Source organism: Nothobranchius furzeri, chromosome 5, assembly GCF_043380555.1.
Source record: "Nothobranchius furzeri strain GRZ-AD chromosome 5, NfurGRZ-RIMD1, whole genome shotgun sequence".
NCBI classification, from domain to species: domain Eukaryota; kingdom Metazoa; phylum Chordata; class Actinopteri; order Cyprinodontiformes; family Nothobranchiidae; genus Nothobranchius; species Nothobranchius furzeri.
In genome coordinates this window covers 5246301-5390479 of record NC_091745.1, presented here as the reverse complement: position 1 = coordinate 5390479, position 144179 = coordinate 5246301, and the positions used below count along the sequence as shown (strand labels likewise).

At 41.8% G+C, this 144179-nt stretch overlaps 4 protein-coding genes across 7 annotated transcripts; 3 read left to right on the top strand and 1 right to left on the bottom strand.

The window, feature by feature from the left end:
* Positions 1 to 42367: 42367 nt before the first annotated feature.
* On the top strand, positions 42368 to 44920 carry psmg3 (proteasome (prosome, macropain) assembly chaperone 3). The gene is made up of 3 exons (XM_015948622.3): positions 42368 to 42503; positions 43137 to 43359; positions 44112 to 44920. Exons 2-3 carry the CDS (start codon positions 43147 to 43149, stop codon positions 44262 to 44264), a joined length of 366 nt encoding a protein of 121 aa, XP_015804108.1. The 5' UTR covers positions 42368 to 42503; positions 43137 to 43146; the 3' UTR covers positions 44265 to 44920.
* Positions 44921 to 46228: 1308 nt separating this feature from the next.
* Positions 46229 to 88141, top strand: tmem184a (transmembrane protein 184a). The gene is made up of 9 exons (XM_015948619.3): positions 46229 to 46368; positions 46478 to 46669; positions 69927 to 70092; positions 70877 to 70967; positions 73469 to 73544; positions 78424 to 78515; positions 79545 to 79714; positions 79796 to 79993; positions 87690 to 88141. Exons 2-9 carry the CDS (start codon positions 46478 to 46480, stop codon positions 87917 to 87919), a joined length of 1215 nt encoding a protein of 404 aa, XP_015804105.1. The 5' UTR covers positions 46229 to 46368; the 3' UTR covers positions 87920 to 88141.
* A 4094-nt stretch (positions 88142 to 92235) lies between these two features.
* mafk (v-maf avian musculoaponeurotic fibrosarcoma oncogene homolog K) lies at positions 92236 to 105920 on the bottom strand. 3 transcript variants are annotated; one of them, XM_070551358.1, is made up of 4 exons: positions 105559 to 105669; positions 94536 to 94612; positions 92979 to 93052; positions 92236 to 92904 (listed from the first exon to the last, which is right to left on the bottom strand). In XM_070551358.1, exons 3-4 carry the CDS (start codon positions 93021 to 93023, stop codon positions 92467 to 92469), a joined length of 483 nt encoding a protein of 160 aa, XP_070407459.1. In that variant the 5' UTR covers positions 93024 to 93052; positions 94536 to 94612; positions 105559 to 105669; the 3' UTR covers positions 92236 to 92466. The 3 variants fall into 3 exon arrangements, with proteins under 3 accessions (XP_070407459.1, XP_015804106.3, XP_054596129.1); XM_015948620.3 differs by lacking the exon at positions 94536 to 94612 and having other exon boundaries at positions 92979 to 93057; positions 105559 to 105920; XM_054740154.2 differs by lacking the exon at positions 94536 to 94612 and having other exon boundaries at positions 105559 to 105679.
* Positions 105921 to 112622: 6702 nt separating this feature from the next.
* ints1 (integrator complex subunit 1) lies at positions 112623 to 136588 on the top strand. 2 transcript variants are annotated; one of them, XM_015948618.3, is made up of 48 exons: positions 112623 to 112719; positions 113028 to 113140; positions 113214 to 113504; positions 113599 to 113795; positions 113997 to 114134; positions 114214 to 114373; positions 114458 to 114563; positions 114651 to 114837; positions 117881 to 118026; positions 118100 to 118241; positions 118331 to 118507; positions 118582 to 118690; positions 118766 to 118886; positions 118960 to 119037; positions 119112 to 119269; positions 119426 to 119522; positions 119596 to 119687; positions 119765 to 119825; positions 119894 to 120091; positions 120176 to 120305; positions 120457 to 120636; positions 120717 to 120866; positions 120964 to 121143; positions 121218 to 121322; positions 121407 to 121574; positions 121670 to 121781; positions 121857 to 122015; positions 122099 to 122245; positions 122330 to 122428; positions 122561 to 122685; positions 122785 to 123039; positions 123111 to 123270; positions 123380 to 123511; positions 125145 to 125313; positions 125421 to 125547; positions 125623 to 125738; positions 125822 to 125909; positions 126032 to 126276; positions 128825 to 128954; positions 130947 to 131080; positions 134722 to 134914; positions 135021 to 135145; positions 135277 to 135383; positions 135578 to 135691; positions 135777 to 135847; positions 135927 to 136018; positions 136098 to 136207; positions 136334 to 136588. In XM_015948618.3, exons 2-48 carry the CDS (start codon positions 113086 to 113088, stop codon positions 136447 to 136449), a joined length of 6552 nt encoding a protein of 2183 aa, XP_015804104.3. In that variant the 5' UTR covers positions 112623 to 112719; positions 113028 to 113085; the 3' UTR covers positions 136450 to 136588. The 2 variants fall into 2 exon arrangements, with proteins under 2 accessions (XP_015804104.3, XP_015804103.3); XM_015948617.3 differs by having other exon boundaries at positions 135277 to 135386.
* Positions 136589 to 144179: the final 7591 nt, after the last annotated feature.

Here is a 144179-nt window from a genome sequence, read left to right as displayed (position 1 = left end):
AGAAACACAACTCTATAGTTATCTGTGTTGTTGTTTGTTGTCTTAGATGTTGTCTGCTTTAAGTGTTGTTTGAAAGGATGAGAGAGTGTCTGGACTTGCTTATTCGTGTAGAAAGAATGATATGGCAAATCATTTGCACATGTTTCAAGTTGGTGGTCAGACTTTTAAACTAGTTGGCTGATAAGCGAGCCCCACTGTGTTTAAAGACACAGTTGGAGGGCAGATTCGTGAGCCTAAATCTGATCTCATGCCGAAGAAGAGACGGTGTGGTGTCTATGTATGGGGGAAATAAGAACACACAAAATACCTTTTTTCATTTTTGAGTAAATATGGATGACTTGTAGATCCAGAAAATGTGGAACTGGTCTGAAAATTATCAAAGGGTTGATGGAAAACGTGATTTTGATAACCGCTGATGTGTCACAAGTGTGTTATTCTTACGAGGAAGCACAGAGCGGTGGAGAGGAAAAGGGTTGAAAATGTGAAACAGAGGAGGCAAGGCCTGCCTAAACAAAAAAAAAATCAAAACAGCCGCAGCTGTGCTCTGTTGAGCCACCAAGGTCAATTGAGGCCTGAGGCTATGTAACTAGAACAAAATAATAAAAAGTTAACTCCTTGTTGCAAAATGGTCACTACAGTGGACAGTTTCTCAAAATTGTGATTTACTTATTTGTTTTTGCTATTAAGCACAGCTGTTGAGTACTTTATTGCATTTGAGACCCTCCGTGTGGACTTCAGTAATGCCATGTTGCGGAGTGGATGGCGGCGGACCATGTGTGGTGGATCAGATCAGGAGGCAGGAATGCAGGCATGGATAAAATAAAAGTGGATTTAATGGCAGAGCGGGAATGACAGAACAAAACAACACTGACAACAAACAACAATCCGACAAAGACTCAAACAAGACGGGGGGGGGGGTATAAATACTCAAGGAAACAATCAGGAACACATGGGAAGATTAACACGGGGCAGGTGAGAACAATAAAGACTAATCAAGGGCAGGGGAGAGACACAGTCAGGGAGGCAGGGGCAGATTGTGACAGTAACCCCCCCCCCCTTAAGGGGCGGATACCAGACGCCCACAAAAGCCACATAACACTGGAGACTCGGGACACTTGCACTTGGGAACCGGAACACTTGAACACTCGGACTCGGGAACAGGAACTCGGGAACTCAACAGCAGCAGGCGCGGGACACTGGAACTTGACAGCAGGACACTCGGAAACTGGAACACTGGGAAATTGGAACACTCGGAAACAGGAACAGGAGACTGCAGCAGCAGGCATGGGACCCTGAAGAGGTTGCAGCAGCGGGCGTGGGACCCTGAAGAGGCTGCAGCGGCAGGACACTGAAGAGGCTGCAGCATGGAGGACCTGCAGGCATAGGCCCCACAGGCGTGGACCAGGAAGCAGAAGAACTGCAGGAGCGACACGAGGAACCCCAGCTCAGCGGCAGGTACTCGACAACGGTCAGAGCGGGTGCACATCACGATTCGCTGGGTCACAGGCAGAGGCTTGGGTGCAGGGAAGCAGAAGAAGAGTGGGGAGACCGGCCCTACCACCCCGGAGAATGTTGGAGTGCGTAGTGGGTGTAACTCCATCAAAGCTCCAGGATCTGCGGCTTCCACGGGAGAACAGAACGGGAAGAAAACAGCAGGAGAGGAGAAAGATCTTGACCACCCCTAGAACAGGTGGGATGCGCCAAAACCTCCTAGTGGGCTCGACCACCCCGAGAACAGGTAGGATGTGCCGAAAAAACCCTTTAGGTCGAAATCTCCCTCCGCTGAAAAGGAGATAAAGCAAAAAAATAAATAAATAAATAAAAATCCTCCAGGCAGATGACTAGAGCTCACCACATGTCCAGGTTGGTCGGATCATTCTGTTATGTTGAGGGTGTGAATGAAGGCGGACCATGTGTGGTGGAGCAGATCAGGAGGCAGGAATGCAGGCACGGATAAAATAAAAGTGGATTTAATGGCAGAGCGGGAATGAGAGAACAAAACAACACTGACAACAAACAACAATCCGACAAAGACTCAGGCCTAGTCCACACGTAGCCGGGTTTTTTTAAAAACGAATATCCGCCCCTCCAAAAACTTGCATCCAGATCACCGCGTTTTAAAAAAAAACTCTGTCCACACGTACCCGGATAAATGCGTTGCTAAGGACATGACAGAACTGTAGGCGGCAGTACTTCCCCCGTTCTTAACCTCGTCCTTCGTCTGTGGTCTTCCGCAAGGAGCAGTAATTCCGCTTGCAAAAACAAACAAGCAAAAAGCGCTTGGACAATTGATAAAGCAAGCGCAGTCGGCTAGTTTAAACACAGGTCGCACACGTGATGTCAGCATTTTTTTGTCGTGGAAAGTGACGTTGCGGACCTTAAAACTCCGGTTTTGTCTGTCCACACGCAGACACCCAAAACGGAGACAGCACAGATCTTCACTTTGGCCGGAGTTTTTAAAAAGATCCGTTTTTGTGTGAAAAAACTCCGTTTTCGTGTGAATGACAGGCCAAAACGTAGAAAAATATCTAAGTTTTGTCAGATCCCCGGCTACGTGTGGACAGGGCCTCAAACAAGACGGGGGGTATAAATACTCAAGGAAACAATCAGCAACATATGGGAAGAGTAACACGGGGCAGGTGAGAACAATAAAGACTAATCAAGGGCAGGGGACACAGTCAGGGAGGCAGGGGCAGATTGTGACAAGTAAGTCCAGTCAATATATTAAAATCCATGACAGAAGGTCTCTGCTAAAATAAAGATGTTCTTTAAAGGCTGTCTTTTGAGACTCTGCCTGAGATTAAAAAGGTTCCTTGTCTGCTGACAAAATCATTTCCAGATGCTCTGCCTCTGTGCACAAGGACAGACAACAGAGGACCCTGTGAAAAGATTCCTCCCAGGCAGCAATAATGATTGACTTCTGATAAATTGCAGATGCCATTCTGAGGAGACAATTAAAGGCAGTGATTTTTCATAGAAACTACAAGTGTTATTTTATTTATAAAGCTCGGCTTTAGACAACCAGTGTGTGAGAGATCACACTGTTATCTTTCAGCAAACATGAATTGGTGACAAGTTACAGCCCTTTAAAAATTGCATAATGGATAGATTTAAAGCTGCTTTCCGGAGTTTTCCCCTTTCAGAAATGATGTATGATTTTTCTGAAATCCGTAAAAGTGATTATCTCATCATGTACTGTGATAAAATGTAAGCAATATGTCTTTTTTTTGCTAACCACGCCCCCTGCCCCACAGAGCTCTGTGCAATAGGAAACTGACCAGAACTAACCAATAGCGTTAGACTACCGCTTACTTGCTTCAGATTTAAGGAATACCTCGACTGATGCAGAGTTGATGAACTTTTCACGGACAAGTCTCTAAAATATAAAGATATGAGAACACAGCATGACATGACAATAATACTCGTAAAGCAACATGGTTTAGCTGTTTGTCGGCTACAGAAGCACATTTATAAACAGAAACGTGAAGTCGTCATCTTAAACAGAGGAATAGACTTTTTGTGTTATACGCTTGTCAGCCACTAGATGGTGCCATCGGATAAAATAAATATTCGGGAAAGACGCTTTAAGTTTGTTTTGTTTTTTCAAGAAAAGTACCACCTGTTATCTGATTTAGTTGTAAAAAAAAATAGGAAAACTCCACCTCAAAAATGATCCATCATTCATCTGTCGGGTAACACTTGCTGTTTGTTGAGAGAGTTAATCTGCACAAATGAAACTTTCAGAGAGGGATTTACTGGACTATTATGTTTGCAGATGACATTGTGATGATCTGCAGTGAAAGAAGGATGCAGGTATAGGAAAAGCTAGAGAGGTAGACATGTGTAGCTGAGTGAAAAACAGAGGAATGAAGATTAGTCACAGCAACTTGTCTGTTAGTAAGTGGGACACAAGTGGAACAGTGACTTTACAGGGAGTAGAAATAAAGAAGGTATGATTTTAAGGATTTTCTTGGCTTGCAAAGTGGAAGGCTGTTGTTGACATAGTGCCCAGGACCCTAACTCTTAGCATTAGCAATTTCACCACACAGCGGAACTCTTCCAGGGTTGCATTATTTGTGGAGATAAAACATCAATGTTGTAGAGAAAATGAAGTCGGTGGTAAATTGCTGTTAGCTGATCAGACGTGAAACGTCAGAATATCAGGAAATAACACTCCAAATCCTGTCATCTTCAGCTCAGCTCGGCTGTGGCTCACTTCTAGCTCCTGGAATAGGAGCACAAGAGCTGCTTTCCCCACAGAGATCCACTCACAGGGCATTTGTTTACACTAGAGTCCACTAGCCGGGCAAGCCGTCCTATATATGTGAATGTCTAGTCTGGCCACAGCCTATAGACAGTTGTGGAGTGGAATCTATGGTTGTCTTTCAAAATTTGCTTGTCATGCAGAATTTTCCGGAGCTGATATGTAACTGACAACAACAAGTGAAGAAAAAAACTTTTTGCTTAAAAATGGGCTGCAGCAACCAACCTTAACCATTTGATGTCATTCTTACATATTGCAGCTTTAACTGCTTAACAACAGTGTGGAATAGAGAAAAAGCAGGTTGAAATAGGCGTAGAAAAGTGTCAGGTGTGTTGTGTGAAAAAAGAGTTTTAGCAAGACTGAAAGACAAGTTGACAAGATGGTAGTGAGACCAGCCATGTTGTCTGATTTAGAGACGGTGTCCATGGGGAAAAGACAGGAGGCAGAAGTGCAGGTCGCAGAGCTCAAAGATGTTAAGGTTCTCTTTGGGAGTTCCGAGGATGGAAAAGATCAGGAATGATTGAAGGATGTGGAGGTTGGACAAGGCAGGGGCCTGAGAGGAAGACCGAAAAGGAGGTTAGTGGATGCTGTGAAAAAGGACAAGAAGTTAGTTGGTTTTAGGGTGGAGGATGCAGAAGATGGGACTAAAGGGGCCTGAAGGCGAAACCTGAAAGAGAAAGGAAAAGGGTTTATGGATCTAGATTTCAAATTTTTTTGTTTGTTTGTTTTTTATTTTCAAGTTGAGAATATGAAGGGAGAGCTATTCATTCATTCATTCATTCATTCATTCATTCATTCATTCATTCATTCATTCAGAAGTGGGTCTAAGTACTGATATGCTATGTAGTCACTCATTGCCATGTTCTGCTCTTCAGAGAACAAACTGAACCATTTAAGAACATTTTTACTGTTCAATAAATTCATAAATAAAAAGCCTAAAAAAACTTGCAGAGGACTAAGAAAAAAGCTATCACGCCACATTACTTTACAATGTTTGGTGTCTGCAGACTGGCTATTTTAACATGGTCTGTTACGCACATAAAACATGTTGTAATATACTGAAAATTTCAAATGCTAAATTTTTGAGGTGTAAAAAAAAGTTCATCATAAAATATTCAACAGAATTTTTTTATGTTATAATGTTATGAAAATTTAATGTTGTTAGAAAGGCTAAAATCTTGATTTAAATGAATGTTTTCCAGAGTTTTAAGGGGGACAAAGAATCTGAACCAACATTTTTTTGTTGATTGTGAATAAAGACAGCTTGGGTGGCCAAAAGTCGCATGCCAAAAGGTCAAAGCCATGTGTGACCTTTTTTTATGTAAATAAGAAAGTTTAAAAATGCCTGGGAAAAACTTCTTTTCTGAGAAACCTCTTATTAAAATGTCACAATGTGGAGCCCTCCCTCCTCCAATCTGCAGTCTCCAATGTCTGAGGCCTTCTGGTTTAAATCAACCAATCAGCACTAGCTCATTAGCATATTCATGTCCTGGTCAAGTGGGAGGGGTACACAGCAAGGCTGATTTATGGGGTTCCTGTATCAGGGCTCCTGGGACAGATGCAAGCCAAAAGACAATTTCTTATGCTTCTTAGAGATTTAAACCAGTGTTTTAGATTGCTGATCAACTGCATTTTTTGTCCCCTTTAATTAAATGCCTCCATGGTCTTTGAAACAAAGAGAGTTTGGAGTGCTATAGATGGTCTGCAGTTAGATCTCGAGTCTTCCAAAAGCTTTTTAGGAGCCAACTGAAAACAAACCAAACTAAACATTCTCTGATTCATGGCCATTGCTGACAGAAACCTTTGGGGTTGTGTGCACGCACAGAAGTAGAATTTGTTTCTCCAAATTAAGATGTGACAAAGATGGACTCCACTGTGTAGATGCCTGGTATCTCTCTGGGTTTGAAAGTGATTTCTCTTTGGGAGTGCAGCTCAGCAACAAAGCAGAAGACTAATGGATGAGTTGAGACCAATTCCTGAGGCACAGAGTAAGAATGAAAAACTTTTCTTCAGCATCATCTATGAAAAGCACAGAAAGTACTTTTATATTCATACTTTCTCCTCTTCAATTTATCTGCTGTCCTTTGAAAGAAGTCATGAACGTTTCATCACTTCAGCTGAACTGACTAGAGCTTAAAACATCAGCGCATATCCATCAGATGTATATTTTATTTATTGCTGCACAGCATGTTTCTGAATGTGAAAATTAATTGTTTGGAAATTTAAATTTCTTAGGGAAGTCATTATGAATGCCTTTTGGCCATTCTGACCTAATGAGGTGCTGCATCAATGACCGGGCAGATAATCAGTGACACAAATTAACAGGTATTTGAATTAATCGGCAAATACACTGGAAAATGCATGTAAACAAAACTACAGGGAATGTTATGTTTAATTTTTACATACTAATGAACTCATCAACAAGATAAGACCAATTATTTAAAAAGCCCATCTGTGCCTCCCAGTGTCAAAAACATGAATTCCATCTTCTATTTAACATTATATTTACCTAATTAGCCAAGAATGGTTTTCATTTGGTACAATAAGCATGCATTGACTAAGATGAACTAAGTTACGACGTAATGAAGGTCATTAATAGTGATTAATGATCACAAACACAGGACTGAAAACCAAGTGCTCAGGCTTAATATGAGAACAAAGACAATGTGAAGAGCTTAATATGTTAAGTGCCCCAGAGATGAAAGCAATTAGTTACAAGCAGAGCTTCGTAACAGCGAAATATGCAAATAATCTTGTTCAAAAGCAGCATTGTTGTCTTCCATTTTAGACATTTTTGTGAAATGACGCACAAGTATTTTTTGTGAGTGATCTACAAGAATGAGCTCAGTGCATCAGTGACTGAGCCGCTGGTTGTATAAAACCTCCATGATGATAATTAAATGGAGCTCCACAGAAGGGATAGGGTGGTAGAAAGAGGGTCAACCAAAGGATGGACGTTTAGTCTCACATTTATGGAAATGTTAAAGGAATTCCAGGCAACATTTTCAAGTGTTCAAATCATTTTCTTGAGCCACCATGTGCTAAAACAACCCTTTACAGATTTACTGAATTGTCACTCAGACCCCCACCGTCCTCTGTGGCCAGAATACAGCATTTGCAACTTGAGGCTGGCATGTGTTTCACTTAGAAAAATTGAGCTGACATACCTGGCGCTGCAGTCTGCTTCCAGCACGTTTCCTGCAAGTTGTAGATCATGAACACATCTGATACTCAATTCAATTCAATTCAATTCAATAATTTATTTCACTCAAAGTTTAAATATACAAACTTCAAATCAGAATATAAGCATTCGAGTGAAATAGGGGGAGGAAGAAGAAAAAATCTTATACGACCTACCTCCTTTAACTAAGACAAGATAATAAACAAAAAGTACAAAATAGCCTTATACACAAAAAATAAACCGCTCTCTTACTTCCACAAATAATATCACTACTAAAACATTAATCCTCCATCCTTAACTCACCAAATCATACGATTTTAGCATTTTATCTTTATACATTTTTTTTAATTGATCAGTAGTTGTACATTTTTTAAATTCATCATCCAGGTTATTCCATAATTTCACACCATATACTGAAATACACATTTGCTTTAATGTAGTACGAACAAATGTCCTTTTAAACTCTGGTTTCTTTCTACTCTTATTATTTTTTGGGATCAAAACAAAGAACCTTTGTAGATTAGTTGGCAGTAAATTATTTCTAGCCTTAAACATAATTAGTAAAATTTTCAAGTTAACTAAGTCTTTGAATTTCATAACTTTAGATAGAACAAAATATTTGTTAGTATGTTCTCTCGGATTTGCTTTATATAGAATTCGCAAAGTTTTCTTCTGTAACAGAAACAAAGGATTAGTGTTTGTTTAATACGTATTGCCCCAAACCTCAATACAATAAGTTAAGTATGGTAAGATAAATGAGTAATATAATGTCTGAAGCTTTGAAATGTCTAGAAAACCTTTGACTTTGTTTAAAATTCCAATACTTTGGGATATTTTTTGTTTTATATATTTTATATGGGATTTCCAAGTAAGTTTATGGTCCAAGAGAACCCCTAAGAATCTGACTTCATTTACTCTATCAATTAAAAAACCATCAATAGACAACGTAACTAAATCATTAGTTTTTCTGTTACCAAAAACCATGAATTTTGTTTTATTCCAATTGAGAAATAATTTATTGTCATTAAACCACTTCTTAAGTTTAGACATTTCACAAACCATATTTTGAATAATAATTTCTAAATCATTTCCAGAACAAAATATATTCGTGTCATCAGCAAACAATATGAACTGTAATACTTTGGACAGATCACAAATGTCATTTATATATAGGATAAAAAGCTTAGGGCCCAACACCGTGTGTAATCTCTAGTGAATCTGAAATTTCATCATCTAACTGTACAAATTGATTTCTATTAGTTAAATAACTACTTAACCAGTCATGGGCGATTCCACGTATCCCATAATCCCTCAGCTTGGAGAGTAAAATACTATGATCTATTGTGTCGAATGCCTTTTTTTAATCAATAAACAAACCCACTGTATATTGGTTTTTTTTCTATTGCTGATGAAAGTTCTTCATTTAATTCCAATAAAGCCAGGGATGTAGATTTATGTGATCGAAACCCATACTGACTCTCACTCAGGAGGTTTTCCTTCTCAATAAAGTTATCTAGTTTCTGAACACACCATTTTTCAAGCACTTTAGAAAACTGGGAAAGCACTGAGATTGGTCTATAATTATCAAACTTATGTCCATCACCATTTTTAAATATTGGAATTACTTTTGCAGTTTTCATTTTTTCTGGAAATGTACCACTCTGAACAGACAAATTACAGATATAAGTGAATGGTTTAACAACATAATCAATAGTTTTCTTTACAATCATTATGTGAATCCCATCACAGTCTGTGGATGTTTTATTTTTACTTTTCCTAACTATCGTCAAAACTTCATTTTCACTTACATCCCCTAAAAACATAGACTGTAAAATTTTGCTCCCTCCTTGTATTTTTCCAGCTTCATTAGTTTGTGTTTCCAGAGATTTGGCCAAACTTGGTCCTATGTTTACAAAAAATGAATTAAGCTCATTTACCACCTCAGCTTTATCCCTCAAGATCTTATCTCCATTAGTAAAGAAATCTGGATAATGGGCATGCTGAGACCTGGATCTTAATAACACTATTCAGAATTCTCCATGTTCTTTTCATGTCACCTATGCTTTCCTTCAGCCTTAAATTATAATGATCTTTTTTTGCTTGTCTTATTAATGAAGTCAATTTCTTTTTGTGTATTTTGTGCTTCATTTCTGTGGCTTTGGTTCTCTATATAATTTGTTTTTCCTTTTACAAGATTTTAGTAATCCCTTAGTTAACCACGGTTCTACATTCATAATTATCTTTTTTCTACAGACAACTACAGGGCATTTCTTATCATATAAAGATTTATATGTTTTTAAGAACGTATCATATGCCACGTTCACATCCTTCACATAAACCCCACTCCAGTTCTCCTTCAACAAGTCATTACAAAATGCTGTTATAGCATCCTCTGTCCTTATTCTAACATGTTTTATCTGATCTAACTCCTTAGGTTTTTTGAATACATTTTTATGTACTATAAAAATTGGTAGATAATCACTTATATCACTAATTAGGAGACCACTGTTAGCTGTCTTCTCAATTTTATTTGTATAAATATTGTCTATTAATGTAGCACAGGTACTGGTGATTCTAGTAGGCTGAGTGATCACAGGATATAAACTCCTGCTGGACATCACATCCATAAAGTCTCTAGTCATTTTGTTTCTCTGGTTAAGTAAATCAATATTGAAATCTCCACATATTAACCAGGATTTTTTGTCATTTAATCCATCTATGAGAGTTTCGCATCTTTCTTTAAAACACTGTAAATTGGAGCCAGGTGTTCTATATATACAGGCTACTATAATGTTTCTAGTTTTTTCCATTTCTATTTCAACAGCTACACATTCCATCACATCTTCCACAGCTACTGCCATGGACTCCAGTATTTTACACTTCAAGGCACTTTTGACGTACAGTGCAACCCCTCCACCTTTTTTCTTTCCTCTGTTTGTATAAAACAAATGGTACCCTACCATATCAAAATCTATACCCTTTTCTTCATTTAACCATGTTTCAGATAAAGCAATCACTTCAAATTGGTGCTTAAATGTTTTCATATATGCATTAATTTGGTCAAAACTAATGTAAAGACTTCTACAATTAAAGTGGATAAGTGAGAAATGACCTAACTCTACAGAACTATTAAACTGAACATTTGTGTAATATTTACAGTTATCATTAATTGTATTTAACAGATTACCATCTGGATCAATATTGTTTTCATAGTCAAGTGTGTTATATTCAGTAAATTATATTCAGTAACTTCAAATCTTTTCAGAGTTTTCACAGCAGAATTTGCCATCAACTATTTTTCACAAAAGTACCTCAACTCTTGTGACTTTTAAGGAGTGTTGACTCCTTTAATCAATTCATGACCAGGGCTTGTTCTCCATTGAGCATGAACTGACTCCCATCCTGCGCTCCTCAGCGTTGATTCCAGATCGGGAACCTCTTCTGGAATATTCATGTTTACTCCAAACTCACGAAGTCCAATAGCAGCAGCTATGGAACTAGGATTGGGACAATATTCAGCGTAACTTGTACCAAGTTTTGTAACTTCGAACATGTTTCATCACATGTAACTTTGGGTTCGTAACTTGTAACTTTGGATTTGTAACTTGTAACTTTGGATTCGTAACTTGTAATTCTCAATTCGTACTTGTATTCTTGTTTTGTAACAGGAACATTGTATTTTGTACATGTATTTTTTATTTTGTAAAATCAAACATTCATTCAGAAACATTAAACTTTTGTTTTGTAACTAGCAGACTCCCAAACTGAAAAAAATCAAAGTACAAGTTTCAAATCAAAACTCTCAAAACACACATTTCATTCTACAGGTACAAACCTCAAATCCTACAGTGTTACGTATATTTTTGTCTCGATTCTAGCGTCAGTGGGAGGAACTTCGGTGGAACCAATGAGAGCACGAGTCTTGGCTACCAATCACGTTTCTCGAATTCCTGTCCAATCATTGGGAGAGGAGGGCAGAGCTGTAGAGACGACACTCCGAATGTCCGAATGCACAGGAAGGGTGCTTATGAGTATGGATTCTTGCCGGTCTAGCAAGGTCGGGTTCTTGAAGACCGCTAAAACCGGAACCCAGCGGCTCTGAATTCGGACCTTCACCTCTACGGTGACCCGTAGGTCCCGTCACAGCCGTGGCGGCAGCTACACGCAAAAGAAAAATGCTAAAGCTAGCGAAAATGGAGCAGGAATATTAAGGAGCTACAGCAGCTTCACGTCCATCAGCAGCGTTTGTTCACAACCGTTTTCAGGTAAAGTAACTTTGTTTATTCTAGAAGCTTTCAGGACTTACATGTTAACTTTAGATGGTTTCATGTATGTTTTAAGCTACAGAATGAACTTGTTAAACATACACAACACAGTACTGCAGAGTATTATCACGTAGGTAATTAATATAAACCAAATGCATTATAAATGTTGAATGCAGTAGGATGTTTTCTAATGTAAATTGGACCTTAGAACTTCTTTTGCATCAAATGAGGGTAAAACGTTTTAAAAAACAGGCTTTTTAATAAAATAGCATTGAAGTGTTTTCAATGTGCATTTGTTTATTCAACTTAAGCCTAGTAATGATTAGATCTGTCTTAAAAATGTAAATTCTCTGTAGTTTTTATTTAACTATTCCCTGCTGCTTTTCTTTAAACTGAACAGAACCAGTGTACTGCAGGTTATGTTTGTTTTACATTTTTCTATAAAAAAACAAACTAACTCTTATTTAATCTATTACAGGTCAGCATGCACTGTGCTGCACATCTGCATCTGTGCTGGTGAAGTTGTGGGTCTGGAGGATGAGCGTGAGGAAGATGTGTGTGGAGGAGGTCAGTGATGCTCTGTCCTGGAGGAGGTACCAGCAGACCACCACTATTGTTAATGGGTTAGGGTTAGGGTTGAATGGTGAATGTTAATGTAAAACTACTTTTCACAGAAGAACTTCTGTGGTTGTGTGTGTAAACAGCTTCACTCTTCAACTCTAAGCTTAATAAAAACGCTTCTTTGCTCTGTTGTCCTTAAAACAAATGACAAGTTTAATTCGCTACACACACACACACACACACACACACACGGGAATAACTGGGACCCGCGATACAAACTCGTTCTGGCTGATTTCTGCCTAAAATGTAATTTAAAGAACAAATATACAAATGAAAAATGTCTATAAACTGAACCGCTTTAAGCTTTTTAGATTTCTACGGCTAGTTTTTAACAAACTTACGTTTAAAACTTCGTAGCTCTCCCCATTTTCTCTGCCTGTTGAAAATCCACAGCCGGCGCGCAAAGCATGCTGGGATAGCCTTGTTCTGTGAGGAGATGAAGCGGTTAGCTAACGCTTCACAATGCAACAAAATGATGACATTTCATCAACTTACCGGAGAAAATCCTTCCGAAACACCGAAAATGAACTGCAGTCAATGCAGCAGCGGGGCTGTTTGGAACTATTCGAAACTACATGAACCACGTGACTTCCCCATTCCATAGGAGTCTATTGGAGTGTCGTAACTCTCTACAGCTCTGACAAAACCCTGCCCTCCTCTCCCAATGATTGGAAAGGAATTCGAGAAACGTGATTGGTAGCCAAGACTCGTGCTCTCATTGGTTCCACCCAAGTTCCTCCCACTGACGCTAGAATTGAGACAAAATGACTTGTAACACTGTAGGATTTTGGTTTGTACCTGTAGAATGAAATGTGTGTTTTGAGAGTTTTGATTTGAAACTTGTACCTTGATTTTTTTTTTCAATTTGGAAGTCTGCTAGTTACAAAACAAAAGTTTCATGTTTCTGAATGAATGTTTGATTTTACAAAATAAAAAATACATGTACAAAATACAGTGTTCCTGTTACAAAACAAGAATACAAGTACGAATTGAGAATTACAAGTTACGAATCCAAAGTTACAAGTTACGAATGCAAAGTTACAAGTTACATGTGATGAAACATGTTCGAAGTTACAAAACTTGGTACAAGTTACGCTGAATATTGTACAAGTTACACTGAATATTGTCCCAATCCTAGTTCCATAAGCAGCCTGGGGGTCACTATACACCTTCACTTTCCCATCTTCACAAAAGAGTTTCAGTCTAGCTGGAAACAAGATCCGTGACTTCACCTTTCTTTCGTTGAGTATTTTCCGCACCTCCTTGTATTTAGCCCGCTCCATGAACACAGCGTTTGTAAAGTCCTCATCGAAAAAAATCTTTTGCTCTTTCACTTGAACATTCCTTTTTCTCCAAGCAGCCTCTAATACTTTCTGTTTCATGGCATATGACTGGAATCGAACCATGATTGCTCTGGGGTGCTCCCTTTGTCCTGTCTTTGGCCCAATACGATGTGCTCTCTCAATATTCAAATCATCAATCACGTCCAGTATTTCACGGGCCAGTTTGTTCACAAACTCAATGATGTTATTTTCTTCACAACCCTCAGGTACAGAGTAGATTCTTATTTTCTTTTTTGCGAGCTTGGGTCTCAAGTGCCTCACATTTCATTTCTAGTTGTTTTTGCATCTGAACCACTTGTATTAACACATTGGAGGTTTTCATTGCATATTTCTTCACTCTCAACAATTCTCTGTTCAGCTTCCTCCATTCTTTTTTTGATGCTTGTGAACTCTGCTCGTAGCTCATTCAATTCTGTTTTTAATGCTCCAAAGCTGGCTGATGTTTCAGTTCGAAATTCTCTCAGTTCTTTGAGTATTTCAGCAATACCTGAAGATTTTGTTGGTGTCATGTCCTCAGCTGATTCCAGTTGATTGTTCTCCATTTGTTTGTGAGCACCTTCTTCCATTTGTTTGGAGGATTGCTTTTGCCTTGGTTTTGGCATATTCCACAGCTCCCGTCATAAATTTCTCAACTTGCAGTTAAAGGTCTTGGTTTCAGAGGATTTCCACACAAATTTTCACCATTCCAAGCACTTTTTAATAGAATCTTCTTTAATTGTTTGGAGAGCCTCTCACAAGCACACCTGTCCAGCGGCCATATGTTTAATTTAGTGGTGAACCACACCTGTAGACATTTATTGAAGGTTGGGAGATCTTTCAGCTGTGAGATTAAGGTGTTAAAAAGACGACCACACAGTAAGGAGATTCGTTTCACTTTTGCTTTGACCACAGATAATTAATAACAGACACTAGGGGGTGCTTTAAAGAGGCTCAAATTCTAACCCTTTCTAACAATGTTTTCATTTTGTTTTAATTTGGTTGTTTTATGAACACTGGATTAGCTCTTTAACCTTGAGATGCTTGAGGGGGGGAAACATATCTAAGCAGTTTTTAAGGCGTTGCTCAGTAATACAGGTTTACCTCATGAGGTATCTCTGAAATTGTAGAAACCATCTGTAAACCATATAACTGGTCCTGGATGTCCACTATCCAGCATGTTTTAGTTGTTTCACTGCTCTTACACACCAGATTTTAATCAGTGGGTGATTAACAGGCTGTTGCAGAGCTTCAGGTGTGAGTTTCAGCTGTGTGGCTGAGGTAGGAGAGTGGTAAAGGAGGATTGTACATCAAACCAAGGCCTAAAGGAAACAACTAAAACATGCTGGATAGTAAACCTCCAGGATTGGTTACCCCTGAACAAGAACCTAGGAACTTAAAGCAGACTATTTTTTACTTCCAGGTTCTGTCAGATGTCTTGTAATTTTATGTATGGTTGATAGGTTTATTCCAGGACTCCTAACAGAACTGGACTGGGATTCTGACTGGATCTATTCAAGAAATTCAGAGATTGTTTTGAAGTGTTTCCTGGCTGAATATTGATCTGAGCACAACAGACCTCTCAGAGAGAGGAAGACTAAACATCAGATATGATTTTCATGAGTTTTTTTTTTTTGGCTCAGTTTACGTTAAATAACCAAGAGAAATCTGTACCTTTTCTTAAATGTATGTTTCACATGATAGAGCGCAGACTTTAATTTAAGTGAGTGATAAACTGTGACCACTTGAAATGGTTTGAGATCTTTTTCTGAGTCTATGTAGGGATTTCCCCACAGGACTGTGACTGTTGTTGGCTCAAAGATCACGGCCCTTCGCCATTGATTTGGCCGTTCAATATCCTTTGCCTCATCCCCTGTGTGCAGAGATTTTTCCTGAACTTTGTGCCTCTGCAGCCTTTCATGCATTGGCAAACTCATTCTAGCATTAGACTCTGGGATGTTTTTTATTCCACTCATGGAGATCTTTATCCACTCTTCCATTTATTTGCAACTGTTCCAAATTATTATATAAATGTTAAAGTTCGGAGCAAGTTCAAGGTCTCCCTCATGTATCTTGTTTATGTGCTGATGAAGACCAACACTGCAATAATACTTAGATCTGCTGTGAAATTGGTTGTTTAGTTGTTGTTGGAAATGTAAGTTCCTTATGTCACCTTTACTTTTCTGAAAAACTGTTTGATGAGCATCTAGTTGTCAGAAAGCCTTTAAACATTGAGCCTAAATTGTTTACTGACTGAAGAATGTTTGGGGATTTGATGTGTGCATTTCTGGAGCTCAGGATTGCTGTTCTCTTCTTGAAAGTGTTTAAATCTCACTCCTGTTAGTCACAAACAGGAAACATGATGCATTTGACAAAAATGTGAGAACGGTTTAATAAAACAAGCCTACCTTTTTAAATGGTATAGGATTCGGTATAATGACATGGTCATGTTTTTTTTCTGTCGCAGAAATATCTTGAATTGCTGAACATTTGGTTGTTGCATTGCATTCCCCAGCCTCCCTTCCCTTTTCTATTTATAGAAAGGGGATGGGAGGCTGGTCAAGCATGGGATTACAGCCTCAAATTCACTTTTTTTAATTAGTATTATTATTATTTTGAAAATTGAGCTACTGGAAAATAATAAAAATATGTCTTTTGAATTGTCAAACTAGGGTTAGGGTTAGCTGGTGAAGCAATATTTAATTATTCATGAGTAATTTTTAACTACAGCTATCCTCTGCTGCTCATTCAGAATTTCCAAACAGCTATTTTCTCACTGGTTGCACACGATAAACCCAAAAATAAATCTTGCAAGGAAAAAAAAACTAAAGCAATGTTCTGGTCAGCAAATGTTTTATTTCCTCTTGCTTGGCTTTAACATATCTATTTATTTATTTTATTCCCCTTGTCGGGTTTTGCTTACAATATCAACACAACCGTCTGAGCTCTACCATAACAAGTCATGGTAAAGTTGCTTTCAGCTTGATCTGTAAAGCAGCACAGCTCTCTAGTGGTCACCAGGGTAATCTGTGCGCTCTTTATCTATTTTAAGAGGACCGGTTAGAGCTACAGGACTTTGAAGTGGGGACATTTTACAACTTTTATTCTGATAATTGTATTCAGAGTTCAAACTTGGCTTTAGAATTAAGGGTTAGAGTAAGATGTTTGATGACTTACCCTAATGCTCTGTGTTAATTTGGCCCCACAGAGATAGATAAAGAAACATTATGAGATTTTCTAGATTTGATGAATGGTGACTTGTATCTTCTTTGACTCACATCACTGCTGGCTTCAGAACAGAGAAAATTCTCATTGCCTCCCTTAAAGTCAGCTTCACAGCAAGAATAAGCATGTTTAAAGTGGGAGTCAATGCATGGGTTGAGACTTATTTCAACCAGACTTCCTGTTAGAAAAATACCTGGGAAAAAGGTGTCGTCTGGAGGACTGAAAGAGAAGCACTCAGGCAATGATTGGCAGCACCCCCTCAACCCCCCGCATATGCTCTTGAAGTTTCTCATTTGGGAAAACGAGTCGTTAACAAGCACATGCACGAGCACACACATAGAGCAGACTCACCGCTCAGGAGAAGAGCAGACACAGAAACTGACTGCAGAAAGGGGGTTTTCCTAATCACCTCCTTCATTAGACAAAAGGGGAGGAGGACGTTTTTCTTAACAATCTCAGGCTCAAAATATGTTTTGATAAAAGGACGAGCAACTAAGTCCTTCAGGGGTACTTCTGAGTTAAAAAAATGCTCATGAAATACGTGTGAGGAGTAACCAGGTAGGTAGGTTTTAACGTTGCTAACCTGCCTCCAGAGGGTTAAGGAGGTGAGCGGCTCCGAGCACCAACGTGTCATATCAGCAGATGAGTGGTTGAGCCAGGTGGACGTGCAGTGACATTCAGCAGGAGTCCAGTGCAGTGCAGCCTTGTAGTACTGCACAGACAACGTCACCCTGCAAGCGCTACAGCAATTAGCTGTATCAGTTTCTAAATTCATGTAGAGCTGAGGTTTAACCTGAAGTTGGAGATATAATTACAATTTTGGGCTGAAATATTAAATTTAAAGTTGCATTTAACTGCCAAATACTGATTCCACATGTGTACAGCACTATTAGACCCATCTATACAAGTTATTGGCAAAAAAATGTTAATTTAGGTGTTACTCACTCTTTAAATGTTTAATAGGTCTAGTTTACAGTCATGAAGACGAGAGATGTGTTCTAACATTTCCACATTCCTGTGGCAGCCTGCCCCCCAATTTTATCTGCACCTTAAACACTTCCGCCAATGACATAATGACATTCCAAGCAAACACACACTTAGGGCCTTGGGAGTAAGCACATACAACAGCATTTGGCAAGGGGATTTTTCAGCCTCATCCCAGGTGCCGGTGCCCACTTCCAATTTCAAACTGCACTTAGACACAGAGGGCTGTGGGGGGAAGAGGGGTGGTGTGGTGGCATCAGCTGGCATAGGCCAGACGATGCCTGCATGGCCCGCTCACCACAGCCACGAATACACCTCATCAACACTCACTAACACTGTATTGGAGTAGGCGAAGGGAGACTAGGGGTCTTAGCACACCTCTGTTGTCGCTTGGCTTTCCGGGGCTGGAGGCTAGGAGGGGGATCTGGCCATCTGGCTGGGGTCTGGGTGGTGGGTAGCTTTGCTCGGCGTTGGGCGGGGGGGCCTGCTCATCAGCACCCCAGCAGAAAGGGTCAAACTCTTGGAACCGGTAATGGTTGTACCCTTGTGCGGCAGTACCGGGACCAGAGTGAATAGGGTGTGTACGGGGAGCACGAGTGGGTGTCTGGCGTGCATTTTTATGAGTCTTAGGTTGTATGTGTATGTGTAAGCATGAGGGAGGGAGTGTGTGACTGTGTCTGTGTATGACTGTATATGTCAGGTGGGGGCCTTTGACTCCTCCCCTCTCTTGGGACTTCTTTTGATGCTATACATCTCTGCCTCCCCTCCCCCTGCCACACTTGGTGGGGAGTGTGGTGCCTTGGTCTGCCTGAGTGTTCGCGGCTCCCGGGTCAGGGGGTTTAAGATTTTTAGCGTCTGCCTGATTAAGCCCGGTGGTTGCCTGGTGGGGTCTGGGTCCCTGGGCTCTGTTGGGTCCCTAGCGGTGCTGGTCACCCCTGGATCCTGGGTCGCTGGGTTCTGGGCTTGGCCGGCTTGGGGGTGGGAGGCTGCGAGCGGGCCTGTGGGCTTGCCGCTGATACCCTCCGGGACTCTGCCCGCTGCTGGTTGTGGCCCCCCCAGGGCAACCCTCTGCGCCTCTCGAGGGGGGGAGTGGCTTTTCTGGTCGCAGTCTCCATGGGGTCCCTGCGCTCTGGGGCAGCTCCTGAATCTCTGGGACTTGGAGCTCCCTCCATCTCCTACGCATCTTTGGGGGGCGGATCTGTGGCCCCTCACACTCTCTATTGGACGCTCCTATAAAGAAACCATACATATACAAGCGTGTGTACACACACAGGTGCTCACATAAGTATGGACTTGGGCACGTTCATCACATGTCGGCTGTGGTTGGCACTTAATGCACTGTGATTTATTATCGTGATTGTTCATTAAAACAATGTTGATTTTATATTTCCTCACCAGGTTGACGCAGTGATAGCTTGATCCTGTTGTATTGCTGTGTGTCCCTTTTCTTTTTTTTCTCTCCTTCTGCAGGTCTAGAAGCAGACTCTTGTTCATCACTGATTGTTTGTTTTTGTGGGACCCCCCCCCCCTGCCCCCCTTCCTTTTGTCTCTCCCTTTCTCTTTCACCTCGGTCTCTGTGTCTGGTCGAAATTGCAAGCATTCAAAAAACAATAACAATAAAGTTTTAAGTATCAGGTGTGACATTAAAAGCAGAAGTTTTGATGCTCCACCTGAGAGTAAATCAGTAAGACTTGTCACCAGCATTCAGACATTAATTCTGTTTGCTTCACAGCCAGACAGGACACGGTAAAAAAATAAAAAATAAAAAAATAAGTTTAATAGGTCTGGTTTACAGTCATGACAACTCTGAGCTGTATGTAGCAGACCTGTTTCTCTTCCAGAATAATGAAAACTGAAGAAAAAAGCTCTAAATCATAATCAGCTTTGAATGAAACTTAGATTAAACGATACACAATTAAACAGACGACAAGAGATCCGGAAGCAGATATAAAAGCCTGCAGTGAGGGAGACGGTTTGTTGTTAAATGAAATAGCCAATTGTAGGATAGTCCTTCTAACCAATCAGAGGTGAAAAAGGCGAGACCTTCCTTGGACACTTTACACTCCAAATGACACCTCCAGCGAAGGCCTCAGTCCCATGTTAAGTGTTCAGCCATTTTGATTCTCTGAACTTGACTGTTAGCTGTGTCCTCTGTGTTCGTGTTCAGATATTAACCATGCAGTTATTGGACAACGGTGGCTAGCTGCTGTATTGATTGCACTAACAGACCGTCCAAGAAGTCTCTGCAGTAAGTAAATCAGTAAATAAATTGATATTTTGTAGTTTAATTCACTGGTGGAATATGGCAAAATGCTCTGCATTCAACACAATGCTGCGTGTGACGCAGACAAGATGGACGTGGTGGGAACCGCCCATAAGGCTTCAACCCAGCTCTTCAGAAACTCACAGGCTATGTCACAGATAGTTTGTCCAGTGCTTTTTAAAGTCATTGGTCTCACACAAAACTTTAAAGGCCCAGTGTGTAAAAAAAATTGACTCTTTAGCGCAACTCAGTTCGGAGCAGGTATTGCATCAATGGTACCCCACATGCATCAAAAAGGCAAAATGTCATCCAACTTTGTGGTAGTAGGCTAAAATAGCATGAGCTTGATACTATTATAGTTTGCGAAACTCTTTAGCCTAACCCACACAAAGCATATAACTACCATGATCAAGGAATTAAATAACCATTTTAAATACCTGTCCAAAGGGAAGAAAGCAAGCATGGAGTGTCTCTCGATTCTCTTTTCTTCCATGAGGTTCCTCCATCTTAGGAAGGCAACTGTAATATTAATTCTGGTTTACAGATGTCACAGGTCTCTTCCCCTTTTCAAAATCCTATTTCTTTTCCTGGGACAGGAAACTCTTTCCTGTTTGTAACTCGTGGAATATGCGTGATTCTCCACTGTTTGTTATTCAAACTAACAGCGTGCAGCAACAGTGTAGCTATTCACGTCTTCCTCTTAGTTGGTTTGGCAGACTGCATGCTTCCAGGGTGTACTGCTGCCTCCTGCTGTTTGTTTCAGCTTACATCATGTCAAATTGCCAACACAAAACACAGAGCATTATATGTTTCATTTTCAAGAGGGCGCATGACTTTGGAGTGTTGACCAATATCTATATGTATAAAAATGTAAAAATTTCAAGCTAATAGGAACACTTAGAATAGATGTTGGTAAGAAATATTTATGAAAAAGAACATTATGAATCGCATGCACTGAATTTGACAGTATAAAAGTTAAATTATTTTACACTGGGCCTTTAAGGAGCTTATTGCCTAAAGAGCAAGTTCACTGAGAAACCCAGCTTGTTTTTAAATTAATTAATTTATTTTTTTGAGTTTCACATGTAGGCTGGAGGCTTTAGGAGATGAAACATAAATGTTGTAATTGGAGCTTCTCAGCTAATAGCAGCCTGAGCAGGGGATGGGTGGATGTGGCCAACTCTACCTTGTTTTCTCAAAGTGACAGATCCCTCAAATGGCAATTATAAAGTACAGAAATTGTCAAGAACAAAACTGCAGCAATTACTTTATGTGAGAAGAATTTTGTGCTAAGAACTTGCACATGTTTAGTATTGACTTTTGAGCTACTATAACTTGAAGGGTAACTAGGCAGTTTTGGCTTGCTTCTAGTGTCTGTAGAACCAAAAGCTAATCCTATCTTCTATCCTATCCACATCACCCCGCTTCTCCTCCAGCTTCACTGGCTGCCAGTCAACTTAAGGGTTCATTTCAAGATCCTGGTTCTGGTCCATAGGGCCTTACATGGACAAGCACCATCTTATATTGGTGATCTTCTTAGTCCCTACACCCCCAGCAGGTCCCTGAGGTCCAGTGATCAAAGCCTACTGGTTGTGCAGCACCAGACTAAAGACCAAAGGTGACAGATCATTTGCTGCTGTGGCCCCCAGACTCTGGAACTCTCTCTCCCTGAGCCTGAGATCAGTGGACTCAGTGAACTCCTTTAAAAAGCAGCTGAAGTCTCACTTGTTCAAGCTGGCTTTTGTATGACCTTCTTCACCTCTCTCTCTTTATTCTGCTCTCCCCACCTATTCCACCTTCCTCAGGATCCACTGATTTCCCTCTTTCCTATTCACTCTCTCTCTTTCTTAACATTTTTTAATCACAATTGCCTATTTTTGCTCATTTTAATATATTTTTAAACATTTTCTAAATGTTTTTTTATATTTCACAATTTTTTGTTTTTGTGAAGCACCTCGTGATTTTTATCTTGAGAGGCGCTATAAAAATGATATTTTCTTCTTCTTCTTCTTCTTGCTGTGCATTCATATTTTTAACACCTTAATCCAGGTGTAATCATTTCTGGGCCTCGAGGGCCAGTATCCAGCACATTTTTGTGGTTTCTCTGCTCCAACACACTAGATTCAGTGGTTGAATCACATGTGCAGCAGCTCATCAGGCTCTGCAAAAGCCAGTTAATCACCTGCTGATTGAAATCAGATGTTAAAGCAGGTTAAAAACCAAAACGTGCTGGAAACTGGAATTGAATAGCCCTACCTTAATCTCAGCTGAAATGTGTCCTCAGCCTTCATTAGTGTCTGCAGGAGTGATTCATCACTAAATTAAACAAGTCAGCTGTGATTATGATTTAAAACATGCAGAAAACATGCTGAAAGCACGCTGCAGCACTGGTTATGTCAGCTCAACTTTTTTTAAATCCCAACAGAGCGGCCCGCCAGTCTGAAGTTGCAAGTGCACACTATTGGGTGGCCTTTCATTAACCCTGTAAAGGGTCGTTTTAGCACACACTGGCATAAGAAAATGACATAAAACTATGAAAAATTTGCTAAGTATCCCTGTAAGAAAAAAATGTTGTAACATGTCCCCTTTAAAGAAAACAAAAAATATCAAATTAAAAACGCCAAAATCTTATTGTTGTTTTCACCTTTTATGTGTCACCATGAAAAACAGACGTCAAACTTCAGTTTGTAAATATTAGAGTAAATACTGTAACTGGTGCTATCTTCACATAAATAACATCATGATGAATTAAAGATGTTCTTATTTTGTCAGCAAACGGTCTTCTCCCCGATGTCCAGCAGCCGCTCCAAGCAACCTTTACAGAAAGTCTTGAGTAATTCATTATGCAAAACAAAGCTCAAGTAATTCAGGGTGTAGCATTACACGGACTTAGTGATCTGAGACCAGAACTCTTTTCAAAGTCTCAGTGGTGTTTTTTACCATAAAATTTCCATATCAACAGTTAGATGCCTTGTGTCAGCTGCTGTTCTCTGCTCCCTGGGCAGCAGCTAACATTTTAAAATGTTAAGCCAAAAATCAATGAGTTAGAAATAACAGATCTCAGAAAGATTTGACAACGGGTGTCCATGCTTTCATGCATGTGCTGCAGTTTTAGTCAGGATTATGAAATCTTCATTGCCTTTGCTGAATTGAACGCTGAAATGAAAGATGAAGCAGATCACAACACACAGTGAAACCCTTTCTGTTTTTTCGTAAAGAGCTCTTGCTGATTGGCCAATTAATCCCAATGCTCTATGCCTGATGAGAGAAACCGTGTACAACAATGTTTTTGTGTGTGTCCCATCAGAAGTCTGAACAATCCTGTTGCGGACCACAAGCTGTGGATCTACCTGGCATTCATTAAAAGTAAATGGTAAATGGCCTGTGTTTATATAGTGCCTTCCAGGGTTCTGCAACTCCCCAAGGTGCTTTACAACTCAAACAGTTATTCACCCATGCATCCACGCATTCACACGCTGGTAATGATGACCTACCACAGCTGCCCTGGGGCGCACTGACAGAGACGAGGTCTGCTGAACACTGGCACCAATGATCCCTCCGACCACCACCAGAAGGCAAGGTGAGTTAAGTGTTTTGCCCAAAGACACAATGTCACGATCTGCCCCTGCCCGCCTGACTGTGTTCCTCTCCTGCCATGATTACCCTTATTGTTCTCACCTGTCCCTCGTTTACCTGCCCATGTTTCCCTAATTAGCCCTCTGTATTTATACCACCTGTTTTGTCCCTGTCCTTGGTCAGATCATTGTTGTTTGTTGGTGTTCCTGTTCATCCCATCCCGCCATTAAACCATTTTTACTTTTACTGAAGCCTGCATTTTTACCTCCTGCTCAGCTCATCCACACATGGTCCGCCGTCTCCACCTCCTACACCGTGACACACAACAGCAGAATTATCTGGCTGCCTATGGGTACGTTGACAAAAGCAAGGCCGCCATGAACTGACGTCGTCGGCAGTGGTGGCTAGTAATTTTTTTTTTCTGGTGGGGTGCATTTATGCCATCTGTTTTCAGATGTACTAACCATATATCACCACTAGAGCATGCCAAGTTATCATTCTCAACCCTCCCACTGTCTTCATGGGCAACCCCGCCCTGAAAGTTGACCATTGAGCGGGATTGATGGTTTATCCCTTGAGGTCCACATGGCAGGGGTGAGGAGTGAGCACCACCTCACCCCTGCCATGTGGACCTCAAGGGATAAACCATCAAGCCTACTCAATAATAAACTTTCCTGGCGGGGTCACCCATGAAGACTGTGGGAGGGTTAAGATAGAATCCACGTTTTCTACCTCAACAACACACAATGACACTAACTAAAAGGCTGGAAAAAGGCTAAATAGACATATCAAGAAAAATAAATGGTAGCAACAACACAATATGATCCTATTCACAGAAGCAGCCATTTATATTAAAGCCCAGAGATGCCACAATCTCTTTTGGTATGGTCCATCAGATGCCCCAAGCAACGTATTGAACCATTTCACCTACGTCAGCTGATCAATTGGGTTTGCCATAAACAATGAGATATGAGATTAATCAACAGAGGGCAAAAGTGGCAACTGAGATTGTTGTTTTGCCAGTTTTAGTTTGCTTCTTCTTGTTCTAGCTCATTTCACTTGTCGAAAGAATTAGAACACTTAAACACAAAAATTAGTGAGTCAACTCTTGCTTTCTCCCTGCTGCTGTGTTCACCAATTTGATCAAGTCGACTGCTTTTTCAGAATTCACCCTGCACTGTTTACACCATTCTGTAATAAACAGGGTTTCATGTTAAACTGTTGCTGATTTAAAAGCTTATGGACGTCTGGATCCCTGCCAGTTTGTTCTCGCTGGCTGGGTCACCATGAACAGGTTCTATTCTCACACTGCAAGGAAAATGAAATCTTACAAGGCAACGCTCAGCATGCTAAATAAATAATGCAATTTTAACTCGCATAAACCTTGGAACTGTGTTGTTAGTATCTAGAAATTCACCGTAGTAGACAGAATGCACGTACACCATAGTGAAATATAGATAAAGATTATCAGTACCAAAGGAATAAAATAAACCACATTTGTCATTTCAGGTCCATCATGCTTAATCCCTGTTTTTTCTCATGAAATATATGAATGTTAATCATACCCAGTAAAAGGTGTTCACTGCAAATCCAAAAATACTTTGAGGGCTTCCAGTCCTTTTGATTGATAGCTGCTGTCCATCCTCGTCTTCGGTCTCCAGCAAAGACAAGTTGGATACACAGTGTTGTCTGTTAGTGTGGCCCACGGTGCAGCAAGCAGTTTAGCTGTGAAATGAACAAAAGCAAAGGAACAAAAGGCTTTAAAACAGCTTGTTTTGGACTACCTTAACAGAGCTCTAACCCTCCCAGGCTCAAAATAAGTTTTGATAAAAGGATGAACAACTAAGTCCTTCAGGGGTACTTCTGAGTTAAAAAATGCTCATGAAATATGTATGGGGAGTAACCAGGTAGGTAGGTTTTAACGTAGCAAATCTGCAATACCTGCCTCCAGAGGGTTAATATTCTCTGTTGGAACCAAATATAAAGGGAGACTAGGCAGTTTTGGCTGCCTTTTAGCACCCCCTAGTGTTCATTTAGTAGAACCAAGAGCAAACCTTATCTCCTCGTTGTGCGTTCTTTTTCACACCTTAATTTAACAGCTCAAATGTCTCCCCAGCCTTCATTAGTGTCTGGGGGAGTGGTTCATCACTTCATTAAACAAATCAACTGTCTTCACGATCTGAAACGGGCTGGAACCAGACTGCAGCGCCAGGTATGTCAGCTCATTGTTTTCTACTCTGAAGTTGCAAATGCCCTATTCTGGCCACATAGGGCGTTGGGGGTCTGAGTGACATTTCATTAACCCTGTAAAGGGTCATGTTAGCAATGAGTTTAACATATGAAAAGGTTGCAACGTATCCCTTTAAAAGTATGGGGCCAAGTACACCATCCTGAAGAAACTCATGATTTAATTAAAGCTTTAGAGACACTCTCAATTTACTAAAATGGACGGTAGTCTTCTGAAATGGCATGTTGACCTGTCTAGGGTGTCCCCTGCGTCTTAGGCACCAGCTCCCAATGATCCTGCAGAGTTAAGTGATTTTCAGCAACTGAAACAATGACAGAAACTAGAATCAGTCAAAAAAGTTAAACCACCTTATTCTCAATAACACATTGTGTGTGTTTTTGTTACTGGGAAGTTCTCCTGCTGTCTTACTGAATAAGTAAGATTTGAGGTATTTCTATCTTAAGATTCATTAGTCATTGTGTTGTCTGTAAAACTATTAAAAATCAGCTTGGGAGTTCATCCATGTATAAACATCACTGAACTTTCACTGCAGCAGATTGTTTTTAAATCACATTTAGTCTCCCCTAGGCTAATTTCCTTAAATCAACGGAAAAATCCTCCTTCTTCACATTCACATCATAATTTTGTTTAGCTTGTGATAATCATTCAAGGACAGACATGTGGACAGCAAAACGCCAAAGGGAGTGGTTTAACCAATTTCATACCTGCTGCTGCCTGTTCAGAATGACTAATGATTCAGCTGAGCCTGTTCCCTTTGACATTGTGAAAGTGTCGCGTTCACAGGGATGGATCTCTTTGAGCGAGCCTGATGCAGCGCTCAGAGACTTCAGTGGAGCCTCACATCCACCTGAAAAAAGTCAGGCAAGCACTTTTGCTCACACAGAAAATCCTCAACTGCCCGTCTTCCTGGTAGCTGCAAAAGCACATACATCTGCTGTAGTGTGTCAATCAAAGGGGCCAACTAAATCCTCGCATGCACTACACATAAACTCTGAACACAATTCAAATGTCAACATCCTCAGCTCATTTTAATTCCAGATGTGTTTAAGTTTTGAATAAACAAACTGCTTACATCTTCACTTTACATCCAGGGAAAACTTTTCCCATCCCACAGTCACAAGAAATACTTCAGATTATTTTGTTTTCCTCAGTTTATGTGATTTTCATGACATTGTGAGATATGTGATTAATTGTCCTTCTCGCTTTGGCAGTTTATTTACACGCCACCTGAAAGCCAAGGATTTGTTCTGCCTACTTAAAAAAAGCAAAATGAGAAGGTAAAATGTAAATTAATAGCTATACTTTATCTACTTCTTTTACAGCTTCATTGATAACTAATTAAAAACATTCTGCCTGTGTGGTTACTTCCTTTGGAACAGCTGTTTCTTTTAGCCAGTATTGATTGAAATGTACTGGGCCATGGGAACAGCCTAATTTAAAGCTTAATAAATTCACTTTTAAATATGCTTTAATGCAAGATATATTTAATCATCCCCACTTTGACAGCCTTTTCTGGGGAATTTACTAACTAAATTATGCATAATACCAACTAACAGTGATGGATCCTTGAATTCCCTTTGTCAGAAAACTCAAGGGAAATTTAAAGTGCTTTTTATGCACAGCACTGGAAAAAAAATACTTTCCCACCTCACATTTGTGCATCATTTGTTAAAATAAAAAGTTAAGTTTAATGCCAAAAATAACAGGCTTCAAAAAAGGTAATTGATTAAAAAAAAGGCATGTGTTTAGTTTAAAATGCTCAGAATTAAAGAGCCACAAAAATAAATGTAACCTGAGGTCTAAACAAAATGTAGCAATATTTAACATTTTATACGGAATAATGTGTGATGTACATACTATGCATCTCCAATTTGCAGGTTTTTATGTCTCCTATTCTTATTAGGGATACATTTATGGAATTTTAAAAAGCTGATTGTTGATGTTGCGTTACGGAACAATGAAAACCAGAACAAACAACCTTTGAAACTGTTTTAATCCAACAGCAATCATGGCCCTAAATTCTCAATAAAACTTCCTCGTAACTTTTTTTCCAGCACTCTATTTTTGTTAGGTGAGCAGCTTGAGCTGCGATATAGAAAAACTACAAAATGTCAAGCTGTGAGTTGGGGGTAGGTTAGGACCCAAGATGCAGACTCATGATGACACAAGGCAGGAGTAGTGAAAACGTAAAAATCCTTTATGTAGGGGTAAATCCAAAAGGCTGGAAGCCAAAAACCAAAAATCCAAAATTCCAAGAATCAAAACCTGGGAATATCCAAAAATACAAGAGACCTAGAGAAATTCCACATACCTAGAGAGGGGGCGAGACAACGCTGACACAAACAATGGACCAACAACTACACTGTGACGCAGACAGGGTTATATACACAAGGGCTGGGTGATTAGGGAATTGTGCACAGGTGAGACCATTAAACAGAGGAGGAGCACAATGGAGCAGGGGAGGAAACCAGACCTAAAAATGGGGAAGAGATCAAAATGAACTAGAGGGAGCAAACAGACAAGATAAAACACTTAACAGAAGACTAATGATAAAAGGTGTCTAAGGAAAAACGTAAGGGAAACCTAGAGAGCCTGGAGGGGGTTGGGACGCGCAGGGACGCTGAAACCTGGGGGGAAAACCTAAGGGGGAAAACCCAAGGGGAAAAACCTGGAGTGGCCTGGCGAACACAGGGAGGCACATGAGGTAGGATGCAGACAAGGAGACACATGAGGAACACAAGGAGACACATAAGGGAAACCTAGAGAGGGATGGAGAACACAAGGAGACACATAAGGGAAACCTAGAGAGGGATGGAGAACACAAGGAGACACCTGAGGGAGACGCAGGACACAGACCAGATCAGAAAATGGCGTCGGCTCAGGAACTGCGTTATTTTGAAAAGGCATTTGGACTATTTAGTCTTGAGCCTTTCTTTGAGACATGAGCAGATAGAGGAACTCAATTAATTTATTTCGATAACGAGTTTGTTTCTTCTTCAACGGTGTATGGGCGACTGGCCCATTTACTGATTTCTGTAGCGGTGTGTATGTCACATTTTTTGTTGCTCTGATTGGTCTTAGCACTGTTCAATTGCATGTAGAGACAGTTTGAAAGACAACCATAGATTCCGCTCCATGAATGGTTTCAATGGCTCGTGGCCAGACTATATATTTACATATACTCCCTGGCCAAAACAAGTCACCACCTGGATTTAACAAATAGTTATGAGCCTCCTATTGGATAATTTCTTCATGGGTGATTATCTTTCAGATGGCAACAATTATTTACCCCAACTGGTGCAATGAGTTGCTTGTCATTTCTTAAGCAACCATGTGGAAAGACATGTCTGGTGGTCCTGGAAAAGATGTTAGTCTGTTTGAGAAGGGTCAGATCATTGGTATGCATCAAGTAGAGATAGCATTGCAGAAATTACAAACACTGGGTTAAGAACTGTCCAACGCATTATTAAAAACTGGTCTGATGAGTCCAAATAAACCCTGATCCAGAGTGATGGTGCATCAGGGTAAGAAGAGAGGCAGATGAAGTGATGGACCCATCATGCCTAGTGGCTTCTGTACAAACCTGTGGGGGCAGTGTTATGATCTGGGGTTGCTGCAGTTGGTCAGGTCTAGGTTCAGCTACTGTATGTGCTCCAAGAATGAGGTCAGCCGACTACCTGAATATACTGAATGACCAGGTCGTTCCATCTTTCCTGGCACGGGCGTATTCTAAAATGACAATGCCAGGATTCATCGGGCTCAAATAGTGAAAGAGTGGTTCAGGGAGCATGAGATATCATTTTCACACATAGATTGGCCACCACAGAGTCTAGACCTTAACCCCAATGAGAATAATTGGGATGTGCAGGAGCAGGATTTGTGCAGTGGTCAGACTCTACCATCATCAATGCAAGATCTTGGTGAAACTTTAATGCAGCACTGGGTGGAAGTAAATCTGGTGACATTGCAAAGGGTTATTGAAACAATTGGCAACCTCCTCCCTTTCCGGTCGGCTCATGGGTCTCCGGAAGAATGAAAAAAATCAATGCAAGTCAATGGACCTAAGAGCTATCTTCTAATCCACTTTGCCTTACGCCCTGAATCACACACATTGTACTTCAATTTAAATGAAAAGTAATGATGTGTGTTACGACTGTGGTGCCTGTCAGACTTTGTGAATCATCATTTGTAAAAATTTGTAATTCCTATGACTACAAATCAGATAACGGTACGTCACATATATGACATCACCATAAAAACTCCTCTGCCTTAGCGTAGCTGCTACTTACCACATGACAAGGTTTATGGTGGAGCTATCCTTGATGAAGGAATCAAAGTTTGCTAAATTTACAGCCATTTACCTTCTGCTTTTCTCCATGTCCAGTTCAGTGACGTCACTTTGGAGATCTGCATTTGTAGTCCTGGACATATTTTCACACAAAACCTAAAATATCTTTTGCTCCCATTTGAAAATATGCACAGTCTTGGCATCAGAATGTGTCTTTAAAATCCACTGACATCGTATGTGAATTCCATGGCACATAACAAATGAGATTATAAAACAGCTTTTATAGCCCCAATGACTTGCATTGATTTTTTTTTTCCTTCCTGGAACCCATGGTCCAAAAGTAGAAGGGCGTGACTGGTCCCTATGCCATGGTAAATGCATGCCGTAATCAAAGCTAAAGGCAGCCGAACAAAATATTAGAGTCTGTGACTTCTTTTTGGCCAGGCAGTGTATATAGGACGGCTTGCCAGGATAATAAAAAGAAAAATGGGGCCAATGAGATAAAAGTTTTTCTTTCAGTTGAATGATCATTTTGATTTATTTTAAAAGCTGCAATTAAAGATTGAAGCTGCACTAGCAAATTTGGAAAGAAAATTAGCTTAAAACATTTTCTATATTTCTCTAAACAATGTTCTAATCATCGACATATATACTGGACAATTTGTGTCCATAGGCTCGGATTATACGTTTTTGTGCCTAAATGGGAGGTTCCCACCGCCGCCATTTTGACTGTGTCACAGGTCCTGTCACGCCCAGACAATCAAAAAATGGGGAAAGAGGTGGAGCTAAGGTTGGGTCTGTTATGTTTGGAACAGGGTTGGAACAAATGAACCAGTGTAGCTAACTTGGGTAACCCAAGAAGCTATGAAGGTGTCATGTTTGAAGGTAATTTCTTAACACACGACATGAAAAATCACCACCAGGAGTCAGAAGGTAAGTAAAAATTGTTTCTTTTGTATGGTGCAGTAGAGGTAGCTACCGATGGACAGGAAATGGATCTGTGGGGTTCTGAGAGAGGAAGAGAGGTCAGAGTCTGGAACAACGTGAGAGGATGATGAGGAAGGCAAAGGGCTTACGGTTTCCTGGATGATCCATGTTCTTCGGGGAGGGTATGCCAGGCCTGGCTGAGCAGGGAGACCGAGGAGCTGCAGGTGGGCCGGTGAGTGGCAGAGAGCAGGCGATCAGGGGCAAACGGCGGTTCCGGTGATATTGTAGAAAGCAAATATGAATAGATGACTGGAACCTGGAGGGATCAGGAGGGCAGAGTTAACTGCCCGAAAGGCAGGAATGGTTAGACAAACAAATTCTGATATCTTTCAGAAAGATCAAGAGGAGGGCTAGAAACTACCCAAGACTATCATCTGGCACTGGTGAGTTGTCCTGCTGCTCCTTAAATCCCCCGACCGCTGATGAGCTGATTTGATACAGCTGAGCTCTCCAGACACAGAAAAAACAATCTGGACTGGGCCTTTTTAACAACAGCATCACTATTCCTTTTCCAGTTTAACTTATCGTTGAGGTACACCCCAAGATATTTATATGTCTCCACAGTTTCAACAGGTTGGCCTTTGATGACCACTGGAGAGAATGTTTGTTTTTTCTTTCTAAAATCAATAACCAGCTCTTGTGTTTTGCCAACATTGAGTTGAAGAAAATTTGCATCACGCCATCTAAAAAAGGAGTTAACTTCCTCCCTGTAAGCCAGGTCGTCACCCCAGGAGATCAGGCCCAGTAGGGCAGTGTCATCAGAGAACTTCTGTAAGTGACAAGATGGTAAACTGTGCCTATAGTCATCTGTATACAGTGTAAATAAAAAAGGAGATAAAACTGTCCCCTGTGGTGCACCAGAGTTTGTAAAAATCATGTCCGAGCACTTACCCCCAACCCTCACAAACTGAGGCCTGTTTAAGAGATAGTCTAAAATCCAGGCAAGGGTGGAATTGTGCAGCTTAAAATCCAATAACTTCTTTCCTAAAATATGGGGCTGAATGGTATTAAAAGCACTAGAAAAATCAAAGAACATAAGTCGCACTGAACTGCTGGCTTTTTCACGGTGTTTGTAAATAATGTCCAGCAGATACAGAAGGGCATCATCCACACTCACACTCTTCCTATATGCAAATTGCAAGGCGTCTTGGAAGGAAACAACCTGTTCTCTTAGGCATTTAAGGACAACTCTCTCAAAACATTTCATTAAGTGTGATGTCTACGCAATAGGCCTAAGATTGGACAATGTACAGCTGACACCTGTTTTCTTAGGGATCGGCACAAGACAAGAAGTTTTCCACATTACAGGTATTTTAGCAGCAGACAAGGACAACATGAAAATGTAGTGGAAGACAGCTGCAAGCTGCTCTGCACAAACTTTAAGGGTGCGTGGATGGACACCATCAGGGCCTGCTGCCTTGTTAGGCTTTAGCTGACTAAACTGCTGCTGGACATCTTCAACCCTGAAGCTAATCTCTGGGCATGCATTCTCAACCTGATCAGTGGCAAGTGCCAATTTAAGTTTGTTGTGTTCATGTGTAAAATCACGATCATCAAATCTGGCAAAAAACTGGTTCATCTCATTCACATCCATCCCGGTGCTGTGTAAACCTGTCTTACCCCCATAGCCAGTCATGGTTTTCATCCTGTCCCAAAGACACTTAGAATTTGAACCATTAATAGAGGTTTCCATCTTATCTTTATATTGCTACTTACTTCGTCGGATTGGTGTCTTAAGCTCCCTTTGTGCCACCTTAATTTGAATTGGGTCCCCATAATAAAAAGCAAGCTTCTTCCTGTTAATTGCTGCCTTAATCTCTCTGGTCACCCATGGTTTATTATTGCGTGATAAGTCATTCGTGGCCCAAGACGACTGGGAACTGGGGAGAGGGAGAAACAAAAAAATGAAATGACCTCTTGATGGTTACCGGACACTTGCAATTTCACAGGCACGGTTCGGTGGGTGATGGTGGTTAGAGCGTTTCCATCCAATGACGAAACCTGAACTGGAGTGAGGAGAGGTGTAGTGGGAATCCTCAGTCGAGTGACCATGGACTGATCTAGAAAGTTCTTCTCACAACCAGAGTCAAGCAGGGCCGTAGTAGAAAAAGGCAGCTGGTTAAAAAAAAACAGAGCAGGTTAAAATGCACCGGGAGGTCTCTTTGTCTGCGTTGCTACCCACCAGGACTCCAAGACTTACTGGTGGTGTCATGTCTCGTGGAATGTGTTTAACCCAAGACATGCAGTAATCTGTCTCGACGAGCAGGTAGGATGAAATTAAAGTCTTTATTTACTAACTGGAACAAAAGGTGCACAGGGAAGTCCTGTGGAGAGGGTGAGCAGCAGCTCGAGTCCATAAACGTTCGGGGAGAACGAGGTGAGGAAGCCGAGGTGAGCTCAAGTCAGTCCAGGGGTGATGAGGAAACAGGTTAGACAGCGGAAGGGATCCAACCAAGAACAGCGGAGGAGGATGGGACGTGGTGTGAATGTCCAGTCAGCAAAACAGCAAGATGAGGCAGGTTGAATAGGATTCTGGGGAGAACAAACAACATCCAGATTTCAGGGTAATCCAAAGAGTAATCAGAGCGGTCCAAGTTCAATAATCCAAAATATCCTTAATTCGAGTGACGAGTTCACAAAACAATTTATACCTGCGTCCCTGATTGGAGATGTTCTGCAGCTGCGGCCCCCTCCGCTGTCACCTGTGGAAGATCAGTCAGAATAGAGTGAGAAGGGGGCGATGTCACTCACCTTGGCTCAGGAACATCACAGGTGGGCTCTTCCTTTTGGGCGCATTGGGCAGTTAGACAGAAAATGGCCAGACTGACCCCAGTACAAACACAGTTGGGAGGAGATACGGCATTGTCTTTCCTCTGGGGTCAGACTGGCCCGGCCTATCTGCATAGGAACCTCCGGAGGAACTGGAGCAGTAGCTAAAGCAGATGGCAGAGCTGGAGGCGGAGTGGAACGGGCGGTTTGGTAGGACTGATAACAGGGCGGTACGGGTCTGGGACGGGTCTTGAGTCTCTTCTCTATGCGAATGGCTAGTGTTATAAGTTCCTCCAGAGTCCCAGGTTCAGGACACAGAGCTAGTTAGTCCTGGATCTTATCGTTGAGGGCCTGAGCAAAAGCTCCCTTTAATGACTCCTCGTCCATACTAGATGTTCTTGCCAACGTTCTGAAATCAACTGAAAAGTCTTTAACTGTTTTTTTTCTCCTGCTTCAGGTTCCAAATGATCCTGGCTATTTCTGAGGGAGTTTCTGATCGGCCAAAAGTCCAATTAAAATCTACTAGGAAATTGTCTAGGGTACCTCTGAGGAAACCAGCTTCCTGACTCTTAGCCTCTGCCCATTGTAAGGCACGACCTCGGAGCAGACCGACAATGTAAGAGATTTTGGCAGGATCACTGATAAATGTTTCTGGGGTTCTTTCAAAAGTTAGCATGCACTGAAGGAGAAAACATCGGATTTTACTGGACTCACTGCAGAAGGTATCTGGAGGAGGCGAGTCTGCGACCCAGAAGTGCCACTGTGTTGACGGACCAGGCTAAACCGGAGGTAACTGAGATGGTGGTGGAGAAACCGGGGCAGCCGGAGCAGACAGTTTATCATTCAGCTCCCTTAACATGGTGTCTAACTGTAAAAAATGTTGGTTGGTGCTGGCTTGATGTTCGAGGAGAGTTTGTATGGAGTGTTCGTGTTGGGCAAAAGCTGTGGATATGGCGGACGGAAGGGATTCGACAATGGGGTCAGGAGTTTGGCCAGAAGATTCGGTGAGGTTTGAAGGCAATTTCTTAACCCACTACATGAAGAATCATCACCAGGAGTTGGAAGGTAAGTAAAAATGGTTTATTTTGTATGGTGCAGTAGAGGTAGCTTGCGATGGACAGGAAATGGATCCGTGGGGTTCTGAGAGAGGAAGAGAGGTCAGAGTCTGGAACAACGTGAGAGGATGATGAGGAAGGCAAAGGGCTTACGGTTTCCTGGATGATCCGTGTTCTTCGGGGAGGGTATGCCAGGCCTGGCTGAGCAGGGAGACCGAGGAGCTGCAGGTGGGCCGGTGAGTGGCGGAGAGCAGGCGATCAGGGGCAAACGGCGGGACTGGAATATTGATGATGGTTCTGGTGATATTGTAGAAAGTGAATATGAATAGATGACTAGAACCTGGAGGGATCAGGAGGGCAGAGTTAACTGCCCAAAGGGCAGGAATGGGCAGACAAACAAAGTCTGATATCTTTCAGAAAGATCAGGAGGGAGACTAGAAACTACCCAAGACTGAGTATCATCTGGCACTGGTGAGTTGTCCTGCTGCTCCTTAAATCCCCTGACCGCTGATGAGCTGATTTGATACAGCTGAGCTCTCCAGACACATCCACCTGCAAACAAAGCTCAGACAAAGATGGTTAGTTCACCACAGAGCATGACAGAAGGGCTTCTTGGATCAGGGTATTCCACCCGCACGGCAGACTGGCTCCCGTGCGAGGCTGTACTCATGCTGGTCACCTGTGGAGATCTAATATGGACTGGGACTGTTAAATTACAAGCAGAGCCTCATACCGCTGCAATTGTAACCGGGCGCCGTGGCCTTTTACATCAGCTCTTGCCCCACGGTCGAAGATAAAGAGAACACTAGCTATGCTAACCCAAATCTAACAGAGATTTTCCAGCCATTTTCAGCAAGAAAAATGCAGTAGAGCTACTCCAAAGGAAAGGCACCTCCGGCCTGCTTAGTAACTAGGTAAGCTGAACGAGGATATCGGGCTTGGTTTTTCCACCACGGTGAAAGATCTGCGTGTCCGCCGTTGTTGATGGTCCCTTCTCCAGGAGCCGGAGATCAGCGGGCATTAGCTACATACTAACCCAAAGCTAACAGATTTTTTCTGCGTGTTTTTGGCGAGAAAAATGTGGTTGAGCGTCTCAAAATTGAAGCAGCGTCAACAAAAAGAGATGCAGTGTTTCTGTGGTCTCCCTCAGAGATCATGCATGACGCCTCGCTTCGGAGTTGGCCCAGCTGCCCCGGGAGACGGGAACAGGCAGTCGCCTGCTCTAACTGTTCCTGGGCAGGAGATAGGAGAAGCTGGGCAGCTGCTCAAGTTTCTTATGCAGCCCCACTAACATGTTTCCAGTGTTGGGAGTAACGCCGTTTAAGTATAACGGCGTTTCTAACGGCGTTCTTTTATAGGTAACGGAATAATCTAATTAATTACTTTTCCCGCCGTTGCAACGCCGTTACCGTTACTGGGGACGGAAGGTTGTGCGTTACTATGTGCTTGTCGAACGTTGAGCAACAGTGTGAGGCTTTCTGACCGCCACACTTCAGCTGCAGCCAGGGAGAGATAGGTGTCGGTAACGCACTTACAAACCCGATGATGATTGGCCGAGTGGGCGGAGACCCTCACCGTCTCAGTCGCTGCATGCACATCAAAGCAGTGATGAGAATAATGCCGTTTAAAATAACCGCGTTAATAAAAAATATTTCTTTCTGTAACGAGCAAACTAATTAATTACCGTCTTCTTTTAACAAAACGTCGTTTCTGTTACTGATAAGAAAATGCGTGCGTGAAGCAGCGCGGTGTGTTGAAGCTGTCATCATCAGCTGATCAGGAGCTAAAGAGGCAGATGTTTTCATCCAAGTGCGTCACGGCCCGTGAAGAACGAGGAAGACGTGATGAATAGTCTACGGCTGCAGACCCCCCGCAGACTTGTTGCTGCAGCAGCAAATCTGCGGGTCTGCAGCCGTGCCCTTAGCGTGACAGCGGGACGTCCCGAAGGTCCGCTCACCTGTTCACCTCTCAGACGTCCTGATCTTCTACCTTCCTAGATCATCCAGCTGTAACCTGTTTCTGATCATGTCTTTAGTCCCGCTGTAACACTGATGCATCAGTCTCAGACGGCATGGAGCTCAGGTGTTACTAGAACTACCTGTGTGTGTTTACCACCCAGCTTCAGCTCTCCTGTGTTTGGGTCTGACCCACGTTAGTGCATTTAAGTCCTCCATCAGGCTTGTGCCTCTTCTAGTGTCATTAGGATTTTATTTATTTATTTAACCGTTACTAAATTAGCAGCAACAGAAATGCTGCTAAAAACACACAATTATGTGAAGCTGGAAAAATTAGAATACTGTGCAAAATTACATTTATTTCTGTAATTTAACTAGACTGAGAGACCATTTAAAGGCTCGGGAACCTTTACAGGTGTTTCTATTTGCAATTTTAAATTTTAGCTGATTGGGGTCTTGTTAAATATCACACAGTGACCTTTTAATAGTCTAGATTAGTGTAATGTTCCTATTAGTAGTTCCTCCTGTTAAGTGCGTATTTGTTTAAATTATTCAGGTTTACATAAAACATTTGGACATACATTTTATTATGTTCAGTCATTAGTCATTTATATTTTACTACTGTAGTAATTCTTGCATTCTTTAATGAAAAAAGTAACTAAGTAGTTACTTTTGTTGGTAATTAGTTACTTTTATGATCTTGTAACTCAATTAGTAACTGAGTTACTTTTTTGACAAAGTAATCAGTAACTATAACTTATTACTTTTTTAAAGTAACGTTCCCAACACTGCATGTTTCTCCAAGCAGTTAAAGAGCAAATTGCAGGTTACATTTTTTTTCTAATTCATATAAAATGCTGTCCAAAAATACTATTTGAAATGCTTATTTTGGATATTTGATTTTAAAACAGCAGTTTTCTAGTAAAAAGTGTCCTTTCTCAGCAATGCTTCTAAAAACGCTCTTTTTTTTTAAATATGAACCTCTGACGTAACCAAAGGGAGTTATAAGCTAGGCTGCCTCAGCTCAGTGTGGAAAGTGGGTAAATTTAGGGTAGAGAGATCATGTGATCCAGTCAGTGTGTGTGTTTACTAGTGTTGGTTGTGTTCATGTTGATAAACTATAGTGTGTGAAGGCTGTACCAACTCCAGCCTGTCTGGACATCGAGTCCACGGGTTTCCAGATAAGAGAAACAACGCCTCTATTTCCATGCCTGAGGGCGTTTTGTGCAGCTGAAAGACGGACTTCTGTAGCCCGCATCGGTTGGTACCGGGACAAAGAGGTCCGCGCTGGGCTCCACAGACCTGTGGCGGGGTATAAAAAATGAAATGCAGATTTCTGGAGCTCAGATCACCGTCAGAACCGACCACCAGAAAAGATGCGCGGCTCGGCGTGCCAGTTAGTTTCTGGGTCAAAACCGGATCAGAACCGCCGCCCGGACAACCAGGAGAGGATCATGCGCAGCTTTTAAAAATACCAACTGGACTGGCTTGCTGGTGTTTGGGTCGGATCCAGCTCACAGAAGCCCACATGAACTCCAGAACCGGAAGTTCTCCCTCTCTCTAAAGCACTAAACTACGTCAGACGAACGGATATTGAGTATGAGACCGCTGACAGACGCTCATTAGTATTGATATTATATTAACTGACCAATACTATTTTAATTGTCTGGTACACGATAGTAATCTGTACAATGATGTGATGTTAGCACACAAGTTTAAGCTAACATGGTTAACTCACAAGACACCTGCTGCCCATCATTACATTTCATTAAAATTGCAGTACAACATATTTGCGATCCAGGGCGTAAGGCAAAGCGGATTAGAAAATAACGTTTTTAGCCCCATTGACTTGCATTCATTTTATCGTTCTTCCGGGGACCCATGATGCGGGAGTGACTTAGGCTCCCTATGGATTTGGTCACTTCTGACACCAGCCCCTAGCAGATGAATGTGGAACTGCAATTTTGCCACTTGTTTGCTTCATATCCTGAACAGAATTATGGGGGCTTGGCTCTAACATAAAATAGCTACAAATATATTTTGGAGATTTAAAAAACATTAATAACAAATGCATGAAGTCACAATTGTGTCAAAATCTCCACCAATAACACATTTTGCACCGAAAGCAACTATTTCATCATCCAATTGTCGGTCTTGCTGTACCACCACACTTCCGCATTTCCCTGGGTCTCTATTCATTACACACTCACATATTTTTGGCAACAGAGCAGAAACATTCCAGCTGCTACCACTTCAACTTTGGAACAAACTACCAGTCCCAAAAAGAAAAGCACCATGAAGAGTCATGAAAAACAAAAAAACGTTTAGATGTAGAAAATGGCGACTGGTGTTTAGCGCTTTCTTATTTCTTCTGCCAACATGGGTTTCCAGTTCTGGCAGAAACGTCTCAGTGAAATACCTGAGGGGAGGGGTGTGTGTTCCATGACTAGAACCTACTTGTTCTATAGATTTTCTGTAACAGTTTTAACTTTTTCAAAGTAATTTCAAAGGCCGTTCTGTTCTATTTTGATTATTACTCCTCATCAGAGCAAATCATCACCCTTAAAACTGCAATAGCAAATCTACTAAACAAGCTTGCATTTAAACACAAACAAGGTCACAGAACTTTTACCCCTCCCTCTGCTCTCCCCACCTATTCCACCTTCCTCAGGATCCACTGATTTCCCTCTTTCCTATTCACTCTCTCTCTCTTTCTTCACATTTTTTTAATCACAATCGTTTATTTTTGCTCATTTTAAATATATTTTTAAACATTTTCTAAATGCTTTTTTATATTTTTACTATTTTTGTTTTTGTGAAGCGCCTCGTGATTTTTATCTTGAGAGGCGCTATAGAAATGATATTTTCTTCTTCTTTTTCTTCTTCTCTTCTTCTTCTTCTTCTTCTTCTTCTTCTATCATTCACGGGCCACGTCCGCCTGATACCAGAACATGCATTGCCAGAGTAAACAAAAGAGCACTAATCACCATTTTCACCATTTTCTATGTCCAAACATTATTAATTGTATGCAACTTCAAATGTCTTTTTTTTTCTTTTTTGGACTCTTGGTAGTCTGTCCTAAATTGTCCAGACTGAACTATTGTAACATCCATCAGAATCTCAACAAGAACAACAAACAAGAGTTTGGTAAAGCTCCAATATATCCAAGAAAGCTTCAGCCAGGATCCTACTGAAGGTGTGCAAACATGAGCACATTACACCCATTTTGCATTCACTTTCATGGCTTCTTGTCTGCCAGGACACAGTATGTCTTCCCACAAACCAATGCATCCATGGACATGCATCCCTCTACCTCTAGAACTTCTCAAGCCAATACTCATTCCCTCCACTCAGCGCATTCTAAACTTCTCCACATTATCTAGTCTCAAGACCATGCTGGAGCTTTCTGTGCTGCTGCCTCATGCCTGTGGAATTCCCTCGGAAAACTTGAGGGCTCCACAACTCAATTAATGTTTTTAAAAATATACATTGAGACATTTCTATTAGCAAAATGTTTGGTTCCTCCTTTTATAATTTTTCAGCTTTTTTATTTGCTTACATTTTAAATTCGAAATTGTTTATCTTCTTTCTTTTATCACTTGTAGCCCTTTCAGATAATTTGATGTAAAGGGCACTATAGACTAAATGTATTATTTATTTATTTCATTTATTTATTTTTAGTTATATATTTATTTATTTATTTATTTCGCACAGGAAGACTAAGCGCTTTCAAGTTTACAGAAAATTTAACAGAAGTTCTAGGAATGTAAAAAACATTTATGGATTTATGCTTTCATCTATACTTTTACAGTTGCTCAATTTAAGCAATATTACAATATTTACATATTGATCATCTTAAAACAAATGACTAAAATGAATTAATCAATTAATGAATCCCTCTTTAGAAATAAACTTTTGTTGTGAAATCGCTTTTTGTTTAAGTTTCCAGTGCAAAATTTTTCTCAGTTTAAGCATTGCTTGCATGGAGTCATCCAAAAGTTTTGATGTTTAAATGAGGGGGTCATAAAACCAAAGGAAAAGTTACTTAGGAGAAAAAGGAAATAACTCCTCATGTAACTTTGTATGGGGTGCCATTTGTAAAGTCAAATAGTCATAATCTAACAGCAATATTTTTGGTTATTTAGCATATCATAAGAGAAAAAAATTGGGAGTTCACTTTTTCAAAGTCATATTTTCACCATGTTATTCATACATTTATAAATGTTAAAGTTTCCAAATATATATTTAGTTAGCAAGCTACATATTTACTTTATAGTTAAATATTTATTTTGCAAACTAAATATTTAGGTCTGATCTAAATATTTAGTTTGTAAAATAAAAATGTAATTCACTAACTGAATATTTAATTTACTAATTAAATATTTAGTTTGGAACTAAATATTTGATTTGTTAATTAAATATTTATTTTACAAAAAATTATTTAGATCCCAGCTAAATATTTATTTTGGAGCTAAACATTTAGTTTGCAAAATCTGTATTTGGGAAATAAATATTTAAGTCTGACCCAAAAATCTAAAATATAGTGTGGAGCTAAATAACATCGTGGGAAATAAATATTTAGCTGGTACTTAAACATTTAGCTAATATGCAAATTCGCTTGCCAATAAGGGGAAGTTGATTACCAAAATAAAAGCTGGATCTCGATAACTTCTTTATAAACTCTTGCTCCGAACCAGGACTGGTTTTATCCCCGGTTCTATTCTGCTGAACATGTCCAATGTGTTGGCTGAAGAAGAATAGAACCGGAGATAAAACAAGTTCTGGTTCAGAGCAAGAGTTTATAAAGAGGTTAGCAAGATCCAGCTTTTATTTTGGTAACAACTTCCGCTTATTGGCAAGCGAATTTGCATATTAGCTAAATGTTTAAGTACCAGCTAAATATTTATTTCCCATGATGTTATTTAGCTCCACACTATATTTTATATTTTTGGGTCAGACTTAAGTATTTATATTCCAAATACTGATTTTGCAACCTAAATGTTTAGCTCCAAAATAAAAATTTAGCTGGGATCTAAAAAATTTTTTTGGAATATAAATATTTAATTTACAAATTAAATATTTAATGTACAAATTAAATATGTAGTTAGTGAATTAAATATTTATTTTACAAACTAAATATTTAGATCAGACCTAAATATTTAGTTTGCAATATAAATATTTAACTATAAATTAAATATTTAGCTTGCTAACTAAATATATATTTGGAAACTTTAACATTTATAAATGTGTGAATAACATGGTGAAAATATGACTTCGAAAAAGTGAACTCCCAATTTTTTCTCTTATGATATGCTAAATAACCAAAAATACTGTTTTACTTTACAAATGGCACCTCATAGATTTGTTGACATTACATCATCACGTAAAGTACGTCCTCTCGTCAAGGCACGTTGGTTTCGTTTTGTTTTGGAGGAAGATTAGCAAAGCCGCACTAAAGTTATCGGAAAGCAACGTCTTAACTCAGGAAGCACAAGAATATATGGTGAGGAGTGTTTAGTACAATAACCTACAAACCGGTTTAATCAGGATCATGACAGTGACGTTTGTCGCCTGCCGGGGCTCCTAGTAGCCGTGAGGCTAACGTTAGCTTCCACGCTGTAGCATCACTACGCTCCTCTTCCCTCCGTTCACCGAAACGATGCTTTATTATCTGCTGGTTTACTGTAGATATCGACAGGTTCCTCTTTGTTTTTGATTTGCTGTTTAAATAATGGCTAATACACTCCGTCACAGTTTCCATTAGGAAGCTGATTTATGACAGATGCTCGTTAATTGTCTTTACTGTCAGATGTGATCCAACACAGCGAACTTTAGTCAGAAAGCATAGCTGGAGTAATTCTTACCGGGTCATATGAAATCACAACCAAACAAACTAGGATTTTAACTCCTGCACCTTTAAAACACCGTAACATGCCATTGTTGTTATGATAATCACGCTAGAACATGTCATTAAAACAGCTGTTTAGTTTATACCATGCCTTATTTCTATCCCTGTAGTGAAGAACAGCTGGATAATTGGATATCTTACCTGCAAACAAAAATATAATGTAGAAATACTTCCTTTTGGAATAAATTCATCATCTCATGTGTTTCTTTCTTTATTGCTTTTTTGCAGAACCAACACAATGTCTGAAACAGCCATTAAATCGAAACAAGCACACAAAGACGTCAATGGAATTTCAACAGAAGTCGTCTGCACAGAGTTCAGTAATTACATATTTATAGTTCTCACTCAGTATGGCAAAATTGGGACATTGATTTCAGTCACACCTGACTCCAGATCTAATGATATCAGCACCCTGACGTTCTCCACTAGAGTACTGCTGGGCAAAGACGAGGTACGCTGGATGAAATTGTTCCGATTAATATTGTATCAGTGTGATTATAGGCTCCTTGTCACACGGGCTAGCTCATTTCATGTGGTGAAAGGGCAGATGAGATTGGCTCTGAACTGCTCTGGCAGACTGGAAAAATTAGATGTGTGCTGGTGTGGAGTTCAGTGGACTTTTAAAATTTACACAAGAAAACTAATTTCATCACTGCATGGGGTTGTCACTTCAGCAGGCACACGGTGCAGGGGATGTCATCAATAGTAAAATGAATTAATACAAAGTTTGCCTTGCACTGATGAGACTCTTCATGGAATAAAATGATACTCTTTGTGCAGGATGGTATTGTGTCCTTTGTCATTTTCCTGCTTTACACAGCATGCAGATGAATACCACATGGATGTTTTCATTTAAATTCAGTCACAATGTGAGGCATAACAACACTGCATACTTTAGAATATGTTGTAAAATGTAATTACTTTAGGCACAATGTGTCTGGAATAAAGATGCTTGATCAATAATACTGTTGGCTAAAGGAGGCAGAATTAATTATTTAACATTTTATATTGGCTTATAATTACATTTTTCAAGCTGTAGTCATAACAACAAAAACATGTCGTCTTTAAAAATATTGGTTAAATATTTGAAGTGTCTTGGTTGAAAACGGCAGTTTTTCATGCCCATATTTTTGTAATGAACTTGTTTTTACCTGCAGCATGCTGTTTCCTGATTTAATACCTGATTTGTGTTTCTAATTACAGCCAATGACTCACGTTTGTGCCAGAAACCTGGCTCTGTTTGTCTCACAAGAAGCTGGAAACAGACCTGTGTTACTTGGACTTGCTCTGAAGGATTCTTCCCTCGATGCAGTAAAACAAATGAAAGAGATGATCAGAAGTTGTCAAGTGTGGTAGTGGGTCAGAAAAAAGCACGGCAGGAGGCTTAAAGGCTTGATGAGGAAAACAGAGTCACATTGTCCTCTTCCAGTTTGTTAAAGAAATATATTTCCTCAATTGAGTTTGTGGTATTTGTTAAAATGTGTCCATGTTCTAAAAACAGAACTACAAAACTGTTGTATTTTTCCTGTTTTTCTTCATTAAAATCTGTTCTAATAAGAAAGAATATGCCATTTATTTTCAAAAATGATTTTCTATCTGATCGTGTGCTCTCAAAGAGTAGAATCAGTCTTACAAATAAATGGAAACCTTAATTTAATCACATCATGAGATAAGAATAATGTTCTTTTTTTATATTACACAGTGCATATACTTAAATTAGTCAGAAATAAAATGATCGAAAGACTGCAGAGGCCATTCTGAACAGTGGATTTTTCAAACCTCTACAACCACAATGCATGAGCTTTTCCTTTTGCACGCTTACAGCTGTATTGATTAGTAATGCTTTCATAGCAGTTCTTTTATCATTTTGACCTTTAATATATGTTTGTGAGAAAATAAAAGGTTAACAACTCAATAAATCTACATTTCAAGAATTACACTGAATCAGTTTCATAATGTTTTAGATGCAGTACATAATTTGTGATTTTTAAAATAAAAACAGCAGCTTGTAAGTGTGTAAACGTTTTTATTAGTTCAATGAATGATCCCAGTTGTATGAAGATTTGTATTTGTCGCTGCTTTGTTTATCATAAAATGTAAAACAGTGTTTGTTTATTTCAGATGTTACCATGAGAAAACAGCCAAAACTCTTATGCCAAAATAAACTATAATTAAGATTTGTCAAACAGGCAGCTGAAATGACTTAAATGATTGACAATTGGATTTGAAGTTGATCATTTTGTGACATTGAACTTAATTAAAATAAATACATCAAATGCTGGCTAGTAGACCAACACTGAGCACAGTTAGCTCATGTGCAGTAAAATGCCTAAAATCTTTGGTGACTTTTCTGGGGTTAGGGGTTGCTTTGGATGCAGCATCAGTGCAGAAATGGTTAAATAGAACCTGGAGATGTCTGAGTCACAGAAACAAAAGGTCACTGACTAAGCTCCATCACAGACAGTCCACCCCACCTCCATCAGGACACCTTGCAGAGATAGATGTGTTCTCTGTCCAATAGGCTCACCATCACGGAGAGCACTTCAGGAAGCATTCACAGCAACAGGCACATCTGTAAGCCTCCATGCCTACAAATATGTCAGGATAACCTGCTTCTGGTCATTGCATAGCTTTTTTCCACAAATGTATTGTACCTTTAAATTGATACGCTGTTTAGATTTGGTGTTGCTTTATAGCATTCTGTGTTCTGGATTTTTATGTTCAGCCATTAATGTGATTCCTGGTTTTTAGAGTTGGTACATGGTATTTTCCAGGGTTCTTACAGGTGCTTGAAATCTTTGAAACGCCTGGATGTTATTATGGTACTGTCAAATCTTTAAGTTCTTAAATTTTAATAGTTTTATTACATCTTGAAATTAGTTATTACACCATTATTATAGCCTAGAGGTGGTGGTTAATCTCTCTCCTGCTTGTTTTCATTTCAGAGGTATGTTTGTAATGAGGCCAGCCCTACAGCCTGTACATTTGAATGTCTGTCACTCCCAGAGGAGGAAGTGCGATGACGTCACCGTCGGAGCAGAGGGCCACGTGATCTATCCACCTGTGCTCAGCCTTGTTTCGTAGACTGGTTCGAGTCGCCGTTGAGGGATCAATTCAAACCTGCTTTCTTTTTTTAAACAAATGGACGATGAACATTTTTTAAACACAAGTTTTACTAATGACACTCCTGTGTATGGCGTGTGTTTGAATTGAAAGTTCTGCCGTAGTTTTGTTTTCTGCGTGGACTTCGCCCTCGCGAGGCACCTGTTCTAACAAGGAAGTGGAGCGCTCAGGCCGGGAAGTGAAAACATCCTCTGTGAGCGTCGGTGGCTGCATGTCCTCGGTTAAAGCTGTGAAACGGGACTTTAGTTGTGGTCGCTGACTCTTTACTGCTGACCTGAAAGTCCCGGCTGTTGACAGAGCCGTCTAAACTGGGTCGAGCTGCACACACCGGAACAAGGTTCGTTGACAGGTCAAGGAGATGACTTGTTTACCTGAGAGAAACCCATTATGAGTCTGCTTTTGTAATTTCCCATCCTGCATCTGACTTTGAGTCTGTCTGTTTTCAGATGAATTCAACTGAAAACAATTCAATTGTTCATCTGGATGCTGCATTTTTCTCAGACAAGTCTGACAACATGACCATATTACGAACAAGTAATGGGTCAATCATAGAGGGTCAGATGTTCTTAAACACCACTGCTGCTCAGGCCCTCTCAGGGATCTTCGTCTGGTCTGCCCTGCTCCTAACATGCCACCAGGTAAGCTCCACACGCGCTTAGATTCAGTAGATTTGAATTCCAGAGGAATCACAGCATCAAATAACATCTGTTAGTAGCACAGCAGCCACAGAGTATGTGTAATCAGAGATTATTTGGGGCATCAGGCTGCTCCTCCCTTGCCTGAGGTCAGAAACACATTCTTACACATTGTGAAGGCTTAAACCCTTTCAGCTCAGTGAATATAAGCTCACACTGCCTACTTTAGTACCCTGAAACTTTCTTATCTGCTTTCAGAGTATTAATTTAGTTTCAGGCAGGTATTCACGCGCTTGCCTCCCTTGTGAACCCTCACTGCATTGTGGGAAAGTTTTGCTTACTTTATTGGCAAGGGGGACCTGAGATTAAAGTGGGTGAAAACCTTTAGCTGATTACAGTAGAATGAAAACACACCGAGTGTAACTGCTCATGAAGGATATTTTGTTTTTTGTGGAATAAAACGCCATGCTCCAACTGATGTTCAACTGGTTCTTTATCTTCTTGTTACCAGCAAACACCGTGAAAAACTACGGTGAAATGAACAACAATAAACACAAATATTAATTTTAGAAACATAAACTTATAACTCAGATATTAATGCAATACAGATAAATATACAAACACACCGTGTGCGCCTCTCCACTTAATATTCACAAGCAATTTCAGTCCATGTCCACTTTTCTTTATCCGATGTGAGCTTCTTCTGGTCGCTTCTCCGTGCTTGTGTCAGTTAATCATTCGCTCCGCTCGCGCGCACCTTCCAGTGTCAAATTTCAATCCAGCCAGCAGGTGGCGTCAAATCAACAAAGAAATTAAATTAAATATTTCCACAGTTAAATCAAACAAATGACAATGAATAACCACATTTAACTGCGACAGCTACACTGCCACCAAAATTACAATGATTGAAATTCACTACACATTAAAGAACTTTAAATCTTGTAATTTTCAATAAAATAACTATCAACCATAAACCTTTGTTATGAAACACACAGAAATCAGTAACTTGATAAACTCAAATATCACATTTTAATGTTGTATCAAATTTTGTACTTTACTGTAGTTTAGGACTCACTTTTAACCAAAACCACTAGTTTTTGAACAGGTCTCTCCAGAAAAGATAGTTGTTTCAGACGTTCACCTTTGTTCCCTAAATCTCTTTGACCTACTTGGATCTTAACCTTTCTCACTAAACCATCTGAGTTCCTCTTCAAAAGCTTCCTTCTGTGCTAGCTGGAAGAGTACAGAAGCAGCCATTTGTCTTTCTTTCACACTGATGGCTCCTGATTTGTCTCTTTTTGCAAGACTTTTAATCCTTGCTACCACATTAAGTGCTGTGATCCAATCAGAGCATTTCATGAACCTCTCAAGAAACCTGTCTTGCTCAATAGCATCTGTTTTAAGAACTTTTACCTCTGGGTCACCAACAAGAAGTTCTGGAGATTGTTGGTTCGTGATAATTTCTCTTTCCCAAAGGAATTTAGGTCCAGTGAGCCAGTTTGAGTTTATTAGCTCTGCCACCTTGAGGCCTCTAGATGCGTGGTCAGCTGGATTTTGATCAGCTTTAATGTAAAACCATTGGTTTGGGTCTGTAGTGTCTCTTATTTTTTGAACTCGATTTGCAACAAACACATGAAAGCGACGAGCATCGTTTTTTATGTACCCAAGAGTCACTTGAGAATCTGTCCAGAAAAACTCCTCGTCGATTTTCCGCTCAAGCTCTGCTCTAAGAAAGTTACTAACAAAAGCAGAAACTGCAGCTGCAGTGAGCTCGAGGCGCGGGATTGTGACTATTTTTATAGGTACCACTCTGGCTTTACCCATAACTAGAGCACAATGCACTTGTTCATCTGTAACAAACCTAATGTATGAGCATTGTCCATAGCCACTGCTGCTAGCATCAGAAAAATGATGCAGCTCAACCCTTTTGATTTTGCCTAGGTTCTCAGGAAAGAGGCATCTAGGTATTTCGACCTTTCGAAGATTTTCCAAGTCACAGAGCCAAGCTTTCCACTTGGTTTCCAGTGCGGAAGGAACAGGTTCATCCCATCCAACTCCACTTTTGCACATTTCCTGGAGTACTTGTTTTCCTATCAAAGTGTAGGGTGAAAGAAATCCTAACGGGTCATACACACTTGCTACTGTTGCTAGAATTCCTCGGCGTGTGGCTGGCCTTTCTTTGAGGGCTCCACTGAATGTGAACACATCGGCTTCCACATTCCATTTTACTCCCAGCACACTTTTCATTGGAACTTCAGAGTAGTTCATGTTTACATCCGTAGTGTTGCCAGCTCGTTCACTTTCAGGAATAACACTCATGACCTCTTTGTTGTTGCACACAAATTTGTGCAAACGCAACTTCCCTTTAACACAGAGTTTGAGTGCTTCACAGACTAGCTGCTTGGCTTTCTTATCTGTTTCAACACTGAGAAGCCCATCATCCACATAAAAGTTTTTGTGAATGAAACTGGCTGCCAGTGGGTAGTCCTTTTCGTTTCTTCTGGCGAGATGTTTCATGCCAAAGTTAGCACATCCAGGCGATGACGCTGCACCAAACACATGCACTCGCATGCGATATTCCTTTGGCTCAGTATTTGTATTTCCATCCTTCCACCACAAAAACCTTAAGAAATCTCGATCCTCTGGATTAACATGGAAGCGGTGAAACATTTTCTCCACATCGCACATTATTGCGATTCTGTTCTCTCGGAATCGGCACAATACTCCTGCCAGAGTATTGATCAAGTCTGGGCCTGTAAGTAAGTGGTCATTTAAAGAGGTGTCTTCATGTTTAGCAGAGCAGTCAAAAACAACTCTAATTTTTTCTGGCTTTCTGGGGTGATACACACCGTGGTGTGGAATGTACCATGTGTTACCATCCTGTGGTGTTTCTTCTGCTTCCTCTGCATCACCATCTTTAAACACATTATTCATGAACTTTATGTAATCTTCTTTGTACTTGGGGTTCTTGTCCATTTTCATTTTCAAATATTTCAGACGAACTGTTGCAAGCTGCTTGTTATTTGGAAGCTGTGGACGTTCTTTAAAAGGTAAAGGCATTTCTAAATGACCTTGCTCATTGTAGTGAATGTTTTCATTTAGCATCTCTAAAAACTGAATGTCCTCTTGAGATATGTTCCCTTCTTTGGGGTTAGTGTCCAGAAAATCAGCTTCAAGTGCTTTAATCACAGATGCAGGTGTAATAGATGGCAATTCCTTTACTATTACACGATGGCAGGTCCCAGTTGCGCCCACTGAACCTGTCCATGGCTTAATGGGTCCCACAATGCTCCATCCCAAGTCTGTTTTAACTGCATAGGGATCATAATCCTCTCCTGGTATGACCTTCCTTGGTTTTAGAGCTCTTGTACAGTCATAACCAATGAGGAGAGCTACAGGACAGTCCAAGAGATCTGGCATTTCATTTGCAATGCTGAGTAGGTGGGGCCATTTTTTTGCAGTCTCTCGAGTTGGAATACTGTTTTTCTCAAGTGGAATGTATTCTCGAGTATATGTAGGTGGCAACTCAATATACTCTTGTGAGTGGTACCCTCTAACTCTCAGTCCTTCCACTCTTTGACTAGGCACAATAGAACACCTGTCAGTTATGGTTGTCAGCTTTAATTTAACGGGTCCTGTTCTTGCTTGTAATTTTTCACAAACATTTTGATCAATAAATGTATTGCTGCTTTGGGTGTCTAGCAAAGCATAAACCAATGTCTCTGGTCTATTTGTTGAAGAAGAAAGCCAAACTGGGACAATCATTGAAGTGCAATCACTGTTGTCCAATTTCACACTGCATGATACAGTGGCTGCATTTTCCTCTTTCGGTAACATCTCAGGCTTATCTGGTTGTGGATGATCTTCATGAAGAGGAGAAGGGTGCTTCCGCTTGCAAACATTACATGTTACTCTTTGTTGACAGTTCTTGGATATGTGACCAACACGAAGACAACCAAAGCACATATTGTTGTCGATAATGAACTGCTTCTTTTCTTCAAGAGACATTGCTGTAAACTTGTCACATTTGTAAATAAAGTGATTTTGCCTGCAGCAGATGCATTCAATTTGCCTTTTATTCTGAGTTGAGGAAAGGTTGGGTTTGGATTTTTTGTTGATCTGTGTTGCAGCTGTGGCCTTTTCATTTGTAGACACATTCATTGTTGTCATCAGGACACTGGCTTTCTGACGTTTTTGTTCCTTTTCAGGTTTTTCAAATGTGTTCTTTAAGGCAAACAAAGAAGAAACTGGATTGCATGCTATTCGTGCTTCTTCTGCCACAAAGTCAGCAAACTCTGTGAAACCTGGATATTCCTTTCCTTCATCTAACAGTTTTGACACATGACGGTTCCAGCGGGTTGTTGCCCAATCAGGAAGTTTCAGTAATAATTTTTGATTCTCCTCACAATCATCCAACACTTTGAGGCCCTGAACATGGGGCATAGCATTCTTACAGGAAACAAGGAAATCACTAAACTCTCTCAGCTTTAGTGACTCTTTTGGTCCGATCTTTGGCCAACTGCTTAGCTTTCCCCGAAAAGCTCTTTGAACTACAAATGGGTGGCCATAACGGTTGTTCAGAGCATCCCAAGCTTGGTTGTAAGCTTCCTCATCACTGCGATAGAATGTCCCTTCTAAAACACCAAGAGCTTCTCCATTAATGTATTTCTTCAAGTAGAAAAGTTTATGGGCTGAATTTGTGCAACTAGTCTCAATAAGAGCCTTGAAGCAAGTGCTCCACTCAGTAAACTTCAGTGGGTCTCCTGTAAAGGTAAATGGCTCTGGTATTGGAAGTCTAGTCATTGCTAAAGACTCCTTTAAAGCTTGAACTAGAGATAACTCACTTTCTTTTGACGCTACTCTAGTATCACACTTGGGCACTGGAAGATATTTTGGGATCTTGTTGGTTATACCTTCAAAGTTAGGAGGTGCCGTACTCTGGATAGCTTGGGTGTATGGAGGACTGTTAAGAGGTTTGGGAAGCTGACTAAAAGACAAAGTACCTTTTACTTCACTGTTTCTTATTTCAGCATTCAATTTTGATTCCTCTTCAGCATACACATTGTATTCAGCCTCAATAACCTCAAGATCTCTTTGCTTTTCCAACAATTTTAATCTCTCTTGTTGAGCTAATATCTCCTTTCTTTGGGCAGAAATTTCCTTTTCCCTGCTTATTTCAGCTCGTTTAGATGCCAACCGTGCAGCTGCCTCTGCTTTCTTTGCAGATACCTGACTTCCTTGCTTACTATAACTGTTCTGGCTACTTTTTTCAGCCCTAGACACAGTTGAGCCATACATTGACTTAGCATCTTCTCTCTGAAGCAACTGAAGGAGTGAGTCTTTTACAGCAATTGCATCAAACTCCTTATCAACATCTGCATAGCGCCTTTTCAGAAGCAACATCATTTCAGTGGAAACTGAAGAACAGCTATCCATCTTTCTTCTGAAATCTTGAGATGGAGTAGTCAGTGTACGTAAAGCTACATAATCTTGCTGTAGGTCAGATTCACATTTTCCTACTGATTTGATCATTTCAGTTAACTCTGCTTTTGAACATTCCTTTTTAAGTTTGGACCTAGAGAGTTGAATCTCTGCTTTAAAGTTTACATATGTTGACATAAACTTTCTTTCTTTACTTGTTATCTCAGACTGTTTAAAGTCACGCATTTTTTCTGTTAGTTTTCTTTGACGCTCTGAGCGTCTCACTTCTGTCTCAGGTTGGGATGATGGCTGAGTCAAACCTATTTTATGTATTTCAAGGTCTGCATAAATTTCACCTAAGCGTATTTCAACTTCCTCTCTTTCTGCATCTTCAACTTCAGTTTCTAATTTCTTTTCTAAATGTAACTTTTCAAATTCTAAAGCTACAAGTACTTCCTCTAAAACACGAGTTTCTTGTACACCCTGCTCCATTGTGAACAATATTTTAAACCAACAGCTAAGAACAATGAAAGAAAACTTAACATGAGAACACTACTTCAAATTTCAAACTGTAAAATAGTAACAAACCTTTTTTCTTTTTAACAAACTTTCAATAATATCTGTAGCATACACCGTTAATGTCCGTTTTTAAACAACTTTCAATATCTGTAGCATACACCGTTAATGTCCGTTTTTTTTAACTCATAGATACAGTCTGACCTGGTTTCGTATGATGTTGAAAGGCTCTGCAAAACTGCTCAATTCCCAAAACGTCGTATCGGCCCTCTTTATTTCATGCGGATTGGGCCGCAGACTGTGGACTGCCGTCTTCAAAGCATGGCATGCAGGGCTCTGGCTGCGTACTTCTTAACAGGACACGTTTTTCACTGTAACTGCTCATGAAGGATATTTTGTTTTTTGTGGAATAAAACGCCATGCTCCAACTGATGTTCAACTGGTTCTTTATCTTCTTGTTACCAGCAAACACCGTGAAAAACTACGGTGAAATGAACAACAATAAACACAAATATTAATTTTAGAAACATAAACTTATAACTCAGATATTAATGCAATACAGATAAATATACAAACACACCGTGTGCGCCTCTCCACTTAATATTCACAAGCAATTTCAGTCCATGTCCACTTTTCTTTATCCGATGTGAGCTTCTTCTGGTCGCTTCTCCGTGCTTGTGTCAGTTAATCATTCGCTCCGCTCGCGCGCACCTTCCAGTGTCAAATTTCAATCCAGCCAGCAGGTGGCGTCAAATCAACAAAGAAATTAAATTAAATATTTCCACAGTTAAATCAAACAAATGACAATGAATAACCACATTTAACTGCGACAGCTACACCGAGCCCTATCTGTACGGGTGAAGGAAATGGCCAGGAGGAGAAAACGGCTCAACGCAGACCACCTTTATCCACAACTGTTTCATCACTGTTGTTAAAATGAGCCTTTTCTCCCATGTGCACGTGCTTCCCTCTGTGCAGGGACCGATAGCTTATCATTACGGTTTTATCATTTGCAGAAAACGCAGACGAGTGTTGTGTTTTATCAGCGGGGGAATCGATAGATAACGAGATATTCCGGGCAGTGTAATGGATAAGGTTGTTGTTTTCTTGTTTAGGAATAAAATGATGCCTTTGTTTAAAAATGATGCTACCATTATATTGACAATGCATCCTTTAAACTTCTATAATAACTGTGTTAACATGTTTGCTGTGCGGTGGAAATAATTATTGAGTAATCTGTGCATCAGGGAGACACAGCAACAACAGCAAGCCCGCTCCCATTTAGGGATTTGTAACTCAATATCCAGTAAATTGGTTTCTATCTCTTTAATATAAGACGTGTTTGCCAAACACTTGCTAGCAAGACATTTTAATTGAACAAATAAATAGCGAGTTTTCCGCTGGGAGACTGGAGTAAGTTTGCAACAGGCATCTTTTGTGTCACACTGGGGGAATAAAAGTGTCAGCGGCACTAGTGTTATGATGCTGCAAGTGTTTCGCCTGTCTCTTTCTCTGGGGAATTGCTATAGACTTTTAAACTCACTTTCTGAATACTAAACACAGCTAGAAAATGACCTTAGATGCTGTTTGCTGTGATGTCACCAATTCAAACTTGTACTCCATGGAGGGCGTACACTCCCTGGCTACTCTTTTAGGAATGTCTTACTAGCACCAGATTGCTCCAGAACTGCTTTAATTTTTCACGTCAAAGATTCATGAAGAGATCTTCACCCATTCGGCCAATCGGGTGGGTTCTTATAGGTTAGATGCCCGCCCCCTGGCACTTAATTTGGATTGTTAGCAAACACCTGAGTTAGCTTTGTTCTGCTCTTTTGCCGATTCAGCTTTTCCCAGGATCCACCGATTGTCTTTTCTTGTTCATTTTCCCTTTCCCATTTTAGTGATTTAAATGTTTTTTTTTATTTATTTGTTTTTGATTTTTTTTTTTTTTGTTCTTGAGTTAAGTATTTGTTATTGCAAGTCATATCGTCATCACAATACTAATCACTGTTATCGCGTATCTCAAGTTTTCCTAATACCGTGCAGCCCTAATGTACACTCAGACCAGCCTATCTGGCACTGAGAATCATGCCACATTCACTTAAATGTCAACTTTACTTATATTTTAATACATTTGCAGTGGTCTCTGAATGAATACATAGTACGTTGTTCTCTGGGGAAACAGAGCTCTGGTGCACCTGTTTGAGGACAAAGAAGACAGCTGGAAAAGAAGGTTAGCTTGTTCAGCCATGCCAATGCTTCCTTACCCCGGGTTTCCACGGGAGCCGTCAGCAGCACGTTACTGCAGCAGCACGTCTTGCTCGCGTAAGCTGCTGCTTGGCCCTTCCCACGAGACGCGAAGCAGCAGGGGAGCAGCTGTCACCGACCGAGCACGAAGTCACACGAGTGACTTCGTCAGTAAACACAACAACAAGCAGGGGAAAACTACAACATGGTTTGTGTTTTATGTTCTGTCCGTTTTATAATCGCCAATACGGACCTGAAAAACAAAGGAGACCGCTAGCTAGGTGATAACTTCTCACGGGGACGCACAGTTAGTAACCTTTTTTAAAAGTAAAGCAACCGGAAAGCAATACGTTCTTTATTCTGAAAATCTCGGGAGCTTCTCTCCATTTCCGCGTCCAATTTCCTGTCTTTCCTTCCCCAAAAATGTCGAACTTGACCCGTTTCAGAGGCGTCGCGTGTAGAAAATAGAACCGGCACGTAAAGGCCGCGACATGCTGCTCCTGAGACGCGGCCGACTCGCGCTGCTGACGGCTCCAGTGGAAAAGGTTCTGTTGACCACAGCGGTTCCTATCAGCAGCTATGACGTGCTGCTGCAGTAACGTGCTGCTGACAGCTCCTGTGGAAAGCCAGGGTTATGGAAAGCAAAGGGCCTGGTAATGCTCCCGTTCAAATAACTCCACCCCCTGAGAATTTTCACTGAGCCAGTGCGCGCTGAGCAGCATATGTCACACCCCTACTTATTTATGCTTTTGTTTTAATTCCCCACAGGCAGAATTAGTTTTATTATTCCCAACCTGTGGATGGAAATATTTATGTTTTTTTGTAGTTGTAAATAGGGCTGCAGCTATCGAATATTTTTGTAATCGAGTACACTATCGAATCTTTTATCGATTAATCGAGTACTCTAATAAATTGCTCTTTTGCGTTTTTAAACCATTATATCAAATAGCATGTTATAAAATATGAAAGACCTCTTGAAATGAGAAAGCAATTGCCAGTTATTCTTCAAGTTTTATTCAAAATTAGTTTTCAAACCTTCAGCACTTCAACTTTACTTCACAGTAAACAAATGCGAGCGGCTGCGGCCCAAGCAGCACCAGAACCGCTCACGGCGCATGCACAAACATGGCTCGCCAGCTGTTTCCCTATTAACACACGTTCCTTTTAATTTCTACACTTTTTTTGTCTCGCACTAACAAGGATTGTCGAAAGCATGTTTGCCGTGGTTTTGTCAAATTATACTGATCACAAAACATTTATTTACTTTCTTTCGTTTTCCTCCGCCACTCTCATAAATACCTGTGTCCTCCTGCAGCAATCCCAAGGGACAACGGACATCAACAACACAGTAAAAAGTCCGACGTGTTGTAAAAACTATTTTTAGCACATTTTAAGACCAACGTGTTGCTACCAGACGTACGGTGTGAGCTGAAACTGAGTGCTACAAATGAAAAAGTTGCACAGTGTCTGCAGAACATATAGAAATACAGGCTAAAATGCATTATCTTGTAGAGGCTCCGAGTCCGCTTGCAGAAGAGACATTTACATGTGGATGTTTACTGGTCAGGTTGCAGCATTGAGCAATGTGGTGTTGTGGTAGGCTAAATCCATTTTACAGTATTTACACTGGAGTACGTTTTCCGCCTTACGACGTGAAAAATGGTCCCACACCTTTGACATTTTGTGTCTTTTTCGCACTCCACCGGGGTCCACGTTGTCCGCCATGGCTTAAAAGAAAGTTAACCCTCTGATGCATGAATTATGAGATCTTGAACCATGATTTTTTAAACAATTTTTTTCATCCATCTTTAGGTGTGAATGAAACAAATTTCAACAAATATTTTTTGTAACATTTTGTTAATTTACAAATAATTTATTACATGTCCATCTCAGTGGACAATATGCATTCTGAACATGAAATATGGTGGCTTGACTTACTGAAGTCCAAGTGGAGGGGCTCACATGCAATAAAGTCTTCAACAGCTGTGCTTAATAGCAAAAATAACGTAATAACAATTTTGAGTACCTGTCCACTGCAGTGACCATTATGCATCAAAGGGTTAAGTTGCGTTCGCTACTCGCGTGTGCATTCAGTGCAGTGTGTATGTGCGTCACTTATTTCGGTCCGGGTGAAACATGGCCACGGGCGATTTCAAAGCCATTAATTAAACATGAATTAAACGAAGCTTCGAGGCAGAGAATTTGACTCGAGCATTTTTTGTACTCGAATTATTCGAGGTACTCGAGGAATCGTTTCAGCCCTAGTTGTAAATAAACCTGATCATCATTTTAACTTTTAAATCCCACGTTATTGTGCCTTCCTTTTTGCACGCGAGCCAAACTCCCCAGGAAGGGTCGTAACACCACTCGCCTCACGCACATAAGTGACCAAAACAAAGCAGCATGGAGACACTCCATCTTCAACCACCTCTCAGACAGCAGCCTGCACTCCCAAGTTCTACACGTCACCAGAACATAACCAACACAATAAAAGCAGTGTTATACAAAATGGAAAGCCTGTAGTGTTTGTTCTCTTACAGTAACAATTCATCAATTTTTTGAGGAATTTATTAGAGATTTTTTGGTTTTTATTAACTGTGCAATAGAAAAATAATCATTAGATTAATTGTCTAAATAGTCATTAGAATAGTCGACTATTCGATAAAATAATGGTCAGAATAATCGTTTTTAAAATAATCATTTACCCCCAGCCCTATGCAACACATTGGCCAATAGCACACCTACATGGAATGAATGTGTGAATAAATTCCTCTCTTGAGTTAGCTGCTGCAGCATGTTTACACATTTCTGTTTTTCTCTGTCACTGCAAAAATTGCAGAAACAATTCTTAGCTGGAAGCAAATGTTCCGTTGTCATCAGAGGTCAGTGTCATGGAGTCAGGAGGAGCATTGTTTATTTGTTTTTTTGCATTTTCTACCAAATCGAGGACATCAGTTTCTACCACCACACTCAGAAATAAACGTGCTGTCAGTTATCAGCGTTTAATCAAGCTGCTCTAGATGCTGTTTAGAACTCACTCCTTTAGAATGTTTTTGTGTCTGTTTGAACAAAATAATAATTAATGGCAGGCTTTACAATAAATCTGATCTGATCATTAAAATATACTAATAAAGTGGAGACTTTTTAAAGGTGTGGCTGAGAAAACATTTTTTAATTATTTCTGATTATAATGAATTACTACATTTTTAATGCCGACTGAACATGAAAATAGTCTCCTACACCTATCTCTTGCATTAGTCTTTGATAGAAAATAGGAAACTCTAGGATTTGATGAACCTGACCGCTCTGCGTCACACTGTGAACTGGACTCACCCATATTGACTCACGACGGGGAAGTTCTGTTGTTGTTTTAGCATCCAGAATCAGCAGAGAACGTCTCGGTCAACAGAAGCTAACCGCTAGCATTAGCAACTCACTCACATAACAGAAGCTCCTCCAGACTTGTTATATGTGGAAGTAAGCATTCATGCCCCCGAGCAGACATTAGTGGTGGAGTCGTGTTGCTTTTATCCAGTCCGAGGCAAGATGTCTAAATATCAGGAGATAAGACTCCAAATCCTCCCGTTTGAAGCACGGCTCTGATGTCGCAGACTGGTCCTGCTGGGCCAGGGGTTGTGGACTTTTATTGTGCCCTGAGTTCTGCCTGCATTCCTAGAGACCACTGCAAATATATATTGATTAAACGAGTAATCCACACCTTTAAAACAAGTACTTTTATTACATATTCTTCACTGCAGCGTGCTCTCTCAACCACCTGTTGATTCAGTTTAGTGATCAGGCTTAGTTCTTTTTAAAGCAAGTATCTCACTGGGTTGAGAGTGTTGCCATCAAATTGCAAATGACATTCATAAGGGAGTTTAAATGGTCTGAAAATGTTGCGACAGGTCTCGATTTCCTCAGTTGACCTTCAGAGCCTCAACTTTGTGCCACTGGTGAACAAACCGGATAAAATTTAAGTCGATCCAAAACAGAGATCTAATTAAGACACTTTATAATAAAAGAAAATTTGCATGACTGCTGCTTTTTTGCTACTACATCAATGCCCAACATGACCTGATAATGTATTATCAGGTAGAAGGCAGCTGTAGCTCACAGGTTCTGTGAGTTGTCCAGTGAGTAATCAGAAGGTTGTGGGTTTAATCTCAGCTCAGAATTCTGCTGTTGTGTCCTTGGGCAAGACACTTCACCCTCCCTACCTGCTGGTGGTGGTCAGAGGAACCGGTGGTGCCTGTGCTCAGCAGTCTTGCTTCTGCCCCAAGTCAGCTGTGGCTACATTGTAGCTCATCACCATCTGTGTGTATGTGTGTGTGTGTGCACATGTGCGTGCTCTCTGTCTTCTCGATCCCCAGTGAGTCGTGGTGGATGGCTGCTTATACTCAGCCAGGATCCTCTGGAGGTTTCTTTCTGTTAAAAGGGAGGTTTTTTTCCCACTGTCGCTACATGCTTGCTTAGTATGAGGATTGCTGTAAAGACACTCATTACATTTACATGCACATCAGAAAATCCAAATATTGCTCTAAAAAGACTAGTAATGTTTTTAAATGCATGTAAATGTGTTAGTCTGGCTGAAGGTGAACTGGTTCTAATTGAGCTGAAGCACCCAGATAATGTGGTAGCAATCCGAATACATTGTGCATGTTAATGGGTCAACTGAACTAAACTGGTTGGACGCTTACGTTCTGGAAGTGACGAGACCGCGGAAACGGTCTTCTGATTATATCATCACCGCAAAGTAACACTTGTAAGTCACTTTGGACAAAAGCGTCTGCTCAATACATAAACATAAACATTACTTCAGCCATTGTGCGTTTCCTGTTTCAATTCCATCTGCTTCACTCCCACCAGCTTTTATTTACTATTTGTGTTGCTATGAGCTAACCGGAAGAATGCCAACATGAAAGGGCGCATGTTACAACCTACTGTACTGAGTGGAATAAGGTTAGTTTTCTATTGCACATGTAAACTAGGATAAAGACTCCCAGCTTATTACCATAAGATATACCTGGATAGACTTAGATGTTGTATGTAACCACACTATCTGACACAACAAGTTGGTGACTCGATGCAAACTGCTGGGTTCCTTATATAGGAAACAACTAATTTTTATAATGAACTGAACTCAATTGGAATGTTTAGTTTGTGAAGTGCATTGAGACTACTCTTGTCATGATTTGTCGCTACAGTGATCCCTCGCTACTTCGCGGTTCGTTTATCGCGGATTCATGACTTCGCGGATTTTTTCTTTGGAGCCTTATTCAAGGGAAATTCGCCGATTTGCGGTATTTTTCACCGATTCGCGGTATTTTTCTATGCGAAATATCAAGAAATTCCTGTTTTTTTTTCATCAATTTCATCAAAATCTAGTTTTTGTAATAAAACTATAAAAAAAACCAAGTAAATTTTTTTCTTGAGTTTTACCCACAAAAAGAGAATGTGATCATACGATAATTCAATATAGTACTGTACTGTAAATATGGTGTCCCTACTTCGCGGATTTTCACTTATCGCGGCCAGGTCTGGAACGCATCTACCGCGATAAACGAGGGATCGCTGTATATAAAAAACTGAACTGAATTTAATTGAACTGAACTCTAATTCATTTTCCACTTCTTTAGTTAGGGCCAGCCGTTTTACTTTTTTCCATGAGGAATGAGTCATCAGTCTTCATAAGATGATTGCAATCATCTCTGGCACAACAATGATCTTCCCTAATACACTGTTGTCTGTAATAAGCTCCACGTTTTAAGAGCTTTTTATGCAAAATCCCCATTCATCTTCAGAGTGACAAGAGTGTTGGAACAAAATGTAACTGCTTTGCTGAAGAGATCCTATTATTTGTCCAATAAGATTATTTACTTGATCTTATATTTAATTTGCCGTTACAAAGACAGTTGAGACACTTCTCTCCAGTATCTCTCAACACCGCTGTCGCTGTTTTGTTAACTTTTATTGTATTAGCCAAAAAAGCCGCACAGTGACATTTTATCACTTGAGATTCCTGAAAGGAACAATTTATCTGAACCGAGCTCCCTCTCTTCAATACTCATCTCCTTCCTCTATCAATCACATCATACCTTGTTCAATTTTCTAAGCATTGAATAGAAAAGCTGTGTTACCAATAGTAACACTTTCTTATTTAATCAGCCTTTTTAATGTAGCTGATGGATGATTCAGTTCTCCCAAGTGTTAGTTAATCACGTGAAGCCTAAAGGTCACTGCAGAGACTTAAGAGTGGATTTCTTGCCATATGCTATGTGTATTTCCCCAACATGTCAGAGCTGTAAGTGTGTTTGAGTTAAAACTAAAGGGTAAGACCTTTATCAATTCGGGGAAACAACACTGATAAACTGTTTATTGTGTGCTTCTGTGTGGGAATCTAGCTGTAAGGTGTGGTCTCCAAGTTTAAAAACAGGGATGATTATTAAACAGGAATAGGGCAACAACTTTTTATTTGCAACAGTCTTGTGGATTAATTTCATGACTGCTGACAAAACATTCAGTGCAAGATAAAGTGGTGCAATGAAATGGTTAAAACGCAAAAATCGATCTATTTAAGGTGATTATTTCACTGAGATGAAACTTTTTAGATCTACTGAAAATCAGCTGAATTACATCCAGTATTTCTTTCTTGACCAAGGTGTGTTTGGGATAAAGTAGTAACTGCCTAAATAACTAAAAGTTCTGTAATGTTTGTGATTGACAGTTGTAATATGTTCAATATCCCAATGCATTTGCAAGGATATTATTGTAAAGCCCTCCAACAAAAGATGGAAATCAGTAATATTTGGTCGTAAAAGGTTAAATTCAATTCAATTCAAGTTTATTTATATAGTGCCAAATCACGACAAGAGTCGTCTCAAGGCACTTCACATAATAAAAATTCCAATTCAGGTGATCTGTTGTTTTTATAGAATTCACAAATAGTGATAACACACTTAAGATAATTACTTTTTATTATAAATGGCTTTGAATAGCATCTGTTTTTTTAGTTGAATGGAAACAGGCATGGAGACCCATGTCTAACCCTTACTTCACACTGCAAGATCATATCAGCAGAGTGGAGTGGTTTAACTTTTGCTGCTTGCCAGTACACACCAGGAGAATCTCAGCCATGGAGCTGCTTCTGTGCTGTGCTCCTACCTGGACGTGCAAGATCACAAAATCCCTTGAGACTTCAAAGGTCACGGTTTGTTTATGCCATCCACTATTAAACCAAACACAAGGAGATCATGTTTGATATCGCTGTTTGATGTCAAATATGACACATGTCCTCAGGACTAGTGTTATGATGCTGCAGGTGTTTTGCTTGTCTCTTTCTCTGCGCAATTGCAATAGGGAGCCTCAGTACGGCTGCACAATTCTGGTTAAAATGAGAGTCACGATTTTTTTGATTAGAATTGAGATCACAATTCTCTTTTTTTTCCCAAAATAAGTATTTATTGCACTTATTCCTTCACAATAACTTTGTAACAGCTGTCACTGGACATGAAAACAATGTCTCTCGTTGTGTCTTACGTACACAACTTTTGAATTATTTAAACAATTTTAAACAATTTTCTCTCTGCTTGTAAGATGATGAGAGAGGTAGGTAATAGGTATGTTTCTTAAAATGTTAACCACAGTTATCAATAAATGTTGTCGTCGTCTTCCTCCGCTTATCCGGGTCTGGGTCGCGGGGGCAGCATCCCAACTAGGGAGCTCCAGACCGTCCTCTCCCCGGCCTTCTCCACCAGCTCCTTCGGCAGGATCCCAAGGCGTTCCCGGACCAGATTGGAGATGTAACCTCTCCAACGTGTCCTGGGTCGACCCGGGGGCCTTCTGCCGGCAGGACATGCCCAAAACACCTCCCCGGGGAGGCGTCCAGGAGGCATCCTGACCAGATGCCCAAACCACCTCAACTGGCTCCTTTCGATCCGGAGGAGCAGCGGTTCTACTCGGAGTCCCTCCCGAATGTCCGAGCTCCTCACCCTATCTCTAAGGCTGAGCCCGGCCACCCTACGAAGGAAACTCATGTCGGCCACTTGTATCCGCGATCACGTTCTTTTGGTCATTACCCAAAGCTCATGACCATAGGTGAGGATTGGGACGTAGATCGACCGGTAAATCGAGAGCCTGGCTTTCTGGCTCAGCTCCCTCTTCACCACGACAGATCGGCTCAGCGTCCGCATCACTGCAGATGCTGAACCAATCCGCCTGTCGATCTCCCGATCCCTCCTACCCTCACTCGTGAACAAGACCCCAAGATACTTAAACGCCTCCACTTGAGGTAGGACCTCACCACCAACCCGGAGTTGGCAAGCCACCCTTTTCCATTCGAGAACCATGGTCTCAGATTTGGAGGTGCTGATCCTCATCCCAGCCGCTTCACACTCGGCCGCGATCCTACCCAGCAAGAGCTGAAGGTCAGAGCTGGATGAAGCTAGGAGGACCACATCATCCGCAAAAAGCAGAGACAAGATGTTCCTGCCTCCAAACTCGACACACTCCACACCACGGCTGTGCCTAAAAATTCTGTCCATAAAGTTAATGAACAGAACCAGTGACAAAGGGCAGCCCTGGCGGAGTCCAACCCTCACTGGGAACAGGTCCGACTTACTACCGGCTATGCGGACCAAACTCACGCTCCTGTGGTAAAGGGACTGAATGGCCCTTAACAGAAAGCCACCCACACCATACTCCTGGAGCGTCCCCCACAGGGTGCCCCTGGGGACATGGTCATAAGCCTTCTCCAAATCCACAAAACACGTGGATTGGTTGGGCAAACTCCCTTGTCCCCTCCATCACCCTTGCAAGGGTATAGAGCTGGTCCAAAGTTCCACGGCCAGGACAAAAACCACATTGCTCCTCCTCAATCTGAGATTCATCCATCGATCGGACGCTCCTCTCCAGTACCTTGGAGTTGACCTTTCCAGGGAGGCTGAGAAGTGTGATCCCCCTATAGTTGGAACACACCCTCAGGTCACCCTTCTTAAAGATGGGGACCACCACCCCGGTCTGCCACTCCCTAGGAACTGCCCCCGATGACCATGCAATGTTGCAGAGACGTGTCAACCATGACAGCCCTACAATATCCATAGCCTTGAGATACCTAGGACGAACCTCATCCGCCCCCGGGACTCCGCTGCTGTATAGTTGTTTGACTACCTCAGCAACTTCTGCCCCCGAGATTGGACAGTCCATCCCCAGGTCTCCCGGCTCTGGTTCTTCCTCGGAATGTGCATAGGTGGGATTGAGTAGCTCCTCAAAGTCTTCCTTCCACCGTCCGACTATAGCCTCAGTTGACGTCAGCAGCTCCCCATCCCCACTGTAAACAGTGTGAGCGAGTTGCTGCCTTCCTTTCCTGAGGCGCCGGACAGTTTGCCAGAACCTCTTTGGAGCCGATCGACAGTCTTTCTCCATGGCCTCACCAAACTCCTCCCACGCCTGAGATTTTGCCTTGGCAACTGCCACTGCTGCACCCCGCTTGGCTATCCGGCACCTGTCTGCTGCCTCCGGAGACCCACAGACCAGCCACGCCCTGTAGGCCTCTTTCTTCAGCCTGACGGCTCCCCGAACGTCTGGTGTCCACCAGCGGGTACCGGGGTTGCCACCACGACTGGCACCGGCCACCTTGCGACCACAGCTAGCAACAGCCGCCTCAACAATCGCAGAGTGGAACAAGGCCCACTCGGTGTCAATGTCCCCCACTGCTCTCGGGACGCGGTCAAAGCTCTGCCGGAGGTGGGAGTTGAAGACCGTCTTAACAGGTTCTTCTTCCAGGCGTTCCCAGCAGACCCTCACTATACGTTTGTGTCTGCCAGGTCTACACGGCATCTTCCCCTGCAATCTGATCCAACTCACCACCAGGTGGTGATCAGTTGACAGCTCTGCTCCTCTCTTCACTCGGGTGTCCAAAACATACGGCCGCAGGTCAGATGATACGACTACAAAGTCTATCATCGACCTAGGCTGCCCTGGTACCAAGTGTACCGATGGGCATCCTTATGTTCGAACATGGTGTTCGTTATGGCCAAACTGCGGCTTGCACAGAAGTCCAATAACGAAACACCACTCGAGTTCAGATCAGGCGGGCCGTTTTTCCCAATCACACCCCTCCAGGTCAAGCTGTCATTGCCCACGTGAGCATTGAAGTCCCCCAGCAGGACAATGGAGTCCCCTGATGGAGTACTATCTAGAACTTGTCCCAGGTACTCCAAAAAGGGTGGGTACTCTGAACTGATATTTGGCCCATAAGCACAAACAACAGTCAGGACCCGTTCCCCGACCCAAAGGCGCAGGGAAGCTACCCTCTCATCCCCCGGGGTAAACCCCAACACACAGGCAGAGAGTCTTGGGGCTAACAAAAAGCCAACCCCAGCCCTCCGCCTCTCACCCGGAGCAACTCCAGCAAAGGAAAGTGTCCAACCCCTCTCAAGGACTTGGGTTCCAGAGCCAATGCTATGTGTCGAGGTGAGTCCGACTATATCTAGCCGGTACCGCTCAACCTCTGCCACAAGCTCCTGCTCCTTCCTCGCCAGTGAGGTGACGTTCCATGTCCCGAAAACTAGTTTTCTTGTCCGGGGATCGGACCGCCAAGGCTCCCGCCTTGGTCTGCCACCCGTTCCACATTGCACCGTACCCTTCATGTTCCTCCTGCGGGTGGTGGGTCCACAGTCGGATGAGCCCATGTATCCGGTTCGGGCTGGGCCCGGCCGGGCCTCATGGGCGACAGCCCGGCCACCAAGCGCTCGCTCACGGGCCCCAACCCCAGGCCTGGCTCCAGGGTGGGACCCCGGTAACCCTCCGGGCCGGGTACTCAGACTCTTTGACTTTGCCTCCATGAAAAATCCTGTGAACCGTTCTTTGTCTCACCCCTCACCTAAGACCAATTTGTCATGGGAGACCCTACCAGGGGCACAAAGTGCCCCAGACAACATAGCTCCTAGGATCGTTAGGGCACTCAAACTCCTCCACCACGATAAGGTGACGGTTCAATAAAATATAACATTTAAAATGACAACATGATTGTTGTTGACCATGGCAGGACCAGAACAGAGAACAAAGTCCTTTTTTATCTAGCTAGCTGCTTAAAATCGCTGTCATTTGGAAATGAGATTGCATACACATATGAATTGAGATCATGATTTATTTACGATTAATTGTGCAGCCCTAAGCCTAAGTCACATCCATCTACTTCTGGACCATGAGACTCCGGAAGAACGAAAAAATGAATTCAAGTCAAGGGGGCTAAAAACGCTATTTTCTAATTCCGCTTGTTATGTTCCATGGATGTCACTTGTGATGTCCGTGAATTTTAAAAACATATTTTGATACTAAGAAAGTAGGGCTGGGCAATATGGCCTAAAATAAATATCACAATATATTGAGTATTTCACCTCGATAACGATGGATGATCACTACATGTATGCGCAGAAACAAAAGTTGGCCACTAGTTGGAGCTGTCACGTGTGTCACATCTATTACGTTTAGTCACATTTCTATGGGACTCAAGGTGGTACAGCTTCTTAAAGAGACATGAACGCTGCCAACCTACACACATCTTCTCATTTTTTTATTATCAAATTTATTGACATGGGAAAAATGATCTTTATAAGAGTCCGAATTTTGTATTTAGCAGACGCTTTTGTCCAAAGCGACTTACTAGTGATAATCATTATGTTGCCCTTGAGGCTAACAACAACTTAACATCAATCATGGAGAGGAGGGAACAAGGAGTGGACAGTAGAGAGGGGGGACGGGTGCAGGGAGGGTGCTAGTTCAGAAGATGCTCTCTGAAGAGCAGGGTCTTCAGGAGTTTCATGAAAATTGAAAAGGAAGCCCCTGTTCACGTAGTGCTTGGAAGGTCATTCCACATTTGTGGAACGATGCATGAGAAGAGTCTGGGTTGTCCTGAGCGTGGTGTAGGCACTGCTAACCGACGATCCAGTGATGACCGGAGCGGCCGGGCCGAGACGTAAGCCTTTGCAAGAGGATTCAGGTAGATGGGAGCCATACCATCTCGGTCTTTTTATGCTAGTGCTAGCAATTTGAAATTGATGCGTGCTGCTAGTGGTAGCCAGTGGAGCTCAATGAATAGAGGGGTGATGTGTGCTCTTTTTGGCTGATTGAAGACCAGATGCGCCACTGCGTTCTGGACCATTTGAAGAGGTCTCACAGTACAGGCTGGAAGACCAGTTAGAAGGGCATTGCAGTAATCGAGGCGGGAGATGACAGAAGATTGCTCCAGGAGCTGGGTGGCATGTTGTGTTAGGTATGGTCTGATCTTTTGTATGTTATACAGCACAAAGCGGCATGAACGAGCAACAGAGGCAACATGATCTTTAAAGGTCAGGTGTTCATCAATCACAACACCCAGATTTCGAACTGCCTTTGAAGGAGCCAGGGATAGGAAGTCATTTTGGATTGAGATATTATGCTGTATGGATGGTTTTGCTGGGATGACAAGTAGTTCAGTTTTAGAGAGGTTGAGTTGGAGATGGTGGGATTTCATCCATTTTGATATGTCAGAGAGACAGTTTGATATTCATGCAGAGACAATGTGGTCGTCCGGTGGAAATGACAGATAGAGCTGGGTGTCGTCTGCATAGCAGTGTTAGGAGAAGCCATGTGATCGAATGATCTCACCCAGTGAGGTGGTGTATATGGCAACGAGAAGAGGTCCTAGTACAGAGCCCTTGAGGACTCCTGTGGCAAGATGGTGCACGGTAGAGGATTGTCCAAGCCAAGATACACTGAATGATCGTCCTGTGAGGTATGATTCAAACCAGGCGTGTGCTTTCTCTGTGATGCCCATGCTAGAGAGTGTGGACAAAAGGAAGCCATGTTTTACAGTGTCAAATGCAGCCAATAAGTGGAGCAGGATAAGCACTGACGATTTGGCAGTCGCTCTAGCTTCTTTTAAGGATTCCATCACTGCTAACAGAGCAGTTTCAGTGGAGTGGCCCTTTTTGAACCCAGATTGGTAAGGGTCAAGCAGACAGTTTTGTGAGAGGTATTGGGTATAGGTTTTGTGTGAAAATAAGTCCAGGACTACAAATGCGCTTCACTAAAGTGACGTCATCGACCCAGATATGGAGAAAAACAGAGGAAAAATGGCTGTAAGTTCAGGGAACCTCAAATCCTTTCTTCAGGAGGAAAAAAACCACTATAAATCTGGCCATGTGGTAAGTAGCAGCTACGCTAGAGGAGATTATGGGGTGACATCACATATGCAATGTGCTGATATCTGGTTTGTTATCATTCTAATTACAAACTTTTAGAAGCTGATGAATCTCAAAGTATGGTTGAAACACCCATCATTAGTTTTCATTTAAATTGCAGTACAACATATGTGTGATCCAGGACGTAAGAAAATAGCGTTTTTAGCCCCGTTGACTTGCATTCATTTTTTCGTTCTTCCGGGGACCCATGAGCCGACCGTAAAGGGAGGAGACTTAGGCTCCCTATATACTTTTATGCTCACTTTCAGATTACTAAACGCCATTGGTCATATATGTTTGATAACATGTAATGTTCATCTCCTCTGCCAGGATTAAAGCCATAAAAACACACCACTGCACTTCTCAAATGATGCTGGGAGTAAATAAGCCGTTAGGCCACTCGTATTGAAGTAAGCTACATAGATATGAAATCACATCGCTGCAATAGTCTTTTATTTAGAAAATGATGGTGGGTTTTACACTGAAACTTTGTGTGATTTCCTGTCTAGCCCTATGTTACCTGCGCAAATTGTCGTGTCCCAGAAGTGGTTTTCAGACAATAAAACCCGACCCCATCTTTAGTCTGGGATGCGCCTGAAAATGTCCATGCCGTGGCTGGTGTGTATCACCTCTATAGACTATAATGGATTCTAATTTGAAGCAGTGACTTTCCGCTGCTGATCTGCTCTGCTAATGCTTCTGTGACCGTGTGAGCGTCCTGTCACAGTGTCCGATTGATCATGCGCTCTGGCTACTTGGCCAAGGGGATGTGCCTTTGGCTGACTGGTTAGCGTTCGTGACTCCTGGGGATCGAATCCCGCCCGGGCCCTCGATACTCCACCTTGCCACACTTCCAGTGTAAAGTAGGGGTAAGGGATCAGTTGTGCTTTTGAGTATTTATTTGCTTAAATTTGGTCGGACTGTTGTTAGTTTTTTGTTTGTTTAGTTTTCCCCATTCGTGCCACCATAATTTGTTAGTGGTTGCCAGTTGGAGTACATTTTAGTTAACATGTTAGTGGTTCAAAGATGTCATACACATTTTAATCTCTCTTACCCCGGCTTTCCACGGGAGCCATCAGCAGCACGTTACTGCAGCAGCACGTCATAGCTGCTGATAGGAACCGCTGTGGTCAACAGAACCCTTTCCACTGGAGCCGTCAGCAGTCAGAGTCGGCCGCGTCTCAGGAGCAGCATGTCGCGGCCTTTACGCTCCGGTTCTATTTTCTACGCGCGACGCCTCTGAAACGGGTCAAGTTCGACATTTTTGGGGAAGGAAAGACAGGAAATCGGACGCGGAAATGGAGAGAAGCTCCCGAGATTTTCAGAATAAAGAACGTACTGCCTTCCGGTCGCTTTACTTTTAAAAAAGGTTACTAACTGTGCGGCTCCGTGAGAAGTTATCACCTAGCTAGCGGTCTCCTTTGTTTTTCAGGTCCGTATTGGCGATTATAAAACGGACAGAACATAAAACACAAACCATGTTGTAGTTTTCTCCTGCTTGTTGTTGTGTTTACTGACGACGTCACTTGTGTGACTTCGTGCTCTGTCGGTGACAGCTGCTCCCCTGCTGCTTTGCGTCTCGTGGGAAGGGCCAATCAGCAGCTTACGCGAGCAAGACGTGCTGTTGCAGTAACGTGCTGCTGACGGCTCCTGTGGAAAGCCGGGGTTAGGTTCGACAGGATGTTTCTCATTCTCAGAAACATTGTTTGGTTTCATCATCCTAATTTCTGTGTTTTTTTTTATGATCAAAATCAAAGTTCACATCTTGTTTGATTCACCATCATGTTCTATTGTCTGGCACTTATGCGTCAAGCTTCTTTTTAACTTTTTTCTCCATGGTTTGTTTTATATTTTAGATCTATACACACCTTCGATTCTACACTGTCCCTAAGGAGCAGCGTTACATCATCCGCATACTCTTCATCGTTCCAGTTTATGCCTTTGATTCTTGGCTCAGCCTCCTTTTCATCAGCAACGACCAGTACTACGTATACTTTGATTCTGTTCGAGATTGCTACGAAGGTATGCATCACCTGCTGTTATCTGTCTGTTATTGTTCTGTTCTGGGTAGCCACAGTTGTGTTCTTACTAGTTTTTCAGTTGGCAGTTACAAACAGAAAGACAAGCAAGTGACCAAACAAGTTTGTCTTCACAGTCTTTGTTCTCATGGAGATAGAGCTCACCTTCCGAGGTGTTGGGTTTCTAGCTGCATCCATTTTTACTGTGGTGTGTTTGGATGTTTAGCAGAATTCATGATAGTTTTTCTGTGATCTTCAACATTCAGATACGACAAACACTGTTCTCCAGATTGACATTGTGCAGCTAAGATATAATTAAGTTTCAAGACTAAAAGACTTCACTTCAATCGCAAAGGTGAATCGTATGCAAATTGGATTACAAGCAATTTGAGAGATTAGATTATAGTGTGTTTGCAGGCCAGTCTTGTGACTGATTGAGTGCGATACATCAGGAAAAACATTTGCAGCTGCAGCTAACTTGACCAGACACCTCCTGTATTTGCTTCCTTTAATCCTTTCTTAAATAGCAACAAAGGATTAGGGACGGATTTCCAAGACACAGAACCCTCGGAAGCCTCTTAATGCAAAGACGGAAACGTTCTTTGTTCCAAAATGTTGAACTAATTATTTTTTTATCATGCGGGAGTTGATTTCCTTCTGAAATTGTTCGACCTTCACAGTGAAGTAATGCTTGAATGTGATGAGAAATGATTCCACTATTGAAATCATTCTGTGTGAGATGTTCGATGTGGAGGGGGAAAAAAAGGCGACTTCTCTTTGTGTTGCAGCATTTGTCATCTATAACTTCCTGAGCCTGTCCTTTGAGTATCTGGGAGGAGAGAGTGGAATCATGTCCGAGATCCGAGGGAAACCCATACAGTGAGTCCAGATCAGCAAAATCACAAGAATTTCTTATAAATCCTGCAGCATTCATTTCCTGACCTTAAATAAACATTTAGTTGAACCCCACATTAGAAGTCCTGGGAATAAATGACACTCGCTGGGTATAACTGGTATATAACTGGGTATAACTGTTTGTTATAGCCACAGAGCAGCAGCTCTTTGTTGGGCACTTTAGGCGGTGCAGACGATAAAGTTGAGTCTCTTTTTAATTGTCATGACTCAAAGTGCATTTGTTTCAGAGAAAGTTTGCTGTTTTGCTCTGGTCGACTGGGTTCATAAGGATTTCTAAAGATTTCCAATTTTTTTGTTGCAAAGTCTACAAAAGGTCAAAAGTTCCTAGCAATTTAAATTGCATTGAACGATCCCAAGGATTTGAAAGATTGCTTAGTGTCTTCAAGTAAAAGCATCACTCATGACGATAAAGTTTAGGTTGAATTTCATTTATCCAAAGTCTGGTGCAAGAATTGGGGACCATGAATTCCCCCAAGAGAAGAAGCTCCTCTAATTGATGTTACGTTTCAGGCGGGTGCGTGTGCTTATGTGGCAAGTGGGAGTCGTACCAAATAAATTAAAGGTTAAAAAGGTTGCAACAATGCCACCCTGGGTTAACCCACCCAGAGAAGGGTAGCATAAAGGCCCGTAGGTTCAGAAAATCACGAGGGTAACAGATGGTGGCTTTCCAATAAAACAAATCTTTATTAAAATGTCTAAGCTAAAATCATACAGAGGGAGTTACGTGCTCGGAGTCCAGTATCACCAGTCAGTCCACCCAAAGTAACCACTTTGGCCTAGGGCCAACAAATACTAAATGAAGTTCAACCTACACAAATTAAACACACAAAACACACCAAATAATAATAATGAAATATGAAAAACATGGCAAACAAAATGGAATACTTCATTTTAAGCCTGTGGTCTTTCTGGTGGTTGCCCCAGCAACCAGGCGTCCGACGCCCAACAATTCATTAACATAAATCAGTGTAGATGAAACAGACAAGTACAGACAAAACAGATCAATACAGACGAAACAGCAGTGATGCAGCCCTCTGGGCACACCATTGGCTCCTGAGATGGACTTGGTCGTGGCAGGACGGCGAGATGGAGCAGCACAGGGACCGGTGTACCGCCGACGACATCAAACGCTCCGCTGATCTCAGTGGAGCACTGCAGGCAAAGCCGGAGGACGAAGCAGCTTTTAAGCCAAACAGCGCGGGCAGCCACACTGCAAACAAACAAAACTGACATGGTGCCCCTGGATCAGCACAACCCTCCCCAAGCAGAGGCGAGGACCTACGGTCGTTGCGCCGCTGGATCGGATCAGCCTTCATACAGCTGACACACCCGCATGGGCAGAGAGTTGACAAGGAGTACCAGGATGCAGTGTTAACCCTCTAATCTCATGCACAGCTCCATTCTGAGATCACCCGCTACCAACAAATCAAGACGGAGAAATGAGCACGAATTAACGCCGTACCGGCAACACGGAGGGAGTGCACCCACGATCACAGCCTGCAGTTGGAGCCTCTCACCACCCCAGCACCTGAAGTGCCACACCAAAGCTGTCACGTTGAAAGAGCAGGCAGCTGCCCCTCACTGGGTGGTTCACCCTGCCCTGCAATCAATCCAATGTGAGCCTCCTGGCTCTGTACTGGTATGGGACCAGACAAGATCCATCTGTCCCATCACACTTACAAACCTTTAAGAATGATTGCCTTGTATGTTGTACTCTGGAGGGAAAAAGCTCTGGTGCGCCAGTTTCAGGAAGTAGAACATTGCCACGTCAGAGAGCTTCAGACGACAGGATTTGGAGTCTTACGTCGTGATATTTGGAGATCTTTCCTCTGATTGGCTAACAGCAACATCACTCTACCACTGACTCACTTTGCTTTGCAACATGGATATTTTATCTCCACGAGTAACACAAGCTTGAAGGAGCTTCTGCTATGGTGGAGTTACTAATGCTAACGGTTAGCTTCTACTAGTCGTGACATTTTCTGTTTCCTGAACACCAAAACAGTAAAAACCTTCCCCGTCGTGAGTCAAGATGGGTGAATTTATGAATGTTAGATGACAGTGTGACGTAGATCTGTCAGGATTTTCTAATCCTAGAGTTTCACGGTCTATTTTCTATCAGAAGCTAATGCAGCAGATAGGTGTAGGAGACTATTTTCATGTTCAGCCGGCATGAAAACTCCGTGACCGAGTATCATCAGAAATAATCATTAAAAATGGTTTTTCAATGCTCCACACCTTTAACTAGTCCACCAATCACAGCCTGCTAACTTTGACAGCTGCAAGAGCACTTATCAGTGAAATAAATAATACCAATAATCATTATGGATTATATTTTCTAATTATATAAGTCATAAATAATTCTGTCTCATAATGTGGCTTTCTTTTTTATCAAGAAAAATTGTCTCCATGTTTCTGCTCTTTGATAAATCTGTTTCAGGTTTTACTTCCTGTTGTGTCCACAGGTCAAGCTGTCTGTACGGGACATGTTGTCTCGTTGGAATGAGTTACTCCATCGGCTTTTTAAGATTCTGCAAGCAGGTGAGCATTTAAAATCGTTAAAATTCTTTCCACATTTTGCAGAAGCTTTAGTGTCATTACAGGAAGGTTTAACAAATCCCTGATATGGAAAGGCAGCTTGGAGTTATGGTGGTTTTTGGAGATAAGGTTATAATCTGCTCTTACATCCTAAACAGTTTTTGGCGTTTCACTGTAAACTCATTTATCACGTTGTAGGTTGCCCGTGAGACTTTCTTGTGTACAAAAGTGAGAACTGTGGTGTTCTATTGGATCCAAATGAATTATTCATAGTGCCAGTGGGCGTGACCAACAGAAATGTTCTGCTCTGTTCTCCTAAACCACAGTTAATACAGTTTTTATTTATACCTGTCGGTACAGGATCACAAGGTCTACTTAGTTTTAGGGCTGCAACTAACGATTATTTTCATAATCGATTAATCTGTCAATTATTTTTTCGATTAATCGATTAATCGGTTTGTTATTGTTTAGCTATTTAACCTATACAAGTGATGAATACATTTCAGTTAAGAAAAAGAAAAACATAAGAGAATTGTGCAGTTGACTGCAATCTATTTTATTGCACATGAACACAGTCAGTGGTGTAAAATGAGCTAAACAGTGCAAAATATCAGTCCAGAATAATTTTTTGGCATCAAAATATAAGAGGTAAATTCCATAAAAAATAATGTAGAATCTAGAATAGAGTTTGTAAGTGGTATGCATTGCTGGGGGGTGAGTGTCTTGTTCCCCATGTAGTTGTCCCAGGGTATCTGCGGGTCCTTAAAAAGTCTTAAATTTGCTTTTCCAAATTTAAGGCCTTAAAAATCCTTAAAAATTACAAACAATCCTTAGAGTTTCCAAAGGTCTTAAATTACCAAAGACCCAATAAACAAGACTCTTATTTCTATAAAACATTTTGTGAATTTCTAGTTTGTGTTCAGCATGTTTGTGTATGACATTTGTATTAGCGGAACCATACACATTCAGTTGGTTGTGAAAGGGGGCTATTTTTAGATGAGCACATTAGCTGGTTAAGCTAGTGGGAGCTTGCGCCATGGGGAAGTGCAAGTTTAGTGGTAACTGGATGGTTAATCCCACATTCGCCACGTGGTTAGCACCGATTCCAGGCAATAGCTGGAAATTATAGCTTAAATTTAATTTAAACAAATAGCTTAAATTTGGTCAAAGTGGCCTTAAAAAAGGTCTTAAAAAGTCTTAAATTTGGCTCCCTTAAACCTGCAGATACCCTGTGTCCATCGTTTCTTGTTTTTTTCTGCATAAGAAACACAAATAGACTGAAATAAGTACATATATAAAATAAAGCAGCACACACACTACAACACTAAATCAATATTATATTATTTGAATTAACAATATACAGTGATCATTTATTTTGACAAAAATGTGTTGTGAGGCATTTTACAGCGTTAGACAGTAAAACAGCCTTTTAATAGTAAAAAAAAAATGACTTTCTGAATTTCTCCTGTATTTAAAAATTGAAAGCGTACAACTATGCCGCGTTATATTCACCTGGACACAGCTCGTCTGTATATTTTTCACCGCGGAGTTGTCCTTTTTTGAATGAGGAACATAGTTATGGGTTTATGCCGTTTTTCACTTAACGAGAACATTCTTATAAACAGATGTGCTAAATTTGGCAAGCGCATGATACACAACACGGAGGAGATTCACGATTGCATCTAGTCAATCAGAAGTAGAACACCATAGACTGACGCGGCAAAAAAACATGTTTAACATCCACTATAACGAACTCAGCTCCCAAATTTGATCTGCGTTAGCTTGTTTATTTTCTGTTACTTACCGGATTTACCGGACTTTCCTCTGCTGCATCAGCCCCCACATGTTTTCGTCTTAAATGTTCACTTAGGGACGTCGTGCTTCCGTGCCATGCTAGATGGTTTTTGCATATTTTGCAGGTCACCCGTCTTTTCATGGCATCTAGAGTGAAGTGCTCCCATACTCGTGAGGTTTTTGTCCGGGGTTTCTCTTCAGTTTGTCGCTTCTATTTTTCTTCCGTATTTCTTCTTGTTCTGCCATCTCTCACAGCAAGATGCGCGTCAGTAAAGTGTTACGTCGTGAAAACCGAGGGCACTTATTGGCTCGTTTCTTCTTCTACGGCTCCACTGGTAGATCAGTGGCTCATTACTGCCACACACTGGCGGCAAATTTAACAGATTGTAACCGATGTCAGATTGTGGTAAAAAATAGACTTTATGCGGTAAAATGTTATTATTAAACAACTAATCGATGACTAAAAAGTTGTTAACTAATAATCGATTATAATCGATTAAATCGATTAGTTGTTTCAGCTCTACTTAGTTTACTTTAACGACTTTAATAGTGGAATAGAGTATAATATCATGTAATTTCATGGAGGCAATGATGGCAAAATATTACAGAAAAAGTATGTAGAATTACTTCCTTTGTGAAAGGATTTCTAACATAGTTCAGCTTGACCTGTTTGTGCACTTTTCTAGCATGGCGTCGATTACGGGATGAAGCCACATGACCCTGCAAACCGTCGGCGTCGCATGGACGTGCAGATCATGTCTATATTAAGTCTGTCGGTCCAGACCACGCCTGTAGGATGTCCAAACTAGGTCTTTGCACAGTGGGAAAAGTTCTAAAGTCAGCCATCCAATAGGAAGTGACCAAGTTAAAGACCATTTATTTTCCTATACTTTTCATCACAAAACTTTTCAATTACAATCATCTTATGTAGATTAATGAATGTTAGTGCTGTATTGGTCAAATTTAGAAAAGAACATCATGTTTAACATTGTGCAAACTGTTACCACACACAGTATGTGTTACTAATGACTTCCAGCCACATTTTCAAACTTTTACTCAGTATCTTTGAATTAACGGAGGATTGCATTTGCCAAGTTAAATGATAAATGACCCGCACTTGTAGAGCACCTCTCAGAGTAAGGACTCCAAGCGCTTTACACTACAGTGTATCATTCATCCATTCACACACACATTCACACACTGATGGTGATGAGCTACGGTGTAGCCACAGCTGCCCTGGGGTGCACTGACAGAGGCGAGGCTGCCGAGCACAGCCGCCGCCGGTCCCTCCGATCACCACCACCAGCAGGCAAGGTGGGTTAAGTGTCTTGCCCAAGGACACAACAGCAGAATTCTCTGTCCGGAGCCGGGATCGAACCTGCAACCTTCCGATTACTGGACAACCCGCTCAACCTGTTGAGCTACTAAAGTTGATTAGCTGTGGTAGCCATCTTGGATGAGGCTTACTTTCATTGTTGTTTCAGTTTTGTGTGTGTGTGTGTGCGTGCGTGCATTCACACGCGTGTATGGAGTACTTTCTAAACGTTAAATGAAAGTACACTCAGCATTTCTTTAACGTTTTCTCCTTGCAGACAATCAAGGTCGACTCCCAACAGCTAAAAGCAAACTTTTAAGCAGAAACCCGTCACAATTGGCTATAGCACTCAGAATTTGTTTGTGTTTGGTATGGTTCAATTAGGGTTGATATCATAAGATAATCAGTTGATGCACATCCAATGATCTCCCTGAGAGTTTTATTAAAAACCATCATGAGATATTTTGCTAACAAACACCAGTGCAGTCAACAGCGTTATCACCCACATTTCACCCTTTGGCAGCTAGCAATACGTTATCACCTGTAAAGAAATAAACTGTCAAATAAGTGTAGATTTTTACCTGAAAGCTATACAAAGTGGTTGAGGTTTTACTTGCACACAGAAGTAATCTGTGATTTGGTGCCATCTGTGATGCGGAAAAAAGCCTCGGGCCATATTGTCTTATCTCACATTTGTGTCATGCAGTGCACTCTGATTTGTAACTTTGCTTAGCTTTACAGTTTATTGCTTGATCTATAAAGAGCGCAAACTGTAGGAATGTCGTAACAAACTCCCAACTTGAGGCGGTACCGTGTTGACTTTTTACTCACTGCCACCGGGAACCCACATTGTGTTCTGAATATCAAACATGTCAGCGAGTGTGTTAAATTGTTTGCTTTGAGGATATTCAGAGTGACAAACTGGCAGTAGAACAGGCCCAGGGCAAATAAAGGCTGTCAGGGCTGGAAGCTTCAAAGTAAATCAGTGGTAAACTATTATGAATTCTTATTAATGTCAGTTTGCCAACGACTCTGGTCGTCCCAGACCAGATTTCCTCTGGCTGATCAAGCTGAACACCCCTGGCTTGTTGCTATAATGTGTAACACCTTCTGTCCAAAACTTTTCTTTGGGCTTTTTCAGCACAGCACAGTGGACACCAGTCCTTTAGTCCGCTCCTGCAGTCAGCGCTCCATCGTCAGCATCCTCTGCTGTCCTGCATCAGTATCCGGGTTATTGATTTAACTAGTAGAAGGTGAAGTTAGGGGTTAGTTTTAAATTAAAAACACAGATTGAGCTTATAAAGAAATTCTCTTTTTCACGTAAAGCCGCGGCTAAAACGGTTTGCTAAAATTGACGTTTAAGGAAGAGTGATCTGTACAGGAACTAGACTTTAATGAAACAATCTTTCACCTCTTGGCGATTGCCAGTTGACCACCACAGAGACCGGTGTGTTGCTGCTTGGTGCCAGGAAATGGTCCAACCTCACATGAAAATCAGAATGACTTGTTTTTTAAACCTGGGGTGGGCTTTAGATGTGAAAGTTGATGCATTTGTTATCATTTTATTCATCAGTGAAACTAGAAGCTGTCCTTCCTGCTGATTCAGATACTTTAGAGGAGTGTGATTAGGAAGTGGTTTGTTTTTGAAGAGCATCGCCAAACCTTTCTCGTCTCATTTTTTGTACAAATTGATTCTGATGTCCTCGTCTTTCTTTGTTGTGTCTTGCCCGTTGTCACTCGGCGTCTCATTCTGAGTTGTCGTGTATCCTCCAGGCGACTCTCCAGTTCTGCGTTGTCAAACCCATCATGGCAGTCATCACCATCATCCTGCAGGCCTTTGGCAAATATCATGACGGAGATTTTAAGTGAGCAGCACCTCTATTTGCATTCCTCTCTTTGTGTATTCTAATCATGCATGTTGTTCCCAGCGGGCTTACTTCCTGTTTAGGTGCACATGAAAGCAGTTAGGAAATGGAGACGGCCGTGTCACCCTTTCACAGGAGACAGGATGGAAATGTTTAGAGTTACCCATAAAATACCGCCTTAAACTTTACAAGGACATGATGTTTTCTTCCTTTGCGGCAATTACAATACTTATTAAATACTTTAAATATTATAATGAGGACTGAAATAGAAGATTATATTACAGCTTTTATTCTAAGTACTTTACAATGGAGGTTTATAATTAACGTTATGTGTTACACTTAAAAAAGCAGTATTATGAGGTGAGTGGCTCTGCTTCATTTCATACTTTGCATTTCAATTGATATAAAGGGTGGGCATGAATTACGCTTAGTTTAATTAAACTGCATCTTAGAACTTCAGATAAATCTCAGCAGAATAAGAAGTTGGTTTCCTCTGTGATAAAATAGTCTTCAGCACATAATCAGTTATAAAAAATGCAGCTCACAAACTCAGCTTGAATCATTTTCTGGTGCCTCTCCAGCTCGCTGTCTCAGCGTGAAGAGTCAGCTGTGGCAGCTCTTGTTTCAGTGTGAAGCAGAAGTTTCCAGTCGGCTTCTTATCGTCACACTCTTACCACCGCGTGAAAGGACAATCTCGACTCTGATCTTCTTATTTCTCGCTTTACTTCAACAACAAAATGATCAGGAAGGAAGAGCTGTCGTTCGCCTCTTCACGCTTCACGGCAGGACCTACATGATTTAAAGAATGTTTACTTACACGCTCTCAGTCAACCATGCACTCGTCTGCTCGGGCGTAATTAGCCTAGTCACAAATGAGTCTTCAGAGAGGCTCTCTAGACCAGGCATGTAGAAAGGTAGAAATGTCTGTTGATTTGAAACTTCCATGAAGCAGAGTGGTTAAGTGTGAAGTATAGGTATGTTCTGTTTGTAAATGGTATGTGACGCTTGTCTAATTGTTGTCCTTTGTAGTGTGAATGGAGGGTACCTCTACATCACAATCATCTACAACTTTTCCGTCAGCCTGGCCCTCTACGCTCTCTTCCTCTTCTACTTTGCTACAAGTGACCTTCTCCGGCCGTATGAACCGGTGCTCAAATTTCTCACGATTAAATCCGTCATCTTCTTGTCCTTCTGGCAAGGTGAGTTCATCACTCCTGTTTCGTTTTGATCACAACCAGCAGCGACACGTGTTAATCGAGAGAGAACCCATTGTTTTGCAGGAATGGTTCTCGCCATTTTGGAACGCTGCGGCGTCATTCCCAATGCCCTTTTTATTGACGGACAGGAAGTCGGAGCGGGCACCGTTGCAGCCGGTTGGCAGAACTTCATTATCTGCATTGAAATGTTCTTTGCTGCCATCGCCCTCCGATACGCCTTCACCTGTACGGTTTACCAGGAGAAGAAAAGAGACGTGCCAGGTGAGTTCAGGTTGGACAGAAAAGCAGAAAGTGGCTGGAACTGATTGTTACACAAGGTCTTCTACTCAAAAACATGTTGACATGTTCTCGGGCTAATTGCCCTTCTCACTTGCTGGATGACAGTCCTGAAAGTGTTCAAAGTTACACAGCTGTAGTTGCCTTTGTCAGTCGGACCGGCCGCACTGACATTTAACTCACAAAGTCCGATGGTGCCCTTTAAGAAGTGTTGTAAAGCCCAAGCTTTCCCTACAACCTGTCAACATAGCTGGCATTAACTGGTGCCATTGTTTTTCAGCCACCTACAGAAACCTAAAACCATTTAAAACAGCAAACCTTCCTCTGTTATAAAACTGTTGATCAGTTTGTTTCTTTAAGGAAGAGCTAGAATAAACAGTATTAACCACAGTCCATTAATAACTATAGTGTATGGTAATGTGAACATTTGCTTTGTAAAGGTCAAAGCTGTTGCAAAGTTATGAGGCAGCAGTACAAGATAATGCATCGTACTGTTTTGATTGGAAAGGCCGTGGTTTCTCAGGCTTTTCTCCAATATTGCAATAAAATTTGACTTAGCGCTGTATCGCAAATTCAAAAAGTCAGTCTGCACAGAAACAACAGAGTTCTCAGGTCCCAGTTTCCTCCGAGATGACCAGAAGAACTGTAAGCACATGCTCTGTGGTGAAATGAGTCCACATTTCAGCTTTTGTTTGGTGTAAAAACACAGATGTCAGCTTCTATGAGCCAAAGATTGAATGGCATGCATGCAAACTGCAATAAAACATACATAGGAGAAACCGGACGCCAACTCAACACACGAACAATAGAACATAGAAAGGAGTGTGAGAAGGAGGCAAGTCGAAAACACACAAGAGCAGCAAAAGAAGAAGCAGAAAGCACAATAAAGAAGTCAGCCGTAACAGATCACTGCATAAGAGAAAACCATATAATGGACTGGGACAACACAAGGATCATAACCACCGAACAACAGAAATACAAAAGATGGATAAAAGAAGCCATCGAGATAAGGAGACGTGGATGTGGGACCATGAACAGGGACGATGGAGTTTACACGTTGCACTGCGCATGGGACTGCATCGTCGGAGAGGGGAGAGCGGGCAGCAGAGGGCGACAACGTCCTCTGCTGCCCGCGGATAAACGGAGAAGGAAGTGACGCACCACCTTTAGCGTCAGCCTGAGGAAGTTTGCAGCCGCAAACAAAACGTAGCGGGAAAACGGGTAAAACTGCTCTGTGTTTTAAAAAAAGAACTACAGCATGGAATTAGAGATACAACACAGCAAGAACACACCTAAGAACTTCATCTAATTAGCTAAATAAAATTTCTTTAACCAAAAATAACATCCATCCATATTATTGGTTTGTCCAACACCTTTTCTACCGTCATATTTCTTTTATGTCTTTTTCTCTCTTTCTTTGTATTTTGTCTCTTATACCTAAAATTATGAGGAAGAGAAAGCCTGATCAAATGATGGAGATGCTTGTTGACTGTTAAATTTCCAGTTTTGGTATTTTATTCAATTCAATTCAAAAATACTTTATTAATCCCAGAGGGAAATTGAATATTTGATTATTTTAATCTTGTCTGGGTAAACTGGTGAGAAAATCTCTGGAAGTGAAAATGATTGCCCCTTACTAAAACGGGTAGAAATCCTCATGTTGCACACGATATTTAGGAACAGTCAAGGACTTCTGATAAAGTCATTAAAAATGCAAATTGCAAAACAGTCAGAATGACTGCCAGGGCCTTTCTAACTTTAAAGAGAACAGGTAAGATATTGTTCGTTTACAGTAGCTCACTTTAAGACTTTACATGCTGTATGACCATTTTAAATCCTACGGGACTGTTTAAATGTGTGTTTTATTTACTACCTAATTAAACTTGCAGAAATGTTGGACTAATTCTTAATTTTATGATTTTTATGATTTCAAAACATCTCCCAACTGAGCCAAAGTTGTGTTGGAAAATAAAAAGTAAGCATGCAGTGACCTGACTTGATACAACCATTGCTTTGTTTACATTAATCAATAATATATGGATTCATTCTGCATTCTGCACTGCAAAGCTAATGCCTTTTGCTCTGACAAAGGTCATTTTTGCAGAGTGTGCAGTGCATGTTTTTCCCTGGCACTGATGGTGTGAGGAGATGCAGTGAGGCAGTCTGCTGGTTCTGTTGGGTTACAACAGATGTAAAAGTTGCGGTGATGCAGAAGGGCTTATTGAAATTGTAGAGGAGAGATCTGGGGCTGTTTTTCCCAAGAGCTCCATGGAACAGGTGTAGCCTATTTGGTGTGTGTGTGTGTGTGTGTGTGTGTGTGTGTGTGTGTGTGTGTGTGTGTGTGTGTGTGTGTGTGTGTGTGTGTGTGTGTGTGTGTGTGTGTGTGTGTGTGTGTGTGTGGCATGCAGCAAATAGCTCGTTGGGAGGCCTGTGTACATGGACGGCTGCTAACCAGATGAACTTACTCAATCAAGTCTAATTTGGACTAAATATTAGAAATGAACAGAATAGAGGGGACGAGAAATTAAAATCTGTTTCACAAACTCCCATTTCCTGACAAGTTGACACTAACAAAGACGAAGCTCCATTTGAACCTCCTCTGTTCAGTCACAACTGCGATTAGAAATGGTTTTCTTGGCTAGAACCCTTTTTCCTGGGGGAAGCTGTGAGGAGAGAGATAAAGCAAATTACCATCTTAGCTGTGCACCTCCTAGATGATGTGTGAAAGTGAAGCATGGTGCATACAAGACTAACAATGGATAAAATGGAAAACGCTTGTATTTAAGGTAGTAATTATAGAAAAGCTTTGAAGGTGTACAGTGTTCTTATAAGGATTACTGTTTTAATCCTGAGAATTGTCATCATTACTGTCACTGCTAATTGTCAGATAGATTACAGCGGGGGGGGGGGGGGGGGTAGTGTGTGACAGTTTTGGAAGTAATGGGCCGTTGAGACGGACGGACGAACGGATGCTGGGAGGGCTGGATGGGTTGTCAGTCACAGATCAGGAAAAAGCTGCCCCAGGGCCAGAAATGACCAGTGACCAGAACATAAAGCTCCAGCATTCAAAGTACCGAGGGAGAGGAGATGAAAGAAACGGAGAAACACAAGAGAAGCTCGGACAAAAACGCAGAGTAGGAAGAAAAGTTAAGGATAAGCCAGGAGAATGAATTCATAAGTTATCATGGCTGACAAAGAAGAAATCCTGCCTCAGAATAATAAATTCAAAAGGATGTGTTTTGTTTTAGTTTTTATGGCCATTTAAAGTTTAAGATTGACTTAAGTGCTCTGACTTCATTTTTCATTAGCGACTTCACTTCTCTGCAGCACATTTCTTTCTGTGACAGGGAGGTGTGAGGGGACATTCATAAGTTTCCCCTTGAGGAGGGCAGGAGGCAACGCGGCTCATATGATGCAAATAAATCATTAATCTAGGCAGGTGCAGGGCCCGTTTGGGGCTACGAAGGTAATTAATAAAAGTTTAAACTCCATTTTTTATTTAACAGGCAGACATTGTAACGCAGTCATAGTTTTCTTTTATTCCCCTTTTTACTGAAACAGGAAATGAAAAGGACAGATTTGCGCTGTTAATGGCTCCTGAATGTGTTGCAGGGGAACCGCCTTATGGGCAGTCACTGATACTAATAGTTCATTGGATGTGAGCTGTTTGAGTAGAAATAGAAGATGAAAGATTTAAATGTGTTCAAAACCACATTTACCTTGTTGAAAAGAGGCAGCATGGGCTGTTTTATGTACCATATCAAAAAGCCTCTTAGCTGCTTCTCTGTGTAAAACAGTAAATGTGGTGACCACAGAGAAAATGTTTGTTCTGTTTAACCCACTTCAGTGTCGTCAATATACAGGTGCTGGCCAGTAAATTAGAATATCATCAAAAGGTTGAAAATATTTCAGTAATTCCATTCAAAACGTGAAACTTGTACATTATATTCATGCAATGCACACAGACCAATGTATTTCCGATGTTTATTACGTTTAATTTTGATATTTATAGGTGACAACCAATGAAAACATCAAATCTGGTATCTCAGAAAATTAGAATATTCTAAAGGCCAATGAAAAAATGTTTGTTTTTCTAATGTTGGCCAACTGAAAAGAATGAACATGAAAAGAATGTGCATGTATAGCACTCAATACTTAGTCGGGGCTCCTTTTGCCTCAATAACTGCAGTAATGCGGCGTGGCATGGACTCGATCAGTCTGTGGCACTGCTCAGGTGTTATGAGAGCCCAGGTTGCTCTGATAGTCGTCTTCAGCTCCTCTGCATTGTTGGGTCTAGCGTATTGCATCCTCCGCTTCACAATACCCCATAGATTTTCTATGGGGTTAAGGTCAGGCGAGTTTGCTGGCCAATCAAGGACAGGGATACCATGGTCCTTGAACCAGGTGCTGGTGGTTTTGGCACTGTGTGCAGGTGCCAAGTCCTGTTGAAAGGTGAAGTCTGCATCCCCATAAAGTTGGTCAGCAGCAGGAAGCATGGAGTGCTCTAAAACTTCCTGGTAGACGGCTGCATTGACCCTGGACCTCAGGAAACAGAGTGGGCCAACACCGGCAGATGACATGGCACCCCACACCATCACTGACGGTGGAAACTTTACACTGGACCTCATGCAACGTGGATTCTGTGCTTCTCCGCTCTTCCTCCAGACTCTGGGTCCTTGATTTCCAAAGGAAATGCAGAACTTGCTTTCATCAGAAAACATAACTTTGGACCACTCAGCATCAGTCCAGTCCTTTTTGTCCTTGGCCCAGGCGAGACGCTTCTTGCGCTGTTTCTTGTTCAAGAGTGGCTTGACACACGGAATGCGACACCTGAATCCCATGTCTTTCATGAGTCTCCTCGTGGTGGTTCTTGAAGCGCTGACTCCAGCTGCAGTCCACTCTTTGTGGATCTCCCCCACATTTTTGAATGGGTTTGTCGTCACAATTCTCTGCAGGGTGCGGTTATCCCTAGAGCTTGTACACTTTTTTCTACCACATTTTTTCCGTCCCTTCGCCTGTCTGTTAATGTGCTTGGACACAGAGCTCTGCGAACAGCCAGCTTCTTTAGCAATCACCTTTTGTGTCTTGCCCTCCTTGTGCAAGGTGTCAATGATTGTCTTTTGGACAGCTGTTAAGTCAGAAGTCTTCCCCATGATTGTGGTGCCTTCAAAACAAGACTGAGGGACCTTTTAAAGGCCTTTGCAGGTGTTTTGAGTAAATCAGCTGATTAGAGTGGCAGCAGGTGTCTTCTATATTCAGCCTTTTCAGAATATTCTAATTTTTTGAGATACCAAATTTGGAGTTTTCATTAGTTGTCACTTATGAATATCAAATTTAAATGTAATGAACATTGGAAATACATTGGTCTGTGTGCATTGCATGAATATAATGTACAAGTTTCACGTTTTGAATGGAATTACTGAAATATTTTCAACCTTTTGATGATATTCTAATTTACTGGCCAGCACCTGTAGACGTTGGCTGTGGTAATGCTGTCTGCAACACCAGCCTGAGCAACTGCTAATGTCCCTGTTGGACGAGAGGCAAACGCAGGTGAATCTTGGATGAAGCTGGTGGTTTGGTCACTCCACCCCCCCCCCCCACACACACACACACACACACACACACACACACACACACCAGGTTGTAATCTGGAGTTTTCCAGAGTGGGTGTGGCAAACCAGTCTTTTCATTCTAGGTTGTATTTGGCCATGTTTCAGGGCTCTTGGACTATTGTGAACTCTAAAAAAGTTTTCTGGAGCAGGGTTCCTCAACCTTAGGACCCCTTGTGCTGCATGACGTTAATGTATTTCATCACATCCTCAGAAGGACATCAAGTGCTGCAGATGCCTGTTAATTACTCATTCAATTAAGTCAGGTGTGTGGCAGCAAGAAACACGGGTGTTTAAAAGGGCAACGTGGAAAAGTGGATCCGGAAGACCAGGGTTGAGAAACACTGATCCAAAGTATTAAACTGGGAGGTTTTATCCTAGTTTACAGCTACGTTACAAAACTGAACCCTCCATTGATGTCCAATCCACCCTGATACAGGAGGTGGCGACACGCGCCCTTTCGTGTCAGCATTCTTCCGATTAGCTTAGAGCAGGGAGGGGTATTCAACTCCGGTTCTGGAGGTCCCGTATCCGGCACGTTTTAGTGGTTTCTCTGATTCAACACACTTGATTTACCTGTGCAGCAGCTCATCAGGCTCTGCAGAAGCCTGTTAATCATCTGCTAATCAAAGTCAGGTGTGTTGAAACAGAGTCAAAACTAAAACATGCTGGATACTGGACTTTGAGGACTGGAATTGAATACTCCTGGTTTAGAGCGTCACAAATGGTAAATAAATGCTGGTGAGAGTGAAGTAGACAGAATTAAAACAGGATCTGCACCAGGGCTGGGCGATGCGGCCTAAAATCAATATCATGGTATATTGAGGAAACGATAAATGGACGACAACTACTCGAATGCGCAAATGCAAAGTGTCCACTAGATGAGGCTGTCACGTGAATAAGGATTCATGTGCCATGTGACTCGAGGTGGTACAGCTCAAAGGTATATGAACATCGCCAACCTACACATATCTTTTCATTGTTTTTATTACTGAATTGATTGACATGGGAAACATGATATCAGTTAGTCAGAAGTTTCGATGACGATGCATTTTTGATTTATCGCCCAGCCCTAATGAGCACAATGGCTGAAGGAATGGACTACAACAACGCTGCAGCACACCTTACGTGGTACATAGTGAAACGTTTGATGGTGTTACTTTGTGGCGATGATATTATCAGAGAGCCTCTTCCGTGGTCTCGTCACTTCTGGAAGTTGCCGGTATCGTATCGGCCCAACTGAGCCGTTTACATGCAGATGAGGTCGGTTTCCCACGGCGTTATCTGGGTGCGTCAGCACGAATACAATCAGTTTACCTTCAACAGGACTAACACGTTATCATGCATTTAAAAAACCAACTCGGTCTATTTAGGGCATAGTTTCCACTTGTAGAAGGTAGTTCTAGGTTCCTGTTAGAAGGTCCCCCTCAACATGATGCAGAGTTCTGTCATTCCAGATCGTTTCTTTGGAAAGTCCTGCTTTTCTTCAACAGCACAGAAACTCGTGAAAAGCCTTTACATTTTTGTTTTGCATACAACAAATGTCTGATTACATGAAATATTTTCCCAAAATGCTGTCAAGAACAATACATTATGTTAGATAATTGTTTGATTCCTAATGCCAAGCTGTGGAAACAGCTTAGATTTTTTTAGAAGATGTTTTTCCTGTTTTTGCTTTTTTTTTTTTTTGTCACCTCTGCGTGTTTCTGATAAGCACAGAAACATCAATATCAGACGGAGATAACCTGAGTAAATGCAGAATGCAGTTTTCATACCATAATTTCATCAATAAGGGGAAAAGCCAGGTTGGTTTGGATCGCTTTTGCCCTTCAAACATGGAATTCTCTTTTGAAAATGACTTTTTTTTTTATGAATTCAGGTTATCGTTGTCTGATATAGAAGCTTTTTTTTATTGCTGGTCTGAAACATTTAAGGAGAAAAATACTTTTTCACATCACTCAAAATGCACTCTGAATAAGTTTTAGTTTCCACAGAGTCTAGTTGTTCAGAGATTAAACAATGCATATCAGTCACACCCATCGTCATGTGTCCCCGTTCTGTTTCTGCAGAAATCATTCCCCCGATGCAGAGCATCTCCAGCGGTCTGAAGGAAACCATAAATCCAGGAGATATGGTTCAGGATGCCATTCACAACTTCTCCCCAGCCTATCAACAGTACACTCAGCAATCCACTCAGGAGGTCGCCCAGCCCAGCACTAATGGAAAAGTGGCCACAGGCAACAAGAGCTCTCGCAAGTCTGACAAAATCATGCTGATTGCATCTGATGATGAGTTCTAGGCGTTTTTCCTGCATTATCCAGGTGTTTGTGCACTCTCCAACCTTATCTCTGACCTCCCGGGGAAACAGCTTGCATATCTGACAGAGCTGGATTGAATCCAGGTGTTTTTTCATCATCCCAGTATTTTAAATGAACTGCCTGCTTCTGTCCTGTTTCAATGATAATTTGAGCAGAAAACGTTGGTGAAATGTAGCCTTTTTTTGTGTAAATGAGTACTCAGAGGGCAGATCTGTCCCCATCTTGCTGTGATAACCTGGAAAACGACGTGTCGTCTTCACTTCATCACAGACGTCTGGAGCCACGCGTTTTCTTTAAATCAAGCTGCTGGCTTTTCAGCTGCGTCCGCAATGCCGGTTTTGTTTTGTCAGTGTGCCACGCTGCTCTCTGGCTGTCTGAAGTGCGTTTTCTCTGAGTCACGTCGCTTTCAAAGAGATGATTAATGTTCGACTCCAGGTGGGAGGCGGGGAAGCCAGCGATGGCGGAGAATGGCACTTCATGGACCCTTTCTCACTCATCTGCTTGTTTGAAGTATTTGCTGAGCATTCCTCTGCGTGGTTTCCTGACAAATGAAAGGAATTATTCAAAGACACATTAGTTTTGAAGCGTGCGATTCAGACTGCGGACTGCACTTCACGATCCTTTGTATCCAGCAGAACAGGAACACATTAGCTGCATCTGTCTTCTGCAGGGTGGGAGTTCAGATCGTCTCGTTAATTCTGTCGCCGTGCTAAAGAGTCGCATTTAATCAAACTACATCTTCATTCACCACACGCTGACGATTAATATTCTTTATTTGTACTATAGTAACTGTTTTAGTAGGTTTTCTGATGAGATTCATGTCACCACTTGTGATCCCTTGTTTCAGGGATTTTTTTGTGCAAATTTTAATTAGTGTTAAACATACTTTTGAAAATGTTGTATTTGTGCTAAAAGTGTGTTTTGATTTTAGATTGTGAACATTTTATTGTATTTATTGTGTAAAGTCCAAAATATTCAGAGACAAGAGAAGCAGAGATTGTGGGTTTTTAAAAACCTCTCAGGGCTTTTGTTTTTTATTTTTTTGTACATTAAATCCTATTTTTCAGTTTTATACCCTTTGGTGCCAACAGTGGAGGTCTCTCTGGTGATGCAGACATTGGGTACGAAAGGCTTTTCAGTAGTCTAGTTTTTCTGGGTCTCTCTTGGCTTGAATGTAAAATAAATCCACTGTTGGGTCTAATTTGTCTGCATTGAACTGACTGAACTTTTTAACGAAGGGAGAGCTTTATTTAAAGGTACAAAAACAGACACAGCAATACTATCAGGAATAATTTAGCATATTTTAAATCAAAGCAGAAAAATACAGATTTCATTTGAACATGAGGGTAGCTCATCAAGGACAAAACAAGTAAATAAATGGCTGTAAAACAAAAATAATTTAGAGGGTTTTTTTATATACTTACACAAAACCTTGTAAATAAATATGTGAGCTGATGAGGACAAGTTTAAAGGTACATATTCAGTTTGTTCCTGTAAAAGTTACACCGAGTCTGTCTTTAGGCTCCACCGTGCTGCTGTGAGACCACAGAGTCATTCTCTTTCATACAAACCGAACCAAAACAATCGGACTGACATTCAGCTCGTTACATCTATTTCTATTCTTCACTTCAACACCACTACAATAAAACCGACTCTGCTCTTAGCTTGGGTCAAACACAGCAGGACTGTGGAAGCTAACGCGTTGAAGCTTATTGGTTTAAAGAAAAAATAATCTAATTCTAGTCAAAATGACAAAAAATAAACATTTAGTTTTTCCACATTTGTGGCTTCTGTTGATTTAACACAATCTTAAACACGGTTATTAAAAATATTCTTTGACTGAAGGAGAAAAGAAAAGTGTTTGGACCAAGTTCAGTAAACATTTACAGAAGGAAACATTAATGTTGACCACCTTTTAAATAATTCAGTTCTTATTTCTTTTATGAACCGGGTCACACTGAATAACTGAGTACTTAATTCACCCAGAGGAAGGTTTGTCATTTATTTGGCAAATACAGACATATTTAGATTAACATAAAAGTGATAGTGAATATTTAGGTGTGCTTATAGAAATCAGTCAGCTCATTATGAAATCTGACATTAACATTAGTTTGTTTTGCACGTTGACCACTAGAGGTCACTGCAGTGCTTTTCATCTGTTCCCTGAACGTGTCAACAGTAAACCAACGGGAGGTTCAGGACTGGAGGAACTAAAATAATGTTCAGGTAGAAGTTATAAAAGAATTGCCTTCATGTTTGTTTGAATCTTTAAACGTCTGTTCTGCAGTGACTAGTTTGGGTGAACATGCAGCTCTGATCTACATTTAATCAGTGGAAAGGAAATTATGGATGCAGATTTAAACTAAACCCAAAATGCATTTCTGATAACTAAGCTGCTTTAGTGCTTTTCATTTGAGTTCTTATCCATTGTTTACATTCACTCATTTCTGTTTACTACAAATGATTACCTGCTGCCTGCATTTAACCCAAGTCACAGTTAGTCCAATTAATCTGCAGAGATTAAGTCCATAGGCTATAAATGGTCAAAGGCTGGCTTATGGAATCCCATTGTAACTGTGAACACGGATTTAGTCAAAGTGTCTGTTGGAATATATTTAGACTTTAGAGACTGATGACATAATCACACAATTCCAGGATAGTACGAGACATAAATATAGAAACATATGTTACATATTCATATACTGTGTATGTGGACGGTATAAAACTTAGTAAATGAAAAAGAAGAGGACACTAACAGAGATCAGGTGAAAGTACAAATTGAGAGTAAGAACACAGCAATGCCCCTGCTGGGAAGAACAAAACCAATCCCAGCAGGTTGTACAGCAGCAAAGTTCCCCATACGGTCTGTTTATGGCAGCTAAGGAAGAGGGGGGAGAACAGTCGTGTCCTCTCAGCCACGAGAAAATCCTGACATGGACAATCTCTACTGACTTCACTCCCAATCAGGAATGGATCCTCCAAAGGAACAGCTCGACTTCAAGTTCATTTCACAACTAAATATTACAAAAGACAAACAAAGCATTTACTGCATTTAGTCATCGTGACACCACTTGATTCATTTTGTTTAATAAGGGGTGGGCGTCAGGAGTTCTCTTGTAGAAGAGTGTGTCAGAAAGCAAGGCTGTGAAACCCCAACACCGGCAGCAGCGCTTCTCGTGACCCTGACGCAGGAATGATTCCACTCTGGACGGACGTTTCATCCCACGCACTGGGAGCTTCATCACCTCAGATCTGTAATATACAGGACTGTTTTTGAAGGCTGCTCTCATAATTATTTATCCAATATGGATTACCCACCAAACTATAAGTGCTGTAGTTTACCAGCATTAGCTTAGACCTGCACTACGTTACACATTTAGCCACCCTCATGTAAGCCCCACTAAGTACAGAAACACAACGGTGTGGAATCATTTATACTGCAACCTTTACAGTTTTAAGTGCTACGAGACAAATCCTCCTAATCCAAACAAATCTTCAATCCCACACAGAATCTACACTTTGGTGATCCCAGATGTCAGAAACTGGATGTTAAAGTTGTTTTTATTTTTAGATAAAACAAAGAAAGGCGTGACTTGGGAGTCGAGAGGCTACAAACGCAACAACGGATTCACAACCAGCTCCCGTTGAACAGCCTTTCGTGTCTTTAACGACACTTTGATTCATTCTCGGCTGAAGCTGCCCTCCAGATAGACGCACCTAATGATTGGATCTAAGTACCTGTTCTAACTTTTGTGCACATGCCAGCAGAAAGAAAAGGCACACGCTTAATGTCAAGTCAGTCCAATCCAGCAAAGGGTTTAAAACGGTTAACAACCTCCACTGGACTAAGTTATGAACTAAACTCTGTAGATGTTAATTGGCTTTCTGCAATGAATTTCTACCATTGCGGCCCAAATTGTCATTTATTACATTTACAAGCCTTATCTGGCCAAGTCCAAATGTACAAACTCACTACAGTGTGCTCCATATATAAAAATCTGTTTTTACAGATTGACTCGCTGCAGAACACATCAGTGGAAAAGGCTTTTGGTTGTGCAAAAGTGACCTCAAAGAGGCATCCATCTGGCCTTTAACCCAGAGGTGATCAAATCTCTTCTAAGGCAACCACATCTACTGAAGGCCCAAATTACACATTTGTGTACATTTACAATAAGAAATTCTAATCTGGTAATCTTAATCCAAGGATCAGAGCTGTCCTACACGGCGTCTTCACATCGGGGCATCTCAACTGGATGACACGTTCCTGCCGTCAGTCATGGAGGTCGGGTCAGAGAGGCCCATACTACTGGTGCTGGAGGTGAGGGGTGTGTGAACAGTGTGCAGACAGTGTAAACTGTGTGAAAGACAGAGGCGGGGGCAGAACTGTGAATGCGGCATAAGATCACATAGAGCTTGCCATCCCATCCCTCAGTCCGAACACTACTGAGCGTCCTCTCAGTACGGGATGAGTGGGTTCAGGCCGGGTCAGGACCAGGCGGGATACACAGGCGCCCAGTCCTGATGAGCACTAGGACTGAGCTGAGAATGGAGTTGGGCTGGAGTTGTTGTGGTTGGAGGACTTGACGATGGTGATGACGCTGGTGGTGGCCACCTTGCCCGGTGACATCGGCCCTCGGGTCACAGTCCTGGCGAAGCACTGCAAGGCCTCATACTTGGCCCGCAGTGCGTCCAGCTCCAGCCTCATGCTGGCGTTCTCCCGAGCCAGCTTGTCCACCTCCTGCTGCAGCTCTATCTTTTGTCTCTCGAGCTCCTCTTTCTGGGTGACACGTTTGATGCGACAGCTAGCAGCGTAGCCGCGGTTCTTTAGGGTCCTTCGACGCTGCTTCAACCGTACAACATCCTCCTTAGTGAGCCCGCGGAGGTGCTGGTTGAGCTCCCGCACAGACATGGCCACCAGCTCGTCGTCGCTGAGCGCCGGGGCATTCTCACCCACCTCCTTCTTGACCTGCAAGATGTGAGGAGTGGATGAGCTTCATGTGCAAACGACTAGAAGATATCTCTGAAACTTCACACGCTTACCTTTAAAGCTTTGCTCGGCTTAAAAGGAGTCGTCATTCCCTGCATGCAGAAAACTGACCAGAATCTCCCAGAAGCTGCTCTGAGGATAGGAGAGAAAAACTAAGTACCACGTTACATGTGATGAAACACTGGCTCAGATGTTGCTACGGTTACTAGATCTCAGCTCCATAGGTTTGCTGATGTTTTTATGTCACTGAACATAGAGAGATGTCTTGTAGGAAAAATATAAACCACCTTGCAGACAGTTCATTTCAGTATGTTTAGATCCAGATGGAAACTTTTAGAATTACAGTCTTAAAACACCTTCTTCAGCAGATTAAAATGGAATTGGACAAAGGTAAATCAAAGATTCATTATTCTGAGCTCCGACCCACATGTGTCCGTCAGACATCTTTAGCTGTTTTGTGAATATTTTTGCAGCAGGTCTCAGGCTGCTGTGACTCAAAAGACCCTGAGTTGCTTGCACAGCTTGTTTCATGTGAATGTAACTGAGTAAATATAACAATTTTAACAGGGTTTTAGATCATGACTGATTGAGTTTGTTAGGGTTCCGTTTTTTCTTTCAAAATGACGATGCTCAGAGGTGTCATTCTTTAGAAATGGTAAATGGCCTATATTTGTAAAGCACCTTCTAAGGTTCTACAACCCCACATGGTTCTTCACAACACAATAAGTCATTCACCCAGCCCTAGAAGTCTGCCAGAGGAGAAAGTTGCTTCAGACGGCAGGATTTGGAGTCTTAATTCCTGATATTCGGACATCTAATCTCTGATTGGCCAACGGCAACTTAAGTCCACCACTGACTCCATTTGCTCTGCAACACTGATATGCAATCAAACAACACAGGCCTGAAGGAGTTCTGCCGTGTGGTGGTTGCTAATGCTAACGGTTAGCTTCTATTAGACAAAACATTCTCTGCTGTTTCCTGGACGCTAATCCAACAACAGCACTCCCCGTTGTGAGTCAAGATGAGTCCATGAATGTTAAATGACAGCATTAGCATTTTTCTCTGTTTCCTATCAGAAGCTAATACAGGACATGGGGGTAGAAGACTATTTTCATGTTCAGCCTGCATTTTCAACTCAGAGTGACCGATCATTTTCAAAATAGATAAAAAGATTTTAAAAAAATAGTGTTTCTCAGTGAACTTGCTCTTTAAAAAATGGCTAAATGTCAGTACTAATCCGTTTTATTGTACTGGTATTCATAATTGCTTCTTCCATGTCAGTCTTTGACCGGTGGAGGCTCCAGTTCAGAGAGAAACAATGAGTAAGGTTGAGATGGCTTTATTGAAACACCATGTCACCTGAACCCAGAAACAACCAATCTCCCTCTCTACAACAGCTTGCTGCCTTTATAACATCTGTGATTACTGGAAGAGACCAAGAAAAGGGTAATCAGAAAACAAAAACCAAACAATATTTACATACACCTAACACCAAATACATTAAAATGGTACCAGTAAATCTTTACATAAATACAATTCATTAAACTTAAACAAATCTAAAGTCAATCAACCAAGCAAACTTAATTTAACATAACTTCTCTAAGCCTCACCCCTCCTTCTCTAAATGGTAGGCTCCAAGAGCTTTTCAGCAGCACTTTGGGTTTGCATCTCTCTTTGCTGCCCTGCCCTGTTAAGGAGACAAACCAGGAAGAGGTGAGTGTATACTTTCAAATCATATCTTAAGGATTAACTCATAATTTAAGCAAACACAGTAATTAAATATAACTGACATTCTTACTCCATTCCTAATAGGAAGGATGGCCAATCCCTCCGGCTTCCAGGAATGCCCCGACACAATCAAAGAACCAAAAAACAAACAATTTATCTTTGACGCAATCCTACATAACATAATACCAATAATCGCATTCCTTTTCAGTGATGGAACCTCTGGTCTCCTATCACATCTAAAACAGATCAGCAAAAACAGCACTGACACTGACGTTCCTCTGTCCAAGGCTTACGTCATGCACATGATATCAGTATTTTGGCTTGCTTTGTGCCACAGGTGCCAGAAGATGGCAGTAGGACACAATAAAACCCTAACAGAACAGTGGTCACATACAAGCAGAAAGGAGTAACCTTTCTCCCCGTTTACTTTGTGCTTTAACGAGTTGGTGTTAGGCCGTTCTGTGCTCATCATCGTACATCCCCATGGGGGAACACACTTCACTTGCTGCTGCTGGGGCTCAATAAATAAATAAAACAGGCTAAGCTGTGATCCAAACATCCCCTAAGGCTCCATTTCAGAACCTGCAGACCGGCTCAACTCAGAGTGCACTGTTCCATGCGCCACAGCTACCATGGCAACACCCTGCAGATGGGCGTGGGAGCATGAGTCACATGGTCACTAAAAGGGTAAACATGTCTCATTCATAACCACAGCACAGCCCATAAATAGTACCAAAAACAACTATACCAGGAACCTTATGTCTTTAAAGCTTTTGCTGATTTAATCTATGAATTGGAGCCTGCTTGTATCTCTGTGGAGGGTTTGATCCTCTAAGTTGATGTCTCACTGCTCTACTTCCTCATCACACATCAGAATAACATTTACAGTTACGTTGAACTCGCGGGTGGAAAATTCCAGGCTGTGCAGTGTCACAGGGAAATAGTTTCCTTTATAGTCACTGATGTATTTTTACTGTTAGACAATGTAGTCTATCGATTTAAGGCCGTCTCTCTCTGGCTGGATCCTCTTACGCTGGGCTTTCCTGAGCTGCTCGATGCCCTTATTTAACTCCGCCGGATATATTTAGCTCCCACTGCTGACACAAATTTCTGCCAACTGAACAGTTTAGGTGCGTATGCGATAAGTGATACATCAGCGTTGTGAGCTGCTGGCTTCATGGAAGACGCTAGGAGTGACAGTCCAATTTGGGACGGCAATCATGATTTTAAAATTTAGCCGTCACTTTTTACGACGGCCACCGTGCAATGAAATTGAAAAACAACCCCTCAAATGGGAGAAACTGCTCTTAAAAAGGCTTGAATGGGAAGTTAACTTGCCAAACACCCAGAAAGTTCAAAACAGAGAAAATGACTGTTTAGGAAAGGAACATCTGGCAAGTTCTCCAGCGTCCTTGCTGGAAATAACGGCGTAATTTAGATGTCAGAAGCTTTAAAGAAAGATGAAGGGGTAATATTAAACATTTTTTGACTGCAACAGGCTAAGTTTGAGTTGCGTCAGAGGGGGTCCCTCGGTGTACTCCCTGTGGAGCTCATGGAGGAAAGAAATATGCTGTAAGGCCTTGGTATGGGGGGGGGGTTGCTTCCTTGAAATGTTTCTGCAGTGTGCTTACACCTTTGTTACTTGTTGAAAGGCAAAGTTTTCATAATCTCAATACTAACGTTTCCTCAGAGGAAAAGCTGCCAAATCCGCTCACACAGACGAGACAGACAAACAAAACTCGGTTGCTCCAGAAAACAGCTCACGTCAGGTTTTTTATCGGCGAGCGAGCCCGGGTAAACGCCACAGAGGAAAGCCACAGATGGCGAGTACAAAACAAAACCACATTCCAGAGCGAGCACACATGTGCAAACCCCTCTCAGAAGAGAAAACACGCTCTCTGAATGTGTGCCGCCATGCTAGCAGCCATGGGGGTGGGGTGCAGATTACCTCCACTTGTAAAACAATGGCTGCAAAATTCATAAGAAGTCTGGAATTCAGAAGTGTCTCGCATCCACTGCTTGTACAAACAAATCAAGGGCAGCCTGTGTGTGCACATGTGCAAGTAAAGAGGAATCCAAAACAAGTTATTAACTCTCTGGTTGTTGTGTAGGATGTGTAATACGGTTTCATGCAAGAGGATAAAAGATTTTGATGCAACTCCTTTAAAGATAAGAATCTCAAGGCGCGGTCTGAAACTAAAGGAATTTTCAGTTTATGTGCAGAAAGAGTTTAAAGCTAATTTTACCACTTATTAAGATACAATGTGTAGTTTTTACAATTAATCTCTGGCAATTTCCGTTAAAATGTTGTTGAAACTGAATTAAGTGACGCCCAGTTGTTGAAAAATATTGGCAGCTTTGTAACATATAACCATAAAAATGAAGTCTAAAATACATGGGAGCGGGTCTAAGCCTCTGGGCGATGCCATATTAGATGACATGTTTCCTTCTAAGGAAGCCTGTGAGGACAAAATGCATTTACAGATTTTTAGCAAACTGTTACAAAACTTTCGATATTCATAAACATTGTTGTTTTACACATTTACCTCTTCACTCATTGCCAGTGATGAAAGGGAGTCTCATGGGCTTGACATTTTGCTTGAGGTTGCGCTCCCAGGGATTTTTGACCCTAATGGCCATCTGTTGGTAAGGTTTTACTCAAATACAAAAATACTGCTTGCTTGCAATTATTTAGGCATGTACTGCCCCCTATAGCCAGGGAAAATACGTACTGTCACTTTAAATGAAAAAAATAGAAGAACTTTTATGAGAAGCTAAAAATATTACAAAAAGCTTCCTGATATCTTTTTATTAATAAAAATAAGGAACGTCTTAAGGGAACATTCCTTATTAATAATTGCCTTAAGCCACTGATAACAGTCTAATGACACAAACCATTCCTGTTTGTAAAGTTGCATGATGTCATGGCTGCCCAAACTGCAGGTCCTTAGACTGTATGCAACACTCATCTAAAAACGCTTTTCTAGCATGTTTCCAAAGCTAGAGAGGACCGTCTCCCTGCTGAGGCTCACAGTGCTTTAGGCTGCTCTTTCTCCAAAACGGCACATTTGGTGGGATACTCAGTGAAGGAAATAGAAAGCATTTCTGTGGGGTGAGTCATGCTGTTTACGGGTAAAAGCAACGACCAGCGGCAGGGAATCACACCCTCCTGATCTGACATTTCCTGGAAAATCCCGTTGTTTCATAGGGAGGAAGGAAAAGTACAGAGAACCTTGGAAATGGTTGGCATGATCAACCGGAACGTTTGAGCGGAAAGGGAGGAGGACTCACCAAAAAGATACTCTCACAGAAGCTGGGATTCAAAACATGTCAAGAATGCAAGACCCAAACGAAGTACATTAATGTCCTGTTTTATAATTTCAATTAAAACAAACGAGTAGCTAATTAAACTTAGTACAGTTCTTTTCCACACTAAAAGGTTTGAAATCTGCTAAATAATCAAATCAATCAGACAACAACCAGTATATATATATATATATATATATATATATATATATACATATATATATATATATATATATGAAAGAAAAAATGTATATATATCCATAGATCCATGTGCCCTCGGGGGGCACATGGATCAATACATGAGCACAGCACAGAAGGGCATCGGCAGAGATACCAGAGGACCCAAACACCAACTGCTGATAGACTGAACAGTCGCCCAAGACTGCAAAGCCAGACACACCAACCTGTTTACGGCCAGGATTGATTACAAGAAAGCCTATGACTCAGTGCTGCACTCATGGATCATTGAATGTTTGGAGCTGTACAACATCAACAGAGCCTTCATTGCAAACTCAATGGGGCTGTGGAAAACCACCCTTGAGGCCAATTGCAGAAGTCTCCATTAAATGTGTCATTTACCAAGGAGACGACTGTCCCCACTTCTGTTCTGCATAGGTCTGAACCCCCTCAGCCAAATAATCAACAAGACTGGCTATTAGGGCTGGGCAATAAATCGAAAATATATTGTTATCAAAATTTCTGACTCTTATTGAGATAATTTTTCAATAAATTTGATAATAAAAAAATGAAAAGATGTATTTAAGTTGGCAACGTTCAAGTCCTTAGCAAAGTTCAAGTTCAAGGACAAGTGAGTGTAAGAGCCGCTGTCCAGGATGAAACATCCAAGATCCATAAGTACATCAAGGATAATGCCCCTACAGATGATTTGCTCAGTGAATGTCTCAGACAATGACGAACAGAAGATGAAATCCCATCGTGGGAGGACAAGCCCCTTCATGGGATGTATGACTGTTAGATAACTGAAGTGGCTGATATCAAGAAATCCTACCAATGGCTAGAAAGAGCTGGTCTGAAGGACAGCACGGAGGCACTCATCATGTCATGTTCTGTGTCCCCATGGTCCCCAGCCCCCTCCTGTTCGTCCTCTGCGTTCCCGTCATGTGTCCCCTTGTGCTCTGTGTGTGTCCCTATGCTTCCCCAGCCCTCCAGGTTCTCCTCGTGTGTCTCCTTGTGTTCTCCAGCTCCCTCTTGGCTTCCCTCATGTTTCCTCCTAGTCACTCCCGTGTAGTTCCTATTAGAAGCCTCTCGGATGAGAGGTGAAACGTCTTCAAGCAACTCAAAGAAGTCCAGACGCTTTTCTTTCAAAGCTCCTTAGACTACAATGACCTGGATGACTGAGAACCTTCACAGACACGTTCCTATTAGTTATTAGTCCTCCTCACCCCTCTAGTCATTAGTTGTTTATCTTTCCCCTTACTCTTTAGGTTTAGTTATTTAGTGTTTGTAGGTTATGGTTTATCTTCCCCTCTGCTTAAGTTCGTTCCCCATTTAGTTTATTAATGGCACCCGCCCTCCCTCTAGACCTCACTCCTCACACCTGTCACCTGTTCCCCTGATTGCTTCCCTCTGTGTTTATAAAGCCTGTCTTGTCCCTCAGTGTTTGTTGGTCCGTTGTCTTTGTCAGTGTTATTCTGTTCCACTCGAGAAAATCTAGGTTCCTGCTCATAAATGAGTTTTTGTTGTGTCAGTCTGTTTGCTCGACTTTAAGCTTGGCTTTCTGCCTTGTTGGACATTCACTCACCGTCCTAATAAAAGGATTTTTTTTTTCATTTATTCAACCGCTCCTGCCTGAGTTGTTCTGGGTTCTGCATTTTGGGTCCAAACCACCTACTCTCAACGTGACGCATCATGGCTGCACAGGAATAGGCCCTGAACACCAGAGGTCAACATCTACCACACCAGACAAGACCCAATCTGTAGGCTATGCAGAGAGGCCCCTGTGACAATCCACCACATAACTGCAGGGTGTTAGATGCTGGCAGGGAACGCATACATGGAACACCACAACCAAGTGGCTGGCATCATGTACAGAAACATCTGTGCGGACTGGAAGCCTCAAGGTCAAAGTGGGTAACACCCCTAAGGTGGTTGAGAACGAGAGAGCCAAGCTCCTGTGGGACTTCCAGATCCAGACTGATAAAATGGAGATGGAGAACTAACCAGACAGGGTGGTGGTGGACCAACAACAGAGGACAGCCATTGTGGTTGATGTGGCAATACCAAGTGATGCAACATCAGGACAAAGAAACACAAGAAACTAGAGAAGTACCAGGAGGACCTCAAAGAAGAACTTGAAAAAGCCGGGAGAGTGAATACATCTGTGGTGCCTGTGATCATCGGGGCAGTAACCACCAAACTGGAGGAGTGGCTGAAGCAGATCCCAGGATAAACATCAGACATCTCAGTCCAGAAAAGTGCTACGATACTGCTCTGAACCCTCAAGCTCCCAGGCCTCTGGTAGAGGACCTGAGCTTGGGAGGATGAGACCACCCGCGCAGGGTGAGATGGGAATTTATATATATATATATATATATATATATATATATATATATATATATATATATATATATATATATATATATACTAGATGGAAACCCTCATGTCAATTCTCTTGTTCACTCTTCCATCTCAGGAATGTTGCTAAGCTGAGTCCCATTCTGTCCCGCTCTGAACTTGAGACAGTTCTCCACTAGGGGTTGTATGAACTAGTCGACTAGTCGACCTCACTGCTCTGTAGTGACGTTTTATGCTTGTCATCGACAAGTCGCTGTCACGTGATAATGACCCACAAGATGCAGTCCTCTGAAAAGACAGGAGTTGACGAGCTCCTGCGCGTCTAGAGGCGACGCGCTGTGCCAGAGCATCGGTACTGACACCCGCCGTAAAACGGACATTTGACCAAATTGTGACCTTTACCTTATTACAGTTTAACCTTCCCCTCACCCCCATCCTAACCTTAACCAGCTTGCGCATGCAAAGCTCTGATTGTTGACGCGCTCCAGACATCTGCGTCCTGAGCACGGCCACAGTAACATTATCAAATCAGGTGTCGCCACCTCAAAAACTAATTTAACACGCAATCGTTCATGTCGGCTCATTTCCTTTAATGTTTTCTGTCTTTTATTTGTGCCTGATGCTTTTCGCTGCTGTGGAGCGGGGCGCATCACCTTGTCCTCCGGTGACGCACCTCAACGGTGCGGCCGGCGTGCACTCCGCTGTTTTTGCGGTCGGTAGATCTTTTAGAACTGCAGTTCAAAGGTAACTCATAAGGTGAATATATATGAACCCAGGTAGCAGTTTCTCTTTAGGATTGAGAGGAGATGCAGGAAGATAATAAACAGGCAGGACAGAAAAATAGTCAAATAAAAACAAGTTAGTTTTTGTACCTGGTGGTTGCAACAAACAGACACCATTGAAGGTAATCAGAAGTGAGGAACAGAAAATGAAATAATTATTTTAATGTTTAGAGCAGCAGGAACTCTGAGAGGCTGCAGGCGCATCAGTGAGTTTGCGGCCGCTGCGCAGGGGGAGGGGGGAGAGGGCTGAAGCAGAAACTACCGTTGTTAAAAAAAATGTGTGTAACTTTGAAAATGTGGGCGCAATTTTAATTGTCAAAAAAAAAACTCCAGCAAACCTACCGACCCCCCCCCCCCCCCCCCGCTTCAGGTGTATGATGTCATCAACGACTAGTCAAAGTCGACTCGATTTTCATTACTTGACAGTCGACTTTAAAAAAATTAAGTCATGCAGCCCCTGTTCTCCACACCTTCATCTCCTCACGCTTAGACTACTGCAACTCTCTTTTCACGTGTCTGAGCAGAACCTCCCTGAACCGTCTACAGGTGGTTCAGAATGCCTGTGCTCGCCTACTGACCAAGTCCTCCAAACACACCCACATCATCATTTGCTGCTGTGGCCCCCTTGACTCTGGAACTCTCTCCCCCTGAGCCTGAGATCAGTGGACTAAGTGGTCTCCTTTAAAAAGCAGCTGAAAACTTCTTGATCAGGCTGGTTTGGTGCGATCTTCTTCACCCTCTCCTTGTTCTGCTCTGCCCGCCTATTCCACCTTCCTCAGGATCCACTGATTTCCCTCCTTCCTATTCACTCTCTCTCTTTCTTTAAAAAATTTTTTATCACAATTGTCTATTTTTGCTTATTTTAAACATATTTTTAATAATTTTCTCAATTCTAAATTTTTAATTTTCTGATTTTGTGAAGCACCTCATGATTTTTATCTTGAGAGGCGTTATAGAAAATATTGTTTCTTCTTCTTCTTCTTCTTCTTCTTCTTCTTCTTCTTCTTCTTCTTCTTCTTCTTCTTCTTCTTCTTCTTCTTCTTCTTCTTCTTCTTCTTCTTCTTCTTCTTCTTCTCTCACACCAGTGGTGTTCTGCTGCAAAATATGCAAGTGTATAATTTCTGGAGAACCCAGGTAAAAGTGTAATGGTTCATGAGACAGACAACCGGATGGTCCAATCATTGGTTTCAGACCTAGATGTGTTATTAGCTGAAGTGATGTGGGAGGATCACTTCATCTTTTTTTTTTTTTTCAATTTTTGTTTTAATCTTCAAAACATTTTTACAGCTATAGCATTTTAAGATAGCTTGTTTTGCAGATTTGCCGTTACAGCTTAACCAGATTAACTAGATTATCTGAAAAACTTAATTCAATTTTAACAGCGACGCCTGATTGCTGCCAGACCTCTAGAATTAAGAAATCTTATCAAAAGCACCTGTTGGACAATGTGAAAAAGGCTTAAATATTTAAAAAATCATCACATTAGCTCAACAACAACAACAACAACAAAACTACAATATTTAAACCACAGTAGGCCTCACTTATGGTTTTACATTATGGGAGCATTCTCAGGCACAAAAAGACCAAAATTATCATAATTGTCTGTCTCAATTTGACCAAAAAACATCCCAATAACTCCCAGGACTAATTATTCTGTAGACTGATGAGACAAATGCCGACATGATGCATCATACCAATAGTCAAACATGGTGGTGGCAGTCTGATGGTCTGGCGCTGCTTCAAGAACAGGACCACTTGCTTTTATTGGTTGAACTAAATTGGCTGAGTCAAAACAAACATGAAAGGAAACCCTTCTGAAGCAACGTGACAGACTCGTTACCAGTTATCTAAAAGGGTTGATAGCTTTAGGAGGCAGACACTGTTTCAAGTAGAGCCACTGTTTTCCTCAGAAAAAAAAAAATTAAAATCACTCAAAAACTACATTTTGTATTCCTTGTTGTCTGATCCTGAAATTAAAGACAGAAAAGCAAGAGCAATCTCTGGAGGAAGACACAATTTTCCATAACCTTTAATTATGGTTCATATTTCTCTGTGTCCAACAACCAACGCATGGCACACCTGAGGGTCGGGTGTGACAGCTGAATGTTTAGACAGCATGGTGTGTTTGTTTGTCCTACGAATCACATTCAATTAGAGTCTCCAAGTTGTCATCAGCACCAAGGGAACTCCCCGTAACACAATCCTGTTAACAGGTGCGTGTGTGAACCTGGCACCTCCCCCACCTGCGGCTGTGATGCTGCAAAAGCAGATGTTGAGGTTCAGGTGGCTCGTCAACATAAGCAGGAAAAGACCTTTCTTTGATGCAAAATCTGTCCACATAATCAGCTCTTATTGCCTGTTTACACTCCACTCACTGCATTCCTGTGTTTAAAATCCCAGGTTTCTAGCTATGGCATGGAAATTGCTCCATAGGCCCACAGTGAAGGATTGGATGAAACAGATGTTATAGGCAATGCCGCTGGAACAGATTACCTATATCTTAAAGGCCAAGCAACATTTATTTGACGAAATATGGACACCTTTTCTAACATATATTAAGAGGATGGACATAAAAATCTGAGGACTTATAAAGTGGGAGAGTAGGAAAATAATCGGTCTTCTGACCAGCATTAAGACTGGAATGGGAGAAGCAAAAGCAAGGTGTAATTCGGGGACTTCTTACTCAAAGTTTTGTTAAACATGTCTATGTGAATATTGCCTTCAATACTATATATGCTCTTACATTGGAGAGGATCGCCAGAAGCACAACCAAAATTGTTAAATTGTTCTATTGTTCTGTTGTTCCATGAAGATTTTATACAGAATGTACTTTCAGTATACAACATAATACTGTGTGAAAGGTGTACAGTAAACTGAAAACTCAATAAAATATACTTTTTGAAAAAAAGTCCCAGGTTTCCAAAGTAAATAATCAACAGTCAACTTTTTTCCCTCCAGAATGAACAAAACACATCACAGGGAACATGTTCCTGTGACTCATCGAATCAGCAACCACAGCTATTTCACTTTCACAACATCTCACCACTAAACGTTTTGCTCCCCACACCGCTTTCATCCGTCACTAGAGTCCAGAAAAGTGACATCCTGTGTAACAATGTGTGTGTGTGTGTGTGTTTTCATGTGGAGAAGGGGATTTCTCCCCGTGCACTTCTGTGTTCTAATGAGTCAGCTGCTGTCCCTTCTCCATCCAAAGACATCACAACCTTAGTGACTGGACCACATGTTCATCTTATGACAGAGGAGTAGCTACACCCGCTCCTCTGAAGGGCGCTGTGCCTGTGTGCACCCACCAGACACCAGAGTCAAACAGCAGACAACCCAGCTCCAATCTGTGGCACCTCTCAGTGGAAGAGAGCTTCCATTTATTAATAAAATACTAACTACAAGTTTTATGCAAAAGCATAAAGCAAGAGCAGCGAGAATCATGTACTATTAGGTCTTTGCACTTTCAGATCACTGCTTCCTAATCTTAACCCAAGTCACTAAGATTTATAGCTCAGCAGAGCGATGGGATGAAGCCCTTTCTTCCACCGCAGAGATTTAGAGTTTGTGGAAAGATGTGGTCCTTGTGTTGTGTAGCTGGTTTGTGTTACCAGTCATCCCTGGTGGTCTACCCTTTGTCCCACATGTATAAAATGCAGACCACGTGTTGAATCATGTCAGAAGCAGAGCTGCGATTTTGCATGATAACGAATGCGTGCTTTTAAATTAATTATTTTAACATACAAAGCAGAACTTATACTTGCTGTTTACACTTCCATTTTATTTCAACAGCTCATCAAAGGTGTAAATCTAATAGCCTATTAAATAAATAAACAAATAAATCTTCTCTAATGCATCACGAATATGTTGTAGTTAAACTGGTTATTAGTGGTTTTCAGTGGAATCGCTGTTTTTATTTATTTCCTCGTTATAAGGATTAAACTACAAACAGAAAATTCCACAGTTCTGATGTTAAATCAGCACAAATGCATTTAAACTCGCGACAACTCGGCGCGCGCCGTCTTTTCGTACATTGTGTTTTGTTTCTCCAACAACACGTGTCCTCGCGACCAACGCACACAAACCCAAAGTCAACTTTCAGAAACTATATTTTAAAAGATAAAGAAAAGACAAATATTTTTGTTATTAAACGTGTGCGGCAAGCGCGAGCCACGCAGCCCGTCTGTGCCGCTGTGGCATCGCGAGCACTTGAACAATTTAGAGAGGAATGTCAAAACATCTTCCATAAAAAAGAGCAAAAGTGGGAAAACAAGCTCACCTCTGTGAACGCGGATGTTTGTAGACGGAGGGAGTAAAACCGGCGGGGCTCGCTTTCAGGCGGTGATGAATCCGGACAGCGTCGGTACCGGACGGCGCAGCGGTCGATCCTCGTACTAAATAAACTACAAAACAACAACAATGTACCAACATTCCACGCTCTGCTTCCGCAAGCGCCCGCGTCATCAGTTCCTCGTGACCGCCCCCTCCATTCATGAAAATAACTTTGTGCTGACGTCAGTCTGAGAGGGGGGGAGGCCAGAAATAGAAGTTAGACACTGATGCTGACCGCTTTTGCTTACTTTACAAAAGTAGTTAGTGAGCTGCCAGCAAACAGGAAGATCTAGATCCCCCAGGGTTACTTGTTGCTCCTCCGATGCCCACCTGCTGTGCGCGGACAGGTCTGCCTACAAAGTACTCAAAAATGTGCACTAACAGAGGGAAAACAGACTCTCCCCCTCCTCCTCCTCCCGTCTGACTTTGGGAGCAGCTGCAGCATTCCATTCCTGAGGAAAGTATGCAGAGTAGTAGTCCAGCAGTCACAGGATTTCTCTTATTTTAACTGCAGCCGGTAACGTCACAGGTTATTCTGGGTAATTAAACAATGAATTTATAAGCACGCTGAGCCATATAAGGCCGCAGCTTTTACTGAGGTACCTGCTCAGCAGAAGTTTGGAAGTGAGCTTCTGTGGGGAAAATAATAGAATAGAATAGAATAGAATAGAATAGAATTTATTGAGAGGGAGTATTCTCTTGCTACAGCAGCACATGCACTTAAAGAAAGGAAGAAAATAATAACAGAATTACAGGTAAAGTACCAAAAACAATATGGACAATAGAATAGAATAGAATAGAATAGAATAGAATAGAATTTATTTATCCACAGAGGGAGTATTCTCTTGCTACAGCAGCACATACACTTAAAGAAAGGAAGAAAATAACGGAATTACAGGTAAAGTACCAAAAAACAATATGGACAATAGAATAGAATAGAATAGAATAGAATTTATTGATCCACAGAGGGAGTATTCTCTTGCTACAGCAGCACATGCACTTAAAGAAAGGAAGAAAATAATAACAGAATTACAGGTAAAGTACCAAAAACAATATGGACAATAGAATAGAATAGAATAGAATAGAATAGAATTTATTTATCCACAGAGGGAGTATTCTCTTGCTACAGCAGCACATACACTTAAAGAAAGGAAGAAAATAATAACAGAATTACAGGTAAAGTACCAAAAACAATATGGACAATAGAATAGAATAGAATAGAATAGAATAGAATTTATTGATCCACAGAGGGAGTATTCTCTTGCTACAGCAGCACATGCACTTAAAGAAAGGAAGAAAATAATAACAGAATTACAGGTAAAGTACCAAAAACAATATGGACAATAGAATAATAGAATAGAATAGAATTTATTGATCCACATAGGGAGTATTCTCTTGCTACAGCATCACATACACTTAAAGAAAGGAAGAAAATAATAACAGAATTACAGGTAAAGTACCAAAAAACAATATGGACAATAGAATAGAATAGAATAGAATTTTTTGATCCACAGAGGGAGTATTCTCTTGCTACAGCAGCACATACACTTAAAGAAAGGAAGAAAATAACAGAATTACAGGTAAAGTACCAAAAAACAATATGGACAATAGAATAGAATAGAATAGAATAGAATAGAATAGAATAGAATAGAATACTCCTTTGTTGTCCCAGAGTGGAGAAATTCAGGTATAGCAGCAGTTCAAGGTAAATACCAGCATGCATATCCACTCAAGATAAAAGGAAAAATAAGAATAGAAATAAAAACAAAAGCTGTTACAATAAAGATTTGTAAATACAGTCATCTCAGATAGCTGCTGGAATAACCTCAGTTTGGACAAACAGTGAATATGCTCTAATTGAAGTAGAAACTCTGATCTTGGATGTGTGTATTTGTTGAGTCTTGTGCGCGTGTGACCAGGCTAAACTGTTAGCATCAGCATCCAAATGTTTGACAGTTCTGTGTGTGTGACTGAATTACTGAGATGCACAGTGACAGATGTGAAAATATCAAGTAGGCAATTTTACTTTTAAATTGTTAACAAAATACCATGTGCAGTGTCAAAATTTGGTTTTTAGGTTTGGGCTAATCAGGAATTTCCAGTTTTCCGAGCCAGAAATCCAGTTTTGTCTCCGGTGGGAACTCAGAAATTCCATCTTTCAAACAGAGCACACCCTTCGTTCTGAATGGAGTTAACAGCTATATGATTGTGGTCAGTCACAAGATAACACATTACAATAGGGGTCCCTTTATTAATGTTACTTAGTATATTATTAAGCATTTATAAACTATTAAATACAGTATTAACAACTGCTTAACAACATTATGTAATGCAATGGTTCCCAACCTTTTTTCCTTGAGGACCCCCGAGCCTGTGTCCAAGTAAAGCCAGGACCCCCAACCACAACACCTACCTGCATACACACATTAGAAGTGATTATTAAAAACTCTGTTCAGACATAGTTGTAACTTTTATACAGAGCTTTGATTATGCTATTAGGTGTGTTATTGAGATTTTATAAATGTAAGTTTTCCAAATAGAATCTTGGTAACCTCACAACCTCAGCACAGACAAGAATGTGGGGACCCCCTGCGCTCTTGAGGAGCCTCCATATTGGGGGTGTGTGTGTGTGTGGGGGGGGGGGGGTCCCGGACCCCATATTGGGAACCACTGATGTAATGCATTACTAAGCAGACACACACCCACCCTGGCCATTTGTCCTAATAATGACCAATAACGGGTAATAAAGGGTCCCAATCACAGAAACACTCTAATCCCAAAACCATTGAAGGCAGCTGGTGCTACAGTCATTTTCTAAACTAAAACAAACTATAGGAAAGGCAGCGAATGGAAACAAATCCTGTCAGTTAAAGGACTTTTCATCTTTAATCTCACGTGATTTGTGCTGACAAACCAAATATCCCCAAACAAAAGTGTCTGGTTGAGTCAACAAGCCTCTAAACATGAACAATCTGCTTTCACTATTTAACGCTCTAGACGTGCACTGTCGTCTTTTTTCATCGTTGACCATTTTAGGTCAAAAGCAGCTTGACAACTGAATCACTTTTGCTCGGTGATGCTTCTTTTTTAAGCTGCTATATTTGGCCATTAAAAAAAAAAAAAAAGAAGCAGTGAGACGAAAGAGGAAGCCCACACAAATAAACGCTCTTGCATGATGACAGAGCCGTGACGTGCTACTTAGATGGTTGTGGTTGATTAAGATACAAATTCTGGCATGCTTTTGGATTTTCATTTTAGGTAATTAAAGAAAATGCTTCCTAGGTGCACATTAAGAAATAAAAATGCTGCTTTGTAGTGACTTTGAGCCCCTTTGCCCTCGTGCTATAAAGAAAAAACTTCTTCCAGGGAAATGAATTAGCTCCTACTTCTTTATACTCTGAATTCTTTAGCAGATTGTTTAATCTGAGGGTACTGTCAGTGGAAAATGACTCAGCAGATGATGGCGTACCTCTGAATCACATGAGGAATGGGCGCTTTCCTAAGGGTCTGATTGTCCCGTGCGTACTGCAGCACGTTTCTGAGCAAAAGGCAAACAGAGCAGATGAATAACCGGGTTTGTGCTCTGAGCTTGTGTCACCACCGCTCTGACCACAAGCAGCAACACATCGTTTCCCGTGAACGACGACGCTTGCATCGTTCAGCGAACCAGTCCACCTTTTATTTCATTAACTTCCTCACGACGAGATACAAGCACTGATATCTGAGGCTTAATCTCAGATTAAAATATAGATAACAGAATGACATTAGCTTCTTTTGATGTTGAGAGAGTAAAATCACACTCATTTAGTAAAAATCTTCTGATGAATAAAAATCTGACTGAGCTGGATTAGAAGTGAATCAGCTGGTTCTAAGTCATGACTGAGGTCAGAAAAATGGTTACAAACGTCTCTTAACTTTTTGTGCTCAAGTGTTGCATTATACAAAATCATAATATCATTTTAAAAGGATAAGATCGTCATAAATAATGGGAACGTTGAGATTGAAGCAGAAATATCAGATTAAACCGATGATTAACAAACGTGATTAGACATGAATACTTACAACAAATCAGAACATGTATTCTAAGATTTGATTGGATGAGAAATTGATGCAAAATTAATTAATGAAATGAAATTAAAATTTTCAAACAATAAGATTGGATGAGATACTATTTAGGCGTAATAGGATTAAGTGAAAGCGAGATTAAGTCAAACATGAGACGAACGACGGATTAGATGAGAGTGATTTAAACTATTAGAACACGGATGATGTGTGTTTTGCTTGGAAACTAAACATCTTATCATCCAGAAAGGAATTACCTTGTACTAAAGATGAGTTACAGACTTGAGAGGAACACATTTGACAACAGGAAAGAATTTGTCAGATTAAATTAGTGATTAAATGACGCACATGTTCCTGCAGAATCATGCTGACGGAGCTCTAATGCAGGAATATTGCTGATATTCTGAATGTGTACAGATGATCTTAGCCACTGAGTCCAAAACAAAAGCAGCAGCAGATGAAGCCACCAGCCTCGCCAGGGTCTCTGTTAGATCCTCTAGCTGTGGGGTCGGTGTTCATCACGGGCAGTTTTGGATTACAGGAAGTAACACTGAGTCACTAATCTTTTTTTCTTTCTGAGTCAGACGGTTGAGCTCAGAAATCTGATCTGGTACAAAGAGGCCCCTTGTTGTAAGGGGGTCATGTCTTTCTTCCAAGTGCTCTCGGTTATTGGTTAGCAACAGGTTGACATTGATGACACAAGAATTTTAAAACTGAACTAAGAGCATTAAAAATAAGCCTCAGTGTAAAAATACTCAACTCTAAATCAAGTCCTTTCTCTCTGGCTCAGCTCGTTGCAGATGCTTGATCAGGTGGCTGCCTCCAGCCCTCTGTGAGCTGTATGTCAGCCTAAAACATCAACAATTGCTTTTGCACATTCACAGTCTTCTCATGCGGCTCAGGATTTCATTTAGAACTTTTACTGGACATTCCACTGACTTCACCAAAATGTGCTTCATATGAAAAGACTTTACGTAACCAGCTGGCAGCTCAGAGCTGTGCGGAGAGGGAACACGGTGGAGTCAGCAGTGACAGCAACAGCTGGAGCAGGTTATCCTAAAGTTTCACCAAACTGAATCCCTTTGATGGGGAAGATAAAAGTAAGAGTGGCAGCAAGCTGAAACTGGATTATTAGACTGTTTATTATTCAGGAGGGAGAGAATACGGCTAATTTTAAACTTCATTGTTGAGCAATGCCAAAGGAATGACCAGTTCTTTGCCACAGAGCAAGGGTGGGACTAAATATGAAGAGAGAAAAGGCTTAGAAGCTTCGATGAGATGTAAGTTTTAAAAAGACGAGTTTGTAATTTTGCAGCAAGATGGACTTTGTCCAGGGTGTACCCCGCCTGATTGCCCATTGACTGCTGGAGATAGGCACCGGCCCCCTCGCTACCCTACATGGACAAGTGGGTTCAGAAAATGGATGGATGGATGGATGGATGGATGAATGGATAGATAAAAATTAGAAATATAGATTGTGAATTTTGACAATATATAAGCGTGATAAAATCTTTAACTTTTACATGATGAACTTACCAAAAAAGAAAACAATCTAATTACAATATGTCTTGTTTATTTCTCTGTGTACATGTGTAATATTTAAATTAGCATTTACCACATCTGGCAATTTGTTTCATTGACCTACTGAACTTTAAATGGTGCCATGACAGTTAGTCATTAGGGATGCACAGTATAATAATGGTCATTTTTTAACATATCAAAGTAAGTAAAGTAAAGTAAAACTGTGCCGATATTAACAACTAATAATTTTTTCCATCTTATCTTTCTTTGTGTGTTTGTTTCAGAGGGTGAGGGGGCGCTGATGTGTAATTGTTTAGTCATGTGACAGGGATGGTAATCATCTCAGAAGCAAAAATCGGTGTGGTGTGTGAATACAGTAAAATAAACTCGCACACACATATAGTTTGCTGCACTCTATAGAAATAAAGTGAAACATTCCAAAATTCAGCTTGTATAATTTTCAGTCTATACAAACTCTCATGATTTCAGAAGCATACATGTCAGCGTGTAAATCTATTTTGGTATTGGAAAATATCGGTCATCGGCCATAACAACGGTAATATCGGATATGGGCCCAAAATTTTCATATTGGTGCATCCCTGTCATGACTCACTGTGATTACAAAGTAAAAGAAAGGTTATTCAGAAGCTGCTGCAAGACGACCATTTTTGCAGCAGTGTTGACATCTTTATTCTGAGATACTTTACTTTTCTTGAAAGCTTTTCATTTCAATGAACCATATTTAAATATCATTTTATATAAAAAGTGTCTACATTTGATTAATTGTATTAAGTGAAAACTTTAATTACTATATGCACTTGCTTTTTAAATTTAAGAAAATTATATAAGTTTTCTTATGTGTATTTAAATGTTAATGCTCTCTAGTGGCTAACCTAGATAAGCACTATTTACGCAAATGTTTTATTTTGAAGACACCTACCGGAAGTCATACTACGACTCGATACATAATGTTGCAATTGACGTAACTGTAGCAACGGGACCGTGCGCACACACGGTGAAAGTTATTTTAGTAGATATAACTCATTCAGCAACTTATCAGGAGCTCCTGTAGGTTTTCTCGGAGCAAAAACAAGACAAAATAATGTCTGTTCTACTTTGTGTGAGCTGTGACTGTGGAAAGAGAGTGGGGGTTACACTGCCATCTGCTGGACGTTGTGGATAAGGACAGGTATCAGCATCAGGTGACCCAGAATGTTATTTAGTTTCCGCCGTTAAATAATTTCTACGTAAAATATTCAGCTGGTGGAATACATCAGCTGATACATCTTTGAAAAAGCTGGTAGACTGTTTAAAAAAACGTACACAACACAAAGTAACAATAAATGATGCATAACGGGGGAAAATAAGTTGTTCCCATCGGTTGTTCCCTGGTTGATCCTTATATTTTGTTCATGACCTCACCCCGACACTTGATGGCGGTAGTCTGCTCCCACCGGCGGCGACTTCATACAACAGAATAAGAACCACAGCGACAGTCCTTCGTGTTTTGTTTTTATTTTTATTTGTGAGTAAGATTTTTACGTTGAATTCATACTTTTGTGAGAGTATGATACATTGTACATACCTTTAAGATGTTTACGTTACGCTGTCTGTTGTTAAAGCTTAACCTTTCCTTCCTGGAAAGTTAGCTCCGGTGGCTAACGCTTGCCAGTGTTAGCCAAGGTTTTGTGCGTCTTTTATATTTGTTCTGTATGTAATACATAAATTATAAGTACAACGCGCTGTCTAATTAGACTCAACATCTATTTTCTGCTAGTCTGGGTCTAAAACGGCACAGCTATGTATAATAAAGTGCTTTTGTGACGTTTTTAGGCTCATCCAAACCAAGGCATGTTAACTCCTGTGTGACCTGCAGCAGCTGCCTGTAAAGATGAATCGAGCTAAACCGACAACTGTGAGACGCCCCAGTACTGCTAAAACTTCAGGTTTGAGCCGTTAAGCAACAATGAGCCGTGCCTTCGTTGAACCCGGCGTAAACGTGACATCTGTCTGTCTCAGGTCATCCTCCACCAGGAGATTTTATCGCTCTGGGCTCAAAGAGCTCGGCTGCAGAACCCAAACCTCCTCCAGCCCTCCTGAAGCCAGCGTCCACAGGTTTACCTCCTGACCGTAAGAGAGAGCCCCCGTCTACCCTGCCACCCTCATCGGGTCTGTCCAACCTCACCAAGCGATCCAAATTATCCACCACCCCTCCTGTCAGTGCTCTGGGACGGCTGGCTGATGTTGCAGCAGTGGACAAGAGGGCTATATCACCCTCGATAAAGGAGCCATCAGTTGTACCTATTGAAGGTTAAACAACAGCTTTGTGTTTGTCACTCCTAGCAGTGACGTCCTTTATTGCAAACCTTTGTGTAACTCTGACAGATGGTTCTTTTCGCTACAGTGTCTCCGGTAGTTCTGCTGGACGAAATTGAAGCTGCAGAGTCGGAGGGAAATGATGATCACATCGAGGGGTTGTTATGTGGAGCCGTGAAACAGCTGAAAATGAACAGAGCCAAGCCTGACATCACTCTGTACCTAAGCCTCATGTTTCTGGCAAAAATCAAGCCAAATGTTTTTGCAACAGAAGGAATTATTGAGGTGAGACTTTCTGTCCGGTGGAGACGTCTGTAGTAGAATTACACACGTTTTATTTGATTTCGTTGTCACAATTTAAGCTGTAAAGTTATTACTGACGCCCGACAATGAAAACAAAAATTCTAATCTCATCTGAACTCAGTTTTGCAGATGGAATTAAACTCGGTTCTTTTTATTCTCAACATGTCTCACTCTCGTCTAAAGGCCTTGTGCAGCCTCCTGCGCCGCGACGCTTCGATCAACTTTAAGGCAAAAGGCAACAGCCTGGTGTCGGTCCTGGCGTGCAATCTGCTCATGGCGGCCTATGAAGAGGATGAGAACTGGCCTGAGATCTTTGTGAAAGTGAGAACATTCAGGAAATTAGCTGGAGCAACACAATGTGTCGATTAAGTGAGTTTTGGTACAAATGGTTCTTCTTTAGGTGTACATCGAGGACTCGCTGGGGGAGCGGATCTGGGTCGACAGCTGTCACTGTAAGAATTTTGTTGACAACATCCAGACAGCTTTTAGTACCAAGATGCCACCGAAGAGTATGCTGTTGCAGGCTGATACCGGTCGCACTGCTGGAGATCTCAGCGCAGGTGGAGCTTCACCTGAAGTTGCTGCGATTTGTTTAAAGTGCTTCAGTTTTAGACCATTGCTTGTTTTTTGTGTCTGATTTTCAGGCAACAGCCCTCATCCCTCCATCCCAGATGAAGACGACACTCAGACAGAGTTGTTAATAGCAGAAGAGAAGCTAAGTCCCGAGGATGAAGGGCAGGTTATGCCAAGGTAGAGTGTTCACAACATTTATTTTTTTGAAAGTTAACTTTCCTTTTTTCACGTTTGAAATAAATAGTTTTTCCTTGTTTGCTGCAGGTACGAGGAGCTAGCCGAGAGCGTGGAGGACTACGTGCTGGACGTCCTCAGGGATCAGTTGAACCGCAGGCAGCCGATGGACAACGTCTCTCGCAATTTGCTGCGTCTGCTCACAGCCACGTGCGGCTACAAAGAGGCACGCTACTTGGCTGTGCAGAGGCTGGAGATGTGGCTCCAGAACCCAAAGGTGAGGAGTCGGGTTTAGTGGAGGGGATGCTTTTCATTGTCACATCTTAGCTGTGCAAGAGCGTTCGTCAGAAGTTCGGAGACACAACTGGAGTGTCTGGCTTTGGCCCAGAAACCAGACGTGAAAGCTAACTAAACACCCGTTGGTGCAGGTGAGTTAGGACCCAAGTATTTTGTTTGGAAATGAAAATAAGCAACACTTTGTGATTAAATCTAATTATTAACCAGTTTTCTGTCCAGAACATGCAGAAATGATTAGTGCTAGCAATCTGGCTTCAGCTCAGATTTCATCTTTAATGTTAAAACCGTTGAACACGCTATGATCTTAATGCAGAGCAGCGGCTGACTTTACCAAACATTTTCTTACCTGCTTTGGGAGTGTGAAATCAGAAGGGGTATTATATTTTTGTCTGCTGTTCATGCGTGTCAAAGCGGTGGCTTCTGAGCGTCCTCACATACCTGAGACATAGCAGGTGAACAAAGACTTCTCAAACATCAAATTCCATTAAAGAACATTTAATGTGCAAAAAAAAAAAACTGTTTATAAAAACCTTTCAGAGAATTTTTACGTCGATTATTTTTCCAAACAATGCAACAAGAATTCTCATAGCATGGATAAAGACGAGGAGATTTTAAACTGAACACGTGCTAAATGTGATGAAAACACAAACTCGTTTGGATTTGAGTAAAAAAAACATTGAAATGGTGTTTGCATTACGCTTTATTCCCGTCACTGTAGTCTTCCTCAGGGCTTTGCCGCTGTTGGTGGCATCACTTTCTTCTCCGTTTATCAGCGGGCAGCCAATGACGGCGTTGCCCCCTGCTGCCCGCGCTCTCCTCACCGACGTCACAATCACGACCCAATCTCCTCTGTTCATGGTTCTGTGTTGACGTCTTCTTCTTTCTATGGCTTCCTTTATTAATCTTTTGTATTTTTGCTTTTCTGTGTTGATGATCGTTGTTCCGTCCCAGTCCATATATGGTTTTCCCTTGTTGCCTTCCTCTGTGACGGCTGATTTCTTTCTTGTACTTTCTGCTGCTTGTTTCGCTGCTCTTGTGTGTCTTTGACTTGCTTCTTTCTCACGCTCCTTTCTATGTTCTTTTGTTCTCGTGCTGAGTTGGCGTCCAGTTTCTCCTCCTGCTGAGTCTGCATGGGATTTAGTACGACTCCACACTTATGTCCTGCTGATATCTTTGGGTGTTCTAGTCTGTTACTGACTGTCACGTGTAGTTTTGTTGTGTTTTCTTATTGTTGCTGTTTTCTGTTGTGCCTTTTATGTATAAAAGGCTAATCACTGGTTTTGGTTCTTGTCTTTCTGGATTTCTGGTTCTTTGTTTAGTTAATTCTTTTCGTTTTGTTGTTGTTTGTTGTTTCCCTTTGTTTATTGCCCATGTCGGGTATCGGCAGGTTTTTAAAGTGTTTTGCAGGGATGTGTATTTTTGAAATTCTGGCGATACGATACATATCACGATACAGGGGAGACGATACGATGTATCACGATATATTGCGATACATTCAGTCAGACATCACAAGCAATATTTTTTTACTGAATTTATTGTAAGAATGTTCAATTAACAGTCCAAACTGATATGTAACGTGTTTAACATGAGGTATCTGAACCATGATGGAGGGTTTTACATTTCAATGGTGGAAACAAAACCTGTTACACACTGCTGCCAACTAGCAGGTGGCGATTGAATTGCACAAAACGAAAAGAAAATACACAAATGTTTGCATGTAAATTCTTTCAAGAATTAGATACACGGCTTTTGAATATCGATGTAATAATCACAGGGAAAAATATCACGATATATTGCCATATCGATATTTTCTTACATCCCTAGTGTTTTGTATATGTTGGTCCTCTTGTTTACAGTCTCGTTCCTCTGTTATTGTGTTTGCTCTGTGGTGTAATGTTCAAGGTGAAAACAACACTTTTTGCTGTGTTACAAAAGAACGGTAAAGCAGTTGGGTGAAACACACAGAATGAACGTACAAAAGATGAAATGACGTTTCCTCCTGCTTCCTGGTTGATTTTTCATGTTTTCATTCACCCACTGGAGTTAAAGAGCAAGTCACCCGTACCAGATTCTTACTCAACTCCCACTTCCTGTTTGAAAAATGCAACAAATGCTGTTGCCTAGCAGACCGAGAGGGTGGAGTCGCTAACAAATACACACACTCACGACGTTGTGACATCATATTGTACCATCTAACATCATAGGGTACCTCTTAGCCAATAGCGATGGCAGATTTCTATTCAAATGCAGTGCAGAGTTTTTACCTGACGACGGCGCATCGCTGACAGTTTTAGGCAGAATATTTAAATTTTAACTAAAATGCCGATTCATTTGTCTTCAGCACGATCAGACACTCATTTATATAGTTTATCGGCAAAAAAATGTTGATTTGGAGTGACTTGCTCTTTAAGTGTTGCTCCAGGAGTGAGTAGCTGCAGGTAAAACAATGCTTCGCTGTATATTTTTTTTGTCAACATCGGTAAAGTAAGGTTGGAGGTTTATCCCGTCTCTCCCCCGTTGTTGAGCGGCACTCAGTCAGGCAGCGCCAAGGGAGAGAGTGGAGCTGCTTCCTGAAACTGCAGAGCGAATATTGTGCAAACTAAATCACAGCGGAGGTACAAGAACCTGTAATTAACGGCATTAAATGGTATTTTCGTTAAAGCTCAATTAAGATAAATAAGACTTTACTGTCGCCCTGAGTCTTTCACACAGAATGTTTTTCTGCTCAACATCCGACTCCTTGAACCCAAACCAGGTCCGTCTAACCGACGTTGCTCTTTACAAGCTCTCCTCCTCCACCCGCTCCCCACCACACAACACTGCGCTGCAGCAGCAGCTGCTGGTGCTTTTGGCCACAGTAGCCTAGCTTGATGGCGTTCATCAACACGTGCAATAGCGGATGGTCGACAGGGTCAATATCTCTACAGTTTGCTGAGTTTCTATCACTTCCACCATATATGGTTTATATCACCTGTCACTAGTGTGCAGTAATTCTAAAACACACTGTGTGTGTTTGTGTTCAGCTGACCCGACCGGCTCAAGACCTCCTCATGTCGCTGTGCATGAACTGCAACACCCACGGGGCAGAGGACATGGAGGTGATCTCCAGCCTGATCAAGATCCGACTCAAACCCAAGGTCCTCCTCAACCACTACATGCTGTGTGTCAGGTGTGTGGAGTCCAGTTCTTGTGTCGCTGTGGAATTGGATTGTTTATTTACGCTTGTGGGTGCTGCCCTGCAGGGAGCTGCTGAATGCACACAGAGACAACCTGGGCACCATGGTGAAGCTGGTGATCTTTAATGAGCTGTCTAATGCCAGGAATCCCAACAACATGCAGGTTCTGCACACGGTCCTGCAGCACAACCCCGAGCAAGCACCAAAGGTCAAAACAACAACACGCACTGGAGTCTGTTTGGAAGCATTTCTTTGGAACGTTCCTCTCTAAAGTATGTTTTTCTCTTCCGTCTGCAGTTCTTGGCTATGGTGTTCCAGGATCTGCTGACCAATAAGGACGATTACTTGCGCGCCTCCCGAGCTCTACTGAGAGAGATCATCAAACAAACCAAACACGAGATCAACTTCCAGTCATTTTGTTTTGGTTTGATGCAGGAGAGGAAAGAGTCCAGCTACGTGGAGATGGAGTTCAAAGTAAACACAGGCGTAGAAACACGGCAGGTGTGGTTTACCTCACGTTATTCACGCAAGTGTCTCGTCTCACGCAGGAGCGCTTTGTGATCCAGGTGACGGATCTGCTCACCGTCTCCATGATGCTGGGCATCACCGCTCTAGTTAAAGAAGCTGGCATTGCATGGGACAAAGGAGAGAAGAAGAGTACGTGTTTGTTCTCGTGATGTCGTTAAGATGCTTGTTTGGGTTTGATGATTGTATTTCTGCGTGGTCCGGTAGATCTGGAGGTCCTGAGGTCGTTTCAGAATCAGATCGCTTCCATCCAGAGAGACGCCGTGTGGTGGCTGCACACTGTGGTTCCTACAATCAGCAAAATCACAGCAAAAGACTACGTTCACTGGTGAGTGTCGGCGGGGGTGGGGTTTGATTGCTGTCCCAGTGGTTCTGCTCTCTGATGTCTTTTGTGTCTTCAGCCTGCACAAAGTGCTTTTCACAGAGCAGCCGGAGACGTATTACAAGTGGGACAACTGGCCTCCTGAAAGCGACAGAAAGTAATTCTTATCCTTCTAGCTTTCTTTTCTCCCACTCCCTCCTCATGGATCTAATTCTGTTTGGCTTCTTCCAGTTTCTTCCTCCGTCTTTGTTCTGAAGTGCCTTTGCTTGAAGACACACTGATGCGCATCCTGGTCATCGGGCTGTCACGTGACCTGCCCCTCGGCCCAGCGGACGCCATGGAGCTGGCAGATCACCTGGTCAAACGAGCCGCCGCGGTTCAGTCCGACGGTGTGTGTGTGGAGGATCCTCTCCAGCTGTGACTGTTTATGACTACAGATGTTTATTTTACTATGTTTGGACGTTTCCTAAACGTTTTATCCATGTTTTATCTTTGTGAGTTCATTAAATGATGGAAGGAGGTTTGTTTTGTTTCCTGTTAAACAGACCTAGAGGTCCTGAAAGTGGAGAGGATCCAGCTCATTGACGCGGTGCTGAATCTGTGTATATACCACCACCCAGAGAACATCCAGCTGCCAGCAGGGTATGTCACCAGGCTCTTAAGAACACAGATGGCTCGTAACACACTAAAATTAACCAATGAATCCATCTTTAAGGTACCTACCACCAAATTTGGCAATATCCACTCTTTACTGGAAGGCGTGGCTTTTGTTGTTGGTGGTTGCTGCCTTTAATCCTCAGAAGATAGGTACAACGAGTATTTTTAAACAATATTAAAGGAAACTTAAGCCACAAATATGATAATATGATTATTTTTTTCTTCAGGCTTGTTTGCTTGGGACGGCTATCCCACCCTGAAAATGCTCATGGAGATGGTTATGACGAAGTAAGTCAAAGTTTTAAACGTTAACATTGTTTACACGAACGTCTAACAGACTCGTGTTGTCGTCGCAGTAACTACTCGTATCCGCCGTGTACCATCACCGACGACGACACAAAGACGGAGTTGATCAACAGGGAGCTTCAGATTTCCCAGAAGGAGAAACAGGAGATCCTGGCTTTTGAGAGCCACTTGGCTGCTGCCTCCACCAAACAGACCATCACAGAGAGCAACAGCCTGCTGCTGTCTCAGCTCACCAGCCTGGACCCGCAGTGAGAGCCACGCAGAAACCCGGCCTAGCTCTAGCAGCACATCAGTGAGCGTTCCCGCTAGTCACATGTTCTGTTTGTGTTCAGGGGTCCGCCGCGTCGGCCTCCTCCTCAGGTCCAGGAGCAGGTTAAAAGCCTCAACCAGTCGCTGCGTCTCGGTCACCTCCTCTGTCGCAGCCGCAGCCCAGACTTTCTTCTCAACATCATCCAGAGACAGGTGGTGATCCCGCTGGGCGTGTTGGTTAGGTTAATGTGCTAAAGCTAAAGCTCACACTCTTACAGAATTATAACCCTTGAAGTTTAAAGCTCAGAGAAGAAGAGAATGTTTTGAGTGTGTGTGGATCCTTTAGTCATTCCCTCTTCCACAGGCTTCCTCTCAGTCCATGCCTTGGTTGGCGGACTTGGTTCAGTCCAGTGAGGGGTCCTTGGATGTGCTTCCAGTGCAGTGCCTGTGTGAATTTCTTCTGCATGACGCTGCAGACGACAGCCTGCTTGCTGAGGACGATGAAGAGGGAGAGAGCAAAGAGCAGAGGGCCAGGAAGAAACAAGTATTTCTTTTTAGTTTTTATTTGCTTTTTGCCTCTGAAGAGTGTTTCGCGCTAACTAGGGCTCTGCGGGTTTCTTGCAGAGGCAACAAAAACAAAGGCAGCTGCTCGGGCGTCTCCAGGACCTCCTGTTGGGTCTGACAGCAGATGAACAGACAACGTGTGAAGTTCTGGATTACTTCCTGCGTCGTCTCAGTTCTTCTCAAGTGGCGTCAAGAGTGCTAGCCATGAAGGTGCTGTCGCACATGCAGGACACAGACAAACAGAAAGTAGCAGTGTTGTGTTTGTAGAAACGACACTGACTCAGATATGTTGCATGCTTTTGTGCAGGGCTTGTCACTGGTGCTCACCGAAGGAGGTTTGAAGGATGGCGAGGAACGAGACCAGCCCATGGAGGAGGACTCTGCAGATGCTGAACTCTTGCCGGGTTACCAGTGGCTGCTGCAGGACCTTCCGAAGCTGCCCCTGTTTGACAGCGTCAGAGGAATGACATCCACCGCCCTGCAGCAGGTCGGCCCGTCTCTGCAGCAACTCGATTTGTGTGTAAAATCTTTTATATTTGATCTTGAATCTGCTTTTCACAGGCCATTCACATGGAAACAGATCCTCAAACCATCAGTGCCTACCTCATCTACCTTTCCCAGCATGCACCGGTAGAAGAACAGGCCGCTCATAACGACCTTGCACTGGTAATCGCAGCAAGTCGCTAAGATTTTAGCAGCGCGGAGCGGTCCTGACAGATTATTTCTCCTCTCTCCTTTTTTGTCCTGAAGGACATCGCCCGGCTGATCGTGGAGCGTTCCACCATCATGAACAGTTTGTTTTCCAAACACTGCAGCAGGCCCGAGTCTGATGCCGTGCTCTCGGCTTTCCTCACCATCTTTTCTGCCTACATCAAGAGGATGAGGAAGACCAAGGAGGGCGAGGATCTGTACAGCTGGGTGAGCCCAGCCCAGATTAGCAGCAGTGTGTGAATAAACTCTTTTGTTTCTTGTGATTCAGACTCTCTGAACAAGCTTGGATTTTGGTTTTCCAGTCGGAGTCTCAGGACCAAGTGTTTCTGCGTTGGACAACAGGGGAAACCGCTACGATGCACATTCTTGTGGTCCACGCCATGGTCATCTTGCTGACGCTGGGGCCACCTAAAGGTATTCCAGTTCCCATTAGAGTTAGCGTGGTTCAAGAAGCTGGGAGTACATGTTTGCCACTCTGCGTTTTCACAGGGGAGAGTGACTTCTATGCCCTCCTGGATATTTGGTTTCCTGAGAAGAAACCTCTGCCGACCGCCTTCCTGGTCGACACGTCAGAGGAGGCTCTTCTGCTACCCGACTGGTTGAAGCTGAGGATGATCCGGTCAGAGGTCTCTCGATTGGTAGACGCAGGTATGATTTCGTGCAAAGGACCCAAAAAGTACCTGTCATGGCTTTAGTTTTTGTTAATGGGCTAATGAACGTGTTTCCTTCAGCTCTACATGATCTGGAGCCTCAGCAGCTGCTGCTGTTCGTTCAGTCCTTCGGTATTCCCGTCTCCAGCATGAGTAAACTTCTGCAGTACCTGGACCAGGCTGTCTCTCATGATCCAGACGCCCTGGAGCAAAATATCATGGACAAGCGTAAGATAGACCTGATTTGAGTTTTGTTTAAAGGCATTAGCATAGCTCCCTTCAGCAGAATAACCCGCTCGTCCTCTGCTACAGACTACATGGCTCACTTGGTTGAGGTGCAGCATGAGCGAGGAGCCACAGGGGGGCATACTTTCCATGCTTTACTCAGCTCCTCTCTTCCTCCTCTCAAAGGTCAGTGACTTGCTGAGTTTCAGTTAGTGAGTTGATTTTTTTTTATTTGTGTGTCTACTCTGAGACGGCGCAGGGCTTTAATGAACAGTAGATGGTTTTAACATTTGTTTTACGCAAATACGTTTCTGACAGACTCACCGGAGACAAACAAAGCCAAAGTTCCGCTGGAGGCACCTCATGGCTCAGTGAAGATGAGAGCAGCCACTCAGCTTCCTGCAGTGGGACCTGAAGATGATCTCACTGGCATGTTGCTTCAAGTAATGCCTTCTGTTCTGCCTCATTTCTCCTTTTTAAGTTGAGCATCCCCAAACTTTCTATTTTTTTTTAAATTCACCGCTGTTCGTTTATTGTCCCAGATCTTCCCCCCAAAAGCGGACCCTCGCTGGCACGGCCCTCCCCCCAGTCAGCTGTCTCTGGCGCTGCAGCAGGCCTTGGCCAGAGAGCTGATGCGGGCCAAGCAGGGCCAGTTCCAGCAGAGGGCTCTGGCCTTCTGTCTCTTGCAGGCCATCGCTGCTCTGCTAACATCTGCCCATGCAGGACCTATTGTCATGTCGATGCACCGCTGCCACGCTCTCTCCTGCCCTCTGATGCGCCAGCTACACCTCTACCAGGTGAGCAGCCAGCTCATAATAGCTTATTGTGCTTCATTAAGCCTCTTTGTTTAACCTTTCATTCTTTCCAGCGACTTGTATCCCAGGATGTGGCGTTCTCTTCGCTTTTCCTCAAAGTCATTGTCGAGATGTTGAGGTGGTTGGACAGCCCAGCTGTGGAGGGAGGACCACTGAAGACGCTGCTCAAGTCTTTTGCTGGTCAGAGCACCGTTAAACACCGACACAGTGATGGTGAGCCTCCCACAGTTTGTCTCCTGTGATTGGTGTATTTCTGCATGAGTAACAAGTAATGTGTGTGCGTGTGTGTGTGTGTGTGTGTGTGTGTGTGTGTGTGCTGCAGTGCGTACAGGTTTCATCCACCTGGCTGAGGCTTTGGTGTATGGTAGAGACTCAGAGGTGCCACTAAGAGCCGTCATATCGATGCTGAAAGCTGGGGAGAGATGCAACGCAGAAGCTGAGCTCATCAGCAAAGGTATCAGTGGAGCTGAAGGAAATCTCAAATTTTAACGCACGCACGCACGCACACACGCACGCACACACACAGTTCGTGATGGATTTTTTTCTTGTCACATTTCATTTTTAAAATAATGATAAATAAACATTCTATTCTCCATGTTGTCGTTCTTTTATAAAACACAGAAACGGTTTTGTTACCTGTTATTAACGCTACAGTTTCGCCGACGGCTGCCGGCTTCTTCAGGCTGACGCTGATGGTGGCGCGTCACTTCCTTCTCCATTCATCTGCGGGCAGTGGCTGCTCTCATCTGCTGCCCGCAGATAAACGGAGAAGGAAGTGACGCGCCAGCGTCAGCCTGAAGAAGCCGGCAGCCGTCGGCGAAACTGTAGCGTCAATAACAGGTAACAAAACCGTTTCTGTGTTTTATAAAAGAACGACAACATGGAATTAGAAATAACGCACAGCAAGAACACACCTAAGATGTTCAACATTCTATTCTATTTAATTTCCAATAATACAATTAATATATATAGAGGTGTGTTTCCCAACCCTGGTCCTCAGGGTCTCTGCTCCTCAGGAGGACATCAAGTGCTGCAGATGCCTGTTAATCACTCGTTCACTGAAGTCAGGTGTGTGGCAGCAGGGCAACACTGGCGTTTAAAAGGGCAACATGGAAAACAAGCAGGACAGTGGTCCTTGAGGACCAGGGTTGGGAAACATTGATTTAGATTACCACAGTAACATATTACAAGGAAATAAATAATTGCACTTAAAGTAGGAACTTTTCACCCGAGGCGTTCCAAACGCATACCTTCCTTCTGCTCTGAACCTGACCTAGTCACCTGCTTGTGCCTAATGGTTCGGCCCTAATCTAACGTCTCTAGGGGGCTTGCTGAAGAGGCAGTGGTCATGAGGTTCTGGACTTTAGTCTCTGACACACTCTTGGTTGTTTAAGTGTTCTAGAGGATGAATCAGTTCTCCACTACCACACTGCATATGGGAATAACGAGCGCTACTACAGCCGAAGCTTTAAAATCCGAGAAAGTTTCTCCAAATGAATTAACTAGAAGTCTGCGGGACTCTCTGGAAGGGTGAGCAGAGCTGGACAGCACTTGTTTCAGTTGGAGGAGGTCCTCCGGCGGTGCTGGCCCGTGACTTATAAGTCACAGACGCTCGTCGAGCTCCTGTCCACAGCTCTTCAGTGTCCTGTTCACTTGTGTGCTGTCAAAAGTGAGATGTGCTGAGAATTGTGACCGTGTGTGAGACGATGCTCTGATGGGAGGCTTTTCTTGATGGATTTTGTTACGTCTGCGATGTTCTCAGTGAGTTACGTATAAAATGTCTGCGCACCTGCATGAGTCGGGGTGTTAATTACAATCTGTCAATATACGTGACGGCCTTCGGATTTTTCCCTCACCCTAAAAAAACAAACAAAAAACGTTAAATATGGAAACTATCTGGTTAACACAAGCCCTGAGATGTATATCTCTTTATAAACATATAAACCTTATGAGGTTTGAAGAGTCCCGCAGTTACAAAGACAAAAGCAGTTTTATTGGATATTAAATGAAACGGATGGAAGTGCCGTAACCCTGTTTAGCTCCGACTGAGCTGAGCTGTTACCCAGAGTCCACTGCTGTTGTTTCAGTGTTACGAGGGCTGATGGAGGTCAGGTCACCGCATCTGGAGGAGCTGCTGTCCCTGCTGATGACCGTTGGTACTCAGAACGGGACGGCCGGCCCTGTTGCCATGGTGATATCTTTGCTCCTTAAGGAAAGTGAGGAGCGAGCAGTGAAAAAGGAAGTAGATGCAAAGAGGTGAGAGTTGTGTTTGAACTCGCGTGGAAAACGCTGATGGATCTGAAATGAACAGATACAGATCCACCTTTCTAACAAAGTAACCCTTCAGGTTTTTTTTCCTCCAGCGGCTCTGAGGTAGCAAAATCAGGACTGAACTCTGGGATGCTGGTGGACTGGCTGGAGCATCTGGACCCTGAGGTTACTGCCGTTTGCTCCGACCTTCAGCAGAAGCTGCTCTTCGCTCTCAACAAGGTGAGACGAGTGTTGGGTCCTTTTACTTGCCGCCGCGGGGATTTCCTCTCTCTTACAGTTTGGTGTTTGCTTCAGGCTCGAGGCACCCCCGCCTACAGACCGTATCTTCTGGCTTTGCTTACTCATCAGTCTAACTGGTCCACTCTGCTGCAGTGCATCAGCGCTCTTCTCGCCAAACACCGAGATTACAAGTACGTGATTTCACTTAAAAAATAAAAATAAAAACCCGAAAATTTCCTTATGGTTCGAATTTCTGATCACTTTCTTTTAATAGACTAGATCCATCATCAGCTCTGGACTTCCTCTGGGCGTGTAGCCACATTCCTCGCATCTGGCAGGGCCGTGACCAGAAGATCCCTCAAGTACGATCTCAGCTTTGGGTTCTCCCTACTGAGTTTCTTCATCTCTAATAAAATCACATCAAAGAAAGTTATATTTGCAGATCAAATGGGTCTTTTTAATTTTTTTTTTTTTACACATGTAGAAGAAAACGGAGAAGTTTGTCCTTCGACTGAGCTCAGAGGAGCTCATCAGCCTGGTGGACCTGATCTTGTCTGAGTCGGAGCTCAACAGTTCGGCTAAAGAAGGTAAAAGCTGCCTGGACCAGGCCTCCTGTTCCCTCATCCAGTCCAGACTGCCCCTCCTTCACTCCTACTGCGATGGAGCTCTGGATAACATCAAGAAAGTATCAGAATACCTCATCAACTGCACCAAGAAGTGGGAGGACAGGTAAATAGGTTAAGGCACTTATTGTTGTCAGCTGCAGGATTTGATTCTGCTCTTGTGCTCTTCAGTACAGCGGTTGTCATTCTGGTCGAACAGCTGGAATTAAAGTAGATGTTTGCACACATTCTTATATCTAAGCACCTCACTCCTGCAGCCTGAGACAGGAAACTCCTCTAAAGAATTAAGTTGAGGTTCATTTAAAACAACCGGATGAACGAGAAGAGCCAACAATAAAACTTTCTTCCATGCATGATCAGGTTTGGCTTTAGCATGTGTGCGAAGTAGAGAATACAGAAGCTAATGAACGTGTTGCAAGCCCTTCTGCTAGGGCTGCTCAATTAATCGAATTTTAATCACGATTACGATCTGAGTTTTGAACGATTATAAAAACAAAACAAGCCGATTATTTGCTCCTCCCACTCACGCTGCCCCGAGTTGCAAATGAAGCGCTCCTTACTTAGCGACTTTGACGCTATTTCCAACAGCTTCTCAGACCCCCTTCTTGACTTTTTAAATCTTAAAAGTACCTGGCGAACACCTGAGAAACATCTCTAGTAACCCTTAGCTACTTTCTGGATAACTGTCGTCGACATTTCCTGCAGGTTAGCTAAACACTCCGCCTGCGCTCCGGACCGTTCTTCACATCATTAGGAAAGGGAATGATGTTGTGATGTGTCAGTCGCTAAAGACAGCTCTCAGAGCCGGCTCCCTGTTGGAGTAACCAGAGTGAGTGACACACACCGTACCTGCGGACTCCTGAGCCGCTAAAAACGGCTAAATGTGCACGTGCAGCTTGCCCCTGATTGCTGTGAGACCGGGTTGGGGGGTGGGGGGTGCAGCTGTGGTTGGGACAATTATTAAATAAACTGATGGACTTGTAAATAAATAGTTTATAAATAAGGTAGAAATAAGTTCCTCACGCTGATAAATAATAACTAATCTCTCTGAGGACACGGTGCTAGTGCACTCTCCTACAGCACCTTGACACGACTCAATAAATGTTATGCAACATGTTGTGAACATCAATTTATTTGCATTTATTTGTTATAAATGCCACTGTATAATTCTTGCTGTCAGTATTTGCAAGATATTGGTATTTGGGTCTGTACTGGTTAGACTTACACGAGTTAAACCAAGGTCTATAGCCCTTGGGTCATAGACTATGAGCTATAAGTATATTGGTCTTTTTATACTGGGAATCAGGAGTTATTTTAGTGATCATCTTGTTTCTTATTTATTTTTGTCCTGATTGTGCCCTGAGCAGTTTTATGACTGAATAAAAATAAATAAAATCAACATAAATTGAAAAATCGTCCTAAATAATCGAGATCTCAATTTCAGTCACCATAATCGTGATTATTGTTTTTGCCATAACTGAGCAGCCCTACCTTCTGCAATAAGAAAATAAAACATGTACCAGTTTTACACTCAGCTGCACATCTGGATCTTCAGTGACCCTCAGTCCTGCAGGTGTGTTGGAGAAGGTTGCTTTTATTTTCAGAAATGGTGTGCTGTCTGTTTCCCATGACATATCCCAAATGTTGTTTTGTTTCTTGTTGTGTTGACGGACTCCGGCTAAAACGCACCAGGCGAACTTCTCAGACTTCCACTGTCACCCACAGCGCTGGACCCGGGAAAACCCGATAATGAGGTCTATTGGTGTGAAATTAAAACCAGCAGAAGGCGTCTGTGCTCTGATCTCTTTAAAAGCTCAGTGAATTATAATGAAGGCAAGAGGATTAAGGCTGAAGCTCTAAACTTGCCTGTGTTGTGACTTCCTGCTCTGACTGAGCTGTCAGAGATCAGGGTGCAACTCTTTGTGGAGCCCAACCCTCCTTTCATGAATGCATCTCTGCTTATTAAACCACCCTAATGAGGAAACTTTGGCCAAGGTCAGGCAAAATTAGCTTCAGAATTACAGCATTTTAAGCTTTCTGGTAAAACGACCGCGAGTGGAACCATGGCAGGATAAAAACGCGCAGAAAGTAAAAGGTTCTGGCCTCCTGTTGAATAAACATCCCAGTTAAGCTCTCTCACAGCGAGCGCTCGCTGTCAGATAAGCTGCTGTTTATTCCAATTACACTCAAACTATTGAACAAGCAGCCAACTCTTTGCTCTTGTTCAAGGTCGCTCTGATTTGCTTAAAAGCATAACTGTAAGAACCTCTTCATTTTCTAGAGTCTGACAAGAGCCTTAAGCAGTAAGAGGATTTTAAAAAGCTGCACCGACTTCAATGCAAATACCACTGAATTACATTATATCTGTAGTTTGTACTAGTGAACTTTAATTATTGGTTTTGTGGACAAAAACAATAGAGGATAGCTTTGTTGTGCCATAAACTCTGATTAAACATCAGTTTTTATAATATTTAGTTTGAAAAATGACTAAAAATCTACTTTGATCCCATCAGTAAAGCCAGCTTAGGAGGATTGAGTTTAACAACGCCAGCGGATCGGCTAGCTGCTGTGAATGAAAAACCTCTTATTGTTAAGCTTATTGTGTTAGCGTTAAGATAACATATCACATGCTTATTTTTGTCTTTGTCTCACAGTCCAATGAGTATGCGGTGCCAGAACCTGCTGCTGCAGATTTATCTGCACTTTCCAGAAGTCATCCAGCATGTCACCCTGCCATCAGGAACTTTCAGCAGTGGAGGGGCTGCAGACGGCAGCAGCTGCAAGGTGATGGTGCCCAACCTGCTCCACGCTGCACTGATCCCTCAGTAAACTTGTTACTGTCTGAGTAGCAGACAGGGTCTAGCAGGACCATTTCTAAACATCTTAGCTATCCTCAAAAACAAGCAGCAGCGGATGTCGTTCAGTCCACTACTACTAAAAAGTGAGGATTATTGGTATCAGCATCTTACTGAAATACCGATACTGACTAGCCCTTAATTTTAAATACCAATATAAGCCTATAGAGCTCCGGGAGTTGACGTCGCTTCTCCCGGCATGCAACAGTTCAAATCGAACGGCGCCATCTTGGCAGGCAGAAGCCCGCGGCGCAGCCAGATTATTTGTTAGTCAGAAACCTCGATCAGACGGGAAATATGGTAGATTCCTGTTTTGCCCCAGGATGCAGAACAGACACGGACGACATAAGGAATGAGCCGTCTACAGGATTCCCCAAGATCCAGAGCGCCGCAAACGTTGGATCATTGTAATAAAACGCGCTAGTGACCGGATAAAATGAAACTGTGGGATCCCGAGAGTAAAGGTTTTCGCTTATGCTGCGACCACTTCATATCAGGTACTTAAACCAACGTTTCCTCGACTGTGTATGGTATTTATTTTAAATGTTTTTATTACGTTTCTTAGTGGGCTTCCTAAACTTATTTTGGCGTGGCTTTTTCTGTCTTATTACTCATAGCAGCAAGTAAACATCACGTAAAACGTTGCCTCGTGATTTCTGCGTGCTGCCGTTTCCGTGTTTTATGATCACAGCAATTAACCGGCTAAGCTGTATTTAACTTTTAAGCAATGGTTGATCAATTGTCAGATCACACATAAAAAGCACTTTGGATTGCTATTATCTGTCTCACCGAGACAGATCTCAGACAGATCCTGAGACGCTCCTGCCTGACATATTTACTTTATTCACGGAAAAAATCAGACTGGTGATTTCTCTTGGCGTTCAGTTTATACATTCAAACAGCGCAGCACTCTATTTAAACTACTTACATGTAAATCTGTTATTTGTGTTTTTGCTTAATTAGTTTTATAAACTATAAATGTCAGGGCATCTCAAATCCGGTAAGAAGTCCGCTCCGACAGCTTCTGGCGTTTTAAAAAGTATCCCAGGGGCACGGTAGGGGTCGGAGATGTTTAATCTATTTAATTTCTGACGATATAAAACCATTTCTTCGGTTTTAAAGTATGGAGTAAACTCCGACGGAGTAAAATGCAAGCCGCTCCCGTTCCTTTTGTTTACCTTTGTTGCCTGCCAACATGGCGTCTACTCTCTGAGAGTCACGTGACGTCCGGAGCTCTATACCAATACCCCCCCCCCCCCCCACACACACACACACACACAAAAGCCCCTGAATAACTCAATAATTGTAGGTAGCTAACATCACATATCACCCATCATTCATTCTCAAATTTTAAACATTATCTTTGCAAAGTAGGACAAGTTGGCCAGTTGTACCAAACACAACACATCTGGAGCACTAAACCTCACATCTGTCACATTTTAACATTTTGAGTGAGAGGAGAAGAAGCTGAGGAGTCTGGTGTATAAGATGTGCATGGACGTATTAAAAGAGCTCAAGCTGATAATTTCCTATATTTAACGCTAATATTGGCCAATAATATCCGACATCCCTAGCGAGAAAATATGTTGGCATCTTTTTCATCATTTGGGGCAACATTGGTTAAAAGGATTGTTGTAATAAAAATATAAAATAATAATGTAAAAGTAATAGTAAATAAAGTTTAGCTTTTTATTCAAGTATTTTTACGACTTTCTGTTTAGGTACTTTTTCTGGGGTGATTTGAGTTTTTGCATCAGAAGGATACTAAAATGTTCTGTAACCATTCCAAGTAGCTTGGATCACTGATTTGCTCTGAGCGGCAGTCATGAACTGAATCCCAAACACAGACCGATCAGTTACTACAACAATCCCCATCATCCGTCTCATGACCGAGTTCTCACTGCATCTATCTCTCCCTCAGCTCGACGTCCTGGTCCACCGCCTCGTCACACTGCTCGCTGACGTCGGAGACTCCAAGTCTGCTGAAGGTCGTGTGTCTGATGCTAATCTGGCCTGTAGGAAGCTCGCGGTTTCACACCCAGTTCTGTTACTCAGGTAGGTTCAAACTTAGGACAGATCAGGGCTGAACGCTCTAGCAAAAATTGCGATTTCAGTTCGATTCACGATTTTCTTCAAACAAAGGTACAACACTAGCCTGCCAAGCCACCCCGTATATTAATTAAATATAAAGTTCTAGAGCAGGGGTGTCAAACTCAAACTCACACGGGGCCGAAATGAAACTCTGGGACGGAGTCGAGGGCCAAACTTAATATTTTTTGAAAAAGTGACTGCAAATTTGCACATTTTCTTTATCAACATATATGCAATTTTGAACCTTTCAATTTGGAAACAAACATATTTCTGCATTAACACTGAATGTGGAATAACCAAATTACACACGAGCACGTCAGTTTTAAATAAAAGGCATCAGTGGTATTCATTACTTGTGGTATAATCAGCATTTTAAAATCTATTCAGGATTTATGTTTTCTTGTTTATTCATTTTTCTTATTTTTTATTCTCCTTTCTTTCTCCTGTAATACGCGTCATCGCTGCTGTGACGTCTAGCTTTCCCCACTGAGGAACAATAAAGGGATTTTCTATTCTATTCATCTATCTGCAGCCTTTCCACTTCCTGTTTACTGTAGGTTAAATCTTTTCTCACGATCCAACAACAAAATAAAAATATCATTTTATCTTAAATGAAAATACAACATCTCACCTGTTAACTTTCATGTTTTGGAGCAGGAAAAGAGCATAAAACCAACATATTTAAAGCTCAGTTTGCTCCACTGGTTTACTGTGATGCTCACCTGTTCCAGCCAGATACCTGCATCATGGGGTTGATCTGAGCTGAGGAGGAGACTCCTGTTGTTTTGTTCACCTTCATCATAATAATGACAACATTAGATGACAACAGGTGCTCACATAGGTTTGTGCTGCTGAACATGTCTGAGCAGCTTGACCACGTTGTTGTGTGTCGGGGGGAAACACAACCACAGAGTCGTGCTGGTTTGAGCGTGTCGCTGTTCGCTGGAGTTATATCGGCTCTGTCTGGACGTTAGCTGGAAAACTTTCTCTTTCAGTCGTGAACACATTACTGAGCAGCTAGAATCTCCGTTTCTGGGCTTCAACATCAGAAAATAGCTGAGTGAACTCGGCGCTGAGTGAGAGGAGTGTTTGTCCGAGACAGCGTAGCTGCAGACACCGGCAGCAGGCGCTGAAAAACACAGAGGGGGCGCGTCGGCTCCGCGCTAACGCCGCAAAGCGTCATGGGAGTTGAAGTCTTTGCGGTAAAATCGGCCAGCGGGCCAGTTTTAATATATTTTTGATATTTATCTCGCGGGCCACATAAAAATGCTCGGCCTTGAGTCTGACATACAGTTGTGGTCAGAAGTTTACATACACTTGTAAAAAATATAATATAATGGCTCTACTGAGTGTCCCGTTATTTCTAAAACTCTGATTTTTCTCTGATAGAGTGATTGGAACAGATACTTCTTTGTCACAAAAACATTCATGAAGTTTGGTTCTTTAATGTCTTTATTATGGGTTAACAGAGAAAAGTGATCGCATATGCTGGGTCACAAATATACATACAGCAGTGCTAATATTTGGTTACATGTCCCTTAGCCATTTTCACTTCAATTAGGCGCTTTTGGTAGCCATCCACAAGCTTCTGGCAAGCTTCTGGTTGAATCTTTGACCACTCCTCTTGACAGAATTGGTGAAGTTCAGTTAAATTTGATGGCTTTCTGACATGGACTTGTTTCTTCAGCACTGTCCACATGTTTTCAGTGGGGTTTAAGTCAGCACTTTGGGAAGGCCATTCTAAAACCCTTATTCTAGCCTGATTTAGCCATTCCTTTACCACTTTTGATGTGTGTTTGGGGTCATTGTCCTGTTGGAACACCCAACTGCGCCCAAGACCCAACCTTCGTGCTGATGATTTGAGGTTATGTTGAAGAATGTGAAGGTAATCCTCCTTCTTCATTATCCCATTTACTCTCTGTAAAGCACCAGTTCCATTGGCAGCAAAACAGCCCCACAGCATAATATTCCCACCACCATGCTTGACTGTAGGCATGGTGTTCTTGGGGTTAAAGGCCTCACCTTTTCTCCTCCAAACATATTGCTGGGCATTGTGGCCAAACAGCTCGATTTTCGTTTCGTCTGACCACAGAACTTTCCTCCAGAAGGTCTTATCTTTGTCCATGTGATCAGCAGCAAACTTCAGTCGAGCCTTAAGGTGCCGCTTTTGGAGCAAGGGCTTCCTTCTTGCACGGCAGCCTCTCAGTCCATGGAGATGCAAAACACGTTTGACTGTGGACAATGACACCTGTGTTTCAGCAGCTTCTAATTCTTGGCAGATCTGCTTTTGGGTGATTCTTGGTTCACTCTTTACCCTCCTGACCAATTTTCTCTCAGCAGCAGGTGATAGCTTGCGTTTTCTTCCTGATCTTGGCAGTGATGAAACAGTGCCATGCACCTTATACTTACAAACAATTGTTTGCACTGTTGCTCTTGGGACCTGCAGCTGCTTTGAAATGGCCCCAAGTGACTTTCCTGACTTGTTCAAGTCAATAATTTGCTTTTTCAGATCCATGCTGAGCTCCTTTGACTTTCCCATTGTAGCGTTTGTATCCAATGAGCTCTATTTACCTGGCCTAAGAGAAGTCACCAGCTGTAGTCACTCATAATCACTCACAAGAAGTTAAGAGGTCATGCTATGAAGCTCAGTTCACTGACACGTTTCTAAGTCACCAAAATTGCTAGTTCATGTTGCTGTATGTATATTTGTGACCCAGCAAATGTGATCACTTTTCTCTGTTAACCCATAATAAAGACATTAAAGAACCCAACTTCATGAATGTTTTTTGTGACAAAGAAGTATCTGTTCCAATCACTCTATCAGAGAAAAATCAGAGTTTTAGAAATAACGGGACACTCAGTAGAGCCATTATATTATATTTTTTACAAGTGTATGTGTTCTAGAATCTTATTTAGTACAACAAATCAATCACATTAATATTTACTTTCTAATCATCAGTTAAAGATATGAATATTTTCTCCCATTATTATATTTATATCTTTTTATTTTTTAATGTGCTTGTGAAGAAACTTGTGATTTTTAACTAGAGAGGTGCTTTATAAAATAAAATCATCTTGTTCTACTCCAAAAATGCATGGAGGAAATCTGAAGGTTGAAATAACTTTCAAATGTTTTACATAACAAATAATGCACAGTTTTCCCTGCACTACCAAGGCAGGCCGGCTGCACAGCTTTTGAAGCCTTCTGATAGTTTTTCCTCACTAACACTCCGCTGTAAAGCCTAGTTCATGCTGCCATCAGCTCCATGTGTTAAAAAAAAGTTGACGCAACAGACCCTGGATCAGTCAGAACCGCTAAAAAAACCCTCAGCTTTGACAGTCACGTGATCGTGCTGTTTGAAATCGCAATTTCGGTCCAAAAACGATAGATCGCTCAGCCCTAGTACAGATTAGGCTTCAGTTCTTAAATAACTTCATCCAAACCACAACGTTTGCTTTTTTTAGGTTTATTTGAACAATGGCGGCACAAAAAAATCTAAAAAGCAGACCTAAACCGAATATAACACACACACACACACACACACAGTGCGTTTGCTAGATCTTTAGTTTAATGCCAGCTTGCTCTTTTCCTTTCCCCCTTCCAGACACCTTCCCATGATTGCAGGACTCCTCCACGGCCGGGTTCACCTAAACATGCAGGAGTTCAGGCAGCAGAACCACATGACCTTCTTTAGCAACGTGCTTGCCATCTTGGAGCTTCTGCAGCCGCTGGTTTTCTTCAGTGACCACCAGAGGGCGCTTCAAGACTGCCTCCTGTCTGTCATGAAAGTCCTTCAGGTGCTCACTGGGATTCGAACGCAGTCAGGGATTTCAAAATGTAGCAGCTTGTTTTAATCAGCCATGAATGAAAGTTTGATGTGATTATGCGTGTTTTATTTCGTAGAACTTCCAGAGGAGTCGTTCTCCACTCATCTTCATCAACAAGTTTCTGCAGTTCACTCAAAACTACATCACACACGACGCAGCAGCGGCTATTCCGTACCTGCAAAAGCATTCTGATATCTTACAGTGAGTCAAAGCTGCGTCTCGAAGATAGAATTTCACCATCCCACGTCTTCAAAGGGTCATTCCTTGTATGATTTAATGAAAAAAGAAACAATTTTGTTTATTTTATTTAATTATTTATTTTTCTTCTTCAGGAATTTGTGTGCAGAGAACCCGGACCTGGTCCAGCTGAAGTCTCTGCTTGCTGGTCTCACTTTGCCAGTGAAACGCTCTTCTGCGGAGGTTACAACAGAAGAGCGAGGTGGTGAGCACACACGTGGAGCTGTTAACTTTTATTCCTCTGTGCAGATTTTAAAACCCTCTCCTGTTAAGATGTGATGAACTTTTACAGCAATGAAGCTAAAAAGCTATTCCGTAGCACCCACCCGTGTGCTGTGTGGAGCAGAGTTTCTACTCCAGCTTTAACTAAACATTTGGCTCTGTTTTTTTTTGCAGATGATTTGTCTGCTGGCTCCCTGCCTCTGGTCAACATATCTGCGTCGTTTTCTCTGAGCGCTGCCGACATGGCGTTGTACTCGAAGAAGATGTCAAAAGGAGAAGCAGTGGAGGGTGACCTGCTGCAGCGGTTTATCCGGGATTTGAACTCTTTTATCTGTAATGACTAATAACGCTGACTTTGCCCCATCTGCTGTAGATGTGTTGGAGGTGTTGACAGAAGTGGATGAGAAGTCAAGGAGGAGCCCAGAAATCATCCAGTACTTCACGGTGAGTCATGAGCCAGAGTCGGGCAGAGTGCATGTTGGCGTGTAGCGCGTTATTCACCGAGCTGCTCTGCCTTCTGTAGAACGATCTGCAGAGACTCATGACTTCATCTGAGGAGCTGAGTCGGAACATGGCCTTCAGCCTGGCCCTGCGCTGCATCCAGAACAATCCCCGGTAGCTTTAGCACAGACGTACCACTCACTGCTGGTTACTGTAGTTCTCTTGTCAGTTTATCTATTTATTTTCGTTGCAGCCTGGCTACAGACTTCCTGCCGACTTTCATGTACTGTATGGGTAGCGGGAACTTTGACGTGGTGCAGACTGCTCTGAGGAATCTTCCAGAATATTCTCTTCTCTGTCAGGGTAAGATAGTTCTTATAAGTCACTGTTTTTAAAATCTGTCATGACTCCACATGACGTGGGTGCTTTAACAAGACTAAAGTGTGTCGTAATTCTGACTCATCCAAGCTCCGATGTTTGTCTCTCCAGAACACGCTGATATTTTACTCCACAAGGCGTTTCTGGTCGGCATCTACGGACAAATCGACACCAGTTCAGTGATCTCAGAGTCCATGAAGGTTCTCCACATGGAGGCAACTACGTAACAGCATCTCCGCGTCTGACGGAAAATACTGAAAATTCCCTTTGTATTCCTGGCATCTGTTCATTCTCTTTTAGTGAAACGCATCCTGTAATCCCTACAGATTAAGAATTTCACCCATTAAAAAACAGTCGAAAGCTTTATCAGAACTGGTAACACTTCCTGGATGTTGTGGTGTTTGAACCAGAACTCGTCTAAAGAAAAGGAGATTTTTTTTAATTATTATGACACATTATGATTGATGCAAGAAAAAATGAAGCAAAGCCCCAAAACGTATTAGTTTGACTGATTAATTTGCTTATTTAAATGTTTCTGTTCAAATCTACATAAATTAGAAAGCATTGTCAAAATAAATAAAATAAGTAACTATTCAAATTAAAAAATTGGAAACACAGATTTGAACATAGAGATTAGTTTGCATTTCTGCTGCCAGCAAACGCATCATTACAGTAATTCTGCTCTTCTGTTTGGCGTAAAGTCAAAAATAAACAATAAGTTCATTACAGCTAAATGTTAGACCAGACCACACCTCAGCTGCATGGTGCAGCAGGTCTTGATTACTAAACATTTTGAAGAAATAAATTCCAAATTCCAGGATAAAATTCCCTAAAATCCTGGAGTTTTCTTGTAAGCCACCTTATTGGAACAAAAATCAATGAAATTTTGGTTAATTTCTCATTAGCCCCCTGGGTTTACCTGGCTAACAAAGAATATCGTTACATCAGTTTAATATTGAAACAGTAAAAAAACTCACAGGAACCCATAATTAGCTTTCTGAATAATATTTCTGCTCCTCAAATATGATTGTGAGCAAAACGTGAAACAGCTAAAGGTTTCATTTGGGTCCAATAACTCCTGGCTTGTGATTAAACCGAAAGGTCTGTCATGTGTGTGCCCCCGCGCTTCACTCCACAAGCAAATTAAAGGCGTGATGGAAACCATTTTTCCATGAAAGTGTGAGTTTTTTTTCTGAGTGCAAGTGGCTTCAACTGCAAACGTCTTGATGGAGTCGATGAAATAAGCTAAAAAATGTGCAGGCGTGCTGGTGAGCACGGAAAGTGGATGTCTCCATTGATGGTAAACTAACCATGGTGATAATTGTGCGATCACTCAGACCAAAGGCTTGTTTGGAGATGGGATGCGGGCAGGCCATTTTCCTCCAGCGCTGCTGGTGTTTTGTTACTTAGCAGGATGTGAAGCATAAATAAAGATGGTGGAGGCATGCCCACACTGGCGGGTCACTGGAATCTGTCATTCACAAAAAAAAAACAGACGTTTAGTTGGACTGGATGACTGAAAGCAGGATGTCTTTACTGCATTGTTCAAAAATGTAAAGCAAGACACTGAAAGATTTCAAAGTTTAAGCCAAAACCTTCATCTGGAGTTTTTTTTTTTTTGTGACAATTTATTAACTTTAAAAATTGGAACGTGTCCATTGCAATATTTTGGTTCCTGCATCACCTCATGAATGTCTACAAACGTACAGTCAGGTCCATAAATATTGGGACATCGACACAATGCTAACATTTTTGGCTCTATACACCACAACGGATATCAAATGAAACGAACAAGATGTGCTTTAACTGCAGACTGTCAGCTTTTATTTGAGGGTATTTACATCCAAATCAGGTGAACGGTGTAGGAACAACCAACAGTTTGCATATGTGCCTCCCACTTGTTAAGGGTCCAAATGTAATGGGACAACTGGCTTCTCAGCTGTTCCATGGCCAGGTGTGTGTTATTCCCTCATTATCCCAATTACAATGAGCAGACAAAAGGTCCAGAGTTCATTTCAAGTGTGCTATTTGCATTTGGAATCTGTTGCTATCAGTGAAGCAAGCCATCATTAGGCTGAAACAACAAAAGAAACCTATCAGAGAGATGGCAAAAACATTAGGCATGGCCAAAACAACAGTTTGGAACATTCTCTAAAAGAAGGAACGCACCGGTGAGCTCAGCAACACCAAAAGACCCGGAAGACCACGGAAAACAGCTGTGGTGGATGACTGAAGAATCCTTTCTCTGGTGAAGAAAATATATATTTATGGACCTGACTGTACATCAGTTCCCATAATCAGCTCATTCGTACATAAATCCAATGGTGTCCTGCTCGGCCATATCTGCTCATCTTTCAGTGCTGTTTTCTGTTGGATGTGTTAATTGCACCTGCATGGTGTCCTATAACCAGCCAGAAGCCCTGTTTATGGTTATCAGTCACCTAACTACACAGGTCGTTGCAGCTCGAGCTCTTGGTCGGGCGCCAGCATCCTATTGGCTGGCTGGCAGTGAGGCGGAACAGAGATGAGTGACAGCTTACAGGGAAGTGGTGCAGAGGTGAGCGTAGACCGCGCCACTGACAACACTCGGCTTCATTCATCCTACAGGGGTGGAGGTTTTTGATCACAGCTGCTTTAACTGCTTTCATGTTCAAAAACATTTGTTTACAAGAAAACTACACATGAATGTGTTTTTGTTGAGTTGATCAGGGCAATTAGTAGAAAGGTATTCTCAGAACAACAAAACAGTTAGATTATCCTAGAGATTGATATTTTGGTCTGAATGAAGATGGATCATAATTCTTTAACTCCAGATGAAGTTGAGCCTTCATGAGGGGAACCAGTGGACTCGTGCACAGATTTTTCAGGCATCACCGCCGGCTGCAACTACACATTTTTGCTCTTTAACTTGCAACATTTCCAGTTGTTTGAGACACTGATCTAAAGTGCAGGACTGCCACCGGTTTGAACGGACAGTGAATGAGCAGCGAGCAGGAATGTGACCAGCGAAGTCTTCTTGATGTCTCCAGAAGGGGCCGTGATGTGCTGCTACCTGCCCATGCACATCTGTCTGCTCTCCGTCTTCCTCTCAATGGCACCCTCGTCTTAGATCATCTCCTCTTCCTCCACGCTTGAGTTGCACTTGGCTTGCATGGGAAAAAACTGCGGCCCGGCTCTCGCCTCTCTTCCCCCTGGCACTTTGATCTCTCAAGTGTGATTGCTCTTGGATTGTGGCCGCTTTCCCTTGAAGGTTTTGACATGAAAAGCAGACTGGGCTCTCAGGTTTATCCCGTGGCCGGTGATCCAGGACTAAAACAATCAACTAGCTCTCTGTGAGATACTATTACCAGGGAGAGTGGGGCACCAGCCATAGGGGCTTCCTCAGCCATGAAATACACTTTTTGTCCAAGTTACAAACACATTCTAGGTGTGTTGATTGAATTATCCCAATCCGTGCTGCAACTAATAGATTTGTGCACACAGTTGGCAGCAGAAATCCATAATTAAGCAGCTAGAGAATGCAGCGCTGATGTGTTTGCACAAAGTTAGACAAAATAATCCAATATTTGTAATGAATTAAAAAGAAATGAGACCAGTGATTGCAGCTGAGATTGACCCAATCCGATAAGTATAATGTGACAAGTCATTAAGAGCAGAAGCGTAAGTGACAACCCTCAAGCCTCACTTATACTTTCATTAAATATTGAAGATGTGCTCATTGCTGTTCCAGCCTGAAAATTACACCACACAGATAAATTCCCGTGACGGCGGCGCTGACGATAATCGTCCATCTTTGTGTGACATTTGGCAGAACGCTTGTTTTATGAGCTGGAGAGTCGTGGTAGTAGATGAGAAAGAATAATAATCTGTAGTGTTCATGATCACCATTATATGAGATCTTATCACACTGAGGGCAGATAGTTAATCCACTTCGGCCATGTCTGGGGGGGGGGGGGGGGGGGGTAAATAGCTTACACAATTTAATTAAAAATTCAGCTCACTGACTGTTTTTCTGTTGCAACTTCAAAGCTATGGAGAATAGAGCGAGCTAAACCTGTTGAGAGTTTAAATAATAACGTTTGATGTCATTTTGTTTAACCTACTGTCATGTTTTCCTTTCTGACCATGTGAATGTTTTCACAACAGGAAGTTATCTTCACACACACACGCACGCACACACACACACACACACGCACACACACACACACACTTCAGATTCAGCGATGAAAGCTGTATAAAAGCCAATTTCTGCAACACAGTGCGCTATAACTTTGAAGCCTTGATGATGAGATGCGCTCAGATCTCTCAAGACAAACTTAAGGAATTTGGGTGTTTTTGACCAATCAATGTCTCTTGAAGGTCACTCAAAAATGTTGGTCCGAAACAGTTTTTATCACTTAGAGAAATAGCTCCAAACTGAGAAGGTTGGTGTCAAAACATGAACTTGAAATGGTTCTCCATGCCTTTATCTCCTCCCGTCTAGATGACTGTAACACGCTCTTCACATGTTTTAACAAAAAAGCAGCCCTGGACCACCTTCAGTTGGTCCAGAACTCTGCAGCGAGGCTCCTAACTGGAGCAAACAGAAGAGCACACATCACTCCTGTTCTAATGTCTCTACACTGGTTACCCGTTAACTTTAGAGTTCATTTTAGAATCCTGACTAGAACTTTCAGGCCTCTACATGGTCAAGCTCCTCCCTACATTACTGAACTGTTAAAGCCGTATGCTCCAACCCGAGCGGCGAGCCGTCAGGTCCACACACCAGAACCTTCTAGAAGTTCCAAAGACCAGATACAAAAGTCGAGGTGATCGCTCCTTTCAGGCTGTTCTTCCTTTATCCTTACGTAGCATTGACAGTCTTGACACTTAAAAACAGCTAAAGACCCTTTTATTTAAAGCTGCTTTTACATCATTTTTTTTCTCATGTTTAACTCAGATTTGTAATCTTCTTAGATCTGTTTATGAAATTCTGTAATTTTGTGACCTTATTTTCTCTGATGTTAATCTATTTCTGTTTTGAGATCATTATGATTTTATGACTTTGTTTTAATCTATGTGAAGCACTTTGTGATTCGATGTCTGTGATAAGTGCTATACTACTAGCTAACTTACAATCACGACTCAGTATCCCATAATTATGACTCTGAAACCTATAAAACATATAACATCTTTTCTTTGTTCTGTGTGAACCTTCCATTGTTTTAATTCTTTTTTAAACACAGCGTAGTAGAAGATTTATTTCTACCTTTATTGCTGACAGGTTTGGGCCAACACAGTAGCCTTTCTCAGAGCACTCAGGAAGGCTACAGCGTTAGCCTAAAGCTGTCAGCAAAAACAGGTAAAAACTAATCTACTACGCTGTGTTAAACAATAATCTTTAAATGGGATTAGAATGGCTTCATTATGAATTTGTTTGATAATTAGGGCTTTATTTTTCTTTGAAATAACTTTTTAAATATCATAACTGAACTTGCATTTATGAATTTGAGAAATAATTTTTCTTTATGTACCATAAGACCTTTATAAACACTTTATAAATGCTTTATAAACGCTTTACCATAGCTGCAGCGTACAGGAAAAGAACAAAGGCATTACTAGCTAATACACACATCTCAGCATCACACTTAGGGAGAATGAGATTCAGCTGCTGCTGCAGAGAAAATAAACACTTCCTTTTACTAACTTTAATTGAAGTAGTTGTCATTTTGCCCAGAAAAGGTTTAAAATGTAAACATGCATGATAGAAGATTTGAGATGTGAGTGACCTAAATTGTTTAAGTTTTTATTTTGTTATGAGAGGGGGACAGCATACACTAGTATTGGTTTTTATGCATATCGGAAATGAAGTGTCCGACAACATCGGTGAATCAGATATCGGTTAAAAAGCCATTATCAAGCATCCCTAGTTACTGATGTTCAAATATAACCTCGCTGGTCATAATTATGGCTTTGAAACCTAAAATATTTAAATTGTATCTCTTAGTTAAAATGTTTAAGTCATATCAACTTTGAAACTCATCATTACGACACACATGTGATGTTTTTTTAGGCTCTCGTGTGGCCGTAGGCTTTCAGATAGACTACGGCCAAGAGCTCCAACACAAGGTTGCATAAAAACGAATCAGGATGTCATAGTGACACCTGGTTCATTCGTTTCAGACCAGTTAAAGCAGATGATCAGAGATAAAAGCTCTTATAACGTCCACATGAGAATAAAGAGATAATTAAAGGGGTTTCTGACTTGCTAATGCGGTCTGTTGGTTGATAGAAAACCTATGTTTGGTGTTCTGAAACGACTTTTTAACGGCAAACATCTACGTGACACAAGTTATTTTAAACGCTTACCATTTCTCCTGATGGCTGATTTTGAAAACCTCACCTGTTGGGAGATTTCAGGTGTTCGTTTTGCACGACTGATGAGAACGAGCTTAAACACGTCCGTTTGGAGGTAAAGATGTGGAAGAGGCATCACGTTGGTGTCATGCTAAAACCACAGACAATGCACATGCTCCAGCTGCAGGTGAGGGTCTGTGAGTGATTCGATAGCTGCGGCTTTAGCTGTAGAGCTCCGGTGTTGTCATCCAGAGAGTAGAAAAACCAACACAGCTTGGTTTTATCCACAAACAGTTTTGTCCTAATGCCTCCTCCAATCATCCACAAGAAGGTCTTTTGAGCCACGGCTATCAGAATGTCCCCTGCTGGTTTTCACCAATTTTGTCCTCGATTATCCGGCTCAATGGGCATTAAAGGATCCAGGCACGAACAAACACCATAGTTTGGGAGTGAGGAAGTGGAGTCTGCTGTAAGTCACTGTGTGCCAGGGCCAAACGGAGATGGCTATTCACTCATCTGTCACAACACACGGGTGTTTATTTAGCCACAACTCAAACTAGACACTTTAAGTCTTCTTTTTTGTTTGTCTAAAGACCCATGAAATGATTTATGTCTGTCTGTCTGTCTGTCTAACTCACCTCCTGACGTATGCTTAAAAAGTCCATTTAAAAAGGACAAAAGGTTATTTTGATTAACTAACCAGGTTGATACTTTTTTATCATCTGTTCTTTGTATATTTGCATAAACCTTTACTTTGAAAGAATGGTAATTAATTAATTAGCAGCCAATCAATATCCATATTAGTGGACTACTAAGTCTGAATTAGTCATTAATAAGCTAGTATTAAGTGCTTATTACCAATGCTGCAATTCTAATATTAACAGGCCATAAATTAAGAGTTTTATCTAAATAAGCCACTCATAATACTTTGTTAACTGAAAGTAAATGGTTTGTTGCTGATTAACACACATACTAATCAGCTCAAATCAATATGTGGCTTTAAAGAGCAAGTCACCCCCAAAATCAACATTTTTTTCTGATAAACTATATAAATGTGTGTCTAATCATGCTGTGGACACGTGTAGTCAATAGTTTTGCACTTTAGTGCATTTTAGTTAAAATTCAAATTTTCTGCCTAAAACCGTCAGTGTTCTGCCGTTGTCAGGTAAAAACTTTGCACTGCATTTGAATTTAAATCTGCCATCGCTAATGGATAAGAGGTACTCTAGAACGTTAGCTGGTACCATATGATGTCACAATGTCGTTGTGAGTCTGTGTGTGTGTGTGTTTGCTAGCGACTCCGCCCTCTCGGTTTGCTAAGCAACAGCATTTTTCAAACAGGAAGTGGGAGAGGAGTGATACTCTGGTAGGGGGTGACTTGCACTTTAAATAAGTAATTTAAGGGGAATAGTTATTCTGCATTAATAACCAAAAATATTGTGTTCTGGTATTATGTAAATAAACACCAAACTCCACATGTTGATAGAGCCTAAACAACAGTCAATTAACAACTAGTAAGCAAGAATATGTTCTCCATTCTAAAGTCAAGAGTTTGTTCATACCTAATTACTAGTAGTTTAGTATTAATTAACCACTTAAAGGCAATAATAGGTTCCCCTTG

Excerpts from the sequence above, each read along its gene's own strand:
- mafk (XM_015948620.3), bottom strand. The coding sequence starts at position 105,773 with ATGAATGGAGGGGGCGGTCACGAGGAACTGATGACGCGGGCGCTTGCG. Across the intron at positions 93,058-105,558 it reads AAACATCCGCGTTCACAGAG|AGCAGCTTCTGGGAGATTCT; the intron begins GTGAGCTTGTTT and ends TCCTATCCTCAG. Across the intron at positions 92,905-92,978 it reads AGCCGAGCAAAGCTTTAAAG|GTCAAGAAGGAGGTGGGTGA; the intron begins GTAAGCGTGTGA and ends CACATCTTGCAG.
- psmg3 (XM_015948622.3), top strand. The coding sequence starts at position 43,147 with ATGTCTGAAACAGCCATTAAATCGAAACAAGCACACAAAGACGTCAAT. Across the intron at positions 43,360-44,111 it reads TACTGCTGGGCAAAGACGAG|CCAATGACTCACGTTTGTGC; the intron begins GTACGCTGGATG and ends TTCTAATTACAG.
- tmem184a (XM_015948619.3), top strand. The coding sequence starts at position 46,478 with ATGAATTCAACTGAAAACAATTCAATTGTTCATCTGGATGCTGCATTT. Across the intron at positions 46,670-69,926 it reads TGCTCCTAACATGCCACCAG|ATCTATACACACCTTCGATT; the intron begins GTAAGCTCCACA and ends TTTATATTTTAG. Across the intron at positions 79,994-87,689 it reads GAAGAAAAGAGACGTGCCAG|AAATCATTCCCCCGATGCAG; the intron begins GTGAGTTCAGGT and ends CTGTTTCTGCAG.
- ints1 (XM_015948617.3), top strand. The coding sequence starts at position 113,086 with ATGAATCGAGCTAAACCGACAACTGTGAGACGCCCCAGTACTGCTAAA. Across the intron at positions 122,246-122,329 it reads GCAAAATATCATGGACAAGC|ACTACATGGCTCACTTGGTT; the intron begins GTAAGATAGACC and ends CCTCTGCTACAG. Across the intron at positions 134,915-135,020 it reads CTGTCATGAAAGTCCTTCAG|AACTTCCAGAGGAGTCGTTC; the intron begins GTGCTCACTGGG and ends TTTATTTCGTAG.